The following is a 144,179-nucleotide window of genomic DNA, read 5'->3' on the forward strand; positions in this document are numbered from 1 at the left end:
AGCAGATCTTGGGTGGCAGCTCTGCCCCCAACATCCAAGAACCCAGAGGAAGCAGGGATCCCAAGCACTCGAACTCAGGCAGTATCCTAGGTAAGCAGACAGCAGGGCCCACCCTAAACAGGGAGTAACTGGGAACCAAAAGGACCCAGGAAGTTACTCCTGGCCCAGAACACTGGTTCCTTCCGGTCTGGGCCAGAGCACTGAGCAGATCTTGGGTGGCAGCTCTGTCCCCAACCTCCAAGAACCCAGAGGAAGCAGGGATCCCAGGCGCTCTAACTTGGACAGTGTTTTAGAAACTACTTCTCAGATCTGAGGCCTAGATCAGACCTCTGCCAGGTCTGCTGTTGTGTGGACCCCGGATTCCACCTGAGACATACTGGAAGGTTCACTCAATCCAGATCCACAGAGGAACAAATGAACTCAGAGCTTCAGCCAACATATCCTGAGATATTCTAGAGGAGACACTGCACCCAGAACAGCAGACACCTAGCTGGACTACTACCTTGGAGGCACCATATCCTGAGGCATCCTAGAGGTACCACTGTAATCAGTGCAGCTGGAAAAGATCACAGAGACATCTGGACCCCTAGGAGATCAGACACAAGCTAGATAACTAGAAAGACAGGCTTCAGTCAGAGACAGCAAGTACAGGCAGCACTAGAGTTAACCAGATGGCAAAAGGCAAGAGCAAGAATGTAAGCAACAGAAACCAAAGTTACATGGCATCATCAGAACCCAGCTCCCCCATCAGAGCAAGCCCTGAACACCCCATCACACCAGAAAAGCAGGAATCAGAATTAAAATCACTTCTCATGATGATGATAGAGGGCTTTAAGAAAGACATAAATAACACTCTCAAAGAACTTAAGGAGAGCACTGATAGACAGATAGAAACCCTTAAAGAGGAAACACAAAAATCCCTTAAGGAATTTCAAGAAAATGCAACCAAACAGAATACAAGAGATGGAAGAGAGAATCTCATGTGCAGAAGATACCATGGAAAACATTGACACAAGTGTCAAAGAAAATGCAAAATACAAAAAGCTACTAACCCAAAATATACAAGAAATCCAAGACAAAATGAGAAGGCCAAACCTAAGGATAATAGGTATAGATGAGGGGGAAGACTCCCAACTAAAAGGACCAGTAAATATCCTCAACAAAATTATAGAGGAAAACTTCCATAACCTAAAGAAAGAGATGTCCATAAATATACAAGAAGCTTACAGAACTCCAAATAGTTTAGACCAGAAAAGAAATACTTCCCGCCATATAATAGTCAAAACATCAAATGTACAAAACAAAGAAAAAATACTAAAAGCAGTAAGGGAAAAAGGCAAAGTAACATATAAAGGCAGACCTATAAGAATTACACCAGACTTCTCACCAGAGACCATAAAAGCCAGAAGATCCTGGACTGATATCATACAGACCCTAAGAGAACACAAATGCCAGCCCAGACTACTATACCCAGCAAAACTGTCAATCATTATTGATGGAGAAACCAAAATATTCCATGACAAATCCAAATTTACACAGTATCTCAACACAAATCCAGCACTTCAAAGAATAATTGGTGGAAAACTCCAACACAAGGAGGGAAACTACAACCTAGAAAAAGCAAGAAAGGAATCTTCCAAAAACCCCAAAAGAAGATAGTTACACAAACATATCTCCACGGATGTTAGCCCAAAAGCTTGGATTATCGAAGACTCAACCCACAGACCACATGAAGCTCATGAAGAAGGAAGACCAAGAGGGGATGCCTCAGTTCTACTTAGAACGAAAAATAAAAATGCACAAGGGAGCAAATAGGGAAACAAAACATGGAACAGAAACTGAAGGAGGGGCCATCAGGAGACCTTTCCACCTGGGTATTCACCCCATGTACAGCCACCTAATCTAAACACTGTTGTGGATGGCTGGAAGTGCATAATGTGAGGAACATGATATAGCTGTCTCCTTAGAGGTCAGCCAAAGACTAAAACACTCAGAGGACAATGTTCACAATTAACCACTGATATGATCAGGGGTTTCCCAATGGAGAACTTAGTGAGAGGACTGAAGGAGCAGAAAGGGTTATTGACCCCAGGTGGTAAGCAACAATACCAAACAACCAGAGCCCCCCAGGGTCTAAACCACCAGCCTGGGAACACATAGGGAGGGACCCAAGACTCCAGAGGTATATGTAGGGGAGGATGGCCTTGTCAGACATAGGTGGGAGAGGAGTTTCTTGGTCCCATAAAAAAAAATGAATGAAAAATGAATGAATAAACACACAGTGGGGGGGGGTGGGATGTGAGGGCAGGGAGGGGATAGTGAGGGGGGTAGGTGTGGTCACTGCCTCATAGAAGCATGAGGAGGGGGATGGGATAGGTTTCTGGGTGGTGGGAGGAAGTAGGCTAAGGGGATAAAATCTGAAACGTAAATACTACAACCAATTTTAAGAAGCGGGGGAAAAAAAAGTCTTCAGAACCAACATCTTTAAAAAAAAATGTCAGCCCCCTGGGGGTGGGAATTTTTTTTTTTTTCTTGATACTAAAACTTGTTCTGAGAATTGTATATTGCAGAATACACAGCCTTGGTGTATCTACTCATCAAGAATACTGAGCAGACCTGCCCAAACCTCTGATGTCCTGGAATTCCATCTGGATTCAGTGAAGACACAGCATCAGAGGCTTATCAACTTACTCTCCCCCCACCCTTCTTCTAAAATCTCAACGCCTTTAATCAGCTTGAAGAAGTTAAAGAAGAGTCAGCGCCCCTATTCCCTGAGCTTGGGGACTAATGTGGTTAATAATGGTCTGTCTTTCTAGGGACAAGTAGTGGTTTTGTTTGAACAGGGGGGATTAGCTAGGACTTACTGCATAGCCATAACCTACTGGTAGAAATCTGTATAATTATTATCAAGATGAAGTTATAAATTCTTAAATGGTACAAAATTTACTTTGATCTCAAATTTAAGGTTTTCATTGGTACGAGCCTCTTATTAATATAAAAATGAGATGAATATTGATACACTCATGGGCATTGTGCCTGTATAACACACTTAGGAATACAATGCCTAGACCCAGTCCTTTTTTAACTTTTTTAACTGATTTGGGACGGTTAACCTATGAGTTAAGGGACTATAGCAAATTCATATTTTTGAGTTTATTGTTAGGGTGCTTTCCATATTTTACTTAGAAATAGCTGAGAGGAGTTAACAGAAAACAGTCCAGGTTACCTTACATGGGTAGTTGGTTTTCAAGACATCAGAAGTCCATAGAACTGATGCTACAAATATTTATATATTAATGTTCATATTGATTAGAGACCTGTCTGCTCCTGACAGCTTCCTGTCGTGGATTCTAAGAAGAAATTGAGCATCCTTGGAGTTACTCCAGTTGTGTGGTAACAGCCACTAGGCAAGAATTGCCTCTCTCCATCTACAGACAAATTACTGTCCAGAAAAGGACACACATGCAGAATAGTCGACTGATTATATCTGCCTAGACAGAGTAATCAGTCCTTAATAATCCTGCATCACCAAGGTCTGTCAGATGATTCTGGGCCAGAAGGCTGAAGATTTGATGCTCCAACGTTCGGTAGTATAGGGGCTTTTCAGGTGTTCAGAGGTCTCTATAAATTGGCTAAGTTTTAGAAGCTATGCTTTGTGCTTCCCACAATTATAGTTAACTCAGTCATTCTGGATTTCTGACGGGGTTGAAAACTTATAGCTATTTACTGTAAGAGAAAAGATTTGAGTGGATGGTCGTCAGCTGACATTCATCCTAAAGCCAGGTTCAGAACTAAATGTTTTAGTTAGGATAGATGACAGAGGTGCTGGTTAGTCAACAAAATGATGGACTGGGTATTAGGACTATCTTGTACCTCACTGGTACAAATTGGCATAATTATGCTCTAATTGTATTTTGAGAGAAAAGTTTCATTTTAACAGGAAGGGTGATATGTAGGAGGAGCTAAGGTAGGAGGAGTACTGAGAGGAAGAAAAGGAGTAAGAAGAGGAGAAGAAGAAGGATAGGAGAAGCTAGGTGATGAAAGAGAGAAAGAGGGGGGAGGCAGGGAGGCAGATATTCATGTATCTCCACCAGTCAAAGATAGTTGTTATATCTAGGTCGGTCAGTGGGTTACACCTCTGATTGAACAATTCCAAACTTATAACGCTTATGATTAACATTATTTAAAAAAATGTATAAATGCAAAAAGGAAAAGGTGGCATAGGATAGGGGTTTTCTAAGGGGGGGGGGAATGGGGAAAGGGGATGGCATCTGAAGTGTAAATAAAATATCTAATAAAAAAATAGAAATTAAATTTAAAAAGAATATTATATACTATTCAGGCCAATAAAAATAACACTCATGAGCATTTTAAGAAATAAATATGTTGGTGAGTAAAATGTCTTAAGGAATTGTTCAACATTAGTTTGTTGTTGTTAGTAAAATTGAACATCCCTAATCAATTTTTATGTAACAATTTATTTGATTGTGTGTGTGTGTGTGTGTGTGTGTGTGTGTGTGTATCTACAGGTGAAAAGTAGGTTAACTTTAACACAATCCAGATTAGATATTTGTGCATATTTATATTAAAATAATGCAATTTATGTTAGATCTTCTACTTGTAAATTGTGATTCTTTTAAGTTTATTGGGTGAATTGAAGTGCCCTGATAGGTTCAGAGCATGTTATAAATGATATGTGTTTAGTTATTGTATTCAAAATTTTAAAATACCTATAATAATTCTCATAATAAAATATTGATATTTATTGACTTGTTGATGTATAAAATATAGAACATTTATCAATTCACTCATTAGTTTATTCTGTTTGATATAATAAGTTTATTGATTTTTTAAAAAAAACTGGTTAATTTTATATTATATGTATGTGTTTTGCCTGTTTTGTCTATCCAGCATGTATGTGCCTAGTGTCTCTAGATATCAGAAGAGAGAATGAGACTTTTGAAACTGGAGTTCTGAATGTTGTGAGGTCACATAAGAATGGGAAGAACCAAACCCATACCTTCTGTGAGAATGACAAGTGGTCTTAAGGGCTGAGCCTTCTCTGTAGCCTGGTCATTGTTTGGTTATTTACAAGCATGTGGATGTGATGAGTAAATCCCTTTCCTATGCCCCCAAAGCATTAACTCATTTTATATCATTTTACTCACTAAAAATACTAATTTAACAATGTTTGAAAATGAACTGTGAGTATATATCTATTTAATGAGAGTAATAGAGTCTCAAGGATTTAGCAATAAATTAAACACATAAATATTACAATAAGTGTGCTTTACAACACAGAAAACAAACATTTAAACTAGGCATGTATGATTGCCCATGATTCACTTTGCCTTAGTTAAATATTCTAAGTATTAGTTCAAGAAAAATTCATATATTTTCTAGTATTTTTAACTCCTTAAATGTACAAAAGTACACAGTGGTAAAGAGAACAGGTATTTAAAAATGTAGGATATTATATCACCTCATACTGTGTAGCTTGGCCCTAATAACCTAATTACATATAGCAATGAAGGAATTAAAGAGGGACAGAAACACATGCACACGTACATGTACAGAAAAGCTGTTCTCAATCTGATGGGGTGGTAGTAAACATGCACCAGAATGTGCAGTAGAGGAGAGGGGCTAGCTAGTATACAGTATCTGTATTGGAGCAGTCTTAAATTGGGAGGAGGAAGCTCCTGTGGCTGTTAGTTTCTGCACACACTGCTAATATATTCATACAAATGAGAGGAAGGCTTTGCCAATTCTCTGTAGGTCGGAGGCACTAGTGCTTGTCAATAAAACATGGTCATTCAGGAATGCTCTCAGCAATGGACAGATCATGGAAACAGAAATTAAACAGAGATACAGTGGAATTAATTGAAGTTATGAATCAAATGGATGTAACGGATATCTGTAGAACATTTCATCCTAAAACAAAAGAATATACCTTTTTTCTCAATATCTCATGGTACTTTCTCCAAAATAGACCACATAACTGGTCACAAAACAGGCCTCACCAGATACAAAAAGATTTAAAAAGTCCCTTGCATCATATATCAAATCACCACAGACTAAAGCTGGTCTTCAATAATAACAAAAACAATGGAAAGTCCGCATACACGTGGAAACTAAACAAAGCTCTACTCAACGATAACTTGGTCAAGGAAGAAATAAAGAAAGAAATGAAAGACTCCTTAGAATTTAATGAAAATGAAGACTCGTCCTACCAAAACTTATGAGACACAATGAAAGCAGTGCTAAGGGGAAAACTCATAGCTGAAAATGTCTATAAAAAGAAACTGGACAGAGCATATACTAGCAACTTGAAAACACACCTGAAAGCTCTAGAACAAAAAGAGGAAAATACACCCAAAAGGAGTAAACTGCAGGAAATAATCAAACTCAGGGCTGAAATCAACCAAGTAGAAACAAAAACTATACAAAATATCAAAAAAGAACTATACAAAATATCAACAAAACCAGAAGCTTGTTCTTTGAGAAAATCAACAAGACAGATAAACCCTTAGCCAGACTAACCAGAGGGCACAGAGACAGTATCCAAATTAATAAAATCAGAAACTAAAAGGGAGACATAACAATAGAAACTGAGGAAATTTAAAAAAATTATCAGATTCTACTACAAAAGCTTATACTAAACAAAACTGGAAAATCTGGATGAAATGAACAATTTTCTAGACAGATACCAGGTACCAAAGTTAAATAAGGAGCAGTTAAACCATCTAAACAGTCCCGTAACCCCTGAAAAAAATAGCAGCATTCATTAAAAGTCTCCCCACCAAAAAAGCTTAGGACCAGATGATTTTAGTGTAGAATTTTATCAGATCTTCAATGAAGACCTAATACCAATTTTCTTCAAACTATTCCACAAGATAGAAACAGAAGGAAACACTACTCAATTTGTTCTAAGAAGCCACAACCATGCTCATACCTAAACCTCACAAAGACTCAACAAAGAAACAGAACTTCAGACAAATCTCCCTTATGAATATCGAAGCAAAAATACTCAATAAAATGCTTACAAACCAAATCCAACAACATATCAAAACAATCATCCATCATGATCACGTAGGCTTTATCCCAGGAATGCAGGGATGGTTCAATATCCGGAAATCTGTCAATGTAATACACTATATAAACACATTCAAAGAAAAAAAACCACATGATCATCTCACTAGATGCTGAGAAAGCATTTCACAAAATTCAATATCCCTTCATGGTAAAAGTCTTGAAAACATCAGGAATTCAAGGCCCATACCAAAACATAGTAAAAGCAATATACAGCAAACCATTAGCCAACATCAAACTAAATGGAGAGAAACTTGAAGCAATCCTACTAAAATCAGGGACTAGATAAGGCTGCCCACTCTCTACCTACCTCTTCAATATAGTACTGGAAGTCCTTGCTAGAGCAATTAGACAACAAAAAGAAGTCAAAGGGATAGCAATAGAAAAGGAAGAAGTCAAAACATCACTGTTTGTAGATGATATGATAGTTAGTTAAGTGACCCCAAAACTCCACCAGAGAACTCCTAAACCTGATAAACAACTTCAGCAAAGTGGCTGGATATAAAATCAACTCAATTAGATCAGTAGCCTTCCTTTACTTGAAAGATAAACAGACTGAGAAAGAAATTAGGGAAATAACACTCTTCACAACAGTCACAAATAATATAATATACCTTGGTGTGAATCTAACCAAGCAAGTGAAAGATTTATATGACAAGAATTTCAAGTCTCTGAAGAAAGAAATAATAGAATATCTATACAAAGCTATAAAAGACCATCTTTCTACACATAAAAAATTCCCTACAGATCCATACTTTGGAACTTCTAAGCAACAAATATAATTTGCTGTAAAAGCTAACAAAATGTGAAGATATAACTAAGAATGTATTCAACATAAGATCAGCTAATCAGAATTAACTCATCTTCTCTGTATGATTATAGCCAAAGGAAGACAATCATTTGGAATATGTGTGGTGACAGCTCTGTAGTAGGAAACACTTGTAAGGTCTATGGCTGAAGGTAACGGTTCAGCAGTGTGTCAGTTCATCCTTGTAGGACTGACAGATGACCCAGAGCTTGAGGTCATCCTCTTTGCTGTGTTTCTAGTCATCTACTTAACTACTGTCTTTGGTAACCTAGGACTCATTATGTTAATCCAAGTCAGCCCTCAGCTTCACACACCTATGTACTTTTTCCTCAGCCACTTGGCTTTTGTTGATTTCTGTTATACATCCTCAGTCACTCCAAACACAATTATGAACTTTCTTTGAGAAGTCTTGGTTGCTGTTTGCACTTACCCTTTTTCTTGTTCAATTATTCTTCCACAAGTCAATTTTTCAGAATTATACAGAAGTCTTCTTTAAAACACAACTCTTGATATCTTTATCTGACCAACCTCTTTACCACTATATCTGACCTTCCTATCTCCACAGCTCCATCTTGAAATTTTTAGTCTGAAAAATAATTAAATGAAAAGTGTTCAAAATTAAACTATTAACATATTTTCAGTATATTTTTCCTTTCTCTTTTTACATCAGTTATGATAGTATAGATTTTTGCATTTGCTTCTATTCATTATTTCAACTCCAGAAACTAAGCAGGGTTTAGTTAGTTATTGTCTTTATTCAGTGTTTACCCTATATGGCTTAAGGATAAGATTTGGTACTGCAAGTACATTTTCTAATATTTAAAAGCATCATTTTCTCATTTCTACAAGTTTTCAAATTCAGATATTTGTAATGTATTTGGAAATGTTCTTGGCTTTGATATTCTGTTTGAACTAGTAGGAATATTATTTAATATTTGCCTAAAAGTGAGCTATTCTGAACTCTACACCTTCCATATTAGTTATTGGCAGATCCTGGATTTGCATTCAATAGGATCATTTCTAACATGGGGAAAAGCACTTCATGCAATCCTTTTATCTTACTGGCAGATGCTCCACAAACTGTCCACTTTTCCCTGAATCCTTTTCAGTTTGCTGTGTGAGAAAGATCACTGTATGTACATAGGTTTTATACACCTATATTTTCTCCCTGTACTCATATCCAGAATACCTTCATTTTATTATAATTATTTTTGTTTTTGCATTAGCTTAAATATGCAAAAAAGATTCCCCATGGTTCTCTGCCAGGAAACTCTTTCCTTTTACACTCACCTGCTAGGTACTCCTCCTTACTCTTCTAGTCTTAGTTACAAGAAAAAGCCAGTGTAGCTCATTTCCTTATGTATATTTATATGCTTTATTGGTTACTTTTCTTGTGCTGTACATAAAAAGAAACTATCAGTTTTCAAGGATCTTCCTCATTTTTCACATTTTGATAGGCCTAGAATCCCAGCTTGTCAAAGGGTATTACCATTATAAACTTGGCACCTTCTTCTTCAGGTTTCTTTTTGGAAATACCCTACAAACCAGCTCCAAATTATAACAAGTCAACAAAAGGAATAAACCACCACAAATCTTTGTTTATTATAGTCTGAAATTGTCTCTCAGCAGTTCAATGAATTGTTCTTTTCAAAGTTATCTACAGCTTCCTTCTTCCCAAATGCAATCTGTTTTTTTTTTATTTGGCTTATGTGAAGCATTAAGCCATTGACACCATTCACAGTGGAAACTGTGACTATTTTGCCTATTATTCACATAAATATCTGCATTTTTACTTCTTTTTCTTAATCCTTACGTAGTGACTAGGCTTCCTTTAGTTATGCTTAAAGTAATAACCTTCGGTTCACATACCAATTCATATTATGCATGTACATTCTTGTTAGAGATTGTCATATACCACAAAGTGACAAAAGTTACTTCTTTCTTGGTAAATCAAAAGTATGGATTTCTATGATAAATGTCTTACTCAAAAACCAAGCTCACATCTCCAATTGGTGATATGTAATTTTCAATTTTCATATTCCACGGGCACCTATATTTCACTAATATAAATTCAAAGAAGTGTTAAATTAAAAATAGTTCTACTCGCATATTATACACTGGAATACATGGAAAAAATTCTGCTAAGGTTGGTGTAACCTTTGAAATATATCTACTTCTATGAAGAAAATTTAATTGTTAAATGTGACTTATCATTTAACATGGAACAAGCAATCAATAGAAACACTTAATGAAAGGTTAGACTTCTTCAAAAAATAATTAAAATGTTTGCTTCACTAAGTCCTCTCTGCCTACTTAGCTACCTTTGAATGCTTACTCTATAAATACAACTCTAAAAATTCCATAGGTGAATCTGATATACCTTGAGGCAAGCTTTGTGTGTTGCACAAGTTCTTAATTTTTCTGGATATTTAAATATATTTCATAGATGACTTGACACTATTCAATGCTTTTGTGAATTACACAATGCTAAGTAAATTGAGCTGGAAATATAATGATGCTCCACAAGCATGATTAATTTTGCTATGGTTGATCTGTTGGGACCTAATTTTTAAAATAGGCAAAATAACACATTAAATCATAGATCAGTATACTGAGCCCCGGTGTAATCAAATGTTAGAAAACACTAGGACTCTTTTCTTTAAATATGAGAAATAGCACCAGATGAAAAATGTGTGTTGATCAATTTCTTATGTAGTTTAATATGTACAGCAAATATATTTCACAAACTGAACATGTGATACAGAAGCACAGCTAAGTAGCATGTACAAATAAAATAATATATTTAACTTTCCACACAGAAAATTTATGATTGTAATTGGGTGACACAGAAGTCACAACAGATATTAACCAAACTATGTGGTTGAAGAAAAGGTACAAGGGAATATGAATACGGGGAACACTGCTTGACTACAGGAAGTATTCACTTCAGGTTCCATATCCCCACTATTACATTTCTCAGTTAAGGTCACTTTCATTGATTCTTTGGAACATCCCTCATCCCAGTACTCTGGTAAATCACCACCTCTTACATCATCTGATCATTATCCTCCCCTATCCCCCTCTCCATCCCCTCTCCAACCCTGTTCTCTTCCTCATCTGCTTCCTGTGACTATTTTGGTCCCCCTTCTAAGTGAGATTTAAACATCCTTACTAGAGCCTTCCTTCTGGTTTAGCTTCTTAGGGTCTATGGAATATATCTTAGTATCCTGTACTTTATGGCTAATATCCACTTATAAGTGAGTAGATATCATGCATGTTATTTTGGATCTGAGTTATCTTTCTTAAGATGATATTTTCTAGTTCCATCTATTTGCCTGCAAAATTCATGATTTCCTCATTTTTAATAGCTGAAAAGTACTCCATTGTGTAGATGGGCCACATTTTCTGCATCAATTCTACAGTTGGGGGGACATCTGGTTGTTTCCAGTTTCTGAATATTACCAAGAAAACTGCAATGAATATAGTGGAGCATGTGCCCTTGTGGTATAGTGGAACATCTTTTTGGTATATGCCCAGGAGTGATATAGTTGGGTTTTCAGGTAGAACTATTTCCAAAATTTTTGAGAAACTGCCACATTGATTTTGAGTAGTTGTATAAGTTTGCACTCCCACAAGCAATGGAAGAGTGTTGCCCTTTCTCTATATCTTCCTCAGCATGTGCTGTCACTTGAGTTTTTTATCTTAGTCATTCTGATGGGTGGAAGATGGAATCTCATGGCCGTTTTGATTTTATTTCCTCTATGATTATGGAGATGGAATAGTTCTTTAAGTGCTTCTCACAATCCTCATCTGAGGATTCTCTGTTTATCTCTGAAGCCCATTTTTTAATTTGGTTATTTTGATTTTTGGAGTCTAACTTCTAGAATTCTTTATGTTTTATGGATATTAGCCCTCTGTCAGATGAAGAATTATTCAAAATATTATCCCAATCTGTAGACTGTCATTTTGACTTTTTGACAGTATCCTTCACCTTATAGAAAATTTTCAGTTTCATGAGGTCTCTTTTATCAATTGTTGATTTTAGAACCATATCCATTGGTATTCTATTCATAAAATTGTCACCTGTACTAGTGCATGTAAGGCTATTTCCTACTTTCTCTTCTATTAAATTTAATGTACTTGATTTTATGTTGGGGTCTTTGATCTACTTGGACTTGACTTCGGTAAGACTGATAAATATGTATCTATTGCATTCTTCTACATGCAGGCATCCATTTGTTGAAGATGTTCTCTTTTCTATTTGGCTTTGTCTTCTTTGTCAAAAATCAAGTTTCCATAATGTTATAGGTTTATTTCTAGATCCTCAATTGGATTTTGTTGATCAACCTATATTTCTCTATACCAATTCCATGCAGTTTTTGTTTCTATCGCTTTATAATAAAGCTTTAGATCAAGAATTGTTATTCCTCTAGAGTTCTTTTATTGTTTAGGATTGCTTTTGCTATCTTGTTTCTGTTGTTGTTGCTTCTGCTATTGTTCTATTCCATATGAAGTTGAGAATTGCTCATTCAAGGTCTTTAAAAAAATTGTGTTGGAATTTTATGGGAATTGCATTGAAGTTGTAGATTGATTTTGGTACGATATGTCATTTCACTATGTTAATTCTATCAATCCATGTGCATGAGAATCTTTCCAACTTCCGATTTCTTCGATTTCTTTCTTCATGGACCTAAAGTTCTTATTATATAGGTCTTTAATTTCTTTGGTTAGAGTTACATCAAGACATTTTAGATTTTTTGTGGCTATTTAAAAAGCTATGTAGAAGTTTGCTAATCAAGTTTTGGGGATCCCTTATGTGTGGTATTATATTATCAATGAATAGGAATATTTTGGGTTTTTTCCTTTCCAATTTCCAAGCTAGTGATTGAATGTGGTAAAGATGTTTGTTTTCTGGTTTATTACTAGGGTTATCTATTATTATTTGTAGCATCATTATTATCTTGTCTTTGTAAGGAATGTCTTTTAAATTTTCTAATTGTAGTTTATTAAAGTCTTTACTGATGCTAACTCATTCACTCTTCAGAAAATTTCATAGGAAAAGTAATTTGTTTACTTAATTATAAAATTGTGGAAATATGAATTTTGTCCAAAATCTAATAGTTGCTTTAGATTTTATTATGCCAGATTTCATAATGACAGTGAGTAAAACATTTTTTTATCTTTTCTTTGTTTGTAGCATTTGCATCTGTTTTAAAGGAAATATTTTATTCTAATGATAGAATGTGTTTCTTGAGAACGCTAATAAAGAGATTTCTTAAAAATGCATCATATAATATATACAGATTGTCTTCCACTGAGGAAAACACAGAAGAGAATTTAATAAGTTCAGGGTACTGCAGAAGAGGTTGAAATCTAGAGGGAACTAGGAAATAATAAATCACTGAGGCAACTTCAGAATGAGCTCACTGGAAGCCAAGCTTATTGCTAAGAAGGTAATTTAGATGGAATTTTGGTACCAAGGTACCAGTCTATCCTACTGAACACACCAATTTCCCATTAGAAAGCTTCATCTTTAGTGAGCTGTGGTAGTAAACAAAGCCAAAGTATGTCTTTATTGATTTCCTAACAATATTTGTTTTGCTCAATTTACTTATATTTAATACACTGTCTCTGTGTCTGTCTCTGTCCGTTCCTATCTCCCTTCCTTTCTCTATCCTTTCCTCCCTTCCTTTTTTGTGTGTTATCTCCAAACCACACATATATGCTCCTTGAATGACCTCAAGTTAACTAGAAGACTTTCTAGAATTTATCTAGACATCTAACAGATCGCTCAGGAGTTAAACTGACTGTCACCAAACTTAATGATCTGAGTTTAACTCCTAGAATTCACAGGTCGAAGGAGAAAGGAGATTCTTGTCATGTAGTCTGCAGTGTGTGTTTCATGCACCATTCACCTGAAAATAAACAAGCAGAAAAGGATAGATGATAGATAGAGAGGGTACAAAATGTGTTCTTTGGAATAGAAAATAAGTTTGTAGATGAGTATTTTGTCACCTAAATGCATCCCTAACACACAGAAGACTAAAACATGTGATTTATGTGTTTGTTGTTAACTTAGCTTCCAAGCAAGGTTTAGGCTAAAGAAACAATAAAATATAAGTAGTAGATAGATGAAGGATGAATGAGAGAGATAAATTTTGTGTGTGAAAGCAGACAAATGTAGATTTTAAAAATGGAAAACAGATAAGAACAACAGATACTGATGCACTCTGCCATGAATCATTTTCAGAAACAAAATGATGATATGGGAGTAATTTGTTATTTAAAAATATTATTATACATATAACATTTATATCTTTGACTTGAACTCCACTAGCCTGTTAGAGACATAGATAACCCAACACACCTTACAAAGCAATAAAAAGAATTAGAAGTAATTTAACTGAAAATATGGCTTAGCCCTATTTTCCAATCCAGCTAGTGAAAGTACTCTACAGCCCAGGGATCACAAACAAGACTCATTGTACTTTGTACAACATTCTGGGGAATTAAAGATTCTGATCTCTGGATGCCACCTCCAAACCCAGGGATTCATGTTAGATTTTATTGGGCTGTTCAAATAGAAGATAGGTAACTTTTGAACAGGAAAGTCTATAGGAAAAACTTGTAATAAAAAAGTTGAAATGAAGCCTGAAGTATCATTCATTTTGTAAAATAGTTTTAGCAAAATACGTTAGTGGCTTTTACGGATATCCTTTAAAAACTGACAGAGGTAAAAATGCTGGGAGAAACAGTCAGTCATAAAGATGACAATTGCAGAACAGACTCAGAGATACATTGGAAGCCACAAGAGAGCTTTTTAAAAATTAGAGTAGGTTTAGATAATCTAAACTTATAAATTAGAGACCATAAAAACATGTATTTATATATTAGAATTGTTCTCTTTTCTCAAAATTAAACTGAAAGAAAAAGCCACTATAGTTGGTTTAGCAAAATTGTGACTAGAAAAATGACTCCAGCCACACCAATGCTACACTGACTCCTCAGTGTGACCACTAATATTACCTGCTTTCCTTTTCTTTTCTTTTTCAATGGTAAGTCATGGAGAATGGACAAACTTCAGCCCAGAAAACTCACATGAATACACTCACCTAAGTAAATTTACATAAGGTGCTAAGTGTAAAATAAAATCATAATAGTACTATATTGCAACAGAAACAATAATATATCTTATCAATTAAAATTGACACATTGTGGTCTTTACAATGAAAATGGTCCTTACTGGCTCATGTATTAGAACATTTGGTATAAAGTTGGTAGAATTGTTTGGAAAGGATTAGGAAGTGTGGCATTCACTGAGGACATGTGTCACTGGGAATAAGCACTGAGGTTTCAATTGCTTTAGCCACTCTGAATTAACCATCTCTTCCTTCTCTTCCTCATGCTTGTGGATAGACTAGAAACTCTCCACTACTGCTCCAGTGCTATGCCTGCCTGACTTGTTCATACTTCCTGCCATGATGGTCATGGACTCTAACCCTCTGGGACAATGAGCCCCCAAATAAATGCGTTCTCAGTGATGGTGCTTTGTCACAGCACAGAACAGAATCTAAGACATCATAAATGAATTTGACAGTTACCTCTCAGGATTTTTTTTTTATTATTATACCAAAGGTCAAATCACTCACTTAAACTGTGTATATTGTTATGTCCTGTTTAAAATTGGATATTTCTATGAAACATTGTTAAATGTGCAACCAACACTAAGTATTATGTGTATTTTTAGCTATTTAAATACATTAGCACTTATTTATGGGAAACAGACATATGTATGAATAGATAATTTAGAATCGCTTATATAATGCACTATCTGAAATATATTTATGTTTGGGGTGATATACTTAAAATATATTTAATTTTAAATTTGAATAAAACTGTCCCCTTTAGAGTGCCATCATCAGTCTTTCCAGAGCTTTGAGCAATTTTGAATCTGAAAACTACTAGCCCCTACAACAACAAACTTCTAGAAGCTTGTCTATGCCCAACAGGTTTAGCCCATAGCTATAAATATATGTGTACTATTGATTTGAATAAGCATGCTATGATAAAAAGAAAATATGCCTTTTGGGGAGAAATGTGCTCAAAAGACAGAGCAAATTTGAAGGAAGGGAGTAGTGGTAGATACATGATCAAGGATATTCTACATATGTATGAAATTTCTGAGGAATACACTTTTAAATGCCCAGTGTTAGCAAATTTCTGATGAAATTTTATAAAATTTCTACAGGATGAAGTATTTAATCCCCAAATGAAGGAACACATAGAAAAAATCCATAAAAGATATAATATTATAATGGTATATGAATGTCAAAAATTATCTTTTGAAATTATGTTCAAAATATTTCAAAGGAAAAATACAAATTTAAAATTCTGAATTAAAATGCAATTGTATTTGCAAATTATATATTTTTATCTGAAAATATAGTGAAATATTGTTTTTTGCTATTCATAGTGATGTATTTTATGTAGAGAACTTAAAACACTATTTGAAAATATGTTCATTAACACACACTTTCAACAAATTTCAAATTCATTAAGTATTTAAATATGTACAGTAAAGTAATTATATAATGCATGTGTGTGTGTGTGTGTGTGTGTGTGTGTGTGTGTGTGTGTGTATTTGTGTGCTCTATATGTGTTTGGGGGCAATATATGTGAATGTTTCTGCAACTGTGTAGGCATAGGCATAGGGAAAAAATAGGTTCTATCCTCTCCCTCTCCACCTTATATTTTAAAATCCTTGAATTTAAAACTCTCACTAAATACAGAGTTAACTCACTGGCTCATTTGTCTGGGCAGGATTCTTCCTGTCTCTAATCCCCATGTACTAGGATTAAACAGATATAGTTACATGCTGATTTTGTTTTAATTTGGGTGCTCATTATTAAGAATAGGGTGATCCCTATTCTTGGGCAACAGGAACATTGTCCACTGATATGTATCTATATCTCTGGTTCCTTAACAACTAAACCTCAGTGCTTGCTTTGGGTATTCATTTCGATTATTTAAAAGGGAAGAATAACGTTCCTAACTACTTCACAACTAATTATTACACAACTACCTGAAACCATGAAAAAACAACCCTTGATATGCTAACATGATAATTAAGCAGAGTCAGAAATATTTTAAAAACTCTTATTACATTACTACTTCCTGATTATCTTATATTGTTGAAATATAAGGTGAAAGATGTTGATCTATTACAATCCAAGCTGAAGTGTTCAACACTGTACAGATTTCAGAAATAGATCTAATTCCATATACTATATTCATGGATAGGAGAAATATATACAGTTACATGTAATTTTGTGTATAAATGATGCATATATAAAATTAATGATGAAGATATGCTCCATAATTAGGATAAATTTTGACAGAGATTATGTATGTATGTTGGGAGATGTATGTATGTTGGGAGCCGACTTTTAGCAGAAAGCGGCTAGATCAACTTTGCAGCCATCTGGAACCATATACCCTGATGAGAGACTTGTTTTTCAAAAGCCTACAACAGCTGAATCACACTCTGATCTATTGATTATCCCACCTAGCTTGTTTTGCTCTTTAGTGACCCCAGCTGCATAGTGCACGTGGTAAAATGTTTTCACCTGTGTTCTGCTTGTGCTTATAAATACCCAGGATTTTCTTGTAATAGAGTCAATAGGGGAAATAAAGAAGTAACCAGACTTGACTACACACTCTGGTTTGTCTCCATTCTTCGAATCTCTTGCCCCTCCATCACCAATCTCTCTCTTGACAAGAGCACTTAGCCCCAAAGCATGGGGCAGTGTGGACAGCAACATAATAGCCCCAAAGCGTGGGGCAGTGTGGGCCTCAACATATGTAGATCACAAAAAAGCTCTTATAGATAATGTGCCAGGCTCTGAGTTTCAACATGGGCTACACACACACACACACAAACACACACACACATACACACACAAAACACAAAAATACACATATACACACATATATATGTATATATATGCACAGATATGTGCATGTACACATAAAAACACAAGCAAGCACACAAACACATATGCATTTATACAAATACACATTCATGCATATACAGATGCAAACACATATATGTATATATACACATATACATGAGCCTGTGCCATTCTAATGAATCAAGGAGCTGTGCGTGAAGGTTGAACCTGGCACTCAGAATTTCCACTTCAATAAGACAAAATTAAATGTCTTCTGATTATTACCCAGATATTTTGAATTAATGGAAAATCAAAGACAATTTATCAGTGATTCTCTTTAGGGCACTTTTTACCTCCTGATTTCTCAAGCTGTAGATCAGTGGGTTTAACATGGGAATGACTACCACATAAAACACAGAAGCAAATTTATCTGAATTCAGAGAATGGCTTGACTTGGGCTGCAGGTACATAAAAATGATTGTCCCATAAAATATGGTGATTGAAGTCAGGTGGGATGCACAAGTGGAAAAGGCTTTTATTCTTCCTTCTGCAGAATGAATCCTCAGGATGGCAAGGACAATGCAGACATAAGAAATGACCACAATCACCAGAGAGCAGAGGGTGTTGAAGCCAGCGATGATTAGCAACATCAGCTCTTTGACATGAGTGTCAGAACAGGCCAGAGCAACTAAGGGAACATCATCACAGTAGAAGTGGTTGACCACATTGGAGCCACAGAAAGATAAGTGGAAGGTTGCCAGTGCCTGTGCAAGCCCCACAGTGAATCCATAAATGTATGTGCTGGCGATGACCTGAAGACAGAGCTTCCTAGGCATGAGGACTGCATAGAGCAGAGGGTTCCAGATGGCCACATACCTGTCATAGGCCATGACTGACAGCAAGAACATTTCACAAACAGCAAATGTGATGAAACAGCACACCTGAGTGGCACATGCATAGAAGGTTATACTTTTGATTTTTCGAAGAAAGTTCATAATTGTGTTTGGAGTGACTGAGGATGTATAACAGAAATCAACAAAAGCCAAGTGGCTGAGGAAAAAGTACATAGGTGTGTGAAGCTGAGGGCTGACTTGGATTAACATAATGAGTCCTAGGTTACCAAAGACAGTAGTTAAGTAGATGACTAGAAACACAGCAAAGAGGATGACCTCAAGCTCTGGGTCATCTGTCAGTCCTACAAGGATGAACTGACACACTGCTGAACTGTTACCTTCAGCCATAGACTGTACAAGTGTTTACTACTACAGACCTGTCACCACATGTATTCCAAATGATTGTCTTCCTTTGGCTATAATACATAGAAAGCAGGAGTCAATTATGTTTCACTGATCTTATGTTGAACACTATCTGAAGTTATCTTCACACTGTGTCATCTTTTACAGAAAATCATTTTTTGTTTAGAAATTCCAGAGTATGAGTCTGTAGGGAAATAGGTTGCAGATATAGCTACACATGCTTGTAAATTCACACAGGGGTTCAAAAGCAGAAATATACAAGGAGGTTTTGGCTAGCTAAGGCAGCAAAAAATTTAAAAAATAAATGAAACAAACAAAGAAAGAAACAAAGGTGAACTTTTCATTTTCTGATTGATCTAACCTCGAGTTAATGAAAATATAAAGATTGACAAAGACATCTGAGCTTTAAACTTGTCTGGCTTCTGAATGAATATTCAGAAATAGAGTGCAAAACAACAGTTATATGCATCTAAACAAATAGATTGCAAAATCACAGTTATACGCATCCAACACACACACACACACACACACACACACACACACACACACGCACCATAACCACCTCCACAACCATACCACAGTAGGCAAAGCCTAGAGTTTCCAAGTTTCTTGACTAGATTATTATAAAAAAGAATTATCATGTATGGCTTCAACTATCTCATTTTAAATTGATAAAAATATTTTCTTTCTCTGAGGCAGTAATTGGACTCTCACTCCAAGGTCAGCAATTATAGAAAGGCAATCTATGCCATAAAAGTCAAATTTCGTTCTCTATCATATTAAAAATGTCTAAAGCTTAACCTGCAGAAGTCTACTGTAGCCTATTAGTAATTGTAATTATAAAAACTGAAATGCTTTTTACAATGTTCTGGAGTGTTCTATCATAGTCTTGCTAATTTCTGAACCCTAATCATTTAACATTCTTATTCACACATTGTTTTGTTATTTTCACTGATATTGTGTGTAACCTTTGGCTGTGATATTTTCAACTTCCTCCATCTTTCCAATTCTGGATTTCCTTTAAAATTGCTTCCTTTCAGACTAGCTCTTTATTTCTTTTCAAAGTCCCTACATTTATCAGGTTTTACTGTATTTTAAATTAACAGTTTATTTAGATATGAACATTATTATTTCAATTAGTTTATTATTATATTAATAAAGTATTTAAATAAATAATGAAGCAATTAGTAGTTGATTGCTTATTCTACATCTATTATTACATAGATGTTTTATGCCTAATTTTGGTTACTCTTTTCAATTACTGTTTTCTTGGTCAATTGTTCTTCCATAAGGCAAATGTCCATCACCTGAGCAACCTCTTTACCACTGTATCTGCCCTCCCCATCTCCACAGCTCCATCTTGAAAACTTTAGTCTCAAAAATAATCATATGAAAGTGTTCAAAATTAAAGTATTAATATATATTCACAATATTTGTCATTTCTCTTTTTACCTCAGTTATGATAGTATAGAGTTTTTCATTTGCTTCTATTCATTCTTTCAACTCCAAAAACTAGTTTGCTTAGTTAGTTATCTTCTTTATTCAATATTTAACCAACATGGTGACATGGCTTAAGGGTAACATTTGTTACTGAAAGTCCATTTTCTAGTATTTAAAACATTCTTTTCCTCATTCCTACAAGATTTTAAATTCAGGTGTTTGAAACATATTTAGAAATGTTCTTGGCTTTGATATTTCGTATGAACTACCAGAAATATTTAATATTTACCTAAAAGGTAGATATTCTGAACTGTACACCTTCTATATTAATTATTGGCAGACCCTGATCTTGCATTCAGTGGAATCATTTCTGACATGGGGGAAAAGCACTTCATACAATCTTTTTATCTTACTGGCAGATGTTCCACAAACTGTCCACTTCTCCCTGAATTCTTTTCAGTTCGCTATGCGAGAAAGATGTGTATGTATATAGGTTTTGCACAGCCATATTTTGTCACTGTACTCATCTCCATAAATACATTCATTCTATTATAATTTTTTCAGTTGTTGCATTAGGTTAAAATATGTACAAAGTCTCCCCAGGCTTCCCTGCCATGAACCCTTCCCTTTTACACTCACCTGCTGGGTGCTCCTCCTTACTCTTCTAGTCTTAGTTAAAAGATCCAGTGTAGCTCATTTTCTTACATTTATTTGTATCCTGTATTGTTCACTTTTCTTGTGCTGCACATGAAAAGAAAATTTCAGTGTTCCAAGATCTTCATTTTTCCCATTTTGATCAGTCTAGAATCCAGATTTATGGAAGGGTAACACCATTATAGTGATGGCTCCTTCTTCTTTAGGTTTCTTTTTGGAAATACCCTACTAACCAGCTCTAAATCATATCAAGTCAACAACAGGAATAATCCACTACAAATCTCTGTTTACTATAGTCTGACATTATCTCACAACAGTTCAATTAATTGTTCTTTTCAAGGTTATATACAGCTTCCTTCTTCCCAAATGCAATGTGGTTTCTTATTTGGCTTGTGTGAAGCATTAGGCCATTGACATCACCATTTACAGCGAAAACTGTGACTATTTTGCCTATTCTTCACCCAAATATCTGCATTTTACTTCTTTCTCTTAATCTTTATATAGTGACTTGTTTTCCTTTATTTATGCTGAAAGTAATACAATTAACTTCATATACAAATTCATATTATGTATGCTCATTCTTTTTAAAGATGTTCATATATCACTAGGGGACAATGGTGAATCAAAAGTAGATTTCTATGCTAAATGTCTTATCCAATTGCTGACATGTAATTTTCAGTTTTTATATTCTACAGGCACCTATATTTCACATATAAAAATTCAAAGAAGTGTTAAATTAAAAATAGTAATACCCCAATATTATACACTGGACTGCACAGAAAAAAATTCTGCTAAACTTGGTGTAACCTCTGAAATATATCTACTTCTATGAAGAAAACTTAATAGTTGGATGTGACTCATCATTTAACATATAACAATCAATAAAAGGTTAAATATCTTCAACAAATGATTAAAATATTTGTTTCTCTAAACCCTTTTTGCCTACTTAGCTACCTTTGAATGCTTACTCTATAAACACCACTCTTTAAAAGTTCCCAATAGTTGAATCTGGTATACATTCATGCAAGCTGTATGTGTGACACCAGTTCTTAATTTATCTGGGTATTTAAATGTATTTCATAGATGCCTTGGCACTATTCAATGATTTTGTGAATTACATAATGCTAAATAAATTGAGATGGAAATGTAATGATGCTCTACAAACATGATTAATTTTGCTAGTATTGATCTTTTGGGACCTAATTTTTCAAATAGGCAAAATAACACACTAAATCCTAGATCAGTACACTAATCCCAGGTGTAATTAAACATTAGAAAACACTAGGACTGTTTTCTTTAAAATATGAAAAGTAACACCAGACAAAATATATGTTTTGATTGCTTTCTTATACAGTTTAGTTTTTACAGCAAATATATTTCACAAACTAAACATGTGATAAAGCAGCACAGCTAAATGGCATAAGCAAATAATATCATACATTTAACTTTTCACAGAAAATTTATAATTGTGGTGAGGTGACATAGAAGTTATAACAGAAGTTAATAAATCTAAGTGGTTGAAGAAAAGTTACATGAGAGTGTGAACACTGTAAATACTGCTTTTCTACAGGAGGTAGTCTCTTCAGGTTCTATATCCCCACTACTAAGTGTCTCAACTAAAGTCACCATCTTTGACTCCTGGGAGCCTTCTGCATCCCAGGTTTCTGATACATACCCAAACCCTACATATGATCCTGACACTCTCCCATTCCCCTCTTCATACCCTCTCACACCCTGTTCCCTTTCTCTATCTGCCTCCTATGGCTATTTTGTTCCCCCCTATAAGTTATATTTAAACAGCCTTACTTGGGCCTTCCTTCTCATTTATTGTCTTTAGGTCTATGAAGTATATCTTGGTATCCTGTACTTTATGGCTAATATCCACTTATATGTGAGTAAATATCACGCATGTTCTTTTGGGTCTGAGTTACCGCAATTGGGATATTTTATAATTCCGTGCATTTTCCTGCAAAATTTATGATTTCTTTGTTTTTAATAGCTGAAAATTATTCCATTGTGTAGATGTGCTACATTTTCTGCATCAATTCTACAATTGAGGGACATCTGGGTTATTTCTAGTTTCTGAATATTATTAAGGAAACTGCAATGAATATAGTGGAGCATGTGTCCTTGTGGAATGATGAAACATTTTTTTGGTGTATGCCCAGGAGTGATATAGCTGGGTTTTCAGGTAGAACTATTTCCAAAATTTTTGAGAAACTGCCACATTGATTTTGAGTAGTTGTATAAGTTTGCACTCCCACAAGCAATGGAAGAGTATTTTTCTTTCTCCATATCTTCCTCAGCATGTGCTGTCACTTGAGTTTTTTATCTTAGCCATTCTGATGGGTGGAAGATGGAATCTCATAGACATTTTGGTTTTTATTTCCCCTATAACTATGGAGGTTAAACACTTCTTTAAGTGTGTCTCAAAAGTCCTCTGTTGAGAATTCTCTGTTCAGCTCTGTAGGCCATTTTTAATTGGATTATTTAGTCTTTTGGAGTCTAACTTCCTGAATATATATATACATATATATATATGCATATATATATGCATATATATAATGGCTATTTGTCTTCTTTCAGATGTAGAATTAGTGAAGATATTTTCTCAATCTCTAGACTGCCATTTTATCTTATTGACAGGGTCCTTCAACTTACAGAAGCTTTTCAGTTTCATGAGATCTCATTTATCTATTGTTGATCTTTATACCTGATCCATTGGTGTTCTATTCAACAAATTGCCACCTGTATCAATGCATTCAAGGCTATTTTCCACTTTCTCTTCTATTAGATTTAGTGTGTCTGGTTTTATGTTGGTGTCTTTGATCTACTTGGACATGAGTTTTATAAAGCCTGATATGGATCTATTTTCACTCTTCTACATTCAGACATACAGTTAGACCAACATCAATTGTTGAAGATGCTCTCCCTTTTCTATTGTATTGTTTTAGCTTGTCAATAATCAAGTTTCTTTAAGTTTATGGGTTTATTTCTGTGTCTTGGCTATATTTTATTGATCAACCTCTAGGTTTCTATATCAATACCAAGTAGTTTCTCTTGCTATTGTTTTATAATACAACATGAGATCAAGGATTATGATTCTTCTAGAGTTCTTTTATTGTTTAAGATTGTTTGGGGTATCTTGTTTATGTTGTTGTTGCCATTGTTGATTTTCCATATAAAATTGAGAATTGCTCATTCAAGGTCTGTAAAAAATATATGTTGAAACTTTGTGAGAATTGTATTGAAGTTGTAAATACATATAGACTGTTGTAGTAATTGTTTAAAAAGGTGGCCACGGGTCAAGCCAACTATCTAAGCTGTGGTGGCTCTGGCTATATCAGACTCCATGTTCAGTGGCCAGAGGCCACGTGGGCACCTCAGCTAGAAACGGCAAGCCAAACACATTAGCCCTGCTACTCACGAGACGCAAGCATGGGAGATAGCTCTGCCAATCTTCCACACTGTGTCTACAAGGCTGGGCATTGCTCAGACCATCCCACCATCCACATGGGCCCAGTAGAAAAATGAAAATCTAATGCTTAAAAATTAATCAAAGGCTTATATATTTGGTAATGATCAATAACAAGATGCCCTTACAATCAGAGGTGTAACCCAATTCCCAATCTAGATATACCAGCTACTTTTGACTGCTACAGAAAAGCAAACATCAACCTCCATGTCTCCCTCTCTCATTTTGTCTCTCTCCTACCTCCTCCTCTTCCTTCTCTTCTTCCTCTCCTTCCTCCTCCTTTTCCTCTCTTTACTCCTCCCACCTTAGCTCCTCCTCCAATTAACACTATGTTAATTCTAACAATCCATGAGCATGGAAGATATTTTCAGCTTCTGATTTCTTCAATTTTTTTTTCTCGAGGGACTTGAAATTTTTATCATAAAGGTCTTGTACTTGCTTGGTTAGAATTACATCCAGACATTTTATATAATTTGTGACTATTTTGAAGGGGATTTATCAGCTGTAGAAGTTCTCTAATAGAGATTTGTGAGTTCCTTATGTATACTATCATATCATCTATGAATAACAATACTTTGGGTTTATTGTTTCTAATTTCCAAGCTAGTGATTGAATGTGGTAAAAAATGTTTGTTTTCTTGTTTACTATTATTACTTATAGCACTGCTATTGTCTTTCTTTTGTAAGAATCTCTTTCAATTTCTCCTAATTGTAGTTTATTAAACTCTTTACTCAAGCTAAATAATTCAATATTTTGAACAATTTCATAAGAAAAGTAATTCTTTTACATGAATTTAAAATTGTGGAAATAAGGATTTTGTTCAAAAATCTAATGATTGGTTTTGATTTTACAGTGCCAGATCTCATAGTGACAGTCAGTAAAACATTTCATTTTATTATGATTTCTTCAGTTGTAGCATTTATATTTGCTTTAAAGGAAATATTTAATTCATATGTTAGAAAGCGTTCCTTCAGGACTCTAGTAAAGACACTTCCTGAAAATTCATGATATAATTTATACAGCTTGTCTTCCACTGAGGAAAATACACAAAAGAATTGAATAACTTCAGGGTACTTCAGGAGAGTTTGAGATCTACAGGGTCCTAGGGAATAATTAATCACTAAGAGAACTTCAGATTGAGCTCACTAGAAGCCAAGCTTATTTCTAAGAAGGGAATTCAGATGAAGTTTGGGTTCCAATGTACCAGTCCATCCTACTGGGCACAACAATTTCCTGTTAGAAAGCTTCATCTTTAGTGAACTATGATAGTAAACAAAGTCAAATTATCTTCTGTGTTTCTTGTCTTTACTTGTTTTCTAACATATCTCTTTGCCCAATTTACTACTTTTTAATCCACTGTCTGTGTCTCTGAATCTGTCTCTGTCTCTTTCCCTTCCTTCCTCCTTCCCTCCCTTTACCTTTTGTGTGCTATCTCCCTACCACACACCTGCTTTTTGAATGACCTCGAGTTAACTGGATGACCTCTTAGAATTTATCTAAGAGGGGTCTGACAGATGGCTCAGTAGGTAAACAGCTTGTTATCAAACTTAATGGTCTGAGTTAACTCTAAGGATTCACAGGTAGAAGGAGAAAGGTGATTCTTGTTATTTATTCTGTTATCAATGCAGTATGCAACATTCATCTGAAAATAGACAAATAGAAATAGGTAGAAGATAGATAGATAGATAGATAGAGTACAAAATGTGTTTCTTGGACCAAAAAAAAAAGTTTGTAGATGACCATGTTGGCACATAAATGCATCTCGAACCCACATAAGACTGAAGCATGTGACTCATGCATTTGCTGTTAACTTTAGCTGCCAAACAAAGTTTAGGCTAAAGAAACAATAAAAATTAGTAGTAGATAGATGAGGAATGAATGAGAAATATGAATTTAGTGTGTAGAAGCAGACAAAGGTAGATTTTACCAAGGAAAAATAGATAACAACAGATACTGACACACTCTGCAGTGAATCATTTTCAGAAAGAAAATGAGACTATGGAAGTAATTTACTTTCTTAAAAATATTGTACATATAACATTTATATATTTGACTTGAACTCCTCTAGCCTGGTAGAGGCATAGATAATCCCAACATACCCTCCTAGAAAACAATAAAAAAATAGATGTAAATTAGCTGAAAATGTGACTTAGACTTGTTTTCCAATCCAGCTAGTAAAAATGCTCTATAGGCCAGGGAGCACAAACAAGACTCATTGTATTTTGTACAACATTCTGGGGATTTTAAAGATGCTGATATCTGGATGCCACCTTCAAGAGCAGGGATTCATATTAGATTTTGCTGGGCTGTTCAATAAGAAAATAACTAACTCTGATGTGCAGGAAAGTCTATAGGAAAAACTTGCAGTAAGAAAGCAGAGGAATGGTTACAGAAAATGTGGTACATTTACACCACATTTTATACTACTCGGAAATACTACTCGGCTATTAAAAACAAGGACTTCATGAAATTCTTAGGCAAATGGATGGAATGAGAAAGTATCTTTGGTGAGGTAATATAGTCACAAAAAGACACACATGGTATGCACTCACTGATAAGTGCATATTAGCCCAAAAGCTTGGAATACCAAAATACAATTGACACACCACATGAAGCTCAAGAAGAAGGAAGATCACAGTGTGGATGCCTCAGTCCTTCTTAGAAGGGGTAACAAACTACTCATGGAAGAAAATATGGAGACAAAGTGTGAAGCGGGGACTGAAGGAAAGGCCATCCAGAGACTGACCCACCTGGGGATCCATCCCATATACAGACACCAAACCTTTTCTTTTTCAATTGTAAATCATGGAGAATGGACAACCTTCAGCCAGAAAACTCACATGACTTCACCTACTTAAATAAATTTACATAAGGTGCTAAGTATAAGATAAAAATAGTACTAAATTACAACATCAAAAAAATTAATAGCTCTTATCAATTAAATTTAACACATTGTGGTTTTTACAATGAGAATGGTCCTTACTGGCTCATGTATTTGAATATTTGATCTACGTTGTTAGAATTGTTTGGAAGTGATTAGAATGTGTAGCCTTTATTAAGGAGATATATCACATCACTGGGAATAAGCACTGAGGTTTCAATTGCATTAGCCACTCTGAATTAACCATCTCTTCCTCATGCTTGTGGATACACTAGAAACTCTCCGCTACTGCTTCAGAGCTATGCCTGCCTGACTTGGTCATACTTTCTGCTATGATGGTCATGGACTTTAACCCTCTGGGACAATGAGCCCCCAAATAAATGCTTTCTCAGTCATGGTGCTTTATCACAGCATAGAACAGAATCTAAGACATCATGAGTGAATTTGACAGTTACCTCACAGGTTTTTTTTTATTATTATACCAAACTTACATCAAATCACTCACTTAAACTGTATATGTTGTTATGTCCTGTTTAAAATTGAATATTTCTGTGAAACACTGTTAAATGTGCAACCAACATCAAGTGTTATGGGTATTTTTAGCTATTTAAATACGTTAGCACATATTTATGTGAAATAGACTTATGTATGCATAAATAATTTAGAATAGTTTATATAATGTACCAAAAATATATTTACATTTATATTTGAATATCTGAAATATATTTACACTTTGGGTAATATACTTAAAATATATTTAATTTTAAACTTGAATAAAATTGTCTTCTTTGAGCAATTATGAATGTCTGAAAACTACTAGCCCCTATAATAACAAGCTTTTAGAAGATTGTCTATGCCCCAGAAGTTTAGCCCATAGCTATTAATATATGTGTATCACTTATTTGAATCAGCAAGCTATAAGAACATAAAATATGCATTTGTGGGAGAGATTCATTCAGCGGACAGGGCAAATCTGAAGGAAGGGAATAGTGGTAGATACATGATCAAGATATATTCTACACATGTATGAAATTATGACCATTTCTAAATTATTCCTTAAAATGACAACCTAGCTATAATTTGAAAACAACCATAAATAGGCTCCCAAACCATAGGATTGGGCTGACAACACTCCATAGCTTCTTCCTGCTGAATAGGAACAATGAGAAATTCTTTAAAGGGGTGGGAAGAGATAGGAAAATTAGAAAAAGCTGGTTAGACTTAAGAAAGCTAGCTTTAGCATCTGTTATTCAGTCATTACATATTTAGAGGCTCAATGCTTGACTGAAGTTTTAATTGGCTCTGTCTGAAAAGTTGGGTGAGGTGAGATCATCTGGACTGGGTAGCCATTTCTGAAGCTGTTTAGGAAGCAAGTCTCTGGACAGCATCAGGAAGCAGGGGGCTAGAACAGGTCTCTGAGAATGAATCTTAGCAAAGTTGTACATTCTGTAATACATGAATCTCACTGTTGGGTTATAATGTGCATGGGTGGGTCTCGTGCACACCCCCTAAGAGGCCAGGGCCGCTGCTCAGAGAGGCAGAGGTTTGGGAAGTTGACTGTGCTCTCCACACACAAGGGCGGGCAGGCATTGGGCTATGTGAAGTTGTTGGACCCTGCTAGGAGTGGGGGAGTGAAATCTGAGGTCCCCCAGAGAGCCAGAGCTCTTGGCTTGGGTGTTCCCTGGGCCAAAAGGCGGCCAGAAACCTGCTGGTTCTCAGGCTCTTGGGCCCCAGGCACCATTGGGGGAGCCCACAGAAGGGCCAAGAACAAAGTCGGGGCCTACAGGCTAGATTGGCAGCCTGTAAGAGGATCAGTAGCGATGAGCTCAGGCTAAGTCCAATGTATATGACAGTTTTTGGCCTAGTCACTGCTTACTTGGCTTGGTTGGCTGGTAGTCTCCAGCAGTTGGGAATGCAGAGAGTTCTTCTGCAGGAGATTAGGCAGCGGCTCTGTGGATGAAGGCCTGCTCCACTGTTCTCCACAGCACATTTCAAGAAGAAGAAACAGTCTGTGGTCCTAAGATGTTTATTGTCATGGTGGAAACTAGATGAAAACTATACCCCAGTATTTTCAGGGCGGGCCTGAGGTTAAATATCTTTTGCAAGGAGGAGGGTCTGGGAAGAAGTATTTAATTGGCTATGCCCCTCAGGCCTTTAGGTACCTCATTAAGCTGGAGATCTGTCTTAAGGCTCTGTGGCCTGTAGTCATGCCCTCTACCTGTGGAGAGGCGAGAGGGTGTTGTCCTACTGACTGAAAGGCAAAGATCTATGGAGGTATGTGGCCTCGAGTCAGGAGCCTGGAGTCTGGGATCCTGTCGAAACACATGCCATCCCTTAGGGTCACCTGCATCCCACCTGGGGACCCTCAGGATCACCTGGGGTCTCCAGAAGTTTCCAGCTGGTACTCAACCAGAAACCAGGTTGCCTTTCATGGTCCTACATTTCACAACTAAGATTTTAGTATCATTAAGATATTTATATGGATTGTGCAGGGTGCACAGTTCAGTTAAGGATGAACCAATCAATCGTTGGGCAGTGTTGGTGCACGCCTTTAACCCCAGCACTTGGGAGGCATTGGCAGGCAGATTTCTGAGTTCGAGTTGAGGCCAACCTGGTCTACAGAGTGAGTTCCAGGACAAAAAAAAAAAAAATCTCCAACATCTCCAACATCCCTTTATCCCTTGGTTCATTTGTTTATATATTCCCTATTTGGAACTATAGAAACATTATCTTTCCCTCGTCCAGTTCTGGTCTCTTGAACCTCATCTTAAAGCTTGCTTTAGTTTATTAGCCTATGGTGTTGGCAAGTGGTCTTTTACTCTTTTCTGATGGGATTGAAAGGAGATGGTTAAATTCTCTGTGTGAAACAAGTTTCCTTATTAGGATTAATCTAATGTTTCTGAGAGTTTTCATATAAAGTTAAATGTAGGACGTAGAATTTCTGAATCATGTTACAACGTAAGAAAAAGATCTAATACTCTTCAGTGTTGATTTTAAAAAAATCTAGCTTTATGATTGTTCAAAATTCAACTAAAATGTAGGTTCCTATACTTGCTAACCTTATTTGCTTTGGTTCATTTCATATATTGCTTCAAATGCTTTCATTCTTTAAATATAATTGGACTGTACAAAAAGTATTGATAATAATTCATTTCAAACAGTTCACCTAGCTTTTGATACAGGAAAATGTCTGGCAAATGATATGTTACTTTTATTTGAAAATCGAGAACAAAATAAAAACCACAGCTCTCATCTTAAAAGGAAAAAAAATCACTTTAGAGCAATTTTGAGTGCCTATTCTTGTGGATATCTCCAGGCTGTTCTTTGGGAGGGGATTTATTCCCTAGTTCCTGGGACTTATGGTCTCTTCCTGGAACTGGTGGTACCTTATGGCCTTCTTTTCAAAATTAGGCCTGGTCCTTAAACGGAGACAAATAGGTTTTATGTTATCCCTCAACCATATGTATTCATTGACAAGAAACTATTAGCCAAAATGTTTAGAATACCCATGGTACACCCCCACAGACCCAAAGAAGTTGAACAAAAAGGAAGGCCCAAGTGATGATGCTTGAATCCCACTTAGAAGGAGAGTAAAGTAGTCATGGGAGACAGAGAAAGGGATCTGGGTGGGAGAGGGGAAGGAGAGAGCAATAGGAGGGTCAGGATCAGTTATGGGGAGAGACTGGAGAGAGGCCCATAGGGCCAGGAGAATGAATGGAAATATGCAACTGTCTGGGTGGGTGATGGGAGAATAGAAAGTCCCAGAGACACAGGATGAGAGAGGCTCTCAGGACTCAGTACAGGTGACCTTAGCCAAAATGTCCAAAAGTGAGGATATGGAACTTGAAGAACCTACCCACAGTTAGCCAGACAGGACTCCCAGTGGAGGGATGGGGACACCAACACACCTATAAAACTTTTGACCCAAAATTGGTCCTGTCTAAAAGAAATACAGGGACAAAATTGGAACAGAGATTGAAGGAATGGGCAATCAGAGACAGGCCCATTTTGAGAACCATCCCATGGGGTGACAACAATCCCTCAAATGGTTAGTGTTGCTATGCTGTGTTTGCAAAGAGGAACCTAGCATAGCAGTCCTCTGAGAGACTCTACCCAGCAGCTGACTAAGACAGATGCAGGTACTCACAGAAAACATTGGAAGGAGGTCAGGGACCCGTATGGAAGAGGTAGGGGAAGGATTGAAGACCCTCAAGGAGGTGGCAACTTCACAGGAAAACCAACAGTGTCAACTACCCAGACACCTGGGTGTTCCTAGAGATGGAGCCACCAACCAAAGAACATGAAGAGGAATGTTCAAGGCCAGGGAACATATGTAGCACAGGGTTGGTCTCAGTGGGAGAGGATGCTCTTAATCCTGCAGAGAAGACTTGATACACCAGGGTTAGTGGATGCAGGCTGTGATTGGGTGGTGGGGAGGTTACCCTCTCTAAGTGAAGGTGATGGGGAATAGGGAAAAGAACTCTGAAGAAAGACCAGGAGGGGCAGCATTTGGGATATAACTAACTAACTAACTAACTAACTAAATAAATAAATAAATAAAATCATACTACCAACGATTCCTAAAAGGCTATTGTTACTTTGAAATCCACAAGAGAAACTTAAGGTGACTGGAGATAGAGAGAGAGAGAGAGAGAGAGAGAGAGAGAGAGAGAGAGAGAGAGAGAGAGAGAGAAATCGCTAAAGCTGTTGCCTATCTTTGGAATTTGTTCCCAAACTGGGTTGCCTTGTCTGGCCACAGTAGAAGATGCACGTAACCCTGTAGATACTTGATGCCTCAGGATAGGAGTGGTGGATACCCAGAGGAGGGCCCACTCTCTCAAAGGAGAAGAAGAGGAAGAGATGGCGGGGGGGGGGGAGACTCTGTGAGGGGTTCAGAGATCCAGATGTAAAATGGATAGATGAATCAATTAATGGAGAAAATAAAAGAGAGTATATTGAGTACTCTAGCCTGCTCCTGCCTGGGAAAGATTCTTGGAGGAAAGACAAAGGAGCTTAAGTTGTTTAAAGTAGAAGAGGCTTATTTCACATAGTGCCAGCCAAGGAGGCTTTACAATGTAAACATTGATCTGGTAAAAGTTCACACAGTTTCATTCCTCCTGAGGAACCAAACAGTTTTTACTTAGCAGGATGCTTTCTCAGCAGGAAAGGATATGTCTTTGGTGTAAAACAGGTTGTCAAGAGGAGTTAGAAGCCATTCATTTACTCTCAAATGTGGCTTCCAGGGGGAGGAGTTGAGGGGTTAGGGCAACTTGACCTTTCTAAAGCTATTCCAACACAAAGAGGTAAAACTAAGTAAAAGTATCCCTGGGACAGCTATATGCTACACCAGGATACTATGCGGTATGAATGACAGGCAGTGACTACCCTGTGCAGGGGACAGCCAATTCCTTCACTTTTATTCTCTTCCTTAACACTCACTGGCTAAAAGTAGAGCTCAATGCTGAGATGTTTTAATGAGGTCCTGGGTTCAAATTCTATTACCACTAAAGGTAAGATTTATTTGTCATAGTCAGTGAATCAGGCCAAGAGATATTGCTTTTTTTTTTTTTCAGGTGAAAAAAAAACAGGATGTAGAAATGTGAAATCATGTATGCATCATAACAATTGCAGGTTGTGGCAAAACTGCTAAGGAACTTGTTCAGAGTCCAGCTGACAATAGTACACTGATACAGGGAGGCAATGAATTTTGAAAGGTTTAGGCACTCCAATGGTCTAGTCTAGTATGACATTGTTCATTAAATATTTGAAGGTAAGAGTAGTACAGGTAGTTCAGTTCTTCTCAGAAGAGTAAAGGATCAAGTAGAGAGGTTGGGGAATACTATCTTAAAACAAATGAACACAATTCTCATCATTAAACTTTAAAATTATTTCTATACTATTACACAAAAAATTGAAATATAAGAAAACAAATATTTATTTCATACAATAGAACTGAAACCACTCAGTGTCACAGAGCCTAATAAACTTCAACTTTCCAACAGTGACTTAAAGGAGTATTGATAACTTTATGCTATATCTGTTGTTTTATTTCTCTGTTCTTTATACTCCTCTTTAAAAAAAATGAATGCTTCAAAATTCATAAAATCTATTTCATATGTCAGTTACTGAGAATGACAGAGCAAAAATGATACATTTGATATATGTATCAGAGGACTCATTGTATAGGTGGGGCCTCTGTTTCCAGTGCTGTGAATATAGATGATATATAAATGAAAGACACCTGATCATTTTACACAGTGGTTTTTCAATTATTTGATGGCTAAAGATAACTTTTCTACAATTCTCTTTAGGGCACTTTTTACCTCCTGATTTCGCAAGCTGTAGATTAGAGGGTTTAACATGGGAATGACTACCACATAAAACACAGAAGCAAATTTATCCGTGTTCAGAGAATGGCTTGACTTGGGCTGCAGGTACATAAAACTTACTGTCCCGTAAAATATAGTGATTGAAGTCAGGTGGGATGCACAAGTGGAAAAGGCTTTCCTTCTTCCTTCAGCAGAATGAATCCTCAGGATGGCAAAGACAATGCAGACATAAGAAATGACCACAATCACCAGAGAGCAGAGGGTGTTGAAGCCAGCGATGATCAGCAACATCAGCTCTTTGACATGAGTGTCAGAACAGGCCAGAGCAACTAAGGGAACATCATCACAGTAGAAGTGGTTGACCACATTGGAGCCACAGAAAGATAAGTGGAAGGTTGCCAGTGCCTGTGCAAGCCCCACAGTGAATCCATAAATGTATGTGCTGGCGATGACCTGAAGACAGAGCTTCCTAGGCATGAGGACTGCATAGAGCAGAGGGTTCCAGATGGCCACATACCTGTCATAGGCCATGATTGACAGCAAGTACAGTTCACAAACTACGAATGTGACAAAACAACACAACTGAGTGGCACATGCATAGAAAGTTATGCTTTTAACTTCACGTAGAAAATTTAACAGAGTGTTTGGAGTGACAGAAGAGGTAAAACAAAAGTCAATAAAAGCCAGGTGAGTCAGGAAAAAATACATGGGGGTGTGAAGCTGAGGACTCGCTTGAATTAACACAATCAATCCAATATTACCCACCACACTAGTTAAGTAGATGACTAGAAACACACCAAAGAGACTGACCTGAAGCTCTGAGTCATCTGTGAGACCCACAAGGATGAACTCAGACACTGTGGAGTAATTGTTGTCAGCCATTGGAGATTGATGTTACATGTGCTAAAAGCCTTCAGAGCATACAATGTCGACCTGAAGTCAGAAGCCGATTCTGACTCATTGATCTTGCACTGGAAATTCATAAGAAACACTTCACATGGTTTCAACTTTCAGAATGGCACGTGCCACAGGTAGATTTATCAAAATATGGGACCCTGTGGGATTTGTAAAAATATAGGTTTTTTGTTTGTTTTTGGTTTTGTTTTATATTTTTCTAGTTGAACAACCAAGCCCCTGTTAGGAGACAGTTTCCTGAGTCCAGTTATCTCAGGGACAAATTCTACCTTCCTGACAGCATCAAATGGAGTTCATATTTCCAGACCCGGGAATTCAACTCCTACCCTATTTCTTTAGCTGTTTCATGTTTTTCTATTAACTAGTAAATGTTACAAAGAGGGAAGATGCTCTTATCCTGTTATCTAAACTAAGGCATACACATCATAAATGTGTCACTTGTCTTGATTTAATAGACTATATGCAGTCTGTGCACTCCTTAGTCCCTTATCATTACAAAATTCTGGGCCAGAGTCCAGGAGGAGATATGACTACAAGAGCTGAATCAAGAACCCTTAAACTAGATGACCCAGATAAGCCCAGTCACCAATAATAACTTATTTGCCTAACTCCTTGGGTTAAAATATAATTGTTCAGTGCAATTATATTTAATATAAGCCCATCCCAGTCTCTCTTGCTTTGTGTTTCCCTTTTATAAAAATGTTGCTGTCTCCCCACTCAGGGATGCAGTTCAGACCCCAAACTGACTGCCTGCCCACACATGCAGAAAATAAAGCTTAACTTTTGTCTCTGCAGTGAGTTTTCTGGGCTTCTACCCTGAATCCAACACCAATACCTATAGGGCAAGGGAGAGGCAGAGGAAAAGGGAAAAGGAAAAAGGAACGAGAGAGGGAGAATAGGTGGAGGGAGAGAGGGAGAGAAGAGGGAGAAAGGACAGTGATGTTGAGAACTATTTTAAAGAACAACAAATCATTTTTGTTGCTTATTAAAATTTTTACAGAAAATCATTTTAAGTTTATAAAGTTTTAACCATCTGGTCTAATAAATTATTGAAGTTGACTTCAGGAAGGATACTATATGCCAGATTATTAATAAAATTTTGGATACTTATCTCTGAACATCACAGTCAGATGGTTTTGATTCATCAGCCTTTTCTTTTAATAAAACAATAAATCAATCAATCAAACAAACAAACAAAGAACCCACAACCACAGTCTTCTGTCAGTTCAGGTGTAGTATTTATAAATTCAACATAAGAAGAAAAATCATAAAGTGTATTGCTTTGCTTTTTTAACAAATCAATAGGCTGTGGTTAAACCTGTTAGACATTAACATTTCTGACATTAAAGAAAAGCAGAATTTACAGGTTTTAGTCACGAGTTCCACAAACCTGTCCACTTCCACTTCTTTCTTTTTATGTTAACTCCCCGTGAATAAGGTAGGAGAAGGATTAGTGTTCTCTTTTTAATATCTAAAGTTGTATTATATTTCTTACTTCTCCTTGTCTCATATTCTCTTCCTATGTTATTTTTTAAACATTTACTAGCCTAGAACAAGGTATGTAAAAAGGCCTCACATGATCTCTGGCTTCTACGAATGGCCCATTACTTCTGTTCTTTTCTGTGTCCCTTGAGTAACAGACACTCTGACAAATTTCCTGGTGCTGTTTACTTTTCCTCTTCATTTGCTAGCCTACTAAGTTCTCGTCTTTATCTCTCTTGAAATATATTTACTAGGTTTGTAACCATTCTCTTTCTTCCCAGATTTGATGGTGTTTTATATTTAACTTATATAAATCATGAGACAATCAGTATCACCTTTCAAAGAGAAGACATCATATTTTGGAACGTAAAGTCACCAGAGTCTATGGATTTTCCCACCTTCTTTTCATGTTTACATTCTGTTGTAGCTCCCTTCTTTTGCCTGTATTGAAATCAGTGCCTTACTTCAGTGTTCTCTAATCAGCCATGTTAATTAAGAACATTATTGGCTGTTTTCAATTAAACCTTTGGGACAGCTGTTTTTCATATGTTATGAAACAAATGTCTAGATCTCTAAGCCAAGATTTTGTCTCAACTGTTGACACAGCTATATAATGACCACTCACTCTGCTTCAATCAGATATTTTATAAGCAAGTAAATGTAACGTAGAAGAGGGTTCCTCAATTAAAACTACCCCTTTTATTTACTTACATTGAAATATTTCTGTCCTAATGCAATGAATGATGCCACCATCTATACAGTCTTCCTCATGGCAAAGTTTCTGATGTATTTCATGCAATCACCTAAGTTCTACCAAGAAACAGGTCTCTCTCTAAAACCTACCACATTGTGTTTATTGAGGCCACAAATCACAATTTAGGATAATCACTATTATATTGGCTTCCCCTTTGCCTCTTTCTGTAAATATGCTCCTTGGAGTGTGCTTTCTAAAATGTGAGACGTGGCTTGGACTAAAGCTAAAAGTTACTAACATTCTTGAAGTTTTTATTAATAACTTTTTATAGATTAGTTAGAGTAATTACACTATACTTATCTCAGTACATACCAATGATTCTCCAATAGTTAGTGTTATGAACTACAGTCTCAGTGTTATTGAACAAATAGATATGTTTCCATTTCTTTAAATTTCATTATTATTCCAGTTACTTGTTTTTTTTTTTATCTCCATCACTTATTTCTTTTGCATAATCCACAGCAAGTCCATTCCAGAGGTCAGAGGAACTTGAACCTTGAAGAAACTGTGTAGAGCCCACACCACTTAGCATGGCTTCTGTATTTGACTATATTTTGTTTGTTTTCTTGCTCCCTTTAGAATAGTTTTCCTCAGTTGCATCATTTAAATAATTTCTGAACTAAAAATATAATGACAGTTTGCAACTGAAGCAATTATGCTGTGGTTCATCTTTTGGGATGCAATTTATTTAATAGGCAACAATAAATACTTGAATGGCAACCACTACAAAGAAAATGGATACTAAGTACTATTTACTTATGTGTGGAATAAAAACAAAAGAATAAAACAGAACAATAATGTTTACCTAGAATTTAATACTTATAAGGAGTTTGAATATATGTTGTTACACTTGCAAAATTTGATAGTTATATTTGCATATATTATTTCTACACAAAACAGATGGGGCTCTGAGAATCTGTAAATCAATTATTTTTTAATCATTTCAACACTAATGCTTCATTACATTTAGTTACTTACATTCAGAAATAGAGACCCAGACTTTGTCATCCTTCAGCCTCCCAAAAGATAGGATTAAAGGCTTCTGTAACCACGCCTTGTTTCAAATTAGTTTCCTTCTCCCAAATCTTAAATATGCTTTCACAATTTCCTTCATTAATCTGATTTTATTTTTAAGATTTATTTTATTTTATCAAAATGAGTGTTGTGTCTGCATGCATGTTTATGTACTAAGGTGCCCACAGAGGCTGAAAAGGGCTCTGGATCTGCTGGAACTGAGGTTACAGACAGTTGTGAGCCACCTCATAGGAATTAAGATTTCTGCAGCAGCAACAACTGCTCTTAACCCTTTATCCATATCTCTAAACCCTATTTTGACTTCTGAAATATTAGAGTTAATTATGGAATCACTACTAGTGTGTATATCAACATTAGTCTTAGTAATTAAATTTAGAACAACATAGACCTTTGATTTTACGAGAAAATACACAGCATTTTTAATATAAGCATATCAGGATTTGAAGACTATGTGTTCCATTTGAAACTAGCATTCTAAACAATTACAGTGGGTTGGTTGAATTAATAATTGATTAAAGAACCTTCATAACACTATTTTATTTTTTCTTACTTCTAACATTATCTGACACGATCCATGTCCCAACATTTAGCCAATGTCTTGGTAACAAATGACACAAATTAAAAGAGGATTAAAAGAGTGCTAGTATAGTTGGAGATGTTGATACAACATTTTTTAATCATGCATATAAGAATGGGTTAAATTTCCAGCAGAAATATATAACAGTGTGGATATTTAATCATGGCATTCTGGAGATAGACGAGGAACTTCAGAAATGTAAAGTTGTTTACTGTTACATAGTTTGTCTGAAATCATCCTGGGAAGTCTGAGATCTTGTCTCAAAATAGAAAAAAATAAGTACTGTATTTCCACTTTCTGATTTGCTTGTCTGCTTTTTGTCATTAGCAGACTCATACTATACTGTTAATCAATGGAATCATATGGATCTAAGCCAGTTTTCCCAGGAAGAATGATCTCAATTAGCAGACACAAATGAGTAAGAGGCTTTGGAGCCTGGTCTAGAACAGAAGTTATGCATAAATCATGATAACTAACCAAAACAAACAAACAAACAAACACCTCTTCATCATTCTATATTTTAACTACTTTTGAATTATTTTTGTGTCAATACAAAGCATTTTCACTGAGCAACATAAAAAAAATGCACAGAGAAGGTATCCAAACTCCTCAGCAAATCCAAACAGCTATGAAGCTTCAGATGTGTGTAATCAAAAAGCCAATTTCTGAATTGTTTATGTGACAACATTACTTAGTGAATGATACATATACTTATAGTGAGGAGCAGAATCATCAAATCTGTTTCATATTTAAGGACATAATCTGTCTCTCTGAAAACAATACTCAATCCTTGTAAGGACTGTTGCTCATCAGACATATGAGCATCCACACCTGGAGACCAATGTGATGCATTCCTTTTGCCATTTTCTACATACTGTTGCTTAAAGAAGAGAGATGATTTTCGCAGTGATAGAGATTAGAAGAATAGCCAGACAACTGTGAATCGCTTATCATATAAACCGTCACACAGAAGGTGACACCCAAACGGTGCTATCCATTCCTAGCTAGATTAAAAGGTAGTTGAATGAGAAAAGAAATAAGAATGATGTTTCTCCTCCTCACGTTAATGACTCACTGGAGGAGCCCATGCTTCCTGCCTCTGCATTTCCAAATCCTCCAGGCATCTAGTCATAAAGAGGAGAATTTCTCTGGTGACACAAAAATATCCTTATTGCAAGCATGACTGTCACATGAATGCCTTTTATTTCCTTTGCTAGTGAATCCAATAACAAAGATTACTTTGATAGTCAGATAATCGATCCAGTTACAGGTGTGTTTCTACCACATAATGTGGACAGGAATTTTCCAACTATATATAAGAGGATACAATGTAGTATGTCACAATGTTTATAAACACACAGATATCCATTAGTTGGCATTTTCAGAAAGGATAACAGGCAGGAAAGATGTCAGATGACATGATATGGATCTAGCGTATTCCACCAGGAAAATCAAATCTAACATATTTAGAGATGTGGCATGAGAATGAGGCAAATAGCTTTGGAGTGGTTGAACAGATGGTTGAATACTACACTTCCACCCATGAAGAATATTATGTCACTAGGTTTTCCTTGACCTCAAGATTGATGCTTCTATGCACCATGATTAGAGGCACTCCTGTAAGGAACAACTAATTCTCTTCACATTAATCCCGTAGTCTAGTACCTTACATAAGTTTTCTCTCCTCTGTGTTATTCCATTTTCTTCTTAATATTTACTGTTTATTACTTTACGTCTCCAAAAAACATTCACTATTTTAACTTTACATGTTATTTGTTTTTGCTATTGCTACTAGGCAGAGAAAAATATTTTTGTTTTTAAATGAAAGTGGAAGATGGAGCTGAAGGGATGGCTCATGGATAAGAGCATGGGCTGTTCTTTCAATGGAGCCTTGTTAGATTCCCAACATCCATACATTGACCTCAGCATTTGTAATTCCAGTTCCAGGTTATGCAAAATGCTCTTCAGGACTCTGCAGCACAGACACACATGTGGTGCATAGAAACACAGGCAAGGCAGAACAACTTTATACGCTTGGAATTCTGTCCTTTAAAAATAGACTGAAGTAGAGAAAACTGAGACTGAAAAAAATTTCAAGGGAGAAATATAATTTTGTTTGTTACCTTTTATTTCTGTGTTTCTAGGTAAAAGCTGAATTATACATGATCTGAAAGGCAAAGTACCCTTATAGATTACAAAATACAAAAATGCATTATTTTACAGAAAAAAAAATGTGTATCAGAGTCATTATGTGCCTTGGAGAATATATACATATGCTTTTGAATTTTGCTGAACTTGATTAGAGTGGGGGGTAGGAGGATGTCACCTGAAAAGCTGAGTCTCTAAGATGATTGCCTTCATTAATACAATGAGAAGAACATTAGAGAAGACCTTGGAAAACTTTTACTTGCAACATTTTCTTTTTGGTGCATGTGTGTGTATACATGAATATATGTGAACTTTATATTATAATATGATCAACATCAATTTTAAATGCAAGGGATCTGAGATTCTTTGCCTTACAAAAATATATGACATTTTAAACATTTTAAAAAATGTTATTGATTCTTTGGTGGACTTCAATATATATATATATATCTCATTCAATTGTAATCTATAGTTGACATACTAATTCACTATGTGGAAATGAATAAATTCATTGTGATATCAAGTTATATGATACAATTGAAAATGACTGATTACTACAAACATATTTTGGGGAACATGTACAAACTGTCTTTGCTGATCTCTTTGTTTTTATGATGAAACTTCATTATCTATCACAATAGTGTTGAAAAAGCACCAGAGTAAATAAAATAAATTTATTTCTACTGAATCAAAGACATACTAACCATTCAGTAGAGTTTCATTTTTACCATTTCCAAAAGTTTGAACAGACAATTCTAACGGCAATACAACCTCAAAACTTGCAGTAGTTTTAAATTTCACCTTCATAAAATATGTTTCTTTTTCATTTTGTGTTATGAAAGATAGACATGATCAAATTTGAATTTGAATTTTACTCTGTCTCATCTATGAAATACTTCTTCATTGAAAAGTACCAAAGTGCTTTTCTCCCCCTAGCGCAGCCGACTCAGCACATCTTCGTGGAGCCGCCTTTGAGGGTCTCTGTTCCCCAAGATGGGGTTCGTGAAAGTAGTCATGAATAAGGCCTACTTTAAAAGATACCAAGTGAGATTTAGAAGGCGGCGAGAGGGTAAAACTGACTACTATGCACGGAAACGATTGGTGATCCAGGACAAGAATAAGTACAACACACCCAAATATAGGACGATAATTGGTGTAACTAACAGAGATATCATCTGCCAGATTGCATATGCCCGCATAGAAGGGGATATTATCTTCTGCGCAGCATATGCACATGAACTTCCAAAATACGGTGTGAAAGTTGGCCTGACAAATTATGCTGTAGCCTATTGCACTGGCCTGCTGTTGGCTCGCAGGCTTCTGAATAGGTTTGACATGGACAAGATCTATGAAGGCCAAGTGGAGGTGAATGGAAATGAATACAACGTGGAGAGCATTGATAGTCAGCCTGGTGCCTTCACTTGCTATTTGGATGCAGGTCTTGCCCGAACTACAACTGGCAATAAAGTTTTCGGGGCCCTGAAGGGAGCCGTGGATGGAGGCTTGTCTATCCCTCATAGTAGCAAACGATTCCCTGGTTATAACTCTGAAAGCAAGGAGTTCCATGCAGAGGTACATAGGAAGCACATCATGGGTCAGAATGTGGCCGACTATATGCGCTACCTAATGGAGGAAGACGAGGATGTGTATAAGAAACAGTTCTCGCAGTACATCAAGAACAACGTCACTCCAGACATGTTGGAGGAGATGTATGAGAAAGCTCATGCTGCTATCTGAGAGAATCCAGTCTATGAGAAGAAGCCCAAGAGAGAAGTGAAGAAGAAGAGGTGTAATTGTCCTAAAATGTCTCTTGCCCAGAAGAAAGACTGGGTGGCTCAAAAGAAGGCAAGCTTCCTCAGAGCTCAGGAACAGGCTGCTGAAAGCTAAAGCAATTTTCTATGAAGATTTTTTCATAAAGACAATAAACAGATTGATAAAGCAAAAAAAAAAAAAAAAAAAAAAAAAAAAAAAAAAAAAAAAAAAAAAAAAAAAGAAAGAAAGAAAGAAAAAGAAAAAAGAAAAGTACCAAAGCTTTGGTACTTATATTTTAAATGCAGGCTATAAAATAAATTATTTATCTTTATACTTGATAGTTTAACATTATTTAAATCAAACACTTTGACACTCATTTTAATGAAGGCATAGATGCATAATGAATTTGTAACTCATTTTATAAAGAGTCACATGCTTTACCCACTGTCATATAAATAAACAGAAATAAGTCAAGGGTGTTACGCTACATCATTTTTGGGCTAAATAAAGCAAAATATATAACAAAACAACTGTGTGACAAGTTGACTGTTTTTCTAGTTATTATGACCTACAAAAGTGAAAGGTAAAAATAAGATAAAAGGTATATATTTCTTTTTATTGAACACCAGATTTCCAACAGAGTCAGACAGTAAATTGTTGACTGAATTAAAAGGTAGAAATATGAAGGAATGATCTAGCCCTGTTTTCCCAGATCTTTCCTGCATCATTTATTCTATAGGTCATCCTTTGATACACATTTAAGTTCTAAATATAAAATAATTTTGAAAGCACCATTAGATCAAATTTCCACCATCTTTTAATTATAATTTTAAAACTGTTTCATGTCAAAATATACATTCTAGTGTGCTACAGCAGGGGAAGAGTTAAAGCATGGACAAAGAGTGCTGGAAATGATGTAAATACATGTATGAAACTCTCAAAAAGATGCAATTAAACACATTCAAGGACTCTGTCTACCCATCACAGTATTTTAAAGTAATTGTGAGAACAGTCAGAATATTATTGAGAAAGATACAAACACCAAGGGAAAAATGCTTATCTCTATTTTATCCCAGTGGATATCATCACTTTGATCACAGACAAATTTAGACACAAGACTTTATTTTTTATGGCCTTAGTACTTTCACTTGGAATTTGGATCACTTACTAATATTTATAGGAATCTTATCTATACTTTTCTTCAATGCATTTTTCACCTCCTTATTTCTCAAGCTATAAATTAATGGGTTTAGCATGGGGATTACCACAACATAAAAAACAGCAGCAAATTTGTCTGTATTTAGGGAATGGCTAGATTCAGGTTGTAAGTACATAAAAATGATTGTCCCATAATATATGGCAATAGAAGACAAGTGAGAAGCACAGGTGGAGAAGACTTTCTGCCTCCCTTCCCCTGAATGCTTCTTTAGAATTGCAGACACGATGAATAGGTAGGAGATGAGAACAATGAGGAGAGAGCAGCACACATTGAACCCAGCCATGCTCAGCAGCATCAGTTCCTTGACTTGAGTGTCGGAGCAAGCTAGAGCCATGAGAGGAATGTCTTCACAGAAGAACTGGTTCACTAGGTTGGAGTCACAAAAAGATAAAACGAATGTGGTCACTGTCTGAATAAGTGCTGTGACAAATGCATAAATGTATGTGGTAATGGCTATTTGAATGCAGAGTCTCCTTGGCATGAGGATTACATAGAGCAAAGGGTTACAGATGGCCACATACCTATCATAGGCCATTACAGACAGCAGGAAGACTTCACACACAGAAAATGTGGTGAAGAAACACACTTGAGCTGCACATCCATAAAATGATATGCTTTTAATCTCACGCAAAAAATTCACCAGTGCATTTGGTGTGACACAGGAGGTGTAACAAAAATCAACAAAAGCCAGATGGCTGAGGAAAAAATACATAGGGGACTGAAGCTGTGGACTGATTTGTATTAACACAACCAATCCTAGGTTACTCATGACACTAAACAAGTAGATGACTAGAAGGATTACAAAGAGAATGACCTGAAGTTCAGGATCTTCTGTAAGCCCCAAGAGGATGAACTCTGTCACTGCTGTATGGTTGCCTTTGGCCATTCAATACATGTAGAGAGTTTTATGATCAGGCCCTTCAGATGATACCTTCAGAGTGATCTTGATTCTGTAAGAAAAAATCCAAGTTTATATTAAAAGACAATAATGAAATATTTCAAAAGTGAACTCTGATTTGCACTCTGTAGGTAAGGTTTTACTTGCATGGTAATAATGAAACGCTCTAAGTAGAAACTCAAAGGTGACAAGTTCTTCAGGAAGTAAAGCATAAGTGCAAATCTTCACTTACTGCTTTATTACATGAAATAATAATCTTGCATTAACATTTACAAAATAAAGTAGAAAGCCGAACTTATTAGGAAACTACAGTTCCACCGAGTTTGTACATAATTCCTTGAACAATTAAATTAAATATTTTGTGTATAAAAATACTTACTATTAAGAAATAGTGGTGTATAATGAAGGTCATCAGACAACATATTAAGCATATATATCTCTAGGCTTTGCAGTTAGGAACATTTATTGAATTTCTTCTATTTTATATCTAAGAGTTCTGAATTTCCTTTTCCTATATGTGGTATTTATAAATTTCAAAAACCAGAAAAATAACAATACTAATTTGAAAATCATATACCCAATCTCCATAGATACACACACATATGAATGTGTATGAATAGTTTTCCCATTATAGATAAATAATATGACAGTAATTATTTTAATAATATAAAATTTGGTAATATTAGTTTACCTTATACTTTCAAACATTCAGTGTCAGAGGGAAAAATGTCAGTCATTTTTGGAGTCTCATTCTTCTAGATTGTTCTATGGTTACTGGAAAGATGACAGAATAAAATTCTTCCTTTAACCATGGTGGAGGATGTGCTGTTTTCATTTATATTATTCTTAACATCATTTCAGTCTTCTCACCAGCCTTCTAAGTTGACAGTGCATATAACATATATGTAATTTATATAGAATCTGCAATGTTTAGAAGGAAAGAATATGTGACCTTTTTACTAGAAATCAAAATCAATAATACTACCTTACATCTCTGTCTATAACTGAGGAAAGAAAGCACTGGTTTCCAGAAAGGTCTATAGGTTTGTTTACTCATTTGGAGTTTGGGGATAACAGAGGAAATGATGACTTGGATAATACCTGAAAAGGTTATAAATGCTCAGCACCCTTTTAAAACCCAGAGACTGATGAATTATTTTATCAGGATATGCTAAACATTTGTACCCATTGCTTAGGAAGCTAAAGAACTCCTGATACTTCATATGATCCAAGAGCTGAATTGTGAATCTTTGATTGTTTAATGCCCTAGGAGCTTTTTAGGCCAATACACACACACACACACACACACACACACACACACACACACATTTTCAGATTCCATACCACTCACCCTTACCCACAGCCACACCTATATTGTAGGTTTACACACATGCATGTGCGCGCACACACACACACACACACACACACACACACACACACATTGTTTAAAGAATAGGTGTGACAGCCAATCATGTATCACTCACTAGGCCAAAGACCGAATGTAAAGTTGCAAAGATATCACAAATTTAGAAGCCTCTTTTTTTTTTTTTTTTTTGTCTTTTCAATTTCTTAATATTTTGTTTGTTTATTTTTCTTTTCTAGTTTGAAATTATAATGGAATTTCAATATTTCTCCTTTTAATTTTTTCTCTCCAAATCTTTGTGTATACTTCTTGCTCTGTCTCAAATTTATGTGCTTTTATCACTAGTTATTGCATGCCAATATGAATATACATATATATTCCTAGATATAATCTGTTTAGTATGTATAATTTTACCTGTATGTATTTTTTAAAGACTAACCTAATTGCAACACTCTCTTTGCCAGTGAGAGACAACTATGATCTGGATTTTGTGTTTATATATTTTCTATATAATACCTATTAGTCATTATATTGATTAGTTTTGTCAGTGTATATGAGCAAACTTATATAAATAAAATCATTTGTTCTGAATGAATGAAGCAAATCTCATTTATTTGCTTAATTATCAATCACCAACATTTTTAATGATATTGTTGCTGTGAAAACCTGGATTTGCACTTGATAAGTTATAGTGCTGGTTTTTCATAAATGTGGTAAATTACTGCTTTGCAATATGGGATGCCTCATAGCAAGCTTTTTTTTCTCTTCTGGGTCTGTTTCTATGATGATCATCAGTGTACTGTACAGTTTATTGACACCTATGAAAATCATTAAATACTTGTCATATCTTCAACATTTTGCTCTCTTTCTTTTACTATTCAATATGAGACCATCCAATCAAGTACAATCTACAGATAGTTTTTCTTATCCTGTGATATTCTATGTCTGTTTATTACAAGCAATATTCAGTGTACCTGGCAAAAATGGTCATATAACACACACACACACACACACACACACACACATACATACACACACACTAAATGGGCTATCATTTGAGATGTAGCTAAGATATAGATGAAAATATAATAGAATGATGAGACATAAGAGATAATAGGAAGATAGATAGATAGATGGATAGATAGATAGATAGATAGATAGATTCATTATTGGGAAAACTAATAATCAAGATACTTTCCAGATAATTATTCCTGTTTTATCCTACTTCAGTCAATAAAACCAGAACACTTATACAGAACTAAAGAATAAAATTAACATTAAGACTGATAATTTTGTAAGAAATAAATAAACATGAAGAACTTTGAGTCAGAGAACATCACATAACATCAATCTGAAGAAAAAGTGTGAAGATTAGTTCTTTGACTATGTAGAAGTAAATGAGTTGACAGTGTTCACAGAGTGTTAAGTTTCAGAGATATCTGTAGATACATTTGACTTTGAATTTCACCACTCAGAATTTCTTATGTGTGTGTGCTGAAAAAAACCTAACCTCTGTTTTTGTTGGGTCTTTGAGATTTAACAGATTGCCAATACACAAACATGAAAATTTGACAGTAGATATTTGAAAAAAGTCACTATTTCTCAATTTTGTTAGAGGCCCTGATAGCACATATTAGAAAATCTGCTTTCTCTGTCAATTCAGTATTATCAAACACTCAATATAAATGTTGGGACTTGAAAGAAATATAAGACTACTCATTGTATAATGCAGTTCTCTCAGTCTTAAAGCTGTATCTAACCTCCTTTCTCTAGAATAATCACAGACAACTTACATTGTATTTTACAAATACAGAGGAATGCTCATTAATTTCTCTCTTCACTCACTTTCTTGATTTCAAGCCCTATACATTCTTGTGAATGAAATATTATGACAAAGTGCTAAATATCATTAACATACCTCATATTAAGTAAGAATTGGACTAAAAGAGAAAAAAATCTACTGTTTAGTCAAAAGTAAAATATAAAAATACCAAGTTCAGTTTAATAGTTCCAGCATGTTCATATATATTAACCTTTGAAATTATTCTTGATCTCATGATATGGAACATATTCATTAACCTTTAAAAGTTATGACAGTTGATTATAGTGATTACTTATATCTTATTGTTCTATGCACTTCTTATGACCTGTTGAATAATTCAAAAGAATACCTGATCCAGAAGAAGAAACAAGAAAACAAATCATTAAGGAAGACTCCAAATCCAGTAATCCAGTTCTTTCAGTTGTGTTGACCACTCTGAACACAAAGCCTGTATCTCACAGCATGTCTGCAAGTTTTGAGAGTCTGTAGAAAATATAAGTACATATAAAGGTTCATTAAAACTCTGAGGGGAATTGGAGTTTCAGTAACTATGATTTGCGAGGAAAAGGGTATTTTTTTTCAATAGACAATTATTTGTCTTCTGAGAATACAGTTTCCGACTAGGTATTAGTCCCTTGGAGAGACTGAAGTCTTAGGCACATGGTACCATGTCTTTGTGTTACTTAAGCTGTCCATTGTGAGCTGCATATTTTCTGACTCATAGAGGTTCAGAGCTGTACACACAGAAGCACAGCACTGCCCAGTGACATTGGTCTTGACTCTGTCCTGAAGGCATGATATGACTCAAAATTTCAATTCCTATGGCATAAGTATTTTTATAGGAAAACAAATGGCAAAAAATACTTTAGCCTAAAAGAAAGATATTTTCACATATTATGTATGTGCTGCCAAGAGAGACTAGCAGTATTAATGTTAGAGATGAGAAGTTTACTGTTCAATATTGTAAAAAATTAGATCTCTCTCTCTCTCTCTCTCTCTCTCTCTCTCTCTCTCTCTCTCTCTTTTCTCTCTCTCTTCTCTGCAAATGTTGAACAGGTTTGCTGTAGCCCATTATAAAAGATAAAAAGATATGTGTTGCATCAGCTCAGAGGTTTTGGCTGTGACTTCACTGTTTATGTTCATTTGGTTCATTATACATACTCCTGGGACTATTCAATGCAATGGAAAATGGAGGGACTTAAGTGGTCATGCTGACAACTCTTAGTAACTGATTCATTGTCTTCAATATTATATCTCCTGTTAATATGCATGAAAAAAGTACTAGACTCATTTGTGAATTGAAATATAGGGCAAAACTTCATTGCTTTAAAATTATTTTTTCTTTTTGATGATAAAATAGGAATGCTGATAGGGACATGATGCTCTCTTTCACAAAGCTACATTACATTTTGTTATGCTATCTATATCATACCTCAATAAGAAATGGAAAGTCTTTCTACTGGTTACATGGCCTATATTATTTCAACTACTGTAAGTACATTAGATTAGCATATAATGCTTTTCTCTAGGGATTGTGTCCTCCAACTATATTTTTAAAACATAGAATGAGAAAGACATAACATGTGCTAAGAGTCATATTAAAACATATTTTAAAGGGTTACTTTGTAAAGGCCAATCAAGACACATATGACAATAAAAAGTCATATCCAATTCTTTACATGAATGTAACTGAAGTATAGTAGTTCTGTCATTAGTAAGCAAAAAATTTTAAATTAATATGATAAGACAGTTTTAGAGTTTCATATGTGCTTTCAAGAAATTAGAAAAACAAGTAAAATTTAGGGTATTGCTTTTCACCGAGAATATTACTAGTGTAAAGTAAGAGTACTGAAGTGGGTGGAAGAAATAGTTGAGTATTTCTCTGAGTTCTAGCAGTGACCTTACAAACATTAATAATTATGAAGAAAAGAATACATAAGTGATCTTAGGGACATAGGAAAAAGTCAATTTAAAGCCAGAAAAGGAGTTGAATACAGAATGTGGTGGAAAAGGGACAGGGGGAATATGAGTGTTGAAATATCTTTTGATTATAATGTGAACCCCAGGACTGTGTTATTTACTGAAAAAAAGCAAAACAAAACAACAACAACAACAAAAATAACCTGTTTCTTGCTGTGTTGTGGCTCACCTTTAGCATATACTTTTAATCCCTCTAGCTGGAATAAACGCATACCCTTAGTATACACATTTAATCCCAAACAATTAAGGTAAACTGAGTTTGTAGAAGGAAACAACCAGGTTTGAAAGTGATATCTCATTGAATGGAAGACAAAGCAATAAATCAGAGAAACATTTGACAGAATAGTATATGCCTAACTTTCAGGAGAAGAGAAAGAAATGGGAAGCTACTTAAGAAAGCAGTGCACTAAGAGAAGAAAAGAGGGGGCAGTATTACCAGAACAGTTTTACAGACTGTTTGCAGAGAGAACAAGCTAGAAATAGATTAAAATAGATCAAACCAGACAATGAGAAGGAGCCAGAAAATTAAAACAAGACTGGCAGAGTTAGTTTGAGGCCAAGCAGGGTAATTTTAGAGAAGCTGAGAGAAGCCAAATTGAATCAGTCAGCTTGCAGTGAAGTTTGAGCCAGAACAGCTAAGTTGAGCCTGTTAGGCAGAGATCAGAAAGAACTAGGAAGGGGTTAGCTTATTCAGCAGTATATTTCAGAGGCTGAAAACCTTTAAGACCTAGATAAGATTATACAGAGGCTAGAAGCTTTCATTACTAGGCCTAAGTTATCAGACAGAGGCAGTATGCCTCAGAGATGACAAGTACAACAGGCATATAAAAGTTTAGAAAATGAGAAAAGGGATTATGTTTAGGAATAATGACAGAGCTAAATATAAAAGAAGGAAGTAGGCAGGTAAAACAACAAGAGCATGTCTGAAAATAAATCACATACCATTAACTAGCTAAAAAGAACCTATTATACATGTTTATGTATAAATATACACACATAGTTTTAATAAATTTTTCTCAACTGGACTGAAATGTTTCCTTCAAGAGCCAAAGATGATGCTCCCAGCTAACTATTGAACTGATCATGGGGTTCCCAATGGAGAAGTTAGAGAGAAGACCTAAGGAGCTGAAAGGATTTGTGGTACCATGGTGAGAGCAACAATTCCAACCAACCAGAGCTCCCAGGGTCTAAACCATCAGCCTGAGAGCACATAGGAAGGGACTCATGGCCCCAACTGTATATGTAGGGAAGGATGGCCTTTTAGGGCATAGATGGGAGAGGAGATCCTTGGTCCCTTGAAGGTTGGATGACCCAGTGGGGAATTCGAGGGTGGGAAGGTGGGAGTAGGTGGGTAGGTAGGTGTACATCTTCATAGAAACAAGAGAAAGGGAGATGAGATAGGGGGTTTCTGGGTGGAGAGGAAATGGGGAAAGGGGATAACATCTGAAATGAAAATAAATAGAAAAAAAGAGCCAAATATCACTTAACTAAGACCTCAATTGAATACATGAGAATATCTTTCAGTTATTGGATAGGACTGTCTAAGAGACTCCCCAAACTATACACTTTTACTGTTGCTCTTTGTTGCTCTGAAGAAGATAAAAATAAGTCTCTGTTGCTGGTGACACTATGCATGACAGAAATAAAACCCAAGGACCCTTGAGTTGGAACTGACCAGAATGTCCCCTCTCCAAAGACAAGTTTCATAGTACCAGAAAGCACTAGAAAAGGTCCCAAAGGAGGGAGATAACCAATAGCTCCATTCAGCTAAGATGCTAATGAACCACACCAATGACCCTCATGGCACAACAACCCTAAGGGTACTGTAGTGGAGTGCAGTCTCAATGGATGCAGCTACAAAACTCTCCTGCACCTGAGCCTCAGAGAACATCGTGGAAGAGGAAAAGAAGACAGAGAAAGATTATAAGAGCCTGAGGATTAGGGAGTTTGCTATGAGATCATGTCTCCAAATAACATCAGAAAATATACCCATAGACTCTCACTGGATAAGGATTATGGCAATGAACATGACAATCTAAATAGAGAAAAGCCTGTGAAGTCTCAACCTTGTAGAATGAACTATAGGCAGGAGAGGTGGTCTTTCCTAGAGAAGAATAATACACTATTATTGTTCATGGTATGTAGTCATCCCTGAAAACAGACAGACAAGTAACATTATACAGACTAAGCAGGTGATATTTACAAACATATTTCTATACACTCAAACATGCATACATGTAATAACAATTAGTGAAAAAAGAGTACATGGACTTGAAGAAGAGCTTGGAAGGATATGTGGAATGGTTTTGATAGAGAAAATGGTAGGGATAAATGCTACAATTATATTAAAACCTCAAAAGTATAATTAAAAAACAAAAAGGAAAGATTGACAATTTAAATGTTTTTTTGGCAAGTTAGACTTTGCTATAGAGGCTTATTATCCAAATATTTTTTTCACTGTTGTTACAAAAACAGATTTCAAATTATTATATCTAATTTTGTATATAAAATAACATCTTACATTGAAAATTTCTCTATATAGGGAAGATGTTTTTTATAAATACATGTATTAATAAGTAGACATATTTTGGTATATATACTACATATAGTATATCAATAAGTAGTCTTTTATTGGAAGAAGATAGAACACACATAGTCCATCAAGTAATTTTCATAATTTCATGACATAAACATTTGATTTCTACTGATAATTAATTTCTTCAAGGCATCCTTCACTTCCTTGTTCCTTAGGCTGTAGATCAAGGGGTTCAACATGGGGATGATCACTGTGTAGAAGACAGAAGCCATTTTATCTGTGTCTAGAGAGTGGTTAGAACTGGGCTGCAAGTACATAAAGATGAGGGTTCCATAGAAAATGGTCACTGCCATCATGTGGGAACCACATGTGGAGAAAGCCTTACGTCTACCCTCAGCAGAACGCATCCTTAGGATGGCAGAAATAATGAAAGTGTAGGAAATAAAAACAATGAGAAGAGAGGAAATGAACATGATGCCAGCACAGACAAAGATCCATAGCTGTTTGGAGTGAGTGTCTGAGCAGGTTAGCCTAAGGAGAGGCATGTCATCACAGTAGAAGTGATTGATGGTATTGGAGTGACAATAGCAGAGGCGAAAGGTGAGGATGGCATGAAACAGTGCGACCAGAAAGCTGTAGCTATAGGGGGCAGCTACAAGCTGAAAGCAGATTCCTGGGGACATTAGGACCATATAGAGTAGAGGGTTGCAAATGGCCACATACCTGTCATAGGCCATGGAAGCCAGGAGCAAACACTCAGCTGTCATAAAGGCTAGGAAACAGCCTAACTGAGCAGCACATGCATTGAAGGATATCATATTTTGTTTGTACAAGAAATTCCCAAGCATCTTGGGTGTAATGACAGACGAGTAGCAGAAATCAACAAAAGCCAGGTTGCTGAGGAAGAAGTACATGGGTGTGTTGAGTCTCGCATCTGTTCTAATAATCAAGATCAGTCCCAGGTTGCCAAGTGTTGTGAAAAGGTAGATGGATAAGAATACCACAAAGAGGGGCATCTTCAGCTCCTCACGATCTGTGAGGCCCACAAGAATGAACTCTGTCACCTGGGTGCAGTTTATCTGAGCCATGAGTCTTTATGAAATCTGTGCAGAAGTCAATAGAAAAGATTGTAACCAACATTTTGACAAGAGTATTTTATCTTAATGTAGCGAAACACATTCCATGTTAACATGAAAATTATAGTTGAATTTTAAAGGGCTTAGCTCTTTTGGAGTCAGAGCAATAGATGATCATGAAGAGGTTATTTTCTGGGAAATGTTTCTCTCCCTCCAAACTGATAGCACGAGAGCAACCAGTCCATTGCTTCAGTCTTTTTCTGAAGTTTCCATTGATTACTGGCCACTCAACATTCGATTTTTGAATATTGAAAACAAATACTTATCAGGAAATAATGCCATGCATATAGTTAAAAGGATTTTATTCCAAAGGTATCACTATACTTATGTAACAGAAACTGTAGTTTGTTTCCATGAAAACATACAGAATTCTCTTTTATTCTTTGTCTACCACGTATCATAGAGAAATTATGATAGCCAACTACATGTTGGGAATCATAAAGACCCTATTTTTTTCTAAGAGGTCCTGATCCCAGAATAAAAGAAACTTTCATTCTGTGTCTCTGTCCTTGTCCAGAAGCAGAAATGGCAAGCCCAATCTGGACCTTTAGTCACTGCCTGTAGTCAAGAGCGATCTTTCTCTGAAACTAACTCTTCTCTGTGTTGTGGTTATCAGTCCTAAGGTCATCCTGTCTGAGTATTCTGTGTTCTCGTTTGAATTTGTCTAATTTGGCTCTCTGCTGACCTTGGCCCATTCCTCTCTCTGTAAATAGTTCATAGGATGTTATATTTCTAAATAAACTTGCTTAGAGTAAGTCAACAGCTTATACAAGACTCTCTTGTCCCAGCTATTGTATTGTGCCTGATCCTCCATCTTTACACTGGATACCTTACTGTTTAGGGCCCTTATTCTATGTGTTTCAGTCACTTTCATGTTTGTAGTTGTCTTAGTAATGCATATGACTAGCATGATGACAAACACTCTGATATGTTTCTAGCATATTTATTTCTGCTTGGTGCATGACAATAATCTGTTGTAAAATACTCATACAAATGAAAAAAAAAAGATTCTCAGAACATTTCAGTATCTGACAGAACTTTTGAATTCAAAGCTGGGCTTCTAATAAGCTCCAAGGTATTTCATGATTATATCTTCTTTATGGCCTCATCTCTCCCCTCAGCAGAGCTCATACTAAAGAGGACAGAAACAATGTACACACAGAAGAAAAGGATAGTCAGAAGGAATGATCTAAGTGTGGTGATGCATGCCTGTAATTCCAGAATGTAATAGGTGAAGGCAGGAGGTATCAGGCATTCGAATTCACCCTCATTTGTATATAGAAAGACAAAGAGCTATCTCTCAAAACACAAAATAATAGTGTGTGTGTGTGTGTGTGTGTGTGTGTGTGTGTGTGAAGAGAGAGAGAGATAGAGAGAGAGAGAGAGAGAGAGAGAGAGAGAGAGAGAGAGAGAGAGAGAGAGAAAGGAAAATGTTGAAGTTTTGTTCTTTACTGTCTATTGTAATGCTAAGTGCACGGGGACAGGGCAGGGGGTCAAAACCTTGAGTCTGCACATTGCCTTTGCACCCCTGCATGCAAGTTAATTTTGATTGGTGAATAAAGATGCCAAAGGTGGACAGAAGAGACATATGTAGGGTTTACCAGGCTTGAGATCAGTGAGGAAGATGAAGAATGTGCAGGAGAGGAGGAAGGAGAAAAGGCCATGTGTTGAGTCAAGAGAACATGGATCTGAGGACTCCCCAATTGGAGCTAATAGCAGCTCAGATAAAACATAATAAATAGTAAGTCATAACTTGGATTATCGATAGGAAAGTAGATTTTAACAGTATTGAGGGTAGGCAGCGCCCAGCTATTGTGTGGCTTAAGGCTTATTGTAAATATAAAGGCTGTGAGTGTGTCTTTCATCTGGGGAACTCAATAACCAAAGGTAGGGTAGAAACCCTGGGCCAGGATTTTTATAAGTTTCTTCTACAGGAAAATATAAACAACAAGTAAACAAGATAAGCAGAAGGGAGGAAATGGATATGAAAAGAGCACACCCAACAGTCAAAGGAGTAGAAAGTGTTCGGCCAATAATTCTCACCATTGCATGTCTAAAATGTTTCTCCGATTTTTTGCGACATACAGTTACAAAGTAATCTTCATATGTAAGACATATTACATGCTCCCACCCACTGCATTTATACATATTTTAAAATGACTTTAATTAAAAAGTGCTACTGCTTCCCAAGTGATTTACTGCAACTTACAAAGTCTTGTCACTTTTTATGTGACAGGTATACAGAAACATAGACACACACACACACACACACACACACACACACACACTATATGATATAAACTATATCAACATTATTTCATCAGTATTGTACTTTAAGTGCAGTGTCTCCATATATTTACTTGGACAATGTTCCTATTCACAAGATAATATAACATACATATGCATATATGTACCTGGTACCTAATCTTGTAGATCTCTCTCTGAAAAGTTGAGATCAAATTTGAGAAATGGTGTTATAGACATTAAATTCAGAAAATATTATGCAAACACCAATTTGCAGCTTCTGTTTTTCTTTCTGACTAACATATTGAAGTAACTCAGAATGGTTTTATATGATAGTTGTTGTTTAATCTGAGATGTTTATAGGGAAAGTACTACACGATACATAATTATTTTCAAAGTTTTCTATTTCAATGTATTTTATAGAAGAGAGTTGCATTATAGGATTTCTAGAGATGGCTTGATGCCTAAAGTATTTGTTGGGCAAGCTTTGAGCTCAGATCCTAAGCATCCACATTAAAGCCAGGCCTGGTTTAAGTATGCACCTGTACTCCTAGCAGAGACACAGGAGGATGGAAGACCATCACTGACCAGTCAGTTTAACTCACATTGAAAGCTTTAGGTTCTCGAGCAAGGGACTTTTAAAATTCATATATTTTACTTTGATATGAATAAACAATGTCCAACTTTTAATTTAAGGAAACAATTTCAAATATAAAAAGAAAATTATGCTTTAGTTTGTAAATCTGCTTGATGATGGCATAAAAATATTTTTAGACATGATTTAGTGTTGGAAATGTATTAAAAGCTGTCATTAAACATGTAAAAATATTCAAAATTATACATTTTATATACTATTAAATACATATACAACTAAAATAGAATAAGAATAAACTTGATTAAACTTTATTTCCGAAAAAACCATTTTAAATATAAAATGTTTCATTCTGAAGACTATTATAATTTTCAATTTTAAAATATTTATTTTATCATTAATGTCAAAAACTGTCCATTGAACTTACTTGGAAAACATGAGGTTTTACTTCCTTGGCAAGTAATGTTTGGGGGGCAACAAACTATGGGCTTTTATTGGTGTCTCTATCCCAAAGGATCTACTTAGAAGAATGATGTAAGAAAGGTTATCAGGGAAAATTATTGTCTATGCCCCATAGGTATCCCAAGACAAGTGAGAGATAATTAATATAATTCTTTGGTTTATAGAAAACACAGATCTTAAACTCAATTTTATCACATCATTTCTCTAATATTCTGATTTCAGAATTGTCGTTTTTCTCTGATTTCCACTGTCATACTATTAGTTGCTTAGTAACCCTGTTTATACTTATCATTGCAAAAGATATAGGAATTATGTTATAATACTTCTTAAAATTTGCATATGATTTGGAAGAGCTAAGTCCCAAGAACCTATTTCAGAGGATTATTAAAAATAAAGTTCTATTTTTATTAGAAAGAACCTTGATCATGTTTGGACCTGTGGATTCCATAATAGAGATAAAACCTATTTTTTGAAAGTGTGAAAGACTATATCTATAATGTAACCTTTATAAATCTTTATAAATATAGTACATCCATAGCATATAGATTAAAGGTGAAAAAATGACATGATATAAATCTTCCTACCTAATTTAATCATTCTTTTCTACTAAAAATCAAATTCTATGGTGGTAAACATTATGCCAATTCAAAATTGGATATTATAATTTTTATAGTGTTTCATTTGTTAATGACAGAAAATTAAACTGAAATAAGCCTGAATGAAACACATAATTGCTATTCTGTAACAATATAATTGGACTCTAGCTAGCTCTCAACCTGATTTGTAACAATGTTACACATTGGACAAAATTCAAATTGTGTAGACCATTCCTCCACCAGTCTTTCTCTAGTAGGTCTAAACTGAAAGTAACTGCCAAGAGTTGCAAAAATGATTTCAAACCTTTTTTATTATTCAATCTGTAAATTTATGGCATTTTTATTGTAGTACAAACTGAATAAAAACATCTCTAAGAACAGAAGGCAGTTTTTTGGTTGTTGTTGTTTTATTTTTGTTTGTTTTTGTTTGTTTGTTTGTTTGTTTTTCGAGACAGGGTTTCTCTGTGTAGCCCTGACTGTCCTGGAACTCACTATGTAGACCAGGCTGGCCTTGAACTCAGAAATCCACCTGCCTCTGCGTTCCAAGTGCTGGGATTAAAGGCATGTGCCACCACTGCCTGGTGATGACAGCTTTCAATAGAAAAGCTTTCATTGAATGTGAGGAAAGGAACTAAAAACACTGTTTTCTTACCTTTTCATATAAAATTCTTTTGAGGCTTCAGTATTTTAAGAAAGCCAATAATAACTGCAGATATACAAGAACCCCAGGTATATCTTACTATTCAATAGGCAGTGGACAAAGAAATGTAAATTAGTTTCCTTGGAGAACTTAAAATTCTTTAGCGATAAGGCCCTTTAAACCCTTGGTGTATGGAAGATAACTTTTCTCCCAGTTTTGATATGAAGTTAGAAGCCTAAATTATAAGGGTATGTTTTGCTCCACACTATGAACATCCTTCAGTCATAAACATATGAAATGTGACTTTTATATTTGAATAAAATAAATCAGCCAGTAGAGATAGTACCCAATTTCCCAATTAATTGAAGATGAGCTATATGTGAAATAGTTTGTTTTAAATCCATTCGTTTTCATTTTGAAAATATTCATATACTGGGAAGTAAATGCCTTTACCAAATGAAGCAAGAAAGGCAAGATTAATTTATTGGTTCCCTCCAAGAAACACAGGTCGTCTTAAAACAAACAAACAACACGGACAACAAAAACAAAAAACATAGGGAAGCCAACAGGCAGAGTACCATTTTCTTAAAATTACCTGCTAGAGGTGCTACAGTCATTATTTTAAAGCCAAAAGAAGTAAAACATGTTGAAGAAAGGACAAAGATTATATTTTAAAAGGCCCAGTATAATCTTATACAACAAAGACCCTCCTCCAAAGGTGCCAGTGAGTTCATTTTCAATTGATCTTCTATTGCTGGGCATGTGGCCTATCCTTAAGAGTGATTTATTTCCCCAGTGAGACTCGCTTGGATAGAACTATTTTTTTTTTCATTTGCAAGTGATTATCTGTTGGAGATAGCTTCCAGGTTTGGGATGAGGCCTTGTGTCCACTATTTCTTTCAGCACTAGGACCCCATCTGGTGCAGAATCATGCATGATCTTTGCATGCTGTTTCAGTCTCTGTGAGTAGATATGTGTGTCAGCTCTTTTGTGTCTAGAAAGCCTTGTTTACTTGGAATTATCCATCCTCTCTGACTCTTACACTCTTTCTGTTTCTTTTTCTGTGGGGTTTTCTGAGTCCTGAATGGAGTAATTTGGTAGAGACATTATTTTTATTTTTAATTAAGTATAAGTTTTGTACTTCTCTTTCTTTACACTACAGGTTTTGTGTATGTTATGGCTTCTTTTGTGTTTTTATGGGACACCTGAGCATGAGAATGAGTAAGTTTCTACATCTCTATCTATTTCTTGTGCCTTTTTCTTGGACTTTTTTCCTTATGTTCATTTGTTTTATCCTGTTTCAATTTGTTTGTTTTTCTTTCCATTTTATTATATTTCATTATTATCTCTTTGTTGCCTATTTTTGTTTTAATTAGAAACAGAGATGGGGTTCACTCAGATAGAAGGAAAAGTGGGGAAGATTTGGGAGGAGTCAGGGGTGAAGAAACTGCAATCAAAATATATTGTATGAAAAATTATCTATTTTCAGTAAAATAAAAAATAGTAAAAGAAAGAGAGCATATAGAAATGGTTTTATAAGGAAGAGATCTCTATTGAACAGGTATTAAGTATATGACATTAAATTCATTTTACCAATACTGGGAAGAAAAAAACTAAGAACAAAAGTCTATGTTTGTTTATTAAAATCATTTTCTTAGTTCTCTAAATATAGAAGTCTGGTTTCTATTGTCCATGATTCTCTTCAGGGCATCTTTCACATCCTTATTCCTGAGACTGTAGATCAAAGGGTTCAACATGGGGATGATCACTGTGTAGAAGACAGAAGCCATCTTATCTGTATCAAGAGAGTGGTCAGAGCTCGGCTGCAAGTACATAAAGATGAGAGTTCCATAGAATATGCTCACAGCCATCATGTGAGAGCTGCAGGTGGAAAAGGCCTTACGTCTTCCTTCAGCTGAGTGCATCCTCAGAATGGCAGAAATAATGAACATGTAAGATACAGAAACAATAAGAACAGAAGAAATAAATGTGATTCCAGCACAGGCCAAAATAGACAGCTGCTTGTAGTGAGTATCTGAGCAAGTTAGCCTGAGAAGAGGCATGTCGTCACAGTAGAAGTGATTGATGATATTGGAATGGCAGTAGGATAGGCGAAAGGTTAGAAGAGTGTGAATCAATGCCATGAGGAAACTATAGCTATAGGGCACAACTACAAGCTGAATGCAGATTCCAGGGGACATTGTGACCATATACAGTAGAGGGTTACAAATGGCTGCATATCTATCATATGCCATGGAAGCCAGGAGCAAGCACTCTGATACCATAAATGTGAGAAAGCAGCCTAACTGGGCAGCACATGCATTGAAGGATATGAAGTTTTGATTATATAAGAAATTCCCAAGCATCTTGGGTGTAATGACAGATGAGTAGCAAAAATCAACAAAAGCCAGGTTGCTGAGGAAGAAGTACATGGGTGTGTTGAGTCTTGCATCTGTTCTAATGACCAAGATCAGTCCCAGGTTGCCTATTGCTGTAAAAAGATAGATGAATAAGAAGACCACAAAGAGAGGCATCTTCAACTCTTCTCGATCTGTGAGACCAATAAGAATGAACTCTGTCACCTGGGTGCAATTTATCTGAGCCATGAGTCTTCAGGTCATCTGTAGGAGGAGTAAAGAAAAATTCTTTACTGTATGTAAATACAATATTTATATACAGCAAATGTATTTATACTTTCACTGTATTTGTACTTAATGTATTTATACTTTGGATGACACAAGACCTTCTTAGTATTTTATTGTTTCCTAAAAAGAAAGTTTGTCCTAATTTTTCCAATATTTTAGAGATTGTTATGTTATTGGGATGCTGAATATGGGCTAGGTTGCACAAAGAGTCAGGAGGAATCAATTCATATTGTGGGAGGGGTTCACTTTCTTTGGTGGTGTTGCCACAGATAAATTCTTCTTCCTTCAGTGACTAACTTCCCACCCAACCTCACACAACCAGTTCTAATTTATCTCAATAGACCATATGCATAAAGAAGATATGAATGGAAGAGTGGACCCATTGTAAAGAGGTGACATTTGGGGAGGGGAAGGACATAGTAGGGTGTTGATCAAAAGGAAATGAGTATAATTCATTCTATATGGTGGTGCATGCATTTAATTCCAGCACTCGGGAGGAAGAGACAGGAGGATCTCTGAGTTGGAGTCTCTACTGTTCTAAAGAGCAAGTTCCAGAACACCCAGAGCTACATAGAAGAATCTTGTTGAGAAAAAAGAAAAAAGAAAAAGGAAAAAAGAAAAAAGAAAAAAAGTTTGAAGCCATCAGAAAATAAAAATGAAAAAATAAAAACACAGAGGAATTATTTAAATAAAATGAATATTTCCCTTTTTTCTAAATTAATCATTTATTTAAAACTGAGCAGTGAAAAAGTCCACATTAGGCTATTTTTAGTTTAAAGATTTTGCTTACTACATTCATATAAATTTTCTTGATTTGTTAAAATGTCCTAGCCATGATTATATATATTTATTAATATTTATAAATATTAAATATATTTACAAAGTATACAACCTCTTCTGCAGTTGCAACACTGTTAGAGTTTCATCTTGTCTTTGTAATTGAACATATACAAGTTCATATACCCATACGTTAAGGTAGAAAGAAGAGCTATCTGAGAAGAGAGTGGGAAAAAAAAAAGAAAGAGCAACGAATGTTGATGGGAATGATCAATGTATGTGCAACACTGGAATAGAATTGTCATTTGGAAACACATGACTTATATGATGCACATACTCTAAAACATAACTTAAAACTGTTTTATTGCTCTAATAGTGTTATAAATACAGTTTTGTACTTTCCCTTATTTATAAAAGTTATTTTATATACATACTCTAGCTTATAATACTACCTTAAAGATATCTTCATAATGCAGAACTGAAAGTAGATGACATTACATAAGGCACAGCAATTGTGTTTGTTTGTTTCATTTTGTTTTACTAAGTCTTAATAAAAATATCCTATTTTATGGGTATTTTAAAGATGAAAAGTCCAAGATAAAATATAATCAGTGAAATAGCATCCAACAATTGTTTTTTATTATCGTCATATCTTAACGTTATTTCTTACTCAAGACTCACACTTATGTTCTAAACTGAATATAATATGCTTCCTTACTCCTGAAAGTCCAAATTGAATACAGGCAATATTTGTTTAGAACATACCAATATCTCTATCTACTCTTTCTTTTTCTTTTCACATTTTTGGTTTCTTATGAGAGAAAATCTTGCCGTTTAACCCATGCTAGTCTCAACTTTATCTTCCATGTTCTGGGATCATACATGTGGATCATCTTATGTAATCTCTAAAGTACAAGACAAGGAGATGGCAAAAGAAAATGGTTGTTCTTGTAATTTAGTTGTATTATCTGAAATAGCATTTGTATTTGTTTTCCAAGAGATTTGAGCTTTTTTATGGATCAATTTATAAGTCATATCCTTTTGCATGGTTTTTAGGTGTATTCTTTTTAAAAGAAGATTTGAGCTGTGCTGTGAACTTATTATTTTCCTGTTGCACTTGAAGTTGAGAAAACTTTTTTTTCCTTATTAACATTGCCTAAATTTCATAGTTTTACATATCTAAATAATATTACATTTCATTTTTCTTCAACTACTTTGTTTTTTTAGCCCCCTCACTCGCTTTCTCTATTAACTTTTTATCTAAAAAAATAAGTTGCTATGAAAACCTAGAAACTATTTTAGTTTTTCTAAAATTACTCCATAAAAGTAAATACATTAGTAAAATAAGAGTATTTTAGTAGTTCTTACCTGTATACTTAAGGCATACTTTTTTCTTTGTAAAGTCTATTTAGGGTCATATTAGTGACATTTGTCTAATATGCTCAGTGTTAATGTGAAGTAAAATTATAGGTACCTCAAGGATAAAATTCAATTTTCACAGGGATTATAATTTGGTTCAATGTGAGCTCTGTTTTCCCTAATGTTGTAGCTTGCAAATGGGCTATTTATTTGATGAATTTATACTTAATACATCTTATATTATAACTTGTTACCATATACAAAACCTAAGGAAACCAGAGAAAACACTCTTATCAGTTTGTAAAAAAAAAAAAAAAATCAACAAAAACAAACAAACAAACAAACAAACCCTGTTTTATTGCAAACAACTGTTTTGTGTCATACTTAATTTCATCTTGTACTAATTCACTCAGATACTCTTTCAACCTACCCAGGTAGGATGTTCTTCTATGTCTCCTCATAGTGGGTGCACAGAGTAGTTGGCTGCATGGTTTTGTTGTGTCTCTGTCCCAGAGGCTCTTACTCCAGAGAATAAGAGAATGAGATCAGAAAACATGAGTCTATGTTCCAGTGGGAGATATATTCAAAGAAATTCTTGTCTCTGAAGAATTTATCTATAGTTTTGCCTTCAGTGTGGTGTTTTTACAAAGGTTCTGATAACTTTTAATAATGTCACTGTAACTAAACAATGTCACTATGTCTTTTTGTGTTGAATTAAATAGTATCTTTTAATCTGACTTTGGAAATAAGGTGAGGACTTTAAACATTTTTTTCAACAAATTCCACTTTATGTGAAGAAAAAAAGAAAAAAAACAAAGTGCATCTAATTATTGGAAGAAATTATCATCAACAACTCTTTATGTACAAAGCATTTTGTAAATCTCAGTGCATGTACTTTGTTTTAATGGGTAACGTCAGAAGATTGTTTAACATAAAATTTTAAAATGTGGATGAAGGCTAAGCACTTCACCCTCAATATAATTAAACATATATTCTTGCAAACAAGAATACTAAGCATAGCACTTACAGATGACTTTTTTATTTTTACTTGTTTTTAGCATGTAATACTGACAGATACTAATGCGTTATATATTGTATTTTAATATACAAATGCACTGACTAAACACAGCCTCCTACTATAACTCTGGTCTGTCTCCCTTCTTTACGTCAGGTAATAAGTTTTCTACTTTCAGTATAAAAATATTTTGAGCTGTACAAAGCTTTTATTTAGTCTGTAAAAATATGAAAACATTTCTAATAATGTGCTAATAAAGGCTGCATAAATAAATATGAAATGACACTTTTTAGATTGACTTTTACTCAGTAAAGCTAGAAACAAAAAGAACAGAGTTGAATGTTTACCAACTTTATACAGTGATTCCTCTTTCAATTTCTATGAAGGGCTTGCTGTATTAACATTTAGATTACAACCACAGGCTCAGAAAGGACAAAGCCAATCTTCTGGAACCGTGAATAGAAAAAAAAAAAGGAAAAAGAAAAAAAAAAGCCAGTGTGAACTTCTCGGTGAGCAATGACCTTGCCCAAAGTCCTTGGATTACAGTATATTTCATAAATGCTCAGAAAGCATATTATTACTGGGGATAAACATGTGAATACATGATAGGCCCAATTAAATAAAGTAATAATGCTAAGTTGTATAGAGACTTTATAACTGTAGAAAATTAGAAGGCCATTAATTATTTTCTTGGCACAATTCCAGATGTGTTTATATTGATAAAAGTAAACAGCAGGTAAATCACTGAAAAAAATAATAAAAGATAAATGATGGCTAGAGATAAGAATATGCATTTATATAGCTAAAGACTGTGAACTCTGTGGTTTTAAATTTTTGATTGATAAAAATATTTTCTTTTTAGTGATAAAATTTATAATTTGTGGTCTCATGAGTTATTCTAGTCAATAAATAGCCACATATTTGACATTTAAGAAGGTCTCAAAATTATTCTTGTTGTTGTACAAGACTGGCTGATACTTTTTAACTTCTTGGTGTAGTGATTACAAATCCATACTATTAAAACCATGAGGTCTAAAGTTTTAATGAAGTGTCAATGATGTGTAAAGTACACTATGTAAGATTTTAATTTTGTTTGGGTGTGTGTATGTATGCATGGGGGATTAATGTACACACATGTGCAATGCTGTGTGAATGAGGACTTTACACTATTTTTTGACTGTTTTAATGTTGTGAAATATTGTCAACAGTCTTATCTGTAAAACAAATAATTTTTATATACAAGTCTTATTTCACAAACTGCACTTCACATCCAAGGTAGTTCTGGGGAGAAAACCTTGGGTTTCATGCATAATAAACACTCCACTACCTCAGTGATATCCCCAGCCTCCAGATTTTATTTTAAAATAAAAGTTCACAAATTGACATGGGAAATAAAGAGATTCTACAATATGTTCAAATAATATGTTTGATGAATATCAAATATATTTATTGCCATTTATGGATTACATCTTTTATTCATAATTTAGGTATTTTTTCCATTTAAATTCAAACATTTTATCCAAAATAGGCATCCACTTAGTCTATTTCCGTAGTGTCCTCTATGCTGCCACAGTTTCTCTGTACGTTATGGCTATTTGGAAAATATACTGGCCAGTGTTTTCTGTGTTGTTCACCTTCTCAGTTTTTCTCATCATTGGATTAAAGTTATATGCTCAGGTAAAGAAATAAAAGCAGTGAATTGCTCCCTTGTTTATATTAAGAAGAGCCCATTGTAAGATTGACTTGTCAGTGGTAGTGTTACTCTGTTTCCTAGCTGAGTTAGTGTTTGTCATTCTTTTCCATTGTCACAGTGCACCTTTACTTTGTACATTGCACTATCTGGAAGGAAATCACTGTGATAAAGTCACATGGAAAGAGCTATTGTCTCAGTTCCTGATAACTCTTCAGTTGTCTTTATTAACTTAGAAAGACTTAAAATTACAGTGATTTAAAAGAATCACATGGATTTGTCATGAATCTCTTTAAAGCAGCCTTCACATCCTTGTTCCTCAGACTGTAGATCATGGGGTTCAGCATTGGGATCACCAATGTATAAAACACGGAGGCCATCTTATCAGTATCTAGCGAGTGGTTAGTTTGAGGTTGCAAATACATAAACAACAACGTCCCATAGAAAACTGTGACAGCCATCATATGGGAAGCACAGGTGGAAAAGGCTTTTTTCCTTCCTTCTGATGAACGGATCCTTAGGATAGACAACACAATGTTGAAATAGGATACCAGCACTATACTCATGGAAAAGAACAAGTTTGTAGCTGCAGATATAAAGACTACAGTTTCTGGCAGGTAGGTGTCAGAACAAGAAAGTGCTAAGAGAGGGACATTATCACAGTAAAAATGATTGATTTTCTTGGAGGAGCAATAAGACACAGAGAACACACAGGATGAAACAACAATGGCTGTGCAAAAGCCATAGAAGTATGTGAGGGCCACCAGCAGAAAGCAGACCCGTCGAGACACCACCACCATGTAGAGCAGTGGGTTGCAGATGGCCACATAGCGGTCATAGGCCATCACAGCGAGCATGAAGATCTCTGCCACAATGAAAACCAGGAATCCTCCCAGCTGCGTGGCACATTCATAGTATAAGGTAGTTTTCTTACTGACTAGGAAGTTGACCAGCATTTTAGGAGCAATGACAGTGGAGTTGCCAAAGTTGATGACGGCCAGGTGACGGAGGAAGAAGTACATGGGAGTTTGCAGGCGTGGGTCCACAGTGGTGAGGGTAATGATGCCCAGGTTCCCTGATGCTGTCAGCATGTAGATGACCAAGAAGAGAAAGAAAAGTGGTACCTGCAGTTCTGGACGGTCTGAAACACCGACAAGAATGAACTCAGAGACATGAGATAAGTTTCTAGAAGCCATGTAAAAGTTGTAAGTTCATCTGTTTTGAAAAGAAAAGGATGCCATACAAAGTTAAGGAAGTATTTTCTACCATTGCCATTAGATACAAGGGGAAGTCCTTGAGTGAGGTTTTTTTGGGGGGTTTTGTCTTTTTTTTTCTAATTATGAATGAGTTAAATTTCAGTTATTAAACTCAAAGTTTTCTGCCTAAACTTGTGCTGATGTAACGTGAGGGATAATAAATTAAATAGATGATGCTACATCAGGTGAGGTTTGTGGACTACTTTGATTCATATGGAAGGACAGACATGCACTCAACCTGCAGTACTTGAAGCTATTATATAACCTTGTTTCTTGTTAAGTAAGAAAGAGCATAAGGATCCTTATGATTTTTAATGATCTAAAATATAATTAAACTGAGACTTGTCTAATCTGGCACATATATGTTTATAGCTGCTGTCCTTCCCATTTTCTTTGAACTGTCATATAAACTCATTGGATGGAAATTTAACTTAAATATTTTTCTCACCATACTTGTTATCTTTTCATTAATTTTTTGTTTCATTTATTAACACAGAATTACATGAAACTATGTCCTGAAGCATAGTATTAAGAGTGTTGAATCTCTCTCTACCTTCAAAAGATTATATGAAAATGTTAAGAGTTTTGTAATATTATGACATTATTCATAGGACCACCTACCTTTAGCCTACAACTTTTATTCTTTTGCAACAAGCTTCATATCTCTTTCATTATATTTTAATCAATCATAATATTACTAAATTTTGATTTTTTAATGTGTAAAAGTTAACTAACGATTTAATCATTAACATGAATGTGTTAATATTTTTATAACACTAGTTGGACATCTTTTTAAAATTCCTATTATAATAATGTGTATATTTATCACAGAATTTCATGTTACTTTTATATGCTAAGTAAGTTACTGTAGTTATTTATGGATGATCATTTGTCCTAATGACAGCTGGGGTTCCATTAGCATTCACAACTGAATTTAGGCAGGCAAATCACACAGTCACCCTGCAGCTACAAATTTATATGTAATGTTTGTAGTGTCATGGTATAATTATGCTTTTAAAAATGCCTGATAAAAATCTAAGAGCTGTTGATATGTTCCTTCTTTCTAAAATGGACAGAAAAAAATGTAGAGACCTTAGCCGTTGCTAGAAAAGAACAATAAAAAGTGACAGTGTAAAATAAAATAAAATCAAAGTAAAATAAATAAAACCCAGTGAATCCTAGCATTATAGGGCAGCTGATACCTTTGACTCTGACAACAGACATCACTCTGTCCCTCTGGTTTCTTGGTGTCTCTTTTATTATTTATTTGTTAACTATACATTTGAGTTTTTTCTCTGGGACAAACAGTATTGAAGCATCGCATAAATCATTTTTCTTTCTTCATGAATCTGATGTTTTGGCCAAGTAAACACAATTTGTAAAATAAACATGTGAGCAAAATCACTGCAACAGGTAAGAGGTAGAATGAGTAAAATGCACTCAGGGTTTCATTGAATCAACCAGGGAGAATAATTTGACATGGAATAACGGGGGACTTGCTTCTGTCAAAACACCATTTAAATTCAACTTTAAATAAACACAAGAAAATGATTATATAAAGTGTCAGAAAGAAAAAAATTTCCAGGATTTTGAGCCACAAGAAATATGGGAAAAATACCTTTCTCTGCAATAGAAAATGAGTGAACAAGCAGATATTTTACATGTATGGAAGGGTCAGGATAAGAGAAGAATATGTGATCAGGTTTCTATGAGGAATTGGGAATTAGTAGTATCATGTGTGATATACCTTTGAGAGATATATTACTATATAGATTTCCTAATTACTTTTCTTATTTGTGAATCATGGAGAAAGTTTAAGAGAGGAAAATATTTCTATTAACTTAATTGAACCATATTTTTTACCATTGTAAAGATTATGAATTACAGGATTTGAAAAGGGCTAGAGATGGGTCTTAAAAAGAAACTTTAAAACATAAAAAGCGCCTTTCATGGTTTGTATAGACTTTTTGAAGTGAGATAGTACTATGTGGACCAAAGTGAAGATGAGTTTGAAAGATAAATTTGACTTCCAGAAGAAGAGTAAGATGATGTCCTTACTATAATCCATGCATTGAATCATATGGGGCAAGAAGTGACAGATTGTATACATAATAGAGATTTTTATGGGAATACTTGAGAATCAGGTCAAAGTTTATGAAGTTGTTTGATTTTTCATAAGGAATTATTTAAAATGTAATAATGCAATTCTTGTTTTCAACATACTGTGCTTTTCTTGCTTATAAAATATTTATTACTTGTTTAGTGAATCAAGTTATTAGTGATGTCTATGTTACAGGTACTTGAGATACTATGAAGTAAGCATAGGGGTATAATGTTAAGCCATGTATCACAGTACATATCTGTCTTTAATTTAAAACTATGTTTGGTACTGCTCACCTAATGTCCAACACTGACAGCACCACTTTTCCTTTTGAAAGCCTAGCGTAATACTAAAAGAAAATGTTTTAGACAAGATAGTTGATACTAATCTCAGTACTTTGGATGCTAAGGCAGAAGGATGGTGAATCATATACCAGTTTCCAGCCCAGTTTCAGTCATGTAGCAAGATACTACCTCAAAATGAAAGGAAAGGAGAAGCAGGCATGGTGGTGCAGCTCTGCAAACCCAGGACTGAAGAAGATGTAGAAGCTGGATGGGAGGATGTCTAAAATCATCCAGAGCTTTGCTTTTATACATGGTGGAGGGAGGCAATGAAGTTAATTTGAATTTTCTGTACTTGGTAAATAACCTAGGTGCAAATTTTAGAAAGAATATTCAGCTCCTAAGAATGTTACCCATGAATATGAAAAAGACCTCATCATAATAAACTAGGGTCCTGGGCCTCTGGTAGTTGAAGTCCACTGTTTTAGCAAATGCTTTATTAAATAGAAGCCCAGTATTCTGACACCTCAGCAAAATGTTTCCTTTCAACAGACTCTTAACTATAATTTAGGCAGATTCATTATAGTCTGTGATAAATTCCTTGCTTCTGTCAATATAGACAATATAAACAATAAAACTACATATATCATCTCAGAGATAAAAATTCAGTATTTCAGAAATATGTTACTTAATACATAAGACACAGTGATAATTCAGTTTTAAAAAGTATGAATGACTGATCATTACCCTAACCTATGTTAATAAAAATAGTTAAAATGGCCTGAACAAATGCTAGTTTGAATATTTTACTACTTGCTTACTATCTGTTCATAGTCTTCTAAAAATAAAAAGGGATGGTTTGTTTAAGACATGATATTGATTTTAAAAGCTTATACAATAATATGAATTATTTTAACCCACCTGGAATGGATATTATACTTTATGTTCTTAGTTAAAATCTTTACATGGCTGTATCCATGAGTTGATTCAGCTCTATAAACTTATGAGAGTCAAACTGTGAAGCACGGTGATGCTATGATCCATAAATAGTCTTTTGTATCCTTCGGGAATTTGCCACAAGGACTAGTTCCTTAACAATACTCCTCTATAGGAACCCTCTAGGAATTAATGCAGTTTTTTTTTTTTTTAAAGGTCTCAGAGTGTATTCCCAGGATGGATGAGAACTCCCTATCCTCCTATTTGTTGTGTTTACATTGAGCTTACTTTGGTGTAGTCTAAGCCTCTATTATGGAATGAAATTTAGTTCAAGTCCATGTGAAGTAAGAGGAGTAGTGATAAAAGTACATCTGTCAAAGAACTTCCCTTTCTGCCAGAATTCTTTATTGCAAACATGCATTACTTAAAACCTAAGAACTAGTGATATAGCAACAAAGCAAGAACAAATTATATCTTTATGGAATTTGATAATCATTACAATATCTGTCTTCATGTTTGATTTCCTTTAATTCAATAATACAATCAACGTAACCATTACCTCCAGGAATGGTATGAAGTGGATTTTAAACTACAACATCCATAGACTACAAAAATGTGTTGGTGTGCAAGAGTGTTTGAATTGAAAGCATAAAGACCTAGTAACTACATTAAAAACCTGGGTAAAGGTTTCAGTTGATTGTCAATCAACATTGGAAAGTAATACATATGATCTCTAGTGTTTAATAGCTAGCTAGCCTAGTCAAAGTACAAGTTACAGTTCAGGGAAGTACAGGATCAAGAAACTCAAGAGATTGGAAGACACAGAGGAAGACATTAGATGCACTGTTATGGCCTCTTTAAGTATATGCATGTGAAGTCTTGTGAATATGACTGAACATTTTTAATTCAAAATGTATTTTGTAATCATTGAATTTAAATTTGTGTACTATTTACATTCAGTGTCCACTGCAAATCTTATATAATTGTGTGCATTTAACATATTTTTCTCTGTAGATTAATTCTCCATATATATGTATATATGTCTTATGCACACACACACACATATATACATATATAAGTTAATGTACTAAATTATGGACACTCAGAAATTATGCAGAAGCTATATATTTAAATTTTAAATCCTAATATCTAAAAATAGAAATAGATTTAGAAATTCAGAATTAAAAGTTAGGTGATTAAAAGGTTATTAAAAGTCGGCTCATCTATTTGCATGTTTATTATAAAGATTTGTACACTGTAATATATACTTTTTAAGATTTCGAGAAACTAAGAAATTAAAAGTTTGGGTATGGTTATTTGCTCCTCGTGATGCCTGAATAGAGAAATTAGCACAAAGGCAGGTGAGGTGCACATGCCTTTAATTTCTTCACTCAGAAGGCAGAGGCGGGCAGATTTCTGTAAATTTCAGGCCACTCTGGACTGTGTAGGGAGTGTAGGACAATCATAGATACATAGATAGACACTATTAAAAAATACAGAAAAAGAAAAAAGCACAAATGGTATATTAGTTATTGAGAAAGTCCACAAAAAATTACCCCATCAAGGAAGTTTATATGGTGAAAATGACATTTTTTTCATGTTGTACAAACTGAAAGACAAAGGTTCTCACAGTTTGTTCTAGTTTTGCTTAGTTTTCTCTCACTATGTCCTCACATTCTCTTACTTGAATTAATTTTGTGTTGAGTATATTTTCTGTCTGTCTCAGCCTCCTATCCTAACTTTTTAGTAATGTAATAATATTTTAATTAAAATAAATCAAACAATAAATAGACTTAGACTTTCAGTAAGTAACATTCTAACAACCCCTCTTTGTTTGTTCTTTTCTTTTTTATTCTTCTCTCATATAGTACATCTCAACCACAGTCCTCATCCCTCCTCTCCTCTAAATCTCATCCCACCATACCTTTCTCTCCCCCAGATTTATAGTGCTTCCTTTTCCCTTCAGAAAAAAACAGGCCTCCCAGAAATATCAACCAACCATTCCATAAGAAGATGCAATAAGAGTGCTCATAAACCCTCATATAAAGGCTGGAGAGGCAACCCAGTGGGAGGAAAGGGTACCAGAAAAAGCAAAAGTATCTGAGACACCAGGATTGACACTGATAGACATCCCACAAAGTCCCAGTTAAGCAACCATAGCATCCATGCAGAAGACTTAGTGCTGAGCCATGCAGGCTCCATGACTGATTGCTTCTTCAGTCTCTGTGAACTCTTATGAAGCCATCTAATTTACATTTAAATCACATTCTCTAACAAAAATAGATGCAAATATCTTCATTGTCATTCTAAAGGGGTTGTCAATTGTTAGTTCTAAAAGAAAAGACCTAGATTTATGTGGGACCAAACTCAGAAAATAATGATCCCTATTTTGTTAAAGAATTTTGTTAAATAATTTAAAACATTGGTATTGACATTCTTTGTTTTCAAGTCTTAGAGGTAGACTTCTGTATATAGGTGATTTTTCCCAACCAGTAGTAGATTGAAGCTGAATAAATAAGATGTATTTGTATCTAGAGTAAATATGAAAAAAATCCAAAGCAAGGACAGGAATAATATTAACTCTCTGATAAGCTTCTCTTCATTATTATTATTTTGTTTAGTTATTTTGACCTTATTAAAAATATATTATTTTCTCACATAGTTTATCTTGAATATTTCCACTCTTTCTAGTACCTGTCCACCTCTTCTTCTTTCCAGATTCACTCCATTTGTATATCTCATTACAAAAGAACAGACATCTAAGAGATAATAACCAAACATAATAAAATAAAATTATAATAAAATAAAACAAAAACTATCACATTGAATTTGGATAAGGCAAAACCAACAGAGCACCAATAGAAATCACAAGAATCAGAGACCTTTTAGTTCACACATTCAGAAGTTCCATAAAAATACTGAACTAGAAGCTATAATGAATAACCCAGTGGACCTGTTACAGAACAATTTCAGCCTTATGCTTGCTACTTCAGTATCTATGACTTCATATGAACATTAGTCAATTCATTTAGAAGGTCTGTTCTCCTAGTGTCCTCTAACCCCTCTGGCTCTTATGTGCTTTGTGTGTCCTCTTCTGCTGGGTTCTCTGGGCTTTAAGAGGAACATCTTATTTTAAGAACATACAGTGCAACACAATGTAATTTTAATGTAATTATCTTTTAATGGTCCACTTTCTATATTCATATACATTCTGAGGGATTAGGGTGAAAATAAGGAAATTTGTAATAAAACAGGAGTTCCTGCACTGAAAGCTGTTAAAATATATTAAAAATAGGACTTTAGAGGATCAATTGTTATAACATGATGAACTAGAGGTACCAGTTACTCTGAATCTCATACTTTAAGCACAATAACATTTAAAAATAGTGACTTCCTTAGGCTTGATTCTAAAAAAATCTATTGTAGAAAAGCAATGCACGGTATTAAAATGTGGAAATAAAAACACAGTAAAAACATTATTAAGCATAATAAAATATGAGAAGATAAATTACTGTTGATGTTTTACTAAGTAAATTAAACACATACATCTTGTGATATTGTTAAACTTTTTTTGTTTTAATTTTTAGATTTATACAATTGCATAATTTTTCCCATACATTTCAACCATCTAAGCACCTCCATATAATCCTCTTTGGTCTCTGTCAAACATAGTCATTTTTTATTAATTATTATTACATGCATATATGTATATGTATTTGTATATGTTCCTAAATATGACCTAATCAGATTAGTCTGTATTATGTTTTTTGTATGTATGTTTTCAAAGCTGAACACTTGGTATTGAATAACGAATTATTATGCTCTTTCCTGGAGATTTTCCTATTCTAAGTACTCCTTAGTTGCCTGACATTCTTTGTGTACAGTAGAGGACTCAGGCTTTTCCCTATCCACATTTTCATGTCTACTGTTTCCCTGATTCAGTTCACAATTAGATAGTTATGTTAATGAGGCTTTATAGGTGTATTTTTATGATTTTACTAGGAGACACAGACTCGAAGAAAACTCCCTGATCATCTCTAGTTTTTTTTTTTTTTTTTTTTTTTTTTTTTTTTTTTTTTTTTTTTTTTTTTTTTTTTTTTTTAGAATATTTTAGCTTCATCTTCCACAATATTCCCTGAGCCTTAGGTGCAGGAGTGTTTTGTAGATGTATCTATTTAGACTAGGGTCTATAACTGTGTACTTTGATTGTGTTTTTTTTTTCTTATGATCTTCTTCAGTTACAAAGAATTGTTTCCTTGATGAGAGCTGGGGTATTATACTTATCTGTGAATATAGAGAAACTATTTAGATTGCTGTTAGAGATTATGCTGGTTTAATACATTGGTAGTTGTAGATTTTTCAAGAACCATGGCTTCATGCTTCTTGAGTAGCTAGCTTGTTCTCCAGATCTGTTGAATGGATCTAGTCTGAATAGAGAATTGTTGGTTTCCATCAATGCTACAACACCCTCAGGGTTATCTTTACATGTTGCTGGCTGTTGTGGCTCAGATATCTTAATGCTGGGTAGGATTTTTGCTTCCTTTTCTCTGTTGGAAGCTTTCATGGTAGTGCTATAAAAGCTAGTCCTCATGGTGTTGTTACTCAGGTCAATTCCAGTTAAGGAAATTCCAAGCCATATTTCTGAACAATATGATGTCTTAAACAATAGGAGACTTCTCATTTCTCATATTGCTGGTTTTGTTACATGATTTTTTGATATTTATGGTAATATTGAAGACAAGATGAAAACCTTTTATTTAAATTATATAAATATATTTACATAAAAATTACTTGTATTAGTCTTAGATAGTTAATACTTTGATTCCTTAAAACATTTTCTGACATCCTTGCTCTATAAAATGTTTTGGAGTAAGCTATACACATATAGCTTGATATATTGTTTTGTTTTTAAATTGTTCTTTTATGTTCTTTTAATTTTTACCATATAAAATACATATCATCTTTTTAAAGAGCCTAGAAATTAATACAAATTAATTTCAGTTACTTCTGAAGTATCCATAGCATTGATGACAGAATGTACAAGTCCTGTGAAAGACTAAGTAGGTGGCATGGTCCCAAACAAATCACAACATGCAACAGGTCTCATGTGGGAAGTTTATTGGGAATGGGGGGGGGGGTGTCAGAGGCAGCCTCTGGGAGAGAGTGGAGAGACAGAGAGAGGAGGTAGGCAGGACTGGTATTTTATCCAGGTTGTGACCCATGCACAAAGGGATGTGCTGTGGGGGTGGGGGTTGGGAGGAGATGGTGCATGTGCAAAGGGATGGACACTGGAGCAATGCTGTCACCTTGAGATGAGTCTCATCACCAGGTCCCTGAGAACTGGTTGTAAAGATAAACGATTGCTGTGACATCACTTCTAGCTGTCTATAGATGTGCCTGATTGCTAATATTTTCTCTTTTTCTTATCATGGAAGAAAAGAAAAAGGAGGAGGGAGCTGATAGTGTGGCAAGAAAAGGGACATCAGATCTCTTAAACTACGTCCTGCAGTCTAGAGACTTCATCAATTTTGGGGGCATAGCTGACCCTCACTCTCAGGGCTCAGTCAATAGCTGTTTGCATGAGGCTCTTCTGTGGACAGTGGTTGGTAATCGTGTTAAAGAACTGATTAATTGGTTAGAAATTTTATGAATTTGTCATTGGAGGAAGGTGGAAAGGTTAATGAGGCAGGGAGCAAACAGTAAAAGCAGAAAAAAAAATGACAAGAAGCGGGGTTGGGAAGGGCAGTATCCATTTTCATACAGAGTTTTTGAAAACCCAGGAATCAGAGGTAGCAGGTCATTCTTTGCATTTTTGGATGTCTGATTGTAGTTGATGGATTGTTTCCCACTATACCAGACTGGTTGATGTAAAAGCAGCATTCTTCTTGGAGAAAAAGACAAAGCCTCCCTCTTTAGCAGTAAGAAGATCTAGTCCCTGTAGGTTCTGAAGCACGCCTGCTACCAGGTAATCCATCTACCTTTGGAGGGTGAGCATGATTTGACCCACCTCTTGAAGACTGTTGTCAAGCTGGAGAGAGACCTGATTATGTAAGGTTAGAGAGGTAGTCAGCTTTGCCTTTTTAGTAGCAGCATCTGCAGTAATTTCCACAGAAGCCAGAAGTGGCACAATTTGAACTTCCCTCTTGTTATGTTAGGCAAGTATTGAGTCTACGACAAGGATTGGTAGAGGTTAATTGCTGTGAATTACTCCTAATTTTGAGAAAAGGAACATCAATGTGTAAACCCCTGACTAGCTGACAGAAAGACGATGGGACACCTGAGGACCATAGAGAATTGACATGTTTTGGACTATAGGGCACTGTGGCTGAGATGAGGTATCAAGGGTATGGTTCTGTTGTAGTCTAGCGATCCTAGAACTCCTACAGAACATGTCCCAGATGTCTTAAAACAATCTGCCATGCCTAAAAGAATGATAGAGTAAAGGTATGGGGTTGTGGCAACACCAGAGTTGGGGCAGCTGAAAGGTGTAGTGATGTTACTTGGCAGAGTCACTGGAGAAACTGTAAGTGGTAGTTGTGAGTTAATTCCAGGGCTCCATATAGCCAGAAATCTTTAGAGGCCAGGTTGGTAAGGAGCTGGTAGGCCAAGGTCAGGGTCTGAAGAAGAAGGCTAAATGACAGGTTAGTATCATTGATGAGGGGGATGTCAAGGAAGTAATGACCTTGGAGGAATGTTTAATTAGGAAAACATTTTCCAAGAAACAAAATATTTAATTACCCTAAAATGATACCAAGTGCTTCATCATAATTAATTCTGTCATACCAAAATCCAGGAATAATAGATTAATTTGTAAAAAAAAAAAAAAATTAATCTAAATATACCATAGGGCTTATTTAGTGTTATTGGTATTATCAATGTTACTGAATATACCTTTACTCTATCATTCTTTTAGGCATGGTAGATTGCTTTTATTTTGTGTTATTTTTGAATAGTATTTTATTTTGTGAATATATCTTCATTTATATTTTAATATTATTTTGAGTATACCTACTTGTAATTCAATAAATTTATTTTATCCTAGACCTAGTAAAACAGTTGCATACAAGTACATAGATATAGGCATATTAAGCATGATTTAATTATTCACAGTTCTTAGATAACTCATGGATCAGGTATAGTGCATATATTTTCAAATATCTATTTGTTGCCATTCTTGTGTCTGTTTTCAATTGTTAGTTCTTATGTACTGAAATTTTAATATATTTGTGAATCCTTCGATTTTGCTCTTAACTAATAATGTGTTAAATATTGTGAATGTTTTCTTTACTCTAAAGGAGCAGCCTAAACTACTCATGGAATATTTTGTTTTTATTCCTTGTAGACATTTGTGGTAGTAGATTTCAAAAATATCAAAACTTGATACATAATAAAAAATAAAGTGTTAAAATTGTACTTTGATTTCAAAACACATTTTATTGAATTGGAATGAATCATATCAATACTTAGGATAAATCTTAACAGGGTATTCTTTGCTGAACCATTTATGCTTAGCAGCTTAATGTCTAAATGACTTTCTATTTTATGCTGAAAATTGAAGATCTTTGAGAAAATGCATCAAAGAAAAGAATATATTAATACGTGATTATAGAAATGTGATATGACTGTCTATGATAGTGTCTATGGAGAATAAGGGTTATTATTTTTTAGAAACATAAGAGCACCATAGTGTTTCATAATTTATGACATTTTGTGTAAGCTTTCAATGAAAAAAAGACACCTAGACTAGTCACACAATTGCTCCTTCATTACCAGGTATCTTCATTGCATAAAAACTTATATATATATATAAGTTATATATATATTAATATATATATTAATATATTAATATGTGTATATATTAATAATTAATATATATAAATATATTTTTTAAAATGTTCATAGTGTTGCTAGATTATAATAATTCATTTGAGAATTTGGTCTTAAAAGATTACATCATGAGGCTATGAACCTGAAATTACCCATGATATTCTAATTAAAAAACATCTCTCTGGATGTATAATTTTCCTTGATAAATAAAATATTATCTTAAATTGATTGAAATTTTACCATAGATCTAATCTTTTCTTTGACCTATAGCCTTGACATTTTAAATTTGATTTCATGTTGTAATTACATTAATCACATTTTTTTTTTGCCTCCAGGTTAGCTGGTATGTTCTTTGAGGTATAATCTTATTTAATTTTAGTACACAGTGACAACTGTAAAATGTATTACCAGTTCTATACTTTATATTGATTCATTTTAATTAAACATTATTTTGCCTTTTACAAGATGTAGTTTAAACAACAACAACAACAACAACAAAAACTCCTACATTTTCCTATATTTATAAACTATGGTTTCCAATGGGATCTTTATTTTCATTTAAAGACTTTATTTTGTTTGTACTTTTCTAAATTCTTTTGAATTGGAAACAATAGAGGTTTTTATATAGGGAATTTTAAATGAAAACGTTCTATACATTTCTGCTATTTCAATATTGAGGTATTAAGTGTGAATTCTGAGTCTATGAGTAAGAGTTCTCTTAAGGGCCTCTTTTACTTCTTTGTTTCTTAGGCTGTAAATCAATGGATTGAGCATAGGAATGACTAGTGTATAAAACACAGAGGCCATTTTATCAGTTTCAAAAGTATGGCTGGATTGGGGTTGCAGGTAAATAAACAGCAGTGTTCCGTAGAACACAACCACTACAGTCAGATGAGAACTGCATGTAGAGAAGGCTTTGGACCTTCCCTCCTTGGACTTCATCCTGAGAATTGCCACAAAAATGAACATGTAAGATATGAGTACAATGAGGAGGGAGGAGAGTAAATTGCAGCCTGAGAAAATTAAAATAATCAATTCTAATTCACGTGTGTCAGAACAGAGCAGAGATATCAGAGGGACACAGTCACAATAAAAGTAACTGATGACGTTTGAGCCACAAAAGGACAGTGTGAATAACTTAACTGTGAGAAGTAAGGACACAAATATGCTGTAGAGATAGGGTACCAGTACCAACCCGCAACGTACTTTTCCTGCCATGATGATCGCATAGAGAAGAGGTTTGCAGATGGCTACGTAGCGATCATATGCCATGGCTGAGAGGATAAACAGTTCAGTAATGATGAAAATCTCAAAGAATGTCAGTTGCACAGCACACCCTGTGTAGGAAATGATATTTTGCTGCATAACAAAATTTACCATCATTTTTGGACCAATAACTGTAGAGTAACCAAGATCCGTGATTGATAAATGTCTCAGGAAAAAGTACATAGGAGTATGTAGTTTCGAGTCTAAATGAGTCAGAATAATTATGCCCAGATTGCCCATCAGTGTGACCAAATATATGGTTAAAAATATTCCAAAGAGTGGTGCCTTGAGGCTCGGGCTGTTGGTGAGTCCCAGGAGAATAAATTCAGTAACTTGTTTCCTTGCAGTGTGGTTGGATTTCTCCATTTGGCTCAATATTGGCAATCTGTGCAGGAAGTAAGTTTAAAATAAGTTATTTCTGAGATGCTTTTATTTACAGCATGCCGAGTAAGATATGGCTTCTTCACCTAAACCAGTTCTGCTCCATTCAGGAAAAATATAGAAGACAACATTTGTATCTAAAATAAAAAAACAAACAAACAAAAAAGAAAACCTATGGTACAGTGGGCTTTAAAGGGGGAAGAATAATAAAACAGTATTAAATAGTGTGATTTTGTTTTCATGTTTTGTTCTATGTTTTGAGACTGGGTCTCGCTCAGAGTGGTCTAGAGTTTGTATTATACTGTCTCTGCATTAACAGAATCTTCTGTAGCTTTATCTGACTTCAAATTAGCTATGTGGCTGAAAACAGTCTAGAACTTCTGATCCTGCTGCTTGTACTTGTGAGAGCTGAGAACTGGGATTATAGGCATGTGCCATCATATTCAGCAATAAGTACTCATTTTGATAAAAAAAATAATATCTACTTCATTTGTTGTCAAGTTTTTGAATTATGTAAAAAAGTTTTCTTAGTTTATTTTTTTTAATTTTCAAGTTTAAAAGCACACACATCCTCACACATATATAAACACAGACACACTCCAATATATATGTATGTATATATATATATATACATATATATGTATATATAGTGTACATATGTATATAATATAGAAATAGAGATAAAGTATCTATATCTGTGTATATAACTATAGATATAGTCTATAGATATATATCTATAGACATAGACATAGATAATAGATATAAATAATGGGAACTCTTTTTTTTTCTTCTAATCAAGTCAGACACATGCTTAAAGAAACACTTAGAAATACTTTACATACTATTTATGACAGTCACATAGCAGTTTCGACATTTCTAACTGTGGATGAATGTACACATCAGCTTGTTTGCTAACATGCAAAACCTAATTCTAGAGACTTAATTTAGAATATCCTAATATCTCAGTTTGATTTTTTGATGCTTGTTTGTTCTTCATGTTGAATCACTATTTCTAATGACCTCTGAACTGTACATTTGTCTTCTGTGAAAACATGGTGCTGAATATGGTGACTGTTCTTAAACACCTGTAGAAATATTATGGAAAGAGACTCCTAAAAGATTATAAATTTGAAGAGAAAAACTTTATGTGCTGGATATACTTTAGTCTTCTTGTAGACATTAACTCATGTGATCCTCTCAGTAAACTAGGAACCAGTCATCTCTTTCCCACTCATATAGGATTCAAACAAACTGAGGCTTAGAGGCTGCAATAATTTTAAAAATTATTCTTTATATAAGTGCAAAAGTTAAGATATATATTCCTCATACAACATATGAATATAGTCTCATAAACACTATATCATGCCACCTCTTCAGGAAAGTCAACCATAGTAAAGATGGGATATGAGGCATAAGTAAACCCAGATGTATAATGAAAGAAAATGATTCTTGTTAAAATGGATGGCTGAGGAACAAGGCTGTGTGCTTAAAATGACCATTCTGAATAATGAACAAAGACTATTAGAAACTGCATGAAAGGTCTTCCCTGGGTACTAATACCATTAAAATTTATGCCTTTGGTAATAACTGAATTTAAGTATGTCTTTAAAACCTATCAAAACGCACTGTTCCTTCTTACCTGTGTGGAGACCTTTCTTAGGAATCTTGCTGCTGTGATCTTCTTAGTCTGTAACAGAATAGATTTAAGTTCCTTTCTGGCCCCATGGGACTCACTGTATTGCAGTTCAAATACGAATGGATAAACAAATTGTACATGATTTCCTTTGGGATGGTAGAGTGTCTTGTGCATCTAATAATTATTCTTTAAATATAATGTAAGGAAAAGAAAAATACTTCATGCATTAGGCTAATGTAGCGTATGGACCACCCTATATCATTAAATGTTGAAAATCACAAACTTAATGACTTTTGAGCATCTTAGACTGCTAACCTGATATAATTATTAATTTTACTATTCTTTTATAACTAACAAATACATTCATATATTACAATAAATAAATAAATTGATTCAGAAAAACACCCTGTGAAATACACAATGTTTCTAATAAGAAACTAATAGTGAATTGTGGTGAATTATGGCTCATATATTTATAACATAGTTAATCTATGTCTGATTTCCAGAAAACTGGTTTTGATATTTCTCCAAGTATTTTTGCTTATATAAGTTTTTCAGAAATTATTTTTGCTATGTAGGTCTATAGAATTATATTTTTTTAAAAATACATAGGAAAGAAAACTCCCGCCAATGTTTCCTCCAATGTTATTTTGCCTGATATAATACCTTGTTTTCACTAGGATAGACCTATAAATTTAGTTTGTGTTAGAGAGATAGCCTTGTTTTTCAGATTAGTGAGGTTATTCCTGTGGTTTTCGCTCCTGAATTCCACCAAATTTTTAATGAAGAAGTAGCACCAATTTCCCTCAAATTATTATTTTTAAAATGAAAATGTAGGAAATTCTTTACCTTCAGTTTAAGTGTCAATGTTATTTTAAAATGAAATCAGTCACTGATACAACAATGGTAATTATCTGTAGACTAATATCCTTTAACACAGTGTAAAATTTACAACAAAATTCTAGCAAGTGCTGGGAATTGACTCAGAGAGTGAAGTGAAAGTGCTTGCTGAGCAAGTGTGGCAACCTGAGATTAATACTTCAATATATCTCTGAATTAAATGTCCAGAATAGATAAAAATTCTGACCCTGATCTCCTGTAGTATCACTGCTGCTTTAGAAAGGCAGAGAAAGGAGAATACACAGAAAATCACAGGCTAGCTAGGTTGCCATATGTAGTGATAGCCACAAAAAAGAGCCTTTCTTAAATAAACTAAAATGCAAGGAAGGACATCTGAGGTGTTCTTGAGATCTACACTTAAGCATTGTGGTAAACATATACATGGAAGATTTCACTCATGGTTGCATTTGCATACACACACACACAAACACACTGTGCTAAAAATTAATTCAAAATGTCATCCATTATTTTTCATTTTTCTTAGCTATATATAAACATTTTAATTATGAATTAATGGTGATCAAAGTGAAATGTTAAATTTAATATTATTCATCGTGTCTGGTCATGGGTAGTAATATGTCAATTGGGAATGTCACTGTTTTTGTGTTTTGTTTGGTTTGGTTTATTTTACCGATTAAAAGAAGCCTTTGTATTGGGTTTATTACAAGCCTTCACTTTGAACTTACGATAATAAATTAAGTATGCAAAGATACATATTAATTTCTCATTGTATACTTTTGAAGAAGAGAATAACTTACTTGATTTTTAACAATACATATTACACATATAGTCACATCAGATTTTGTTATATTTTTCTTTGTGTTAGTCACAATTTCAAAGCAATAATATTTTGTTATAAATATAATTTTGCAGTTACGGTTAATTCGATAGTGATCTTGAACATACATTGAATACTTTCATGATCTTATAATACAGTTCTTTTGATATGGAGGAATGTTTTATAGCTAATAGGCATCCAGGACTGTGACAGCATTGGCCAATAGGTTAAGTGTTTCCATTTTCTTATATCTGAAAAGATATTCTACAGTTTACATTTCTATTAGTTGACTTTTTGTCTCCAGAAAAATAGTTGTAATAAGTAAAATTAAAAAAAGCTTGAGTAACTCAATTGTAGTAAATCAGTTGAAAACACAACAGTTTAAATTGATATTTGATATGTGGCAATTCTGTGTTTGATTTCCATTCCTAAGGCAGTTAATCCATGAAGACAATGAGTGTTCTAGTTTTATAAGGTTTGGAGAAAATTGAGTATATTGGTTTTTGTTGTGTAGGGGGGCACTGGCTTATATTTGACTTTCCAGCAAGTCTGGCAAAACAACTACAGTCTCCAGTATTATATTGTCAATCACCTTGCTATTACATGTAAAACACACTTTGAAAAATAAATGGAAATATTGAAAATGAAAGTGGATATGCAAAAGATCTTAAGAATCAAGGAAAAAAGTGGAGTGTTACTCTTTTGCTGTGTATACACCTAGTAATTTGAAGTTAAATTAAGTCAGAAACTGGTAATGACAACCGAAACAGACAAAACAGTTAATGTAAGCAAACTCAGAACCAGCTCAATACACAAAAAAAACTGTTTACTCAGCTGGAAAACAGTCCTTCTGAAATAGGCAGAGATCACTGAAAACAGTATGGACCATTCCTAACTACAGAAAGGCCATGGGAAGTGAGTAAGATATCAAACTAACCTACATTGGAATGGTAACTTCTCCCTGAGTGCTGAATCACTGAACATGTACATATTTCATGTTTATAGTATGTGTCATTTGGTGTTTTAGAGAATAGTATGTGAAGTGTTGTATTCTTTATCAACAAGGGAATTAGAGATGTCAGACAGATTATAAGATGAATATGTATTCTAATGTATTCTTTATCAACAAGGGAATTAGAGATGTCAGACAGATTATAAGATGAATATGTATTCTAATATAATATGGCACAAGAGTGGGATCAACTCCTCAAACCTTTTACCTATGTGATCATCGTTTTCTCCATGTGCCTCTAACCCATCCTGGAAATTAAACTCCAGGTAGTCTTTTCTCCTGACTGCTAACATCTTTCTATTCCTTTCTATCATGTTTACAAAATTGCAATCCCCTCATTCCTTACTTCCCAAGTGGCCCCTTTCTTCAATTAAGAAACTGTATGCTGATGGAATTTGGTCACTGGGAATCTTAAAATTATGGATAATACAAAATTTTTAAATTACAAAAGTTTCCTTTTGTGAAAGGCAATTGTTTTATATGTTTCATGAATTTTTTTTCATTTCAGTGTGCACAATAGCTCAGCATAGAAGAGCAGACTGGTGCTAATTAGTCTTAATGTACTATGGGGTACTGTCTTTCCTGTCATACCAATTGCAAACATTTTTATTATTCATACACTTCATGACAAATGGAGGAGAGGAGTTTGATCAAGTGAGCACAATTTTTTTTTTGAAGTCTAAACTTGGAGTCTGACGGCTTTTCTCTTTATAAGTTCAGGAATTTCCAGTATCAGGAGCCATTATATTTTTACTATTATTACTCTTTTGTTATTGAAGTCTTTTATACCCTTAAATAAACTTGTTCTTTGATAATTTCATATATTTATTAAAATTATGACCCCTGAGCCTCTTTAATTTTCCTCCCAGTCCTATTGTTCTATGAGTTTCTTCATTATATCCATTTGTATTTACTTATTACATATTTATTATGTTTCTTTAAATATATTTAAAATTAATATTTTTGAGATTATAGTTCTTTACTCAAAAACTTTCCTTAATGTCTTCCAAAGTCAAGGTCTCTTTTTTCTTAATTGTTATTACATTTGTGTGTGTGTGTGTGTGTGTGTGTACATGCATTCGCGTATACTCCTAAACACACAAATACAAACTTATCAATCTGTATATTTCTTCTATATTCTATAATATTAACTACACGTTTTCATGCCTGAGTGTATAAGAAACTACACATTTAAAGTCTTACTATCATGGCTGACTAAACATGGCCTGAATGAGACGAATACATATTTAACTCTAAGTGGGAACATTCACAAGGCCTTGGATCCAAACAAATGCTTAGAACAGCAGGAAGTATCTTCCCCAAAGAGGTCAAAAAGAGGGCCTCCAAATTGAGGCCCACTGAATTTAACTATGGTCCATATGTGACCATAGTTTTTGTTTTTTTGGATGAAAGTATTGATTGGCACCTAGTAGATTGGATATATAAATAAAGACAGACTGTTAAGCGTCAAAGATAGAAAAAAAGGGCTGTGACATGCAGTTTTCTACCCAGTACAGTTCTGACATTACAGACACAGTGCCTACTTACAAGGGGCCTACAAAAACTGGGCCTGATAACAGGACATCATAAATCTGGGAGCTCTTGAGTTCCTAACACTCTCCATAGAACTATTAGAAATAGATAATTTTTTTTTTTTTTATAAAGGCAGGATTTCATTATGTAGACCAGGCTTACTAAGAACTCATGTAACATACAATCAGTTTTATTTAGTTTTAATTCATTAAAATTTATTTTTTACTTATTGAATTTACATTCAACTTGTTGACCCCTCCACATCACCGCTCCCAGAATCTTTTCCCCATCTACCCTCCACTTGTCCTCTGAATGGGAAGAAAGCCCCCTGGGTATCCCCAACCATGAACCATCACATCTCTGTGAGGATAGGCACATTCTTTCCCACTAAGGTCAGACAAGGAAGCCCAGCTAAAAGAACATATACCACATACTGGCAACAGCTTTTGGATAGCTAGTCTCCACCCACCTGCTCCAGTTGTTCAGGACCCACATGATGACATAGCTTCCTCTCTGCTACATATGTGAGGAGGCCTAGATCCAGCCCGTGTATGTTCTTTGGTTGGTAGTTCAGATTCTGAGAGCTGCAAATGTCCAGGTTAGTTGACTGCATTTTTCTTCCTATGGAGATTCTATTCCATTCAGGGACTTGCAATTCTTCCTACTCTTCCCTATGAGTCCTCAGGCTCTAGTCACTGGTTGTGGGTGTCCATTATCTGTCTGAGTCAGTTGCTGGTTGGAGCTTCTCAGAGGACAATTTGCTCCTATCTGCGGCCATAACATAGTATCATTCATAGTGTTAGGGACTGGTACTTGCTCATGGAATGGGTCTCAAGTTGAGCCTGTTATTGTTTGCCATCCCCTCAGTCTTTTCTCCATGCTCTGTCCCTGCACTTCTTGTAGACACGATAAACTGGATCGAAAGTTTTGTAGGTGGGTTGGTGTACTTATTGGTCAATTGTGGTTCCTGCCTGGCTACAGGAGGGGGCCTCTTCCAGTTCCATATTCCCAATGTTGTGAGTCACAGCTAAGGACACTCACATAGATTCTTTGGCACTTCCCTTAAACCCCTTCTCTGTCTTGATTTGAAGATGACTCACCCCTGCCAGTGTCACTAGCAGATTTCCATTCATTCTCATGGTCATCTGAATATCCCCCCTGCCTCTCCCAACACCTGATCCTGACGCCACCCCCCCCCCCAGCTCCAATTCACTCCTCATCTCCTCTTCTACCCATCCCTCTACCCCTGGTGACAATTTTATTACCCGTTCTGACTGAGATTCAAGCATCTTTGTTTATGTTTTCCTTCTTGTTTAGCTTCTTTGGGACTGTGGGCTGTAGCATGGGTATCCAGTATTTTGTGGCTAATATCCACTTATAAGCGGGCACATACCATGTATGTCCTTTTGGGACTTTTTACCTCACTCTGGGGATATTCTTAAGATGTATCCATTTGACTGCAAAATTCATGATGTCTTTGTTTTTAATAGTCAAATTGTATTCCATTGCATAGATGTACTGTGGCTGCTTGTATTATGATAATTTTGGGTCCCGAAAATTGTTTGCACAAGAATCCACATGTCTGCACATAAGACACTACCCTCAGTTGGTTCTGATTGGTAAATAAAGTTGCTGACAGCTAACGGCTGGGCTGGGCAGACAGAAATGGGACTTTTAGGAGTTCTGAGCCAGAGACGGAGGAAGGAGAGGGAGATAAGCCATGCCAGGCCTGAGAAGGTGTGAGACAGTGAGCATAGCCACTCTGTAGGGGCCAGGGGATAGTGGCCCAAGAAGACTACAGGTCTGGGTCCAGGGCAGCCAATATGGAATATAGGATTTACTAACTAATAAATTGAGAATATCAGAGTTTCTTTATCCATTCTTCAGTCGAGGGAGGTCTAGGTGTTTCCAGTTTCTGGCTACTACAAATAAAGCTGCTATAAACAGTTGAGCAAGCGTCTTTGTGGAATGGTGAAGAAACTTTTGAGTTTATGCCCAGGAGTGGTATAGCTAGGTCTTGAGGTAGCACTATTTCCAGTTTTCTGAGAAACCATCAAATTAATTTCCAAAGTAGTTGTACAAGTTTGCATTCCTACCCATAGTAGAGCAGTGTTCCCCTTGCTCCACATCCTCTACAGCATGTGCTGTTACTTGAGATTTTAATCTTAGGTAAATGGCCCACTTTCAGTTTAGAATGTGGTAAATTCCCCTGTATCAGACTGGTTAACGCTGTGATAACAGGTTTTGACAAAAACTCCCAGAAAGTGCTCATTGTGATTCTGCTTGTTAAATAATTTCCTTGGTGGCTGAAGCTGATATAAAATTATTTGCAGTATGCAGAATACCATGTCTGTCTTTCTGTCTTTCTTTCTTTCTTTCTTTCTTTCTTTCTTTCTTTCTTTCTTTCTTTCTTTCTTTCTTTCTTTCTTTTTGTGGATGAAACTTTATCTCTTATTTTCTCCTTGTGGAATTCCATTCTGCAAATTATTAGCAAGCACATTTATGAAAAATTATCTTTTCCATCTTCTTTTGCCAGAATTGGCTGAACATGAAAGGAGAAAATCAAGAAACTCTACTTTCCATTCCTCCCTTTTCTCTCTCTCTTCCTCTTTCCTCCCTCTGTCTCTTGTTCTCATTCATGCCTATATTTTGTTCTTTTTGTTCTTGTTCTTTTCCTCTTCCTCCTTATCCACCTTCTTATCTGTGTCTACCTTCTCCTCCTTTTCTTCTCCCCTCCTCCTTCTCCTCTTCCTCCTTCTTTTCTTTCCTTTGTTGCCTTTTTCCTATTCTCCTTTTTCCTCCTCCTTCTCTGCCTTTCTCCTCTACCTTTATTCTCCTTCTTCCTCCACCTCTTCCTTCCTCCTCCTCCATCCTTTCTTTCCTCCTCCTTCTTATTTTCCTTGGTATATTTCTAACTATTTAATGTTAAATTCTGCTAACACTGTCTCTGGTCCATTTGACATATGCTACTCAAGAATATTACCTGGAAGTTCTTGGTAATTTCACTACCTTAAATACATTTTTAAACTGTAACAATGAAATATACTATTTAGCTATATAGAGTCATACACTATACAAAGGAGAATTGCTTTACATTCTATACAAATCTGTATACATAGTGAGTTCCATGGTGAGCTGAGATATAGTATGGGTTGATGCCTCAATAATAAGAAAATCATTTAAATAGTACAATATCAAATTTTGTCAGCCTATGTAGCTACAGCTATTATTATTTATGATAATGCTATTTATATCTGTATATAGTTATCAATTAATTTAGCAAATCACTTCTTTTTAGGTTGAAGAGTGAATATAACAATACTTCTAAAAAATCTGGTAACTAGTTCTCAAAAAATGTGTGTTTACATGAAAAATGACAATGTTTTGTTTGGAAAATGACACTAAACAATTATGTGAAAAACACAAGACAAATTCCTGTACATGGACTCACTGTAACTCTGAGGAGCTAACACCATCAAAGGATAATTGTATACATTAAGTAGAAATAAATGAAATATATATATAATCAATTGATTTGCTACTGATGAGCTCAGCAATACAGTGATATGAACAGTCAATGAGAATCGATAAAATCATATTTGTATATTGGTTACTATTGAGACAAATAAACATATTGAAAACATACAACAATTATTTTAATATGGTCTTCTTACAGAAAGATATAAAAACATACACTCTATTAAGTGGTTATCATATCACTGTAGTTAATTTAAAATAATTGTAATACTGGGCAGACAGTTCACAAATAAGGCCAGCAAAGAAATACAAGCAAGCACCTCAGCTTATTTATGAATAGTTTAGAGTACTTATCTTAAACAAAAGGCCCCTGGTTATGAAAAAAATGGGTTGAGAGACAAGATTTTGGTACAGTAAGGGTCTTTGTATTACTGAGTTTAACAGAATTATACTTTGAAATGAAAATATTGACATAGAACTAATGTGGTAATTGTGTTTGAAATAGTCATTATTTTGGCAAAGTAATAAGAATTTCATTTTGTTTAAACAAACATTATGGAGTACAAATAAAAACTACTATATTGAAAGTGAAGATTAAGTCTGAGAAAAAGCAATCACATAGACAAATGAACACAACAGGGACAGGCATCTTGAGCTTTATTTCAACAGATGATAAACATACAAACAGATCTATACATACACACACATATGTACATATACTTATATGTGTTATTATTTCCCTTTACACCTCATTGTGTCACTAGCCTTAGTGCTATTGTCTGTGTGAGTGTGAGTGAGTGTTTGTGCGTGTGTGTGTGTTGTTTTCAAGTGATGGTATGTGGGTCTATATTCTCTCAACCCTTCTATAAAATCAACTATTATAGAAAAGTCTCATTTACTTCTCTTGAATTTTGTTTTCATTATTAATCTATGCATAGCAGTAAAGTTAATATAAATATAATACACTGTTTAAAATTACATTAAAACTTCTTTTTATGCTTTCTGAATACACATGGAGCAAGCATTTAACTAGAAAAATTTATATTTTATGAGAAGCCAAAGAAAATAATTTATGCAAATTATTCAATGTCCTTTTCAGAGCATATTTTACATCTTTGTTTCTCAAACTATAGATCAAGGGATTCAACATGGGGATCACCAGTGTATAGAATATGGAAGCCACTTTATCACTTTCAAATGAGTGGCTGGAATTAGGCTGGACATACATAAATATCAAAGTACCATAGAATACAATGACTACTGTTAGGTGGGACCCACAGGTAGAGAAAGCCTTCTGCCTGCCTTCAGTAGAGTTCATCTTCAGAATGGCTATGAGGATGAGCATGTAGGACACAAGGACAATCAGAAGAGAGGAAATTAAATCAAAGGCTGCCAAGATTAGAATTATCAGTTCAACTTCATGTGTATCTGAGCACAGCAGAGGTAATAAGGGGAGACTGTCACAGTAGAAATGACTGATGACATTATAGCCACAGAAAGACAAAGTGAAAATCTTAATTGTGACCAGAAGAGAAACAAATGTGCAATAGAGATAAGGAATTGCTACTAATATCCAACATAACCTTTTTGACATGATGACAGTATAGAACAAAGGCTTACAGATGGCCACATAGCGGTCATAGGACATTGCAGATAGAATAAAAAGCTCACTAACAATGAACACAAGAAAGAAAGAAAGCTGTGTGGCACAAAGTTTAAATGATATTGTATTTTGATCCACAACAAAATTTACTAACATTTTGGGTCCCACTGATGTAGAATAACCAAGATCTGTAATAGCCAGATGTTTCAGAAAAAAGTACATAGGTGTTTGCAACCTGGAGTCCACTGTGGTGAGGATGATCATGCCCAAGTTTCCCATCAGAGAGATCAGATAGATAATGAGGAAGAGTCCAAACAATGGGGCCTGAAGTTCAGGGCGGTCAGTGATGCCCATCAGGACAAATTCAGTCACTACTGTAAGGTTGTGTTTCCCCATCCTGGTTTATTAGAAAACCTATTTAGAGTACAGACACCAATATAGTTATCTTATATTGTCAACTGGCAGATATTAGTATACAACATTAGCATATACAATACGTATTCAAAACTAAAATAAAAGAAATTATGATGCTATTATAAACTCACTGTTCTCAAATGACAATGTGTTTCATATAGTTAGAGATGCAAAGTTAATTGTGCATGACACTCCATATTAATTTCTATTTGTAATATGAAGATAAGCTTTTATTACAACCAATGGATTGAGACTAAGTAAACTTCAGTGTATCTCATTATATACAATATTTTTTTCTCAATAATAGCACGTTATAATTTTTTTATTTTATGAAATATATAGAGAAATATCTCTGAATAAATGCTAGAAAGATATAAAAACAGATTATAGTTAGACAGTTGATAGATTTATAATAGCTGTATGGCAAACATAACAGCTATGAAAATATAAGGCAAATTTTTGTAAAATTTCTAATAATATTCAATATTCAGCTGGAGAATGCATATCTAACTACAACTTTAGGACATTGGGAGGTAATTGAAAGTCACTATCTGAGAACAGCTTAGGGCATATAGTGTAATCTTGTCTCAAAAACTCTCAAAACCAAAAATAAATGCTCAAAATATATCTCTATATCGCTATACCTCTATATCTCTTTATCTTTATATGTCTCTATATCTCTATATCTATCTCTATACCTCTCTATATCTCTATATCTCTGTATCTCTATATCTCTATATATCTAATCTATATATCTATATGTGTATATGTCTATATATCTATATATGTATCTCTATCTATCTATCTATCTATCTATCTATCTATACATATCCCTTTTTAATGTTTGATGTGTAATTATAGTCACATAGAAATCCTAGTTTAGATAAAAATATCAGCATTGTAGTTAACATCACTCGTTTAGTCAAAAACTTGTTGCTATATATTTTAAATATCAGTAAAACCCGCTATTTCAGTATAATCACCTGAAACTTTTTACACCTATACTTTTTACATTTCAATCATCAACCCACTACCATGTTGAATATATGTATAAATATAAGCAATAAACAATATCACATTGCTAATCATTTTTATGAGAATGGGAAAGTTTCAGATGATTTTCCTCAGGACATAGTATCTGAATTGTTCTCCCACTCTTCCTTTTACAAGACAAGATATCATGCACCCTAATTGTACTCACACTTTTAACAACCCTCTTACCTCACCCTCCTGAGATCTATGTTTTCATATATATTCTGTTAACACTTGACCTTATGCTGTATTTTGTATATAATATATTTAAATGTAATTTTGAGAATATACCACAAGAACTAAATAAAATATATTATAAAAATATTTGCAAAATTCCTGGATATTATGTAAAATATTTTGTTACTATAGGCAGTAAAAATTTCTTCACATCATAGTTAATCAAATAGGGCTTAGCTGAATGCCATAATTATCAGAACCTGAACAGAATATGAAGTAGAATGTATGTTGACAGAGGAGAGTTACTATTAAATTAGTAAAATTATGATATTTAATCCTTTACAACAAGAATGAAAAATATGATTTTGATGAAAATTATAGTAAAATCCATGCCTGGTAAAACATGTGCAAAAAATGAATACATAGAAATTAGCATACATAATAATGTAATACACACTTAAATTATTTAAAATATTACTTTCCAGTTTATAAAACTGCTTTCCATTTGCCTACTATGTCTTCAGTATCACCAATATATTGTGCAGAAATATACTCCAGGAAATATACTTCAGCAGTCTGAAATGAATATGCTCAAGGATTGCAATAAGAAGCAATATAAAGCTAATTATTTGTAATTATTTGAAGCAAAACAATACATTTAGTAAGAAGAAAACTATTTGCACATTTATCTTCATTAATTTTTTAAGTTAGTATATAACTTAATGCATTGCATTATGACATATTTATACACATAAGTAATTATTCTCTGATCTTTTTGTCATCTTAGCTACCTTTCCTGCATCTCCATATAAAGCTCAGGAGGATCTCATTTTCACTGTCCACTGTGTTCTCATCATTATGTGAGAACAGAAGAGGGTGCTCATTTTCTTGTTAAAATCTGAAAAAAGCAATGACCTTCCTTTCACTAACTTTGGACTTCTATGTAAGAATCAGATAGCCTTTTAAAATTTTACCACGAATTGGGTCACTGCCATGTTTTAGCTCTGCACCAACACTTTATTCTATGAAGAAATTTTAAGTTTGTCAGATCTCACTGAAAATCAAGGAACCTTTGGATATTCTATGTACCATAACATTGTATTCTTAAAATTGACAATCCTATGATCTTTGTTTTTAATAAAAGCAACAATTTTGACATTATCAGAGACTAGACACAGACTAACTATTTGTAGGGAACTAAGAAAAATTTCCTCATGCCACTTTGGCATTCACATTTTTATACTTTTCTGTTTTTTATTCTCAGTTTTTTTCAGCTTGAGGTAAACATATACATACATAACATATTTATGTAGGTGAAAAACATTGATATTTTAAGAATATATTTTAGTTTTTCTTTAAAATATATAAATATAAAAAGGTTCATTTGAATTTATAGGAGAGAAGTCATATTATAGTTACATTTGGTGGCAGGAAGCACTGAAAATTGAATAATAAATGGTGATAATTTTTTGTTTCTTTGCTATTAAAGTTAAATAATACATATATCACTGAAACATTGTGGGTGTCTCTGATACATGATACTCAGCTTTACCTGTGAAGATCCTCTATCTTGTGTGTCATGTGTTTCTCACATGGAAAAATTAACACAATTTATATATTCTCTCATCTTTTGATATTCTCTCTTGGGAGATGCCAAGCAATATTTTAAATAATCCCAGAACATTTTAGAGTATAAATAAATGCCTAGAGGATGTTCATTAAATGAGTGGAACTTGTATTCATTAGTGTATAAAGATTTAGTACAAAAAGTACACCCACCCATTCACCCCCCCACAACCCTACACTCCCCCATATACACATTTCTCTTTTTTTCCTCTTTCTCTCTTTACACACACACACACACACACACACACACACACACACACACACACACACGTATGTATGTATGTATGTATAACAATTTGAAATGTCATCTCCTGATAGTTGTATGAAGAGATTTCAGCCCAGACTAGAAGCCTGACATCATACATGAATTAATATTTTTATAAAATGAACAAAAATGTGTTAAGCACTTTAATGTTTATTTTAACAGAATTTGAAGAAGTTACCACAGCTTAGCAACAATCTTGAGTGCTTACTAAAGAAATGAAAAACAAAACAAATGAACAAAAACCAAACAAAACCAGAAAGAACAACAAAAAGAAAATTTCCAAAATCTTCAAGAATAATAAGATTTATAGTGATTTTATTTAATTTACTCACATTTAATGTTAAGATGCAAGTGTCTAAAAGACAAAGGCAGTAGCAGTGACAACCTAGTAAACTTTCAGCAGCTGAGTGAGAAGGTCAATTACCAGCTTAAAGAAGCCTTTTTTTTTTTTTTTTTTTTTTTTTTTTTTTTTATCATTCCATTCGTTTACATCTCAAACAATATCCCACTTCCTGGTTACTGCTCCACAAACTCCCCATCCCTCAACCTCCCTCACCTCCTCTCCTTTGCTTCTATAACGGTGCTCCCCCACTCACCCACTCTTTCTTGCCCCAACCCTCCAGAATCTCCGTATGCTGGAGCATCAAACTTTCACTGGACCAAGGCCCTCCCTTCCCATTGACGTCAGACAAGGCCATCCTCTGCTACATATGTATCTGGAGCCATTGATCCCTTCCTGTACACTGCTTGGTTGGTGGTCTAGTCCCTGGGAGCATTGGGTGGTTTGGTCAGCTATGGGGTTGCAATCTTCCTATGGGGTTGAATCCTCCTCGCTCTTCCAGTTCTTCTACCAGCTCCCCCACTAGGGTCCCTGAGCTCAGTCTGAGTTGACACCAAAGCATCCACATCTGTATTGGTGAATTGTGGGCTGACTCTCCCAAAGTACAGCCACAGCAGGTTTCTGTCAGCAAGGAACCTGCCTTGCCTCTTGGCAAAGGCAACAGTGTCTGGTTTGTTGTCTTCAGACAAAATGAATCCCCAGGTGGGGCAATCCCCAATGGATGACTTCCTTTAGTATTTGCTCCATTTTTTGGTTATGGTTCCTGTATTCACCTGACTTGACTTATTTAATAAAATAAATTTATAACTGAGATAAAGAAAAATAACATAATAAAAATCTTGGTTAGGTTGTGTATGCAGATATACACACATAAATGTATAACAATAATACTTAAGAACAATCAATGAATTTGAGAGGGTATCAGGTAATGGGAGGACTTGAGAAGAAAGAGGGATGTGCAAATAATCCAAATTCAATGATGCACTCATGAAATTCTCAAAATGCAAAAATGTATAAAAAATAAAAACATTAACTTTTTAAATTACTAAACTCTCCTAGTACAAATATCAGGGATAAAAGCTAAAGAGGAAATTTATGAAAATGTTCAAAGGGGTCTTTAGGAATTTTGTCATATTGATGACAGATGGTAACTACCCTTATCTGTAGGTATTAAGGTAAGTTTTAGAATATAGTAAGAAATTAAGATGGTTCAGCAAAGAATAGAAGATTCTCTGTTAAGGTCTATGACCCCACTAGCACAGAGAAGCAGATTATGCTTCCAGTATCAGAAATTGCTCCCCTATTGTTGAGTGGAACTTAAGTTTACTTAGTCAGCTGTTGGTTGCCACCAATATGTGATTGTCATGCATGGTTCAATTTTAAAAGCAAGCATGTAGCTTGGCCTGCCCTTAGAGGACCTGTTCCATTCTCTTAATGAGCCTGGCTGAACACCCACAGAGGCATAAAGTTAAGGTTAAAACAAATAGTGCTGGGGCCAGCCCCAGCGGCTTGGGGGTGGGGGTTCTTCCTTGTTCATTATTTTTGAGACAGCTGAGTGGGAGGAACATCAGCGTAGGGTAAGACTTGGTCTTACAAGATTCAGGGGTAAGACTTTGTCTTATGAGGTATTTAGGGTTGCTGTATAATAAAAGTTTACTTATCTAAGTCTAAGTTATTATGCTACTATAGCTGACCTGGCTTCTGTGATCCTCTGAGGCCAGAAACTGCAGTTACTGACACTTAGCACCTCATCCCCAAAACAACAAAGGATTAAGTAAATAGCTTTTGTACTATCTCAGCAGGAACTTCAGGGCTCTAACTTTCAACATACTAGTCAGCTATTCAGAAGTCACAAGAAGAAAAAGACACAAAAGTAATTATAGCATTTATTATGAATTTGTAGAAAGTTTCCTATAAATGCTATCTAAGGGGAAAAGCAGAAGGATCCTAAGTGGGAAAGGCAAAAATTCTATCTGGGTAAAGGAAAAAAATTCTATTCTATATACTACTCTAAGTGGGGCAAGGCAAAAAAATTTATCCTTTATTTCCTTCTGATCTCTTTGTCCTCAGTACTTATACATCTTTCAGAATACATGTTCACATGTTACAAAGTTCATCACAAGTTCACACACACAAAAAAATCAAATCGCCTCCTCCGGTCTGAGGCCTGCGGGTGAGTGCACCCCAGATTCCGCCAGACACATTCTGGGGGATCCATAGAACCCATAGCCAGCACTAGCACTCCCCTCCCACTGCTTGACCCTCTTCCAATCTGAGGCCTGCAGGTGAGTGCACCCCGGATTCCGCCAGACACATTCTGGGGGATCCACAGATCCCACAACCAGCTTTAGGTAGGAAAACTCACATACTACCCTGAGCTCATAGCTGGATGCCCTGAGTGCACAGAATCCAGCAGATACCCTTCCCCCCTGCCCCCCGCGCCCCTGCTGGCTAGCACCACCCTTCTGCCCATCTCCCGGGTCTGAGGCCCAGACAAGACCTCTACCAGGTCTGCAGTTGTGTGGACCCCGGATTCTGCCTGAGACATACTGGAAGGTCCACTCAACCCAGAGCCACAGAGGAACAACTGAACTCAGAGTGTCAGACATATCCTGAGATATCCAAGAGGAGACACTGCACCCAGAACAGCAGACATCTAGCTGGACTGCTACCTTGGAGGCACCATATCCTGAGGCATCCTAGAGATACCACTGTAATCAGGGCAGCTGGAAAAAATCACAGAGACATCTGGACTCCTAGAAGACCAAACACAAGCGAGACAACTGGAAAGACAGGCTTCAATCAGAGACAGCAAGAACAGGTAGCACTAGATTTAACCAGATGGCAAAAGGCAGGGGCAAAAATGTAAGCAACAGAAACCAAAGTTACATGGCATCATCAGAACCCAGTTCCCCCATCATAGCAAGCCCTGAACACCCCATCACACCAGAAAAGCAGGATTCAGAATTAAAATCACTTCTCACGATGATGATAGAGGACTTTAAGAAAGACATAAATAACACTCTCAAAGAACAGATAGAAACCCTTAGAGAAGAAACACAAAAATCCCTTAAGGAATTGCAAGAAAATGCAACCAAACGGGAGAAGGAATTAAACAAAACCATGCAGGATCTAAAAATGGAAGTAGAAACAATAAAGAAATCACAAAGGGAGAACACCCTGGAGATAGAAAACTTAAAAAAACGATCAGGAGTCATAGGCACAAGTATTAGCAACAGAATACAAGAGATGGAAGAGAGAATCTCATGTGCAGAAGATACCATGGAAAACATTGACACAACTGTCAAAGAAAATGCAAAATACAAAAAGTTACTAACCCAAAATATACAAGAAATCCAAGACACAATGAGAAGGCCAAACCTAAGGATAATAGGAATAGATGAGGGGGAAGACTCCCAACTTAAAGGACCAGTAAATATCCTCAACAAAATTATAGAGGAAAACTTCCCTAACCTAAAGAAAGAGATGTTCATAAATATACAAAAAGCCTACAGAACTCCAAATAGTTTAGACCAGAAAAGAAATACTTCCCGCCACATAATAGTCAAAACATCAAATGTACAAAACAAAGAAAAAATACTAAAAGCAGTAAGGGAAAAAGGCAAAGTAACATATAAAGGCAGACCTATAAGAATTGCACTAGACTTCTCACCAGAGACCATAAAAGCCAGAAGATCCTGGACTGATATCATACAGACCTTAAAAGAACATAAATGTCAGCCCAGACTACTATACCCAGCAAAACTGTCAATCATTATTGATGGAGAAACCAAAATATTCCATGACAAATCCAAATTTACACAGTATCTCAACACAAACCCAGCACTTCAAAGGATAATTGGTGGAAAACTCCATCACAAGGAGGGAAACTACAACCTAGAAAACGCAGGAAAGTAATCTTTCAAAAACCGTAAAAGAAGGTAGCTACACAAACATATCTCCACTGCTAATAACAAAAATAACAGGAAACAACACTCATTTTTCCTTAATATCTCTTAATATCAATGGACTAAATTCTCCAGTAAAAAGACATAGACTATCAGAATGGATACGTAATCAGGACCCAACATTTTGCTGCATTCAGGAAATGCACCTCTGTGGAAAGGACAGACACTACCTCAGAGTAAAAGGTTGGAAAACAATCTTCCAAGCAAATGGTTCCAAGAAACAAGCTGGAGTAGCGATTCTAATATCAAATAAAATCAGTTTTCAACCAGAAGTAATCAAAAAAGATAAAGAAGGACACTTCATATTCATCAAAGGAAAAATGTACCAAGAAGAACTTGCAATTCTCAACATCTATGCCCCAAATGTAAGGGCACCCACATACATAAAAGACACTTTACTAAAACTTAAAGCATACATTGCACCCTACACAATAATAGTGGGAAATTTCAACACCCCACTCTCAGCTATGGACAGATCATGGAAACAGAAACTAAATTGAGACACAATGAAACTAACAGAAGTTATGAACCAATTGGATTTAACTGACATCTATAGAACATTTCATCCTAAAACAAAAGAATATACCTTCTTTTCAGCACCTCATGGTACCTTCTCGAAAATAGACCATATAATTGGTCACAAAACAGGCCTCAACAGATACAAAAAGGTTGAAATAATCCCCAGTACCTTATCAGACCACAATGGATTAAGACTTGTCTTTGACATGGACAAAAACAACAGAAAGCCGACATACACTTGGCAATTGAACAATGCTCTACTCAATGATAACTTGGTCAAGGAAGAAATTAAGAAAGAAATTAAAGACTTTTTAGATTTAAATGAAAATGAAGACACATCATATCAAAACATGTCGGACTCATTGAAAGCAGTACTAAGAGGAAAAGTCATAGCTCTAAGTGCTCACAAAAAGAAAGTGGAAAGAGCATACATTAACAACTTGACAGCAAACCTGAAAGCATTAGAACAAAAAGAAGCTAGTATACCCAAGAGGAATAGACGGCAGGAAATAATCAAACTCAGGGCTGAAATCAACCAAGTCGAAACAAAAAGAACTATACAAAATATCAACAAAACCAGGAGCTGGTTCTTTGAGAAAATCAACAAGATAGAGAAACCCTTAGCCAGACTAACCAAAGGGCACAGAGACAGTATTCAAATTAATAAAATCAGGACTGAAAAGGGAGACATAACAACAGAAACAGAGGAAATTAAAAATATCATCAGATCCTACTACAAAGGCCTATACTCAACAAAACTGGAAAATCTGGAGGAAATGGACAATTTTCTAAATAGATACCAGGTACCAAAGTTAAACGAGGAGCAAATAAACCATCTAAACAGTCCCATAACGCCTAAAGAAATAGACACAGTCATTAAAAATCTTCCCACCAAAAAATGTCCGGGGCCAGATGGTTTCAGTGCAGAATTCTTTCAGACCTTCAAGGAAGACCTAATACCAATCCTCTTCAAGCTATTCCATCGAATAGAAACAGAAGGAACACTACCCAATTCATTCTATGAAGCTAGCATTACACTCATACCTAAACCACAGAAAGACCCAACAAAGAAAGAGAACTACAGACCAATTTCTCTTATGAATTTTGATGCAAAAATACTTAATAAAATTCTCGCAAACCGAATCCAACAACACATCAAAACAGTTATCCATCAAGATCAAGTAGGTTTTATCCCAGGAATGCAGGGATGGTTCAATATTCGGAAATCCATCAGTGTAATCCACTACATAAATAAACTCAAAGAGAAAAACCACATGGTCATCTCACTAGACGCTGAGAAAGCATTTGACAAAATTCAACATCCCTTCATGTTAAAAGTCTTGGAAAGATCAGGAATACAAGGCCCATATCTAAACATAGTAAAAGCAATATACAGCAAGCCAGTAGCCAACATCAAACTAAATGGAGAGAAACTTGAAGCAATCCCACTAAGATCAGGGTCTAGGCAAGGCTGCCCACTCTCACCTTACCTTTTCAATATAGTACTGGAAGTCTTAGCTAGAACAATTAGACAACAAAAGGAAGTCAAAGGGATACAGATAGGAAAGGAAGAAGTCAAAATTTCACTATTTGCAGATGATATGATAGTATACTTAAGTGACCCTAAAACTTCCACCAGAGAACTCCTAAACCTGATAAACAACTTTAGCAATGTGGCTGGATATAAAATCAACTCAAACAAATCAGTAGCCTTCCTCTATTCAAAGGATAAATAAGCAGAGAAAGAAATCAGGAAAATGACACCCTTCACAATAGCCACGAATAAAATAAATTATCTTGGAGTGAATCTAACAAAGCAAGTCAAAGATCTGTATGACAAGAACTTCAAGTCTCTCAAGAAAGAAATTGAAGAACATCTCAGAAGATGGAAAGATCTCCCATGCTCCTGGATTGGCAGGATTAATTTAGTAAAAATGGCTATTCTGCCAAAAGCAATCTACAGATTCAATGCAATACCCATCAAAATTCCAAATCAATTCTTCATAGAGATAGAAAGAGCAATTTACAAATTCATTTGGAATAACAAAAAACCTCGGATAGCGAGAACTATTCTCAACAATAAAAGAACCTCTGGGGGAATCACCATTCCGGACCTCAAACTGTACTACAGAGCAGTAGTGATAAAAACTGCTTGGTATTGGTACAGAGACAGACAGGACGATCAATGGAATAGAATTGAAGACCCAGAAATGAACCCGCACACCTATGGTCACTTGATCTTTGACAAGGGAGCTAAATCCATCCAGTGGAAAAAGGACAGCATTTTCAACAAGTGGTGCTGGCTCAACTGGAGGTCAACATGTAGAAGAATGCAAATTAATCCATTCTTATCCCCTTGCACAAAGCTCAACTCCAAGTGGATAAAGGACCTTCACATAAAGCCAGGTACACTGAAACTATTAGAAGAGAAGTTGGGGAAGACCCTCGAATACCTAGGCACAGGGGAAAAGTTCCTGAACAGAACACCAATGGCTTATGCTCTAAGATCAAGAATCGACAAATGGGACCTCATCAAATTGCAAAGCTTCTGTAAGGCAAAGGACACTGTCAACAAGACAAAACGGCAACCAACAGATTGGTAAAAGATCATTACCAATCCTACATCCGATAGGGGGCTAATATCGAATATTGACAAAGAACTCAAGAAATTACACGCCAAACAACAAAATAACCCCATTAAAAAAATGGGGTACAGAGCTAAACAAAGAATTCTCAACTGAGGAAACTCGAATGGCCGAGAAGCACCTTAAGAAATGCTCAACATCCTTAGTCATCAAGGAAATGCAAATCAAAACAACCCTGAGATACCACCTCACACCAGTCAGAATGGGTAAGATCAAAAACTCAGGTGATAGTAGATGCTGGCGAGGATGTGAAGAAAGAGGAACACTCCTACATTGTTGGTGGGGTTGCAAGCTGGTACAACCACTTTGGAAGTCAGTCTGGCGGTTCCTCAGAAAATTGGACATAACACTACCTGAGGACCCAGCTATACCACTTCTGGGTATATACCCAGAAAGTGCCTCAACAAATAACAAAGACATATGCTCCACTATGTTCATAGCAGCCCTATTTATAATAGCCAGAAGCTGGAAAGAACCCAGATGCCCTTCAACAGAGGAATGGATACAAAAAATGTGGTACATTTACACAATGGAATATTACTCAGCTATTAAAAATAATGAATTCGAGAAATTCTTAGGTAAATGGATGGAACTAGAAAATATCATCCTGAGTGAGGTAACCCAATCACAAAAGAACACACATGGTATTTATTCATTGATAAGCGGAGATTAGCCCAAAAATTTGAAACAACAAAGATTCAACTACCAGACGACATGAAGCTCATGAAGAAGAAAGAACAAGTGAGGATGCCTAGGTCTTTCTTAGAAGGAGTAACTAAATACCCAAGGGAGCAAATATGGACACAAAGTGTGGGTTAGAATCTGAAGGGGGGGTTGTAGGGAGACTATTCCATCTGGGTATTCATTCCATGGGCAGTCACCAAAAATAGACACTGATAGGGATGTCAGGATGGGAAAGCTGACAGCAGCCTGATAAGGCTGTCTCCTTAGAGGTCTCCCAGAGTCGGACATACCCAGAGACAGGTACCCACAGCTATCCATTAATCTGATCAAAGGTTCACAATGGAGGAGTTAGAGAGTAAATTGAAGGAACCTTAAGGGCTGGTGGCCCTGTGAGGAGAGCAACAATACCAACCAGCCAGAGCTCCCCAGGGTCTAAACCACCAGCCTAGGAGCACATATAGAGAGATACATGACTCCAGCAGTATATGTAGGGGAGGATGGCCTTGTTGGGCATAGGTGGGAGACAAGGTCAATGGTACCCTGAAGGCTGAGCACTGAGCGGGGGGGTGGGATCTAAGGTGGGGAGGGGGGCTGGGGTTAGGTGGATAAACACCTTCATAGAAGCAAGAGGAGGGGGGATGGGATAAGGGGTTCCTGGGTGGTGGGGGAAATATGGTAAGGGGATAAAATTTGAAATGTAAATATTATATCCAATAAGAGGGGAAAAAATAGAAAAGCTAGTAGAACCAAGAATCTTAATAAAATGTCAGCCCTCTTTAAAAAAACTATCTTGATACTAAAATTTGTTTTGAGAATTGTATATTGCAGAATGATCAGCCTTGGTGTATCTACTCAACAAGCAAGCTGGGCAGACCTGCTCAAACCTCTGAGGCCCGGGAATTCCATCTGGAGGCATCAAAGACACAGCATCAGAGGACTGTCAATTTGCTCTCCCCCCCACTCCTCTTCTAATATCTCAACGCCCATAATCAGCTTGAAGAAGCTAATGAAGAGTCAGTGCCCCTATTCTCTGGGCTTGGGGACTAAGGTGGTAAATGTTGGGCTGTCTCTCTAGGGAAAAGTAGTGGTTTTGTCAGAATAGAGAGGATTAGCTAGGGTTTATTGCATAGCCATAACCTATTAGTAGAAATCTGTATAATTAATATCAAGATGAAGATATAAATTCTTAAATGGCACCAATTTACTTTGTTTACAAATTTTAAGGTTTTCATTGGCATGAGCTTCTTAGTGATATAAGAGTGAGATGAATATTGTTATTCTCATAGGCATTGTACCAGTATAACACATTTAGGAATACAAAGCTTAGACCCAGTCCTTCTTTAACTTTTTTTAACTGATTTGAGATGGTCACCCTGTGAGTTAAGGGACTATAGCAAATTCATGACTTGGAGTTTATTATAAGGGTGTTCTCTATGTTTTATGTAGAAATAGCTGAGTGGAGTTAACAGGCAACAGTCCAGATTACCTTACATGGATAGCTGGTTTTCAAAACATCAGAAATCCTTAGAATTGACATGACAAACATTTCAGTATTAATGTTCATTTTCATTAGAGACCTGTCTGCTTCGGACAGCTTCCTATATTGAATTCTAAGAAGAAATTGAGCATCCTTGGAGTTACTCCATTTGTGGTGAGACAGCCACTAGGCAAGAATTGCCACTTTCCTTCTACAGACAAATTACTGTTCAGAAAAGGACACACTTGCAGAATAGTTGACTGATTATATCTGCCTAGACAGAGTAATCAGCCCTTAATAATTCTGCAGCACTAAGGTCTGTCAGAAGATCCTGGACCAGAAGGCAGAAGAACAGATGCTCCAACGTTTTGAAGTAGAGCGAGTGTCCAGGTGGTCAGAGGTCTCTATAAATTGGCTAAGTTTTAGAAACTATGATTTGTGCTTCCCACAATTATAGTTAACTCAGTCATTCTTGATTTCTGATGGGGTTGAAAACATATAGCTATTGACCTTAAGAGAAAAGATTTGAGTGGATGGTTGTCAGCTGACATTCATCCTAAAGCCAGGTTAAGAACTAAATGTTCTAGTTAGAATAGATGACAGAGGAGCTGGTTAGTCAACAAAAGGATGGACTGGGTATTAGGACTATCCTGTACCTCACTGGTACAAATTGGCATAATTATGCTCTAATTGTATTTTGAGAGAAAAGTTTCATTTTAACAGGAAGGGTGATGTATAGGAGGAGCTAAGGTAGGAGGAGTACTGAGAGGAAGAAAAGGAGTAAGAAGAGGAGGAGAAGAAGGAGAGGAGAAGCTAGGTGATGAAAGAGAGAAAGAGAGGGGAGACAGGGAGGCAGATATTCATGTATCTCCACCAGTCAAAGATAGTTGTTATATCTAGGTCGGTCAGTGGGTTACACCTCTGATTGAACAATTCCAAACTTATAAAGCCTATGATTAACATTTAAAAAAGCTGTATAAATGCAAAAAGGAAAAGGGGGCATGGGATATGGGTTTCCTAAGGGAGGTGGAGGGAATGGGGATAGGGGATGCCATCTGAAGTGTAAATAAAATATCTAATAAAAAAATCAAATCATAAATTGAAATAGAAGTTTACAACAGAGAATGTTTACATGTATATCCATTAGGAATAATTATCTAGCTAAACATCTATCACCTGTCTGAGCTCCACAGGTTCACTGAAGATTTAAAACCATAACTAAGTTATTAGTGAAGTTTTGTATAAACACAGTCAATATTTTGTCTTCTGTCCCAGCACCTATAATAAACCATTAGTTCCCTTTTTATGACCTTTGGTTAATTATTTTACAACCTCTTAGAATGTGCTCTGAATAGGAGAAAGTCTGTTTACTATCTAAAAGCAATTAACTGGTGACACTTGGGAGACTGGCAGAGTTCTCATTATAGTTTTGACTATCAGAAAAGAAACTAATAGCAGCCCCACTATAAAAGAGCTTAATAATCATTGATATAATTTTAGGAATTCTTATAGGATCATCAAGACTTAAGAAGCCATCTATTTGTGTATATAGCATCACTCCAAGACAGTACATCTTTGTGGATCTGCAAAGATCTGCTCCAAATGGGTGTGCTATTACTTAGTGATTGTTATGTATGTTTAATAATAATAATAGGAAAAGCATATTAATAGCAGGAATCTTTCCTAAAATGAATCCCTTACAGTCTTGCTGAATAAGGACACACCTATTGCAGATTATATAATAATCACCTGCTAGTTTTTAGCTTGTTCCATTATGGCTCCTGACATGTCAGCCCTTAATTTTCTCAGATATAAAGAAATACCTGCCATAAGACAGCTTATAAGGAATAGAAATGATGTTTCTCGTATTTGGGAATTTTTAACCTCGTGACTAAGATGTCTACCTGTGATGTCTACTCAACATCCACCTCTCATAGATAACTGGCTAGGTATTTTCCTATTGCCTAAGAACAGAAGAAAGCTATTTTCTCATGCACTATGTTAATGGTGTTCTTTTATTTCTACTGTATAAGTGCTCTTCCTACCCAACTTAACTGGATCATTAAGTGCCTACCTCTATTTTGTCATTTTGGCTGTTGTTATCACACTGCTATTGTCTTCCTTACTTTACATTGCTGTGAAAAAATACCACAACCAAGACTACTTGTATAAAAGAAAAACATGTTTATTGGAGATTTACATTTTGTGACAGTGAAGGTAAGAAGAATGACAGCAGGCACACAGACAAAGTACTAGAGCAGTAGCAGAGACCTCACATTTTGATTCACAAGGGTAGAGAGCACAAAATGGGAATCATGTGAGTCTTTGAAGCCACTAAGCTGATCCCTAGTCACATACCTTCTTTGATAAGGCCACATCTACTGATAGGTCCCAAATAGTCCCACCCATGAGGACCAGACCTTTGTGAACCATTCTCATTAAAACCACCACAGATATTAATTGGAAATACATGAGTTTGGGGAACATATCATCTCAATAGTGTTGATGCTATGATTCACAAACAGATACCAACAAAGGACAAAAGACTGATTTCATATTTGAAGAAACTTAGAAAATGTTTTGACCAGTGATTAGCTTATGTTCAAATAAAGTGCACAAATGTACTATAGAGCACATACGAAAAATAGTGTTTTTGTCACCAAATTCACTAAGCACATGAACAAAAACCAATAAAAACAATAATAATAGCTAACCTTAATGGTGGTGGTGGTGTGTGTGTGTGTGGGGAGATTCAACTCTGTGTGTGTTGGTGTGAAGGTGTTAGTATTATTTTGTACACTGTTAAAGTTATTATTCTCTTATAAATTTTTCTGATGATCTTGTGAATAACCAGTGAAGACACACAAAATTCTGAATTTAACATCAGACTTGAGGAGATCTTTTAAAGAAAAAAAATAACCATAAATAACTGGAATTTCATGACGTCCAGAAAATAAATAAAAATATACAGTTAGTTTCATTCATCATCTATAATTACTTTAGAAATAAATAATATTCTAATCAAATATAAAAGGTTTAAAGGACAGAAAAATCAGACAAATTAAAGATATAGAGTGTCTAGACATGTTCTGTACATGTTATTGATTGTGTTTGCAGTAAAGTTCAAAATATAAGGTTAACAAGATTAAACAGAAAAATGTCCGAATATACAATATAAAAGTAGCAAACAAAAGGGGTTTACAACCTCATAGGAAGAACAACAATATCAACCAACCAGACCTCCCAGAGCTTCCAGGGACTAAACTGTCGCGGCCCTAGCAAAATGTTGAGGCCCGGGCTGCCCCGCATTTGGCAACTACTGTATCCTGGCCAAGCTGCCACTCTGGTCTGCAGGTCGGGGTTCAGCAAGAGAGAGAGTGAGGACAGACTCGAAGAATGGAGATCAGACAGAGTGTGATTCAATCCCGTTTATTCTTCAGTCTCTCTTCCTAGTCCAAGTCCCAAGTCTAGCTGTACTCTCTAAAGAGTCTCCCTAAAGAGTATATAAGTGTCTCCTAAAAGTGTCTGATTCTCTGCCGTCTGCCTCTGCCTTTTATCTGTCTCACTTCTAAGCCACGACTTCAGGTCACACCTTTAATCATGCCCTTAGGTCTTGTCTCTAAATCTGATCTCTAGGTCACACTCTTAAGTCACACACCTTTAATCTCACACCTAAGATATATAAACTAAGATTATCAGAGTGTGTTCAGCTGTTGTAGGCTATTGTAATCCCAATCTCATGTCATGGTATATGGCTCAAGATGGCTGCAAAGCTGATAGCCACTTTCTGCTAAAAGTCGGCTCCCAACACTAAACCACCAACCAAAGACTATACATGGAGTGACCCATGGCTCCAGTTGCATATGGAGCAGAGGATGGCCTTGTCTGACATCAATGAGAGTAGAAGCCCTTGGTCATGTGACAGCTCAATGACCCAGTGTAGGGGAATGCCAGAGCATGGAGATTGGAGTGAGTGGGTGGGTGGGGAAGTCTGAGAACAAAATTTGAAAGCAGCATTGTAACAATAACAAAAATTCATGGTCAGCAAAGACCACCAACAATTTGTTAAATATAGTCATAATAAAAATATTAAGCCCCTGCAGGGGCAGGGTGACCCAAATGAAAAGGCAGGCTAAGACATGCCCAGACAAGCCCAAGTGAGTAATGGGCCATCTGGTGTTTACTTTTCTCTCCCCCTTTCTGAGAAGTCCAAGGTTTCATGGTCAAAAGTAACTAGTCATCTGCCAGCTCGCACGTAGCCACTTCTGCAAGTTGCTGATGTTTGAAATATCCAATTATATGTATATTTTCCCACTCCCCCCAACCCCTACCCATAAATATCCCAAGTTTCCTGGGTTCTGGGTCAGAACCTCTATCTCCTGTGTGAGATATGTTCCAGCCCGAGGGCCCTCGTCATTAAACCTCCTCTGCAATTGCATCAAGAAGGTCTCTCGTGTGTCCTTGGGGCGTGCAGGTCCGGACTTGGGTGAGGGTACCCTTGCGGGGGTCTTACAAAAGCACCCTCATAGAAGCAGTGTGAAGAGGGATGGGATAGGGGGGTTTCTGGAGGGGAAACCTGAAAAGGGGATAACATTTGAAATATAAATAAACAAAATATCCAATGGAAATAAGTAGCAAACAAAAATCTCTGCAATTCAAACAACCAAGGTTATGCTACAGAGATATAATTAAACATATGCTTCCATTTGTGTAATGTTTGTGCAGTGGAAGTGCTGGAAATAAGTTAATCAATAGCAAGAAATGTTAGGGGGAGAAAGTGACATTTAATTGAATTCTGTAATTTAAAGACTATTTTGTGGACTACAAGGGATTGATTCTACTGTTCTTTATATTATCATGAGGTTTACTTTTTTGTTCATAAAAAAGAATATACTAATATTGAACATTAGTATTGACTTATATTTATCATTTTATTAAAGCATTCCACATTAAATATTAAGTACAGCTTTTACATCGATACTTAAAGACTCTTAGAACAGCATTTTTCACTTCTTTGTTTCTAAAACTGTAGATCAAGGGATTAAGCATGGGAATCACTAAAGTGTAAAACACAGAGGTTATTTTATCAGTTTCAAATGAGTGTGTGGATTTAGGCTGTAAGTACATGAAGAGTAGAGTCCCATAAAATACTACCACCACAGTCAGATGAGAACCACATGTTGAAAAGGCCTTTTTCCTTCCTTCTGCAGAACGCATTCTATATATGGCCAGTAGAATAAGAAAGTAAGATACTAAGACTACAAAGAGGGAGGAGATCAAATTAAGTGCTGAAAATAATATGATCAACAATTCTATATCTCTTGCATTTGAACACAGTAAAAGTAACATAGGGACATTGTCACAGTAGAAATGGCTAATGATATTAGAGCCACAGAAAGTCAATGTAAAAATCTTACTAGTTATCATCACAGCTTGGAAGACACTGTAGAGATAGGGAATGCCCACCAGAACATGACAGCGCCTCTGAGACATGATCGAGGTGTAGAGTAGAGGATTGCAGATGGCCACATAACGATCATAGGCCATTGCAGACAATATAAACAGTTCACTGATGATGAAAGCAATGTAGAATGCCATCTGCACGGCACAAGCATAGTAAGAGATAACATTTTGTTCCATCACAAAATTCACCATCATCTTGGGGTAAATGACAGTGCAATTGCCAAGATCAATGAAAGCCAGGTGTCTGATAAAATAATACATAGGTGTGTGAAGGCGAGAGTCCAACTTGGTCAAAATGATCATGCTCATGTTGCCTATCATGGCAACTCCATAGATGACTAAGAAGACCCACAAAAGCAGAAGCTGCAGCTCAGGCTTGTGCGTGATTCCTGTCAGAATGAATTCAGCTGGCACTGTTGAGTTCCTGTGGCTAATTTCAACTTCCTGAAAAGACACAAAATTCCTAACAACTTAAGCATAGAATTCTATGCTTAAGTCAAGCAAATTCAAAGACAAGATAAAATGTTATATTTATATGGCTCATAGAAAAATGATTTTATCAACTAACCAGACACCACAGAGCTCCCAAGGACTAAATTGCCAACCAGAGTATGTACGCATAGGTGGGTCTGTAGCTCCCATTACATATGTAGCAGAGGACTCCCATATCTGGCATCAATGAGAGGGCAAACGCTTTGTCCAGTGGAGGCTGGTTGTCCCAGAGAAGGGGGATGGTAGAAGGGTAAAGAGGGAGTGGATGGATAGAGGAGCACCCTCTTAGAGACAAAGGGGAGGAGGGATGGGATGTGGATTTGTGGAAGGGAGACCCGGAGTGGAGACAACATTTGAAATGAGGACCTTGGTCGCATGAAGTCTGGATGCCACAGTGTGGAGGAATTCGAGGTCAAGGAGGTGGTAGTGGGTGGGGGCATAACCTCATAGAACCAGGAGGAGGGGAGGTTGGATAGAGGCTTCAAGGGGGAGTGGATGGGGAAAGGGGACAACATCTAAAATGTAAATAAATAAAATATTCAATAAAAATTGAAAAACATAAAAAAGAAAAAATAATTTTAAAGTCTGATTCTAAATGCTAAAACAGATGGGAAGCTCTATCTTCTAAATACACTCGAAGTTATTTAAATTCTTTCTAGGGCCAAAGATCAGGTAAAATTTGCATTCTAATGGCTGAGAGAAAAATGATTTTGATTTTTCTTAGCTATTGGCAACACAATTAATAGATTCTTGTGCAGAAATATTGAATATATTTTATTTTTACTAGAGTACCATATTATTTCTTTAAAAAATTTGATTTATGTATGGTAATTCTCATCAAGCCTGGATATTTATAAATACAATGGTGGAGACAACATGAAACTAATGACATTTAAGTCTAGCTTTGTGTTTGGATTTTTAACAAATATATATATATATATATATATATATATACACACAAGTTATCATTGAGAAGATAGCTGTTCAGTTTCCATGAGAATGGGAACTTTCTGTTGTTTTTGTTGTTATTAAAGTCCAGCCATAGTCCATAGTGATCTGATAGAATTCAAGGGATTATTTCAACCTCTGTGTATTTATTGAGGCTTGTTTTATGTACAATTAAATGGTCAGTTTTAGAGAACGTTCTATGAGATGCAGAGAAGAAGCTAAATCCTTTGTTGTGGGGTAAGATGTGCTGTAGATTATAACTTGGAATGCAGTGTAATGCCATAAAGTGTAATCTGTGGTTGTTGACAACAATTCCAGGAATCAGCTCTTCATTAGTGTTGAGTTTTACTTTCTGAAAAGAACATGAGGCCTGGAGAAGAGGGTGACTATACACAATAATACACAAGCAAAATAGGCTCACAAAAGATTAGCCTTGGAACTCACAAATAACATGAGTTATGAGGAGGTGGCACAGAAATTTTTAACCCATGAGCATGATGATAACATTTAGTCATTAACTGGTGTTCTGAGTTTTCTCAACAGGTTCCTATCTCTCTAAAATTGCTATATATTTTCATTTGCTTAATATTTCAGTGTTTAGTATCAGAAAATATTCAGAAGTTAATCAGTATTGCTAATACTAAATCAAAGGATGAAAACCTTTGAACGTTTGCCCGGGCGACATTCATAAACAAATCAATTTTTAATTTATGCAATTGTAATCAAATACCTTAAAATACTCCATTTTAAAGTGCTTGTCTATATATTCACATTATATGCTAATCATAAAAATTGTAAAACATATCTCAAATTTACTTTTACATTTATCTGAAAATCAAATGAAACTGCACATTTCATATTTTCACCTTGAAATCTGATATTAATAATTTTAGCTGGTTAAATCAATGATAGAATTTCTTGTTCCTTTTACTTTTCTTTTCTACTTTCAATATCCAAGTCCCACATTGATCCTTAAATAATGTTCAGCAGCTGTTAAGTTCAACGTATTTTATTTTTCTTCAAAAGAAAATATTCATAAAGGTAGTAACAATTATGATCACAGGTATTTAATTTTTGCAATATGCTTGAGAGCGAAAGCTCTTGTATAAAAGAATCACAAAATCCAAGAATTAGTAAAGAAATCATAGAATCTAAGTCAAGGAGGATTATAAGGTTCATATTGCCATAAGACCGGTGGCAATTTCTACTCACCATTCACAAAGGTTCTGATTTCCTTCTCCAAAATGATTCTCTCTTTTGCTCTAGAGAGAAGGAATTTATAGTTTCTCATAATTTATGATATTCCCAGAGGTGATAGCATTTCACTTAAGTTTATTATCTTTAAATTCTCTGAGAGAATATAGACACAATTGCATTGATGTCATAAAACTTTTCCCCACTAGAGAAACATAAAGGCAGCTTATAAAAAAATAAAAACAACAAGAATAATTTGATGAGTTTTGTGGATACCCAGAGGGTTTATGGCCTCTGATTAAATAGGTTAGATAGGCAAGGATTGAGGCATTAATGGAAAGCACTGTACTTCCAATTTATTCCTATAAAATAAAGAAGTGTTGTATTGGTCATCTTTACCACTTTTTCAATGGGGTTGTTATCACACAGATGTTGAATGCATTTTTCATAATAAAATCTTAAGTAAGCTGTCTGTATTATTGGCTTGGGGGAAGATAAGGGTCCCATCACAGTGTGATGGAAATACATTATATGTATGTACTTTATCTTCACCTTTTTTTTATAGTTTTAGGGATTTTCTTTTTATCAACAACTGAATGAAAAATGTTAATTAAAAGCAAACCTTATCTTTTATTTTTTGTCTGTATGCATAGCTCTGTGTATTTTAGGTGCTCATCACTATGAAAGGATTATTGCTTTTAGTGATGGCCTATGTTGCTGACTGTTAACTTTTAATTTTATAATATGATGATTAAAAACTATATAGTGCTGATCATTGTGTTGTGTTTAGGTGGAATTATCCATTTACTAATACAGAAAATAATTCCAAGGAGAGAGTGCTCACTATGTTGAGGACAACTAAATGTGAGCACATTCATAACAGATTATTTCATATCATCAAGTTTTTCACAGGCAGGAAGCACAAAGTTGAACTTTGTATATCGGCTTAATGTGTTAAAGTTGACATAGCCACAAAGTATTCTCAGCTGCAAGACAGGACCAGTTGCTATAAATGTAATGCAATGTTTGATATCTATCCCAGATTTCTTAACACAGCACTCATTGACTTGCACTCTTCTTTACTCTCACTCAGCATATTCACTTTTCATATTCTTCTATATTCATCAATACAAACAAAACTGAAAATACACAAAGCAAAACTGAATCATTTCAGTTTTTCAAAAATTGTTTATCTCTGTGAAGAAAGGCACATAGGTTATTTATTCATTGATATAGTTTATCCCAATAGAAAAGTGCCATGTATAGGACTATAATCATAGATATGTAGCACTCCTTCATGCTTACTGTTTCTCCAAGAAACATTCAGAACATATTTGATACTGGCAATCACATTAAACATAACTTTATCAAATAATATTATATCATAATATTTAACATTTTAAAGGACATATGTCATCATTGTCTACAATAAATCATAAGTGCCAATGTGAATATAACAATATAAAACACAGAAGCCAGTTTTTTAATGTAAAGAAGTGACTGAACTTGGATTGGGAATATATCAATATCAACCCATCTGGCAGTGTAGTATGAAAACAGGAGCAGAGTTCAGTTTGATAAACAACCACATTGCCTGACATGTAAGATCATAGAGTTATATCATAATATGTTCCAGTGAATGATATTGTCTGAGATTAAGTATAAATGAGTGTTCACTTTGGAGAACATAAGAAATCATATCCAAGCTCCTCAGACTTGAATCTACAAAGGTAGTGAGAGAACAACAACAGATCTAACAAAAGCAACTTATGTAAATGCTAATTAGAATGAAGCAGTTCATTCCTTGTCCCATATCTCTGCCTGCCTCCCAGGAAGTCTAATTCCACCCTGGAGAACCAGGTAAGATACCCATGCCCAATCTGCTGACTGCTGGGATACCTGTAACAACAGCAATCATGGAGCTGCCCCATCCTTTCTGTGCTCCACCTTCTGGTCTACACCTAAACTTGAAATTGTGGATCTGCACTCCACACCACAGGACACAGCTCTTCCTTCTGTCCAGGTGGCAACCTTTAGGGACAATGATCCCAGTGGTCTGCCAGGAACTATCAGGTCAGACAACACCAGAGGCAATGAGATGGCTAAAGGCAAGGATAAGAACACAATAAACAAAAGCCAGTGGAATATGGCACCATCAGAATCCAGCTCTCCTATAACAACCAGCTGTGGATATTCTAATATACCCGAAGAGCAAGACAATGGCCTTAAATCTCATATTATGAAGATAATGGATGCTTTTAAAGAAGAAATAAATAAATCCTTCAAAGAAATGTGGGAAAATAAAATGAAACATGTAGATGCCTTTAAAGAGGAAGCAGATAAATATATGGGGATACAAAAAAAAAAAAAAATACAATCAAACAAGTGAAAGAAATGAATAAAACTCTTCAACTCCTGAAAATAGAAATAGAAACAATAAAGAAAACATAAATGGAAACAACCCTAAGACAGAAAATCTAGGAAAGAGAGTGGGAACTACAGACATAAAACATCAACAAGAGAATTCAAGAAATTTAAGACAAAATCTCAGATGTAGAAGATACCATAGAAGAAATTAACACACCAGTAAAAGAAAATACTGCATGTAAAAATTTCCTAACTCAAAACATCCAGGAAATTTGTGACAATCTGAAAAAAAAAACAAATCTAAGAATAGTAGGAATAAAAGAGGGGGTGAAGATTACCAGTTCAAGGGACCAGAAAATATCTTCAGCAAAATTATGAAAGAAAACTTTTCTAGCCTAAAGAAAAAGATGGCTATAAACATTCAAGAAACTTACAGAGCACTAAATAGATTGGACCAGAAAAAAAAAAATCATTCTGCCACATAATAATCAAAACTCTACATATACAAAACAACTAAAGAATATTTAAAGATACAAAGGAAAAGGGCCAAATAACATATACAGAGATCTATCATTATTATCTCTGACTTCTCAACAGAGACACTAAAAGCCAGAAGACCCTGGGCAAATGTCATCCAGACACTAAGAGACAACAAATGCCAGTCCAGACTGCTATATGTAGCAAACTTCCAATCACCATAGATCTAGAAACTAAGATAGTCCATGACAAAACTGAATTTAAACAATATCTTTAAACTAATAGAATCCTACACAAGACTCTATTTCTAGAAGGAAAACTATAACATAGGGAGCATAACTACACACAAGAAAACAAAAAAAATCATCATCTAACAGCAAAATCAGAAAAGAAACTATCTCTCTCTCTGCCTCCCTCCCCCTCTCTCTAACATCACCAACATCAAAATAACAGGAATTAACAATCATTAGTCATTAATATCTCTCAATATCAATAGACTCAATTCACCAATAAAAAGACACAAGCTAACAGTGGATGCATAAACGTATCCATCATTCTCTTGCATACAAGAAATATACTTTAGCAAAAAAGATAAATACAACCTCAGAATAAAGGGCTGGTAAAATGTATTTTAAACAAATGAAGCCAAGAAACAAGTAGGAGTAGCTATTCCAATACCTAATAAAACTGACTTTCAAACAAAAGTTATCAAAAACTGAGAAAGGATACTTCATACAGATTAAAGAAAAGATTCCACCAAGATGAGATCTCAATTGTAAACACCTATGTGCCAAATGCAAGGGTACTCACATTTGTAAAAAAAAAAAAAAAATTCTAAAGCTTAAATCACACATCAATTACCACACAATAATAGTGGTAGACTTTAATACCTCGTTCTCACCAAAGAGACAGGTCAACAAATAGAAACTGAAGCGAGAAATATAACCACTCTGAAAATCAATCTGGTGGTTTTTCAGAAAATTGGAAATAATTTTAACTGAAGACTCAGCTATACAGCTCCTGGGCATATACCCAAATGATGCTCCTCCATAACCCAAGAACTTGTGATCTACTATGTTCATAGTAGCTTTATTCATAATAGCCAGAAACTGGAAATTAACCAAATGTCCCTCAACTGAAGAATGGATACAGAAAATATGTTTTATTTATACAGTGGAAGACTACTTAGCTATTAAACATTTGGACATCATGAATTTTGCAGGTAAATGGAGGGAATTAGGAAATATCACCTGAGTGAGGTAACCCATACTCAAAAGGACAAGCATGGCATGTAGTTACTTATAAGTGGATATTAGCGATAAAGCACAGGCTATATACATGATACACTCTACAGAGCCAAAGAAGCTAAATAAGAGGGCAGCCCCAAGTGAAGATGCTTGATTCTCACCTAGAAGGGGGAATAAAATAGACATAGGAGGCATATGGGGGGCGGGGAGAAAACTGGGTGGGTGAGGGGATGGGGAGGTTAATGTGGTGGTTAGAATCAGGTGTGGGTAGAGACAAGAGAGAGGTCTCAAGGGCCAGAATTAATGGAAATCTGCTACTGCTGTGGGTGTGGGAGTAGGGACATCTCTAGGACATATCAGAGACCTGGATGGGAAAGTCTATGGGGGTGACTTTTAGCTGAGACTCATACTAGTAGAGATATGGGCTGTGAAGAGGCTGCCTCATGTGGCCAGGCAGGAATACCTATATTAAGCAAATGAACCCAAGAAACAAGTGAGAGTAGCTATTCAAATATCTAATAAATAGATATTAGGTATTAGAATTTTGTTGGAGGGGTAATAGCATCATCCACGCATAAAATTTTCAACCCAAAATTGTCCTGTCTACAAGAAATTTAGGGTGATGGAGAAGAGATTGAGAGAATGGATAACCAATAACTGGCCCAACTTGAGAACCATCCCATGGGCAAGCACTAATCCCTGGCACTAGTTTTGATACTCTGTTATACTTTCAGACAGGAGTGTAGCATAACTGTCCTTTGAGTAGTTCTACCCAGCAGCTAACTGAAACAGATGCACAGATCCAGAGCCAAACATTGTGTAGAGCTTAGGGACTCTAATGGAAGAGTTGGGGAAAGGATTGAGGGCCCTTAAGGAAATAGGAACTTCAAAGAAAGACCAATGGAGTCAACTAACCTGGACATTTGGGGGCTTACAGAGACTGAACAACCAACTAAAGAGCATACATGGACTGGACCTAGGCACCCATACACATATGTAGAGCAGATGTGCAACTAGTTTTTCATGTGGGTCCCCCAACAACTGAAGTGGGAACTTCCCCTAAAACTGTTGCCTTTGGGTAGAATCTGTTCCATTAATTGGGCTTCCTTGTCTGGGCTCAGTGGTAGCCCTGAAGAGACTTGATATATCTGGATAGGAGATATCGAAGGTGAGCCTCTACCCTCTCAGAGGAGAAGAAAAGTTGGGGATGGAGGAAGAACTGTAAGGGGAGAGACTGAGAAAGAGGTAACAATTGGGATGTAAAGAGAAAAAAATGCTTTAATAGAAGAAAAATGTAAGATTATAAACTAGACTATGGGAGGAAATATTTGAAAACCATATATCTTGAAAATGGTTAATAACGAATATATGTGATATATATTCATGATATATTGATATACATATATTGATATTGTTATATATACATATATGTATGTATGTATGTATGTATATATATCACAAATCAAAATCTCTGGCAACAAGCATCATGAGTGAAAAAATAGACTAAAATCTCCACTAGACAGTTTTAAAAACTAGACAAAGTCCTGATAATGGTATGAAAAAAGTACTGTAGGACCAAACAAACCAAATAGAATTTTATTAGAACCACATTAAAATGTCATCTGAACCTGTTATAATTACTGTAATAAAAATATAGAACATTAAAAAAATCTAACAGTTTTCAAAGTAGATTGAATAGGGGGTTATTAAATAAAACTAAAATGAAAAAAAGAACATGAGTTTGGAGGACATGTCAGTAGAGGTCCTCCAAAAAAATTTGTGAAAATGGGGTGGTCCACTTGATTATATTTCATTGTATACATGTACAGTTTTTAAAGAATAAATTAAAATAAATAAATTATTAATGGAAATATACAAAATTATATTTTCAAATATTTTGAGAAGCCAGATTCCTTGAATGTAACTGGGAGATGCAGACAATTATTATAATAATAATATAATAATATTGGACTGAGGCATAAAAGCAAAAAAAAATTAACTATAAAACCTTAATAAACATAAGCTATTTTATACATAAAATATAGTATATATATTAACTCTTCAATATCATGTCCTTTTTTGTTTTCGTGCAATGTCCTTGAGAAATATTATGGTAATGCATTTGCAATTCTATGAATAAAGCACTGTTTTTAAATGAAAGAGAAACAGACAGATATGCTGTCACATATAAAAATATATGTGCAGAACTTCAGAGATGGTGTAGTGTGAAGAGGCTTGCTGTTTCAGTACATATATTGACTAGATTATAACTTAGATTATTAACTTATTATATTAATATAATATAATAAGTTAATTATTATAATATAATATAATATAATATAATAAGTTATTATTATAACTTAGATTATTAGTTAGATTTAACTCCAGGAACTATGATATCCAAAATCTCTGGTTTCTACTCAGGATCTGCACTAATGTATACATATACAAACACACAAAATCAATCACAAAACAAAATTTAAAAGTAATAAATATGCATCTTTTAAAAAGTAGCAGCAGTATTCAAAATTAATGGATATTTCTATTAAAATAACTAAGTCACAAAAGATATAGATAGTAAATATTGTCACAATGAGTCTTAAACATTTATTAGTTTGTATTTGTATAAAATGGTTTTTAAAGAGAATGAGAGACTGTTTTTATCATATTGTTTTATTTATTAGTACCACAAAAACAATGAAGATAGGTAATTTCTGCAAATAACTAGTGGAAACAACATAGGTTATTAATATAAAATTTATCATTTATTCATCTTTAGTAAAATATTAGCTTGGATATCACTAAATTAAACATTTATTCTGAAGCAGGAAATAAGAGTAAGGATGCAAGATTAAATTGACATTTCTATTATAAGGGGAAAATTGAATAAAATTGTGAAACAATATCTCAATTTAAAGTATAATAAAACTTTGTGCAGTTAAATGCAACTAGTTTGGAAATATCATATCCATTTACATTTGTCACAGGTATTATAAGATTACTTAATACTGGAAAATAAAATCTTCATAAATTCTTAAATACTCGATGAAAAGCATTTTTTACCTCTTTGTTCCTTAAACTATAAATCAAGGGGTTAAGCATGGGAATCACTAAAGTATAAAACACAGATGCCATTTTGTCATATTCAAATGAGTGAGCAGATTTAGGCTGAACATACATGAAGAGTAGAGAACCATAGAACACTACCACTACTGTCAGATGGGAACCACAAGTGGAGAAAGCTTTTTTCCTACCTTCTGCAGAATGCATTCGAAATATGGTTAACAAAATCAGCATATAGGACAAAAGAACAACTAGAAGAGAAGAGATTAAATTAAAGGCTGAAAACAATATAGTCAACAATTCTGTCTCTTGTACATGTGAACAGATCAAAGGTAGTAAGGGGACAACATCACAATAGAAATGACTTATGACATTAGTACCACAGAAGCTTACTGTGAAATACTTAATAGGGAACAGCAGAGCCTGGAATGTACTGTAGAGGTATGGAATGCCAACAAGGACTTGACAGCGTCTCTGAGACATTATCGCACTGTAAAGGAGAGGATTGCAGATGGCCATATAGCGGTCATAGGCCATGGAGGACAAGATTGAAAGTTCACTGACAATGAACAAAATGAAGCATGCCATCTGTGTGGCACAAGCATAAAAGGTGATGGTGTTTTGATCCACAACAAAATTCACCAGCATCTTGGGGCAGATGGCAGTGGAATTTCCAAGATCAATGAAAGCAAGATGTCTGATGAAAAAGTACATAGGAGTGTGTAGGTGAGAGTCCAGCTTGGTCAAAATGATCATGCCCAGGTTGCCCACCACGGTGATTGCATAGATAGAAAGAAAGACTGCGAACAGAGGAAGTTTCAGCTCAGCAGTCTGTGTGACTCCCATCAGGATGAACTCAGTTGGCATTGTTACATTTGGGTGGTCCATTGGATGGTCCAAAATTAACTCTTCTTGAAGAAACAATAAGGATTTATTATATTTTTTCATTGCAATATAAACTTTGTACTAGCCATAGTTAAAACAGGTATTTTACTCAAAACCAGACAACACAAGTAATTTTTACATATTTTAACAACATTCTTATTTCCAGTGTCTCAAATTTGTCTGCCATTTTGTTAATAAAATTATATTTACATATTAGATTATACTTTGGTAATAGTTTATTTATAATATATTAGATATTTTCTATATTATAGAAATATTTACATTTCTGTCTTAGTCTCCATTTTATTTTTTAATAAAGCAAAAACCAAAATAGACATAAGACTTATGTGATCTCTCCTGAGAGGCTCTGCCAGAACCTGACAAATAAATATATAGGTGGATGCTTGCAGCCAACCATTTGACTGAGCACAGGGTCCCCAATGGAGAAGTTAGAGAAAGGACTGAAGGAGCTGAAGAGGTTTGTAGCTCCATAGAAAGAACAACAATATGAACCAACAAGACCCCTCGAGAGCTCCCAGGAACTACACCATCAATCAAAGAGTATACATCAAGCAAAGCATGGCTCCAGTCACATATGTATCAGAGTTTGGCCTTGTTGGACATCAATGGGAGGAGAAGCCATTGGTCCTGTGAAGGCTCGATGCCCCAGTGTAGGGCAAATGTCAGGATAGGGAATAGGGAGTAGGTAGGCTAATTAGCAGGAGGAGATTGGATAGCAGGATTTTCAGGGGAGAAACCAGGAAGGGGGATAACATTTGAAACGTAAATAAAGAAACTATCTAATAATTTTTTTAAAAGAATCTATTTCTGAAAATACACATAATTCAAATCAACATCCAGAAAGGTCAAATGCTTAATTCAATATTCTTTATTTCCTTCCTCATTGAAATAAATTCTATAAAGTAACTAATTATTTAAATTTTATTAGTTTGTTAATAATGTATGATGATATATAACAATGTATAATTTTAAAAATTTTAAAATATTTCAATGATAAGTTTTGTTTTGTAATAAATGTAAACAATTAGAAAATATATAGTAATGGTGTATTCAATTTAACCCTAATAAATTTGGATTCCCCTCATACTGTGTTCTGTTTGACCTCAGCAGGAATGTGTGACATCATAAACATGCCTTTAATAAGACTAATAATTGAGTATCAAAGTATTCTATGATGATTTGTGATGTAATAGAAAGTGATAACTAGAAAAACTAAGATTTTACTATAAGATACAATTCTTTAGTTTGAATCAGGGGCTATATGTAGCTAGATTATTTTAGTTAGAAGCAATCTATAAATACACAATTGGTATTCCTTTTACTTTTCTGATTTTTGAAATAGCATTTGAGATAAAGGTGATATTCATAACTGCTGGGACACTTCTATACATTTTTGTGAGCTTTACAATTATACTTAATTTGTTAATTTGTGTGTGGAAGCCACATAAATACTATGGAATAAATAAGTAGGTCACAGGCAACTTGCAGGATTCTATTTTCCTTTCTACCATACATATTAAGGAGTAAACTCAGACTGTCACCCTGAATATCTAGTGCCTTTACCTGCTGTGACTTCTTGGTAGCCCTTTTTCCTCTTCTAAATTAGGGTTGTTTTTTTGTTTGTTTGTTTCTTTGTTTTTTTTTATTCTTTTGCTACTTCTCTTTTGATTTCAGATATTGTTTTAAACTCTGTTTTGCACACAAATAAAAATAATAGTCTGTCATCTTTGAAAACTATCTTGGGAAGTATTGTTATAGCATTTTATGGTAGAGGATAAAAAGCACCAGGTGAAGAAAGAGACTTAGAAGTATTATGTATCTCCAAAATGTAATGCTTTCTACCACAGTTTCTGTAGCGTGTTGACTGTCTTGCTAGTATCCATCTTAGTAGTTATTTCCTTGAACATAAATTAATTTTCTAATTCTCATCACATCTTTTGTAGAAAATAATGTTTTGAATTTTAAAATTAGTCTGGAAGGTTTTATAAGAGGGAATTTTATTGTAGAAATCTAAATTCTACAACTCTTAACACATTCCAAGGCTTGTAATTATGTAATGAGTATTCAGCATAAAATAACACATTAATTTATTCTTCAAACATACATGGCAAGCATTTATTGTAACAAATATATTAGAGATCGCATAGCATAAATGTTATAATTTATAGGTATTTATCTTGAAATCTAACATGACTGAGGATCCCACCCTTTATCTGGAAATATAATGTATATTTATTTTTTAAAGATAAGGTTTTGGTAAAACATTCACCTATTTGTAATTTCCTCTCTCATTCAAAAATTTAAATATCATCATAATTTCTCACCAATAAAATAGATGTAACATATTTGGCTATTTTTATGACTTTTAACACTAAAATATACTGTTCCATGTATTCTTAATTCACAATAGAGAAGCCTTGTTTGATCCACTTGAGGAATTCATTTTTTACTTGCCTTGTAGTGCTTATGGTCAGATATAATAGAACTACTCCCTGTATCTAATAATAGAAATCCAAGACAGTATGGATCTACTTACCTTTAATAAAGAATCTGGTTTTATGTTCTAATATTATTAATATGATTTCTTTGTGAAAGGAGAGTTTATAGCTTTCCCTAATAGTTTTTGCCCTATTGGTAAAGCTCCCCAAGGAAATTTAATCTATTTAAGTCATATTATTACAATTAAATATCTGAGAAACTTAAAAATAATACCTTGATATTTTGTTGCTAATTACCTAGGATATCCTACAAGTTCCCCTGTGAGAAAATGCATGGAACAATTAAAAAAATAGAAACAAAATATTGTAAAAGATTGGCGAAGTCTTGAAAACATATAAATTGCAAAGGTATTCTCACATTCACGTCTATCAAAAGTATAATTAAAGTACAATTATACTTCAGGAACTGTAATAGCTAGAGAGAAATTTTAATGTAGTGCAATTTTAATGTAGTGAAAGTAGACTCACTCTAAGTATATAAATATATTTTCTTATACTATAGATGTAATTCAGTATTAATTATCAGAAATAAAATTTAAATTATGCTACCAAATTTCCATTGGACTTAGAAATTTTTGATTGTGGAACTGGCCACTACACGACTGTACTCAGGGACATAGGAAGTGGATCATGTATCAGAAGATATTCTAATCTACACAGTGAGTTTCCATTCATCCTGAGATATACAAGGCTGTCTAAGAAAAAGAGATAACAGAAAGAAAAACACACAAGGAAATATTTTCACGTCTTCACCCCTGAAAATAGTTTTCCAATGCCAAGCAATGGGATGTCAACATATTTTCAGTTCCTGCTACTGAGTTTTTCATACATAGAAACACCCAATACTTATTACTAATTTTCTATCAGTCTTCAGATTGCTTGTGAAAATCATCCATGCCTTGAATGCTTTGTTGTTACAAGCTCTCTTGTCTACATCAAATTCTCATGGAAATCCAACATAAATGTTTCTGTAGATTCGTTGATTCTGACTCAAAATTTGTTTGCTCTAAATATCAGAGTGCAATCCCTGGATATTTAAATATTCAGTGGAAAAATTTTGAAATTTCTAGCACTTTATATTGCTGATTTAATGTATGGCAGTTTCATTTTCCTATCATCAATGTTAAATGTACATATAATTTATGATTTTAAAACAGAAAATAGAAACATGAATTATATTTCATCAATTTTTTAATGGATATTTTATTTACATTTCAGATATTATCCCCTTACCCCAGTATCCCCCCCGCCCAGGAACCTCTTATCCCATACTCCCTCCTCCTGTTTCTATGAGGATGTGCCCCCACCTACCCACACACTCCCACCTCCCTACCCTCGAATTCCCCCACACTTGGCATCCAGCCTTCATGGGACCAAGGATCTCCTCTCCCATCTATGCCTGACAAGGCCATCCTCCCCTACATATATAGCTGGGTCCATGGGTCCCTCCCTATGTGCTCCCAGGCTGGTGGTTTAGACTTTGGGAGCTCTGGTTGTTTGGTATTATTGCTTTGCTCATGGGGCCACAAACCCTTTCAGGCCCTTTGCCAGGGGCCAGCCCCAGCATGGTGGGGATCTTCTTTCTTCTTCTTGGTTCTTCTTGAGGCAGTGGAGGGGAAAGAGCACTGGCAGGAAGTAAGACTTGGTCTTACAAGATATTTAGGGTTGTTGAATAATAAAAGTTTACCTATCTACATTACAATGCTACTGTAGCTGACCTGCCTTCTGTGATCCTGAGGCCAGAAACTGCAGTTTCTGGCACTTAGCACCTCAGCCCCAAAACAGCAAAGTATTACATAAATAGCCTTTGTACTATCTCAGCAGGAACTGCTGGGCCCTAACTTATGCCTGCTAGTCTAAGGTTTTAGGAAGAAAAAACACTGAGAGAAGTTATTATACAGTTTATTACTAAGTGTAAAATGTTTCCTATGAAAGCTATCTAAGGGGAAAGGTGGAAAGGCCCTAAGTGGGGAAAAGAAAAAAATCCTAATAAGGGTTAAGTTCTAAGGGAAAAAATTCTAAGCAGGGGAAAAGAAAGGGAAGAGACTAATGACTATGGCAACCCTCTCTTTGTCTTTGTCTTAAGTACTTATAATCTTTCAGAGTATATGATAACATGTTACAAAGTTCATCACAAGTTCACACCAAAAATCAAATCATAAATTGAAATAGAAGTTTACAACAGAGAATGTTTACATGCATATCTATTAGGAGTAATTATTTGGCTAAACATCCATCACCTGTCTGAGCTCCACAGGTTCACTGAAGGTTTAAAACTATAACTAAGACATTAGTAAAGTTTTGTATTGCTAAACCCAGGCAATATTTTATCTTCTGTCCTAGCACCTATAATAAATTGTTAGTTCCCTTTTAATGACCTGTGGTTACTTGTTTTACAATATCTTGAAATGTGCTCTGATTAGGAGAAAGTCTGGTTACTATCTAAGAGCAATTATCTAATGACAGTTGGGAGAGAGGCAGAGTTCTCATTGCAGTTTTGCCTATCAGAAAAGGACCTAATAGCAGTCCTGTTATAAAAGAGCTTAATAATCATTGATATAATTTTAGGAATTCTTACAGGATTATCATTGAGATTTAAGAAGTCATCTATTTGTCTATATAACATCACTACAAGACAGTACATCTTCATGGATCTGCAGAGATCTGCTCTAAAGGGGTGTGCTATTGCCTAGTGATTGTTATATATGTTTAATAATAATAGGAAAAGCATATTAATAGCAGGAAGCTTTCCTAAAATAAGTCCCTTACAGCCTTGCTGATAAGGACTCACTTGTTGCAGACTATATAATAATCCAACGCAAGCCATTTCAAGATGATCACCTGCTAATTATTAGCTCGTCCCATTATGGCTCCTGACACTCCTACAGTCTTTTTTCTATTTCCTCCATTAGGAAACACATGATCAGTACAATGGTGAGCTGTGAGCATCTGTCTCTGAATATGTCAGACGCTGGCAGACCTCTAAAAAACAGCTGTATCAGGCTCCTGTCAGCAAGCACTTTCTGACATCCAAATCAGTGTCTACTTTTGGTGACTGCACATGGGATGGATACCCAGGAGGATCAGTCTCCATATGGCCCCTCCTTCAGTTTCTGTCCCACATTTTGTCTCCATATTTGTTCCATTGAGTATTTTTTTTAATCCTTCTAAGAAGGACTGAAGCACCCACACTTTGGTCTTCCTTCTTCATGAGCTTCATGTGGTCTGTGAGTTGTATCTTGGGTATTGCAAACTTCTGGGCTAATATCCAATTATCAGTGAGTGAATACCATATGTGTTCTTTTGTGATTCGGTTACCTCACTCAGGATGATATTTTCTAGTTCCATCAATTTACCTGAAAATTTTTGAATTTATTGTTTTTAATAGCTGACTAATATACCATTGTGTAAATGTACCATATTTTTTGTATCCATTTCTCTGTTGAAGGACATCTGGGTTCTTTCCAGCTTCTGGATATTACAAATAAGGCTGCTACAAACATAGTGGAGCATATTTCCTTGTTGTATGTTGGAGCATCTTCTGGGTATATGTCCAGGAGTGGTATAGCTGGGTCCTCAGGTAACACTATGTCCAATTTTCTGAGGAACCAACAGACTGATTTTCAGAATGGTTGTACCAGCTTGCAATCCCACCAACAATGGAGGAGTGTTCCTCTTTTTCTACATCCTCACCAGCATCTACTATCACCTGAGTTTTTGATTTTAGCCATTCTGACTTGTGTGAGATGAAATCTCAGGTTTGTTTTGATTTGTATTTCCCTGATGACTAAGGATGCTGAACATTTCTTTAGGTGCTTCTAAGTCATTCAAGTTTTCTCAGTTGAGAATTCTTTGTTTAGCTCTGTGCCCCATTTTTTTAGTAGGGTTACTTGGTTGCCTCAAGTCTAAATTCTTGGGTTCTTTGTATATATTAAATATTAGCCCTCTCTCAGATGTGGGATTGGTAAAGATTTTTTCCCAATCTGTTGGTTGCCATTTCGTTCTATTGACAGTGTCCTTTGCATTGTTTCTAGTTTAAGGGCTTCTAGCTACTTACCTGTGTTCTCCTGTATTTCATTTGGAATGACAAAAAACCCTGGACAGCAAAAACTATTCTCAACAATTAAAGAACTTCTGGGGAATCACAATCCCTGATATAAAGCTGTACTACAGAGCAATAGTGATAAAGAACTGCATGGTATTGGTACAGAGACGGGCAGGAAGATCAATGGAATAGAACTGAAGACACAAAAATGAACCCACACACCTATGGTCACTTGATCTTTGACAAAGGAGCTAAAACTGTCTAGTGGGAAAAGGACAGCAGTTTCAACAAATGGTGCTAATTCAACTGGAGGACAAGATGTAAAAGAATGCAAATCGATCTATTCTTATCTCCTTGTACAAAGCTCAAATCCAAGTGGAGAAAGGAACCTCACATAAAACCAGATACACTGAAACTAATGGAAGAGAAGGTGGGGAAGAACTTTGAATACTTGGGTACAGGACAGAAGTTCCTGAACAGAACACGAATGGCTTATGCTCTAAGATCAAATATTGACAAATGGGGCCTCATAAAATTGCAGAGTTTCTGTAAGCTCTTATTATTCTTGAGCACTTTTATTTATTTCCTTCACCTGTTTGATTGTATTTTCCTGTGTTCATTTAAGAAATTTGTTTCCTCTTTAAAAGTCTGGACCTGTTTGATTGTATTTTCTTGTATTTCTTTTTTGTTTGTTTGTTTGTTTGTGTTTCCTGTATTTTTAAAGGATTTATTCATTTCTTCTTTATAGTCCTCTATCGTCTATATAAGATTGGAGTTAAGGTCATTTTCTTGTTCTTCATTTGTGTTAGGATATCTATGGCTTGCTATAATAGGATAGCTGTTCACTAAAGGTGTCATAATGCCCTCGCTTTTGTTGATTGTATTCTTTTGCAGGTCTTTAGCTTTCTGATTGTTCCTCTATCTTCCTATTATTGCATGTATTGGGAGGTATTCTAACCTAGATGATCCTGGTGTAGCAGGACTCTTGTGGGTTCCATCATCTGGGCAGTGGAACTCAAGGGGTAGTTCAAGTCTCCCAGCAGTTGGGTGTACCCATGCTGACATGGTGGGAAACAGATGGAGTAGGGGAGACAGGTATAGAGCCTGGCTTGACAAAGGAGATCCAGGGGAAAGCAGGCTGCTTAGGGCAGCTAGCTATGCACCAAATGACTAGGAAGGCAGAAGAAATGGTTGCAGGGAAGGAAAATGGGTACAAAAAGGGACCATTTTCTTACTTTCTTCTCAATATTTTAATTATTTTTTCTTTTATACTTACTTAGGCCTTGGGTTCTTTCTACTTTTACAAGACATTAAACTGTGGCATGAATTTATTTAACTGAGAGTTTACTGGTTTCTCTAATTTTTACATGTATTCTTTGAAGAGTTCATAAAACATGTCTGGACCAATTTATCTCTGTCTACACACCCCCCACCCCAGATCCATTATAATTTTCCGACCTACCACATGTGTATATTGTTTAAAAACAAGACAAAACATCAAGTCTAACACATGCTTCCCAGTTCTACTCTCTCTCTCTCTTTCTCTCTTTCTCTCTCTCTCTCTCTCTCTCTCTCTCTCTCTCTCTCTCTCTCACACACACACACACACACACACACACGCACATACACACATGCACATACACACACATACACAAAGCACACACACACGGAGGGGGAAAGAGAGCAAGAGAGAGAAAGAGAGAGAGAGAGAGAGAGAGAGAGAGAGAGAGAGAGAGAGAGAGAGAGAGAGATTGGATTTTCATGCAAGCCTTCATATTCCACTGGAGTATGGTTAACTGTAACCTTACAGGGACTACTGGCTATCTCTCTTACAACAGCTAGTAATTGATAATTCATCTTCATCTATAGGTAGGACTTCACATTCTACTATCTTCTCTTTGTTAGGATTTTTTCAGGCTTGATTTTGCAAGGTGATTACCCATGATATTACAATTATCATAATTTCATATGTGCAACTCTCCTGTTGGGGATAGAACATCTCTTTTTGTTGCAGATCTCCAAAAGGTATGAATCTTTAGATATTTCACTACTGTCAGACTTTGGAAATTTATGTGTATACTTACATGAGGTGTGTGTGAGAAAAAAAAAAGACTGATATAGTGATAGGTAGGTAGGTAGGTAGATAGATAGATAGACAGATAGATACATAGATATGGTAGGACAGTGACAGAGAAAATATCTGTTACTGTTAAAGAATGTTTATGGTAGAGATATTTGTAATGTGTCTTTATCTTATACCTATGCATAGAAACAAATGTAGTATTTATTCCAGTAATGTCTTTTCTTATGGCACTGAGGTAACACCTCATTAACACTCAATTGTTTTCAGTTATTGGTTCTGTAACATTTTATTGGGTTCAAAATGTTATGTATTGTGTTCTTTCTAGACTTGTAGTTAATTATACACTTTGGGAAATATTTGAACCAAGGGAAATCATCATGTCTCTTGAGAATGTAGTGTTTCTTAATGTCTCACCTGCCAATCTGCCTGCTTTGTAAGCTGCAAGGCCCAACAGCCACTGATAGAATATATATATATATATATATATATATATATATATATATATATATTCATGATTCTATGCTTGTAGTTTGTTCTGTTAGAGAAAAATACGTTAAATTTGATTCATTCATCTCTTGTGTTTGTTGTGTTGAATTACATTTTCATTTAAGTATTTTATTTGACATTGATCTACCTATACTTACCTACTCTAATATACTTAATGATTTGAATGTCATACAATTATCTGTGATTCATTTTCAGTAAGGGGAAGAAATCATGGAGAAAATTCCATTTCCTTTAAAGTTTAACCTATAAATTAATATTAGGTAAGTTACATTTATAATGTAAAAGTTTCTCTCTCATTATTCAGATTATTTCATATTAAGTATAGTATTTAAAAGTGTATTTGTACTATCTAAAAAGCATATGTTTATTAGAAGTCATTAAATCAATGTTTAAATTATTTAAGTATAGTATTTAAAAGTGTATTTGTACTATCTAAAAAGCCATATGTTTATTAGAGTTCATTAAATCAATGTTTAAATTATTTCATTCTTTTTTTTGTCTAAGTTGCCTGAATCTCAAAAAATAACCATACGACTAAAATTTCAAATTACATTTGTAACTCAATTTATTCCAATGTACTTGTGAATTAAAACCATCTATCATGATAGACTTTCTTTTAAAAACATCCTTTTATTACTGCTCTAAATTATGTGTCTGAGGGTTAAAAGAGAACTTACACAACTTTGTAGGGTGTTGGAAGCTTGACTATGACCTAGCCTGGTAGAGTGGTTGCCAGTCACACTAGCTGTTATCTCATTGTATGGAACTAGCTCATAGCCTGAAATTTAACTTACATAAAATTCTTAACTTATTTCATTGTATTTAATTATGTGCTTGTAGTTATTAAATGTTGTTTAGGAAAACTTAAATGTGATTTTATTTTAAGTTCAATTGCAATACTACAACTACAATAATGATGTTGGGAGAGGGGGTAAGGAGAGGAACAGCGATGAGAATAAGATGAAGGGAGAGGGGTATCAGAGACGACTGGGAGTGAGAATGGCAATCACTGAGGTTATCTCTGGATGTAATTTGAGACATGTGGTACTGGAGGGTCTAGGGAGTCTATGATGGTGACCCTATCTGAGATTTCTACTAGTGGAGGATATTGAGTCTGAAGTAGCCACCTTTTGTAACCAAGTCATAATTCCATAGGAGGGAAGAAGACATCAACTTATCCACAAAACCATAAACCCAAAGATTGTCTTACCTAAAAAATTTTCAGGAATAAAGAGGAAACAGATTGAATGATTAGCCAATCAATATATAGCCCTACTGAAAACACATCCCATGTGAGACTGGCAATCCCTGACACTATTAGTAATATTCTGCTATGCTTACAGACTGGAGCTTACATAACTATCACCTGAGTCTCATACTTTTGCTATCATTATGGTAGTTTCAAAGAAGAAATGAAAAATTGTTATATCATGCAGTGTAATAATGTATCAAAGGAAAATATAAATTGATGATTTCACTTTACTTGTTTTCATCCCAAAGAAGTTACAGGTTTAAATTTCATTAACACAATTGGTTAAATTAATACATTTTACATTGTATATAATTATATGACCACTATCTTTTCTCTAAAAATATAAATACATTGGTTTTGTCTAGGTATATATTTCTGATTCACCTACCCATCTATTTTATTATTGATACAAAATTTAGCACTTATTGTGTACCTGCTGTAAGGCTGAAAAAAGATAAATAAATCTACCAATGTAATACAGTAAAGTTATATCAACATATTGAAATCCCAGGGTGGACTAATACCATACCATTTATCTTTATTACAACTACAATATATTAAGTAAATTAAATTATTAAAACTGACATAAAGATTAGCATTTATTATTTATTTTATCTCTTCATTCTGAAAATATAACTTCTTTCATCTATGAATATAATTTGGAAGATTGAGACAAATGTAGATAGATAAAAGCAAGTTCTATTCTTTTCAAAGGACAAAAGCTGAAAAAAAATTTATTTAAGTACTGAATAACTGAACCTAATTATTTGTGTATGGAGACTTAGTTATATTGTGACAAAGACTTAAATAAAGCAGAAGTATTTCAAGTCAATTGACAATTCCAATTATATTTACTTGACATGGTAACTTTCATGTTTATATGTAAAAATAACATTTATAATTAGAATTTGATAGTTCATAAATAATGTATATTAAAACAAATATTATTCATGTAAACATGTATATATCAAAAGTAAATATAAACATAAATATAAATTATATGTACTCTAATATAGGAATGTCCTTATAGTTGTATGACCCCAGTTCTATCTTCATTATCTTACAACTGAGATTTATAATTTTGAAGTATAACATGTCACTGTCTGTTAGCCTGATCCTTGATAATTTTGCTAATTATGTGATAGTATCATCATTCCTTTATAGCTAAACTCATTAGTAGTACAGTTGACTTTAGACTTTTCTTATTTGCTCACACTATATCCAAAATGGAGACTCAAAGAAAGCTTTGAAGTAAATATGCAACTTCCATTCCATTACAGTCAAAATACCTCTTGGACATATAAGCTTTCTATAGAGAGAGGCACCTCAGAGTTACATAGAAACTTTTGACACCAGAAAATATCTCTGTATATTTTCTTATAAAACCAAGTTGATGTGTAAAACTGAAAAAGTGAAAGTCAAAGTATTATATTTACTGTTATTTTTGTAATTTAACCTAAGTTTTTATTTATGAAAATTAAGTAGTACATATTATTCATAATGCCACAAATATAAAACAGTGTAAAATAATTGTTAAAGAGGTTAAGAGTTGGAGCCCTAGGACAGGGAAGTAGGCTCAGATACTTTGGTCATCCTGATAAGCCCTTAGAAACAGTGATCACGAGAGTTTTCACGTAATTGGGCTTAATGCCTTGTTTTTTCTTTGACTATTTGTGTTTATTGTATTGCTTGTTCCTCGACTATTTGCATCTATTGTATTGCTAGACCCTCAACCTAGAACTGACCTTAATACATGCATGTAATCAAAATTGTATAAAAGCATAAAGGAAGAGTGGGTATAGGATAGGTGGTTCTAGGGAGGGGAAATGGGGATAGGGGATGACATCTGTATTGTAAATAAATAAAATAGCCAATACAAGAGTTGGAGTCATAAATATGTTATATCATTTTTCTTTATTTATTTTAGCTTTTTAATTAAGATATAATCAAATAATTACTACCGCTTTATTTCCTCACTTTACTCCTTTCCAGGTTCCCCCTCCCTATCAAACTGATATATTTTTATTGTTATAGTATGTGTGCATGTATGTTTGTGGGGGGGGTGAATGGGTGTGTGTGTGCACACAGGTGCCTTTCTGAGTCTATTTTGTAATATGGTTTCAGTGTTAATCACTTTATATTGGATAGTCTTCATGGTATTCTTCACCTTAGGAGAAGGTAATTAATTCTCCTTTCCCCAGCTGTCATTACTCTCCTGTGGTTTTTTTGTGGGGCTGAATCTGGCCTTTGAAAATCTCCTCTTTTCATATTAAGAGGCAAACTCATGTTACCATTGTTCCTTGTCTTATTTACACACAAATTTCAGGGAAAGTATGTTTCACAGTAGACTTTCTGGTGTCTGGCTCTTACAATATTTCCCCATCCTCTTCTGCATTTTTCTCTGCACCATAGATGTGGGAACTTTGAATTTGAATATTTATTTGGCCTGGAATGTCCATGATCTGTTGGTCTCCATTTGCTGTAAAGAAAGACCTTTTTGATTAGTTGTATTTGCAAGTAGTTATAAGATTAAGATTTAGAATATATTAAGAAGTTACTCTGGTTTAGCAAACTGACAGTAGTATATTATTTTCTAAATTCCATGGTCCCACAGACCCACTGAAGTTGGATAGGTTTATAGAATTCAGAATGATATTCTTCCTGTTTAGTTGGACTTAAGTCTGCTGAGCCTTATGATGGTTATTGCCAATTGTATGACACTATTGTACCTTTATGACTCTATTTGTCATGTTGATCATTTTTGTGGATCATAGATGTCACAGCTATATAAGACTCCTGATTTTTACCATTCTTAGCAATTTGCACAGAATTTCTAGTAGTATTGAAACTAGACCAGAGAAAGGAAGTTTTTAGAATAATAGATGCAACTCATCCTGCATCCCAAGTGTATGATGTTCTCATCAACAGTGCTTTACCTCCAACCTCTTAGAGGCAGTAAAGGGCAACAGAAATAGTCTTTATTTTTAATTTTTTGAAATTTGTTTTAGGCTATCATAACAAAAATGAGGTTTCTCATACTTAGAACTAGGAATTTTATTAGTATATGGTTCTTGTGAGGACCATTGTAGAAAAAGGGGCAATATTATTTATATGCATTTTTAAAAAAACTTAGATAAGTATAAAATAATTTGATTTCTTGAGGGAGGCATTATCGGAAAACCCATGTAGCTATTGACTCTCTTCCATCCTTCCCTGTCTCTATATAAATAAATCAACATTTATTTATTATTTAGTTATATTAAACCATATGATACCTCTGCTTGAATTTAATAAACATCAAGTTCTTTGTATACTATAAACCTTTGTCTTTCCCTTCTCAGGTCTGAAAAAAGGGAATGGCTACTGAGAACTGTACAGTAGTTACTGAGTTCATTCTTTTGGGATTAACTGATCGTGCTGAACTGAAGAAGATCCTCTTTGTTTTATTTTTGGTGATTTATGCTGTTACCTTGTTAGGGAATCTGGGCATGATTCTGTTAATCTGTATCACTCCCAAACTACACACACCAATGTACTTTTTCCTCAGTTGCCTGTCATTTGTAGATGCATGCTATTCATCAGTCATTGCACCAAAAATGTTGATTAGTTTCTTGGTAGTAACAGAAACCATCTCTTTCTCTGCCTGCATCATGCAACATTTGTTTTTTGGAGTGCTTGTTACCACAGAAGGCTTCTTGCTGTCAGTGATGGCTTATGATCGTTATGTGGGCATTGTCAGCCCATTGTTGTATACTGTGTCTATGTCTAAAGGAAAGTGTATTGTACTGGTCATTGGGTCAGTCATAGGTGGAACTATTAACTCTTTGACGCACACCATAAGTTTAAGTAAACTGTCTTTTTGTGGGCCTAATATAGTGGGTCATTTCTTTTGTGACATACCATCATTGCTGATACTCTCATGTTCTGACACCTCCATGAATGAATATTTGCTCTTGATCTTTTCTGGAGTTATTGCCATTGGTACTCTCTTGATTGTGGTCATATCCTACTTATTCATTGCTCTGGCCATTTTGAGAATACGCTCAGCTTCTGGAAGACAAAAAGCCTTCTCAACATGTGCTTCTCACCTGACTGCTGTGACTATATTCTATGGCACCTTAAGCTTTAATTACATTCAGCCAAGCTCCCAGTATTCTGTAGAACAAGAGAAGGTGGTGTCAGTGTTCTATACACTGGTGATTCCCATGTTAAACCCAATGATTTACTGCCTCAGGAACAAAGAGGTGAAGGAAGCTGCAAAGAGAGCCATAGAAAGGAAGTTCTTCTCATGTTAATATCACAGTAGTTAAATTTCTGTCATATTTATAAGCCATTTTTCACTCAGTAAGACTTATATTGCGTCAATACATTCTAATTTTTTGTTTAAAAGTTTTAGTCTCAATGTTTACTTTTTAATATAAACACATTTAAAAGTCAGAAATTTGGTGTGTAATATCATTAAAAAGTTAACTTGAATGAACTTTGTTTGAAATATCATTATTATATGAATTATTTAGTAAATATAATATTAAATGTATTTGCTGTTTAAAACTAAATAGATACAAGAGAACATAATGTTTTTCGGAGATAAATAACAAATTTTGTAATTAATAAAAACATTTATTATATTTATTTATTGATTTTGTCTTTAAAATCTACACTGTTTTAAAACACAGTGAAATTTCTGTTCAATAAAGTATTTAAACATAATGGTATTGTTTTACTTGACTATTCTATATTGTATTTATTAACTTATTTTCTCTAGAGACATGAAGAGACTAATAAGCATATAAAGTTCCATAAAAATAAGCAACAGTGCATTATTTCTGACATCTTAATCACAAATATATATCTGAAATGACAATGCTGTATAGTAGGTACGATTAGACATATTTTTATCTTTGTTTATCTTCAAGAATTTTTCCATTCTGAATATAAACATACTTTCAGAATTCTTCAAATATTTTAATGATATATATATATATATATATATATATCTTAGTTTAGGTCTTTTATTATAAATTGGTTGCTTACATGAGTACATACATGAGTACATAAAACTTACTTAGGAACACACATCCTACTAAAATACTGTTACTAATATTATAGTGAATTTGTATCTTGAAATTCATTATATTACCTACTGTTTTCTGCTTTTTTAGAGCAATAGTAACATTAAATAAAAGCATTTAAAGTAATCAAATGTTTTACAATGAATGAAAATACACTGATATTTCACAATAAATTTAGTCATTTTACATTACTATCCTTCCTCTGGCAGTATAGTTACACTCTTTTGTAAGTTTAAAGTACGATGTAATATTTTTTCTGACTGCACTAAAATATATTTGTATAAAAGATCTCTGTTTTTTAACATGAGAAAGAAAGGCCCTGGAGTTGAGTGGGAGAAGAGAAAGGAAGGATCTGGGAAGAGTTTGGTAAAGAAGTATAGTTAGAGTATACCATATGAAATTTGTTAACAACAACAAAAAGGTAGATGATTTTGAATACAGAGGTTTTAGCATAGCACCCAGTGTTGCTTGCAGGGTTTAAAGTAGTGGTAATGTCTACTACTGCATAATGGGAGATATATTCTCTCTATATATATTCTAATAGAAGAGCCATAGTCATTTGTAATGTTAACATCTACATTATGTAATGCTAACAGTTGATCACAGAAATGGCTAATGATGTGCTCAATATCAGTTGAATATTTGAGATTTTATATTTTTTGTATCCTTGTGTGTGATGTGCATAATTGTACTAGTATATGTGTGAGGGTGCATATGAAAATATATGTATGTGTTTGCTCAAAACGAGATTGATAACACAAATCTTCCTCAATCATCCTTCCACCTTAATCTTTGAGATGGCATCTCTGAATTAATTCCACAGTTCCTTCATATCTATAATCTTATAGCAGGGTGTTCGGGAGGGTCCTCATTTTTCTCCACTTTTCAGGGCTGAAATTGCAAGTTGGTGGCTACAAGCTACTTTGCACCTGAATTCTGAAGAACAGATTGTAAGTCTTCTGACTTATTCAGACAGCACTCTCTCCCAAACCCTGATATTTGAATTTATGAGAATAAGTGTTGCTCTTGTGCATATATTACTACATACAAAAGAATAAATAATGATATAAACACATAAAGATTAATTAGGGAAATCAATTTGTTGATAAGTATGCTTTTGTGATGCATTACCATAGGTTTTTCCCAATTATACTGTACTATTATAGTGGATAATCACAACCTGCACCAGGCACTTAAATCTATGTTAGAAAAGCATTCTTGTGATTTGAAGTTACTATTTTTCATTTTGCCATGGACATGATAATTTATTGAGAAAATATTCATGAGCTTGGCTATATGTAAATGTCACTAATCATAGCAGAATTGTTATTTCTACATATACATACACAAGCAAACTAAGAAGCTAATAATTATATTTAGAATGCTATCTTAAAAACAGTAAACATACATATTAGTTATCAGATATCACAGCCATGGAAATACAGATTTGAGGAAAAAAATCTGTTTAGTAAGTAAAATTTGTTTTAAGATAATTATAATGTTTGTATTAATCAGAATGTATACCAAAAAGGGAAAAATATTTTCTGCATTGAAAGTTAGTTAAAATCAGAAAACTTTTCTCTCAAGAGAGCATTATAATAGAGTTTCATAATGTTATTTATTCTATTATACTGCAGAGTTCAATAAAAATATTTCTAATATAAGTTATTGTTGGTTATAAGAACTGAAAATTTAAGATGTGCCTCTGTTGGCTGCAAATACTAAAATTACATTGTTTTATAATGTGCATTTCACTATTTTTACATTTGCAATTCATTGCTATTTTTAAGATTCATTACCTTTAATTTTCTGGCTTAGTGTTTTCTACTATTGTTTTCAAATTTTCTATTTAATCTGCAGTATCTACTGCATCAACGCTCAGCAAAGCAGCACTCTTAAAATTTATAAGCTCCCTATGTATTATCAAAACATCCCAAGAGGTGTTAGAATTATGCCAAATACACTGCATGTGTCATTAAACTTCTTCTTAATTACAATGACTACCACTGTAAATTGTAGAACTAACATGAATCCAATGGTATTTGGCATGACACTCAAGATGGCCCCATATCCTTACATTCTGAACTTCCTTCTAATAATTTGAATAGGATAAAGAGCATCAATCTGTTCTTCCAAATGCCTATCTAAATCCTCTGGTATATTCAACACATTAGTAACATTTTTTTGTCAAGTGATTAACAAAAGTAGCTGTTTTAACTTCTTATGTCACAGCAATTGCAGAAGCAGTGGTGCTAGCAATTAGTGTAATTAGAGCTGTTATACCAGCAATAATCAAGCCCACTAACCTCTTGTGTCTGCTTAAAGCCTGACTCATTTCTTCCAGTACCTGCAAGCTATTTTTAGAATACCAAAGTTCTATGATACTCAGGGAACTAAAACAAAAGCTAGATAGACCTCCATAACTGATATGCCAGATTTCAAAAACACAAACACAATTAGAAAGTGTACAATCAATGCAACTTACATTAAATGCTATAGAAGAAACAAAAGTAAATTACCCATGGCCTGAGGTCAGTATTTCTATTTTGGTCAAGCTTCAAAAATGACATATATAGCTTGATCATGCTAGCTCTTTTTGTTTTGGGACTACTTTTATTACTGCCCATTGTGTTAAAGCTTTTCATCAACAACATCAACATGTTGGCAGCCAGTACATGACTTGAACCTGAAAATGGACCCTGAGACAGAGTTATTAAAATAACAAGCTGGCAAAACAAGGACGAGTAAGATTCTGCACAGAGCCTTACCAACCTAAGACATAAGTGCATTGCTTCTGATACTACATATTCCATGATGGGTAAAGAAGGCATTTTTGTCAGAATGACCTAAGACAGGCTCAGTCTTGTTAATGAAATAAAAAAGAAGGAGAGGCAGGGAGCCTTTGGGGCTGCTTGGCAAGAATCTGACATAGGCCAAGGACAAGGAAATGGGCTGCTTGTCAGGAATATGACATTGGTCAAGGGCAGGGAAGTAGGCTTCAGGCAGGAATCTGTCATTAGGCTAGAACAAAGAAGTAATCTCAGGCAGGAACCTAAATATTAGGCTAGAACGAAGAAGTAATTTCAGGCAGAAATCTAAATCTTAGACTAGAAAAAGAAAGTAGGCTTCAGACATGAAAATGACCTTGGTCTAGGACAGGGAAGTAGACTCAGATACTTTGGTCATCTTGATAAACTCTTAGAAACAGTGATCATGGGAGTGTTCATGTAATTGTGTTTAATACCTTGCTTGCTCTTTGACTATTTGTGTTTGTTTTCTTGCTTGTTCTTTGACTATTTGCATCTGTTATATTGTTATATTGCTAGACCCTCAACCTAGAACTGACCTTAATACATGCATGTAATCAAAATGATATAAAAGCATAAAAGAGGAGGGGTGATGGGTTAGGGGGTTCTAGGGAGGGGAAATGAGGATAGGGGATGACATCTGAAATGTAAATAAATAAAACATCCTATAAAACTTTTTTCTATTTATATTTCTACAAATGAAAATAGATTCTTTTGTCACAGAATATATATGGATTATAACCCTGCGACTCCTCTAAGTCTCTTCCCACCCTTTGATCCTCTGGATTAACTTCTTTTCTGTTTACTTTTAGAAAAGAAAAAGCATCATCAAGATAACAATCATAGAAAAAAAACAAAATATAATATGACAAAGCAAAATTATCATATTGGAGCTGGAAACCAAAACCCAACAGGAGGAAAAGAGCCCCAAGAGTAGGCAAAAGAGTCAGAGACACACATGTTCTCTCAAACAGGCATCCTAAAAAAATTTAGGTAATACTATTATAAATTTTTAGGATCTTTCTAATACCTTCACTTGCTGCTCCAGTGTCTGTGATCTCACATGCACCTTGCATAGTTGATTCAAAGTGCCCTTTTCTCCTAGTTTCATCTATCCCTTACGGATCTTTCTATCTTTCTGCCCCCTCTTTGGTCATATTCTCTCAGCCATGAGGGGAGATTTTTGATGGAGATGCCCAATTCAGAGTCTTTCTTTACATAATGTCTGGCTATGGGTCACTGCATTTGTTCCCATCTGCTGCCCAAGGAGGCTTATCTGATGATGACTGGATAAGGCACTTATCTGTAAGTATAGCATAATAACATGAGAAATTATTTTATTTTGTTTTGTTTGTTGATCAGAGGTATTTTCTTTTACCTTAGGATTTTGGGATATTTAGTCTATAGTTTTTGTTTACTCAGATGGTGTTGGATATGTGTTGCTTCTTGTGGAATAGCCCTTAAGTCAAATCAGACCTTTGGTGCAGTACTCTCTAAAGTTCTGTACCACCATTGCCCGAGCATATATTTCTGATTCACTTCTCATCAGTTTTCCTTTGTAAAAGAGCAGATATCCAGGGTTATCAACCAAACATAGCATTATCATGTTGCAATTAGATTCAGAATATCCCTTCATATTAAATCAGGATGAGGCAACCCATTAATAATGAAAGAGTCCCAGCCAGGTAGAGGTGGTGCATGCCTTTAATCCCAGCACTTGGGAGGCAGAGGCAGGCAGATTTCTGAGTTCGAGGCCAGCCTGGTCTACAGAGTGAGTTCCAGGACAGCCAAGGCTATACAGAGAAACCCTGTCTCAAAACAATAACAACAAAAAAACAAAAAAAAAAAACCCAAAATGCAAAAACCAACCAACCAAACAAAATAAGAATGACAGAGTCCCAAAAATCAGTCAAAATAATCAAAGACAGCCATTGCTTCCACTGTTAAGAGTTCCACAAGAACATCCTAGTACTGACTATGAATCTCTGTATCTTCTCCCATTGGTTGCTGGCTGAAGCCTCTCTGATGAAGATTATACTAAATATCAGTCTGCAAGTGTAGCAGAATATTATTAACAATCATTTCATTGAGCTTTTTAAAATATATTTATTTTGCAGTCATGTTTTGTCCTATTTTAGGTTTCTAGGCTGGTTCTCCAGGAACTGTAAGCTATGTGTTCCTTCTCATGGAATGGGGCTCCCTCATGTGTCTGTGTTTATGCCACTACTGTGAGATGTTTTATTACCATTGCTTTTTAGTACTACTTGAAATTGGGAGCTGTGTAACAACCAGAAGTTCTTCAAGTGCTCCGGATTATTTTAGCTCTCCTTAGTTTTTGTTTGTTTGTTTTTTGTTTTGTTTATTTGATTGTTTGTTTTCCATGTGAAGCTGTGGATTGTCCTGTCAAGGTTTGGAAGTATTATATTGGAATATTTGTGGGATTGTGTTGAATCCATAGATTGCTTTTGGTTGCATGACCATTTGTACAATATTAATTCTAGTGATCCAGGAGCATTGGAGGTCTTTCAATTTTCTCATATCTTCTTCAATTTCTTTCTTCGAAGACTTACAGGTTTTATTATACAAGTCTTTTACTTGCTTCATCAGACTTATGCTAACATATTTTATTTTATTTGAAACTATTTTCAAGGTGCTGTGTCCCTGGTTTTATTTCATTTTAAATTAATTGTTTGAAAACTATGTATATACAGTAAGGACTCAGTTGGTGTAACCCTAGCCAAAATTCCCAACAGTGGGGAGAGGGAACTCAAAGAGTCTACTGCAGTACATAGAAAGGACCTCAAGTGGAAGGACAAGGTTACAAGCGCACAGTCAAAATATCCGACTCAGAATTATTTTTGTCTAAATAAACTGCAGGAACACAAATGGTAAAAAGACTAAAGGAAAGCCATTCAAGTGACCAGCCCAACATGGGATCCATCTTGTTGGAGGGGACCAAGGCTTGAGTGCATTTGTAATGCTAGGATGTGCTTACAGACTGGAGCCTAGCATGTCTGTGCTCTGAGAGGCCCTACATGCAGACGACTGAGACAGAAGCAGTTATCTATACCCAACCATTAAACTGAAGTCTAGAAGCCCTCTGGCTGAATCAGGAGAAGGATTGAAGAAGCTGAAAGGGAGTGCAGCCCTATAGGAAGACCAGGAGTCTCAACTGTCCTAGACCACAGCGAGCTTGCAGAGACTGAGGCACCAACAAGGCAGCATACATTGGTTGGTCCAAGCCCTCCCCCAACGCCCCCCCCCAGCACATATATAACAGAGGACTATATGGTCTGGCCTCAGTGGGAGAAGATGCTTTTAATTCTTGAGAGACTTGAGGCCCCAGAGAAAGGGGAGGACTGGTATGAGGGGTGCACCCTCTCTGAGACAATGAGGAATGAGATGAGAAACTGTTGGAAGAGTAACTGGGAAGGGGGACAACAATCGGAATGTAAAAAGTAGTTTTTTTAAAAATCGAATTTTTTCTAGACTCATAGAAGGTGTAGATATTGATGCAACACTGTAGGCATATAGAATAGAGAATATTAATGATTTTATATTTTAGAAAGCACAACATAATCTTCCATTCTTCCTCTGAGTATAGAGCCATGAAAATAAAATCACTGTGTTAAAAATCATAATCTAATAAGGAAATTCCACTCCCATATTAATCTTAGCATCACACATCTACATACACATATAATGAATAATCATTTTAATTTAAAATAGAAGTAGAAACTACAGTTTGTGATAACACAATGTGTCTGATTAGCCTATCAGAAATTATATTAATGAAAGTACGATACAGAGTAAAATGCACTCCATTTAAACATGTGTCTGTGGAGATTCAAAAGAATAATAGACAGATTATGAAATGGGACAGTGAAAAGATATGCACTGCCAGGTACAGAGTGTTGGGGATAATGAAAGTTCTAGGGACCTGAATTACAGATTGAGTATTATAGATAATAGAATTGTATTAAATATTAAACTTTTACAAAAGGAAGATTTTATGCACAATTATATACATAACTTTGTATGGATTAAATGGTCTATATTTATGAACATGTCTATGTCTATATCATCTCTCTATCTCTATGTTTATAGATATATCAATATCTCTATCTCTATATCTGTATTTATCTCTATCTCTCTATATAAAGACAGAGACAGACAGAGGCAGAGAAAAAGATATACATGCAATAATAATTAGCTAAAAAGAGGCAATGAATTTAAAGGATAGTGAGGAAGAGTGTATGGAGGATGTTGGAGGAAAGAATAAAAATCTCAAGAAAAATTAAAACCTCTCTAATGTGGATAGAAAAAGAAATAATTATAAAGTATATTGTTGTGAAAGATAAGGAATGTGATGTGAAAAAATCCTAGTTGTCTTATAGACATGAAAAACCAAAAAATATAGTAAAATATAATTTGTCTTGTTATAAGTTTTATGATATCTAATACTTAATGTTAAGTATTCATTTTAAATTGATTCTTTAATACCCTGTAGAAGGCATTTTTAACCTCTTTGTTCCTTAAACTGTATATCAATGGGTTAAGCATGGGTATCACTAAAGTATAAAACACAGAGGCTATTTTGTCATTCTCTAAGGAGTGAGTAGATTTAGGTTGTAAATACATAAAGAATAGAGTACCATAGAATACCACAACCACTGTCAGATGAGATCCACATGTAGAGAAAGCTTTTCTTCTACCTTCTGCAGAATGTATCTGAGATATGGCTAGCAGAATCAGAACATATGATCCAAGGACTACCAGAAGAGAGGAGATCAAATTCAGTGCTGAAAATAATATGATCAGCAATTGTATTTCTTCTGCATGTGAACACAACATAGGTAACAAGAAAACATCATCACAGTAGAAATGACTGATGATGTTCGAGCCACAGAAAGATAATGTGAAAATCTTACTGGTGAACAGCAGAGCCTGGAAGGTGCTGTAAATGTATGGAATGCCCACGATCACATGGCAAAGTCTCTGAGACATGATCACACTGTAGAGCAGAGGGTTGCAGATGGCCACATAGCGGTCATAGGCCATTGCAGACAAGATAAAAAACTCACTGATAATGAACATAAGGAAGAAAAACAACTGTGTGGCACATTCATAGAAAGAAATGGTTTTTTCATCCATAACAAAATCCACCAGCATCTTGGGACAGATGACAGTGGAATTTCCAAGATCAATAAAAGCCAGGTGTCTGATGAAAAAGTACATAGGGGTGTGCAGGTGAGAGTCCAGTTTGGTCAAAATAATCATGCCCAGGTTGCCCACAACAGTAACTGCATAGATGATGAAGAAGACCCCAAACAAAGGAAGCTGAAACTCAGTGTTCTTTGTAATTCCCATCAAGATGAACACAGGCAGTGATGTTGTATTCTTTTGCCCCATGTCATCCAATTTTATCTTCCAAAAGAAGCAAACAATATTTTCAAATTTTATTAAGTTATATTTGTAGGATGAAGAGATTTTTTTTTAAATTAAATGGTCACAAACAGTATTTGCTCATGATTTTTTTAAATTATTGTATAGAGTATTCTACTTTGCAAACAATCTCTTACAGAAAATGTATAATAAATTTATATATCATTATACATATGTAAAACATGGCTATTAATACAGAAATGTCATATTAAACATAGAGGTTGGTTTTTAGAATGCATCTTTGTCTTGTCTGAATTTTGTATAAAATTTTTGTATTCTTGAAAATTAGGACAGAGAAAAAATGAAGCTAAATTATCTCGACTATTATAGTTCCTTAATTCCAAGTTATAAGAGACACACTGACATGAAAGTACATACTTGTATCTCTTTATAAATATTTCCAAATAAATGTGTCTTTCTTATAGCCAAGCATGACCATTTTAATATTCCATGTCATTTCCACTCTATTTTACTCATACTATTATTAAATGCACTTGTGAGTGTGACTGCACTATTATCTGGAATTTAATATGTGGGAATTTAATAGAGAACATATGTCACTCTTCAGTAATTCTTAATCTGGTTTAAAAAGTTTCTTAAAGTGTATATGGAATTGTGCTTGATATTGTATGTAGCTAAATATATTCTCTGTGTGTGCAT

At 35.0% G+C, this 144,179-nt stretch overlaps 12 protein-coding genes and 1 pseudogene across 13 annotated transcripts; 2 read left to right on the plus strand and 11 right to left on the minus strand.

Annotated features, from left to right (window-relative positions):
* Window positions 1–16,713: 16,713 nt before the first annotated feature.
* Window positions 16,714–21,708, minus strand: LOC117704149 (olfactory receptor 5AL1-like). The gene is made up of 2 exons (XM_076928251.1): window positions 21,183–21,708; window positions 16,714–19,287 (listed from the first exon to the last, which is right to left on the minus strand). Exon 2 carries the CDS (start codon window positions 19,086–19,088, stop codon window positions 18,147–18,149), a length of 942 nt encoding a protein of 313 aa, XP_076784366.1. The 5' UTR covers window positions 19,089–19,287; window positions 21,183–21,708; the 3' UTR covers window positions 16,714–18,146.
* Window positions 21,709–32,986: 11,278 nt separating this feature from the next.
* LOC117704120 (olfactory receptor 5AL1-like) lies at window positions 32,987–37,591 on the minus strand. Its single transcript, XM_034496117.2, has 2 exons — window positions 37,346–37,591; window positions 32,987–34,937 (listed from the first exon to the last, which is right to left on the minus strand). Exon 2 carries the CDS (start codon window positions 34,762–34,764, stop codon window positions 33,823–33,825), a length of 942 nt encoding a protein of 313 aa, XP_034352008.1. The 5' UTR covers window positions 34,765–34,937; window positions 37,346–37,591; the 3' UTR covers window positions 32,987–33,822.
* Window positions 37,592–41,759: 4,168 nt separating this feature from the next.
* On the plus strand, window positions 41,760–42,721 carry LOC117703519 (large ribosomal subunit protein uL18 pseudogene; annotated as a pseudogene).
* A 421-nt stretch (window positions 42,722–43,142) lies between these two features.
* Window positions 43,143–48,914, minus strand: LOC117703518 (olfactory receptor 5AL1-like). Of its 2 annotated transcripts, none has more exons than XM_076929011.1 (3): window positions 48,197–48,914; window positions 45,354–45,436; window positions 43,143–44,714 (listed from the first exon to the last, which is right to left on the minus strand). In XM_076929011.1, the coding sequence occupies exon 3, from the start codon at window positions 44,648–44,650 to the stop codon at window positions 43,706–43,708; it is 945 nt and encodes a 314-aa protein (XP_076785126.1). In that variant the 5' UTR covers window positions 44,651–44,714; window positions 45,354–45,436; window positions 48,197–48,914; the 3' UTR covers window positions 43,143–43,705. The 2 variants fall into 2 exon arrangements, with proteins under 2 accessions (XP_076785126.1, XP_034351105.1); XM_034495214.2 differs by having other exon boundaries at window positions 45,354–45,583.
* Window positions 48,915–49,145: 231 nt separating this feature from the next.
* Window positions 49,146–56,790, minus strand: LOC117703517 (olfactory receptor 8U9). The gene is made up of 2 exons (XM_076929012.1): window positions 56,763–56,790; window positions 49,146–53,466 (listed from the first exon to the last, which is right to left on the minus strand). Exon 2 carries the CDS (start codon window positions 53,449–53,451, stop codon window positions 52,507–52,509), a length of 945 nt encoding a protein of 314 aa, XP_076785127.1. The 5' UTR covers window positions 53,452–53,466; window positions 56,763–56,790; the 3' UTR covers window positions 49,146–52,506.
* A 2,760-nt stretch (window positions 56,791–59,550) lies between these two features.
* On the minus strand, window positions 59,551–63,272 carry LOC117703777 (olfactory receptor 8U9-like). Its single transcript, XM_034495607.2, has 2 exons — window positions 63,245–63,272; window positions 59,551–60,654 (listed from the first exon to the last, which is right to left on the minus strand). The coding sequence occupies exon 2, from the start codon at window positions 60,637–60,639 to the stop codon at window positions 59,680–59,682; it is 960 nt and encodes a 319-aa protein (XP_034351498.1). The 5' UTR covers window positions 60,640–60,654; window positions 63,245–63,272; the 3' UTR covers window positions 59,551–59,679.
* Window positions 63,273–65,250: 1,978 nt separating this feature from the next.
* LOC117704045 (olfactory receptor 8J3-like) lies at window positions 65,251–70,185 on the minus strand. The gene is made up of 2 exons (XM_034496010.2): window positions 70,079–70,185; window positions 65,251–66,734 (listed from the first exon to the last, which is right to left on the minus strand). Exon 2 carries the CDS (start codon window positions 66,713–66,715, stop codon window positions 65,768–65,770), a length of 948 nt encoding a protein of 315 aa, XP_034351901.1. The 5' UTR covers window positions 66,716–66,734; window positions 70,079–70,185; the 3' UTR covers window positions 65,251–65,767.
* A 7,808-nt stretch (window positions 70,186–77,993) lies between these two features.
* Window positions 77,994–81,238, minus strand: Or8k1 (olfactory receptor family 8 subfamily K member 1). Its single transcript, XM_034495538.2, has 2 exons — window positions 81,207–81,238; window positions 77,994–79,571 (listed from the first exon to the last, which is right to left on the minus strand). Exon 2 carries the CDS (start codon window positions 79,550–79,552, stop codon window positions 78,602–78,604), a length of 951 nt encoding a protein of 316 aa, XP_034351429.1. The 5' UTR covers window positions 79,553–79,571; window positions 81,207–81,238; the 3' UTR covers window positions 77,994–78,601.
* An 8,305-nt stretch (window positions 81,239–89,543) lies between these two features.
* LOC117703687 (olfactory receptor 8K3-like) lies at window positions 89,544–93,704 on the minus strand. Its single transcript, XM_034495465.2, has 2 exons — window positions 93,682–93,704; window positions 89,544–90,920 (listed from the first exon to the last, which is right to left on the minus strand). Exon 2 carries the CDS (start codon window positions 90,900–90,902, stop codon window positions 89,943–89,945), a length of 960 nt encoding a protein of 319 aa, XP_034351356.1. The 5' UTR covers window positions 90,903–90,920; window positions 93,682–93,704; the 3' UTR covers window positions 89,544–89,942.
* A 14,859-nt stretch (window positions 93,705–108,563) lies between these two features.
* Window positions 108,564–111,792, minus strand: LOC117703153 (olfactory receptor 8K5-like). The gene is made up of 2 exons (XM_076928252.1): window positions 111,769–111,792; window positions 108,564–109,560 (listed from the first exon to the last, which is right to left on the minus strand). The coding sequence occupies exons 1-2, from the start codon at window positions 111,769–111,771 to the stop codon at window positions 108,610–108,612; spliced, it is 954 nt and encodes a 317-aa protein (XP_076784367.1). The 5' UTR covers window positions 111,772–111,792; the 3' UTR covers window positions 108,564–108,609.
* Window positions 111,793–118,816: 7,024 nt separating this feature from the next.
* On the minus strand, window positions 118,817–119,810 carry LOC117703772 (olfactory receptor 8K5-like). Its single transcript, XM_034495602.2, has one exon. The coding sequence runs from the start codon at window positions 119,790–119,792 to the stop codon at window positions 118,866–118,868; it is 927 nt and encodes a 308-aa protein (XP_034351493.1). The 5' UTR covers window positions 119,793–119,810; the 3' UTR covers window positions 118,817–118,865.
* A 13,741-nt stretch (window positions 119,811–133,551) lies between these two features.
* On the plus strand, window positions 133,552–134,530 carry Or5j2 (olfactory receptor family 5 subfamily J member 2). Its single transcript, XM_034496373.2, has one exon. It carries the CDS (start codon window positions 133,552–133,554, stop codon window positions 134,488–134,490), a length of 939 nt encoding a protein of 312 aa, XP_034352264.1. The 3' UTR covers window positions 134,491–134,530.
* Window positions 134,531–141,754: 7,224 nt separating this feature from the next.
* On the minus strand, window positions 141,755–143,487 carry LOC117703766 (olfactory receptor 8K5-like). The gene has a single exon (XM_034495594.2). It carries the CDS (start codon window positions 143,484–143,486, stop codon window positions 142,545–142,547), a length of 942 nt encoding a protein of 313 aa, XP_034351485.1. The 5' UTR covers window position 143,487; the 3' UTR covers window positions 141,755–142,544.
* Window positions 143,488–144,179: the final 692 nt, after the last annotated feature.

Source organism: Arvicanthis niloticus, chromosome 2, assembly GCF_011762505.2.
Source record: "Arvicanthis niloticus isolate mArvNil1 chromosome 2, mArvNil1.pat.X, whole genome shotgun sequence".
NCBI lineage: Eukaryota > Metazoa > Chordata > Mammalia > Rodentia > Muridae > Arvicanthis > Arvicanthis niloticus.

Excerpts from the sequence above, each read along its gene's own strand:
- LOC117704149 (XM_076928251.1), bottom strand. The coding sequence starts at position 19,088 with ATGGCTGAAGGTAACAGTTCAGCAGTGTGTCAGTTCATCCTTGTAGGA.
- LOC117704120 (XM_034496117.2), bottom strand. The coding sequence starts at position 34,764 with ATGGCTGACAACAATTACTCCACAGTGTCTGAGTTCATCCTTGTGGGT.
- LOC117703518 (XM_076929011.1), bottom strand. The coding sequence starts at position 44,650 with ATGGCCAAAGGCAACCATACAGCAGTGACAGAGTTCATCCTCTTGGGG.
- LOC117703517 (XM_076929012.1), bottom strand. The coding sequence starts at position 53,451 with ATGGCTCAGATAAACTGCACCCAGGTGACAGAGTTCATTCTTGTGGGC.
- LOC117703777 (XM_034495607.2), bottom strand. The coding sequence starts at position 60,639 with ATGGCTCAGATAAATTGCACCCAGGTGACAGAGTTCATTCTTATTGGT.
- LOC117704045 (XM_034496010.2), bottom strand. The coding sequence starts at position 66,715 with ATGGCTTCTAGAAACTTATCTCATGTCTCTGAGTTCATTCTTGTCGGT.
- Or8k1 (XM_034495538.2), bottom strand. The coding sequence starts at position 79,552 with ATGGAGAAATCCAACCACACTGCAAGGAAACAAGTTACTGAATTTATT.
- LOC117703687 (XM_034495465.2), bottom strand. The coding sequence starts at position 90,902 with ATGGGGAAACACAACCTTACAGTAGTGACTGAATTTGTCCTGATGGGC.
- LOC117703772 (XM_034495602.2), bottom strand. The coding sequence starts at position 119,792 with ATGGACCACCCAAATGTAACAATGCCAACTGAGTTCATCCTGATGGGA.
- Or5j2 (XM_034496373.2), top strand. The coding sequence starts at position 133,552 with ATGGCTACTGAGAACTGTACAGTAGTTACTGAGTTCATTCTTTTGGGA.
- LOC117703766 (XM_034495594.2), bottom strand. The coding sequence starts at position 143,486 with ATGGGGCAAAAGAATACAACATCACTGCCTGTGTTCATCTTGATGGGA.